Here is a 144,179-nt window from a genome sequence, read left to right on the forward strand (position 1 = left end):
GAGGAAGACTCAGCTCTGCTTCCTCTTCCTGAGCAATGGGGACAGTCACTGAGACCAAGGTACCCACTTCTTTAGAAATCTGGAATAAGCCAATGGAGGAGAAAAGCTTTGGTTACGCGGACTGAAGACTCTGGGGATGAAATTGTCACCACAAGGTTATAATGGGTAATGCCTGGGAAGAAAAGATGCTATAGCCAGACAGGACTCTGAGTACAGGGAGATGAGGCTGGGATCAGAGGTCGACTGGGCACGTATCAGATAGGAGGAGTGACTTAGGCATCAGGGCCAAAAGTTACACCGAGAAGGAACCTGAAATATATGGAACATTTCCCTTGGGCTCTGTGTGCTCTTGTTCTGTGACCTTATATGCATTATGGCATTTAATGTCCTCTATTGCCTGCACAGCCCTAGGTATTAGATACTCACCCTAAGGCTCAGAGGAGCTTAGTAACACAGTTCCTACTGGCAGCTGTGTCCACCTCCAAAGCAATGTACCCCCAAGGAAGCAGCTGGGAACCATGTTTGGTGGGGAGGGTCATTGAGCAGCAGAGGACCATGATAAGAGTGAAATGTAATTACAATTTAAGAAATTGTTCTCAAGATCTTGTCCACAGAACCAGTACAAAATTCTAATCATTAATTCATTTTCTCTTGTCTAAATGTTTTCATTTCATAAGATGTTAAATATAATTAATGTAAGATTTGATATATTTGCTTATCAATAAGTGAATCCCCAAGAAAACTCTACTTAATGTGTTGTTAGCATCCATGGGGATGTAAGATGTTCGGGGCAAGATTTAGTCAGATGGGACTAGATTTGTTTTTACATTACATCCTCCCATATCAGAATGTTACTTTGATGCTAGACTTCTGAGTCACATCAATCAATAGAATTAGCCCCTGCTTTCCCTCTGTGCCTTCGTTTATACATCAAGGTGAAATTCAAAGGCTTGCAGAGACTATGTGGGTCATTCAAAAGATCACTGGTCTTCTGGGCATTGCCTTCATTGTTTCATCACTGCATTGGTTTTTCTTACCCAGATTTGGGTGCTGTGCCACCTGTCATCCATGTCATCCTGCCTATGCCTGTTCAGGAACTGAGTACAGCACGTGCAAACAGTCCTGATGTCGAGGAATAAGGTGAGGGAATAGAAAACAGGTTTTATTTTTTTCTGAGCTATTTAATTGCAGTCTTGTGGAGGAACTCCCAGTGATGACCTGGGATTATACAAAACACTGTAGCTTCATTCAACAACAGACTACTAATTAGTCCATTTACTTGGGTACTAAACTCATCTAAGAAGAGGAGCAGAGCCTAATTAGAGAAACCTCGAAGGATATTAAACCCTAATCCTTTAAAGTTACATGTTTTTTTTAAAAAGCACAAATCCACAAAAGCATACAGGTTTGCGCCAACACACTTGCATGTACACACACACTGGAAACGAAGAACACGTATGAAAGTTTACCCACGTACTTGGTGGTAGCTGCTAAGAAGAAAGGACTTCAGTCACCATTATTCGTCTTGGTATAAAAGGAGACAAATGTAACATGAAATGTATTCACACTCAACCAAACTGTAAACTCATTTTCCCTTCAACTTGAATGTCTTTTAAAGATTTTTTTTTTATTCCAAAAAAAGATTTGGGTGGGCTTTTCTTCCATCATTATAATCTTTTATCTTGCGTTCGGTGGGATTTTTTATGGACCTCTCATCTTGTTTAGGCTGATGTTTGTGTTTTGGGAGAGTAATTCTTTCATTTATTTGTGTAGTCCCCAGATATTTTCCCAATGGCAGTTACATTCCAGGTATTATACTGGGCACTTTGGGGTACACCCAGAATCAGACATGAATTCTATCATCCCATAGCAGGTGTATATCAGTTCATTCAACGAAAAGTTAATGATTGTTTGTGACTGCAGGCATTAATAAGGGTTGCTCCCTTCTGGAAAGGAACACAGAAATAGAAATAAGCGATATATATATATATATATACACACTTCATTCTATTACATATTATTCTGTAATAATGATATTCTATTACAATTAACATTTTATTATAAATACAGATATATACATTTATACACATAAACATATATGTATATATGTGTACATGTATATACGTATTAAATGAAGACATTTGCAGAAGAGAACTATCAGAAAAAAGGGAGAGAGAGGACCTGGAAGAATCAGGAAGTCTTTAGTGAGGAAGTGGCTCCTGAGCAGGGTCATGATGGGTAAGTGAGAAAATGTCAGGCAAAGGGGAGAGGGCATTAATTTATGGAGAGGGGGAAGGATGACAAATGATAGCTTAGTGGAATTAAAAATGGTTTGCTATGGCTGACGACTGTTTGAGGCAGGCGGTGGAAAATGAATTAGTGTGGTGGATGGAGCATACTCACAAAATGTCTTGTATCCTGTGCTTCAGGGATCGAAGAAGGCCATGCTAATAACATGGGCAACAAAAATAATACAATAATTGTTAACATTTTTCAAGAATGGACCATGCAGCAAGATTCCATTAAAAGATGCTGCACCTACAGGAAATACTTTTAACAGTGTTTTGCAGAGTAAAACTTTTTAATTTTGATGAAGTCCAATTTATCAATCTTTCCTGTGATGGCTCATGGTTTGGTATCAAGTCTAAGAACTCATCCTAAAGATTTTCTTTTCTGTTTTTTCTAAAAACTTTGTTTTACATTTTACTACAGTTTCTTTTCATCCAAGGTGGTAGGTTGTTAGTTTGTTTTTCAGTATAGCTCACTCAAAACTTTAGGATTTTTCTTGTCTATTTGATTCCATTTAGCACCATATATTAATGTACCATTAGCTCTATTAATAGCCTTGTTGAGTCGATTCTCATTTTTGCAGATTTCTTTGAATCTCACTTTCACGCTTCTCCTCTCTGTCTCTCCCTTCTCTTTCTCCAACACGTGCTGAGTGAAAAACCTCTGCTGGTCATCTGCCATGCTGAGTACTTTTCATTTAATATTCACAACCATCCTATGAAGAAGCAGTTATTATAATTATTTCTATTTTTTTTAAGAAAAAGAAATGGAAACAAGAGTTTAAAGAACTTGCTTTGGACATAAAACTGGCAAGTGGTAAAGTGAGAGTATAAATTCACACAGTCTGACTTCAGAGTCCTCCTACTCTGTACTGAATTAGGATGAATACCTGCCTATAATAAGATAAAGTACACACATCAGTAATATTTGTACATAAAGCATTACTAAAGCAAATTGAACAGAAAAGGCTGATTATAATGTATTATCACCTTAGCGATTTCTCAGATCACTTTTTCTTCTTGTTTACTAAGGTTAATTACAGCCACATGAAGACACAGAGACACAGGAAGGACATGTGAAGATGGAGGCAGAGAGTGAATTGATGCCTCTGTAAGCCAAAGAATGCCAAAAATTTCTGGCTGTCACCAGAAGCTAGGAGTGAGGAATGGAATAAATTTTCCCTCATTGCCCTCAGAAGGAACCAACCTGGCCAACACCTTGATTTCACACTTCCAGCCTCCAGAACTATAAGACAACAAGTTTCTGTTTGTTTTAAGCTACCTAGTTTATTTTAATTTGCTACGGCAGCCCTAGGAAGCTAGTATAAGCATGGTTTAGATTTTTATCATATATTATATATGATATAACTAACTTACATTATGGGTTTTTAAATATGAATTTATTTTAGTCAGTGTGAGTTCTGAGGAACAAGTCATTAACAAGTATGGGCAAAGGCACATTTTGGAGAGTAAATACTATTTTGGTAAATTTGAATATCTTTAAGCACTATTTTAAAGGCTTCTCTAGCCTTTTGTATGCAATGGCCCAAGTTAGTCAGCTGGTCTCAATGTTCATCAAAGAGAGGGTCAGGGGCCATAACCATTGGATACACAGGAAAGATCCATTCCCTCTCCCACATTCTGAGACTGAAGTCACTGGCCTGTAGCCAAGGACAATGTTAAGATGCGAATGGTGTATTTTTGCCCAAGTGGAAAGAATAATTTCTGATTGTAAAAGTAATGCCTACTTTTTGCAAGGAATAATAAACCAGTTTATAAAAGAAAATAAAAATCACCTCTGGCCCCCTCACCCAGAGATACCAAAATCAAATGTGCACATATGCACACATACATGATGTAGTCAAGAATAAGATTATTCCATATATAAAAATATTTTTCATTTTGCTTTCTTGTTTTCTGCCAGCAAATTATGTCTAGATCATATTCTTTTAATGTCGGTATGGTAAGCCAATGGATGGATAGAGCATAATGGATTTAACCATTCTGTTGATGAACATTTCAGTTGCTACACTAATTTTTGATACTTTGAACCATATGATAATCAACTTTATGCATGTATATTTGTAAATCTGTCTGATTCCTTCCTTCGAATCTATATTTTTTCAGTAAGCTGTGAAAGTTTTATGGTCTCTAGTTAAACTATAGGTGCACTATACAAAGATGAAATGTTAATTCTGGAGGCCTTGGGCTCTATTTAACCTGATTGTTTCCCAAACAAGAATGGCTTCATTAGGTCTACCCTGCTCAAGATTCTATCACTTATGGGAATAGAGCCCTAAGAATAGAAGGTATGGGCCCTGCCCATAAAGAATCTTATAGCTCATCTTTAACATGTGCAATGGGTGAGTGATTTTACATACTGATTTTTAACCAAATAGTGTAGACATAACGAGCAAGAGTGTGTGTGTGGTGGTGGTGGTGGGGGGGGGGGTGTGTTAGAAGGTCGAGGCCGCTGATGAGTATGTGTAACAAGGTCAGTGTGGATGAGGTGAACTGTGAACTTACTGGGACGAAAGACTTGAGACACTTGAGACAGATCAGCAAGGGACTTCTGTAGGGCTGGAAGAGAGAGGGGGCACTCATGGGAGAGGAGAGAGTGGCTTGGATATGTATAAGGTTCAGCTGCCATGTCTTTCCTTCTGGAAGGCTCCTCTCATCTCTTTGGAGGGAGGAGATAGCTCCATGATAGCTTACAGAATGTATCTCTACAGCTTCCCATAGCACTGAATCACAATGGAAGCATGTTTCAACAGTGAGTAAATACATGAGAGGATTCTAGATAATGTTAAATGGGTCTAAGAGAGTTTAGGGGAAGGCTTTGAGGAGAGACAAGGCAAGGAAACTCTTGGAACCTTGCTTAGATACTGTATGCGAGAGGTCGAACTGCAATGAGGCATTCTGAAGGTCAAGTGTGCTCCAACTTAGTGAACAGATAACTGGGCTAGAAGGTTGGTGCTCTGCCTCCTCAGCCTTCTCCCACGTATGTCTGTCTCCTTAGGACTGAATCTACCATAAACTATCAGAATAATCCTGTTCTATGAGAAACTCTAGAAGCCTTAGCTCAGGAGTCCAGCTAAGGGCATATGACCTTGTATCCTAGTTCTAGTACCAAGGTGATTGCCTGCCCTCTCCTCTCCCCAGATCCTTGGGTACTTGCATGCATTCATTTTCTTCCCAGGCCTAAGTCCTTGCATGGAGAGGCTGTCTGGGGAGGCATTTCTTCTGGAACAAGGACTGACCTTGTTCTGCTCATTTTCAGCACTGGGGACCAGCCCAGTAGATGGAGTGTTCTTCCTATTTTGTTTAACAGCTTTATTGAAGTGTAATTAATGCACAATAGACTGCACATATTTAAAAAAGTACAATTTGATAAGTTTTGACATATGCACACAATCATGAAACCATTACAACAATTAAGATACTTAACCTATTACCTGCACAAATTTTGTTATACCCTTGGTAATCTCTCCCTCCTGCATCCATGCAACCACTCTGTCACTATACATTCATTTCCTTTTCTAAAATTTTATATAAATGGAATCACATAGCATGTACTTTTTGGGGCTTCTTTTATTCCACGTAATTATTTTGAGATTCGTTCCTGTAGCTGCACTTGTCAATAATTTATACCTTTTATTGCTAAGCAGTATTCTGTCGTATTGTGCATAGATAAAATTTCTGTATGTACTCATTTGTATGAATATTTTGGATTGCTTCTAATTTTTGGTTATTAGCAAAAAAGCCACTGTGAGCATTCATGAATAAGTCTTTGTATGAACATATTGAACATACATTATTGAACATATTGAACATATATTCTTGGGCAAATAACTAGAAGTGGAATGGGTGGATCATACAGCAGGTATACGCTTAATTTTTTAAGAAACTATCAATTGTTTTCCAAAGTGGTTGTACCAATTTATTTTGCCACCAGAAGTATACTAGAGTTTCAGTTTCTCCCAGTCTTCATCAACACTTGGCATGGGGGTTTAATTAATTTTAGCCACTCTAATAGATGCATAACAGTATCTCATTGTAGTTTTAATTTACGTTCCCCAAATGACTAGTGAAGAGTCTTTCCAGATCATTTGCCCATTTTTTATTGGGTTACTTGTTTCCTTATTAAGGTATTTTTGAGAGTTCTTTATATAATGTGGATACAAGTCCTTTATCAGGTATATGAAATGCAAACATTATCTCCAAATCTATTGGTTTTTTTTCATTCTCTTAACAATGTCTTTTGAAGAGCAAAAGTTTTTACTATTGATGAAGTCCAATTTACCAGTTTTTCTTTTATGGATTAGGCTTTCAGTGTTGTGTCTAAAATATCTTTACCTCACTCCAAGATTAACCCCAGAATTTTCTTGTTTACTCTACAAATTGCATAGTTTTATATTTTGCAATCATATCTATGGTCTATTTTGAGTTAATTTTTGTATATGGTATGAGGTATAGATTGAAGCATCTTTTTCTTTTTTTTTTACATTTTTAACATGGCTATCCAATGTTTTCAGCATCGTTTGTTGAAAATACTATCTTTTCACCAATGAATTGCCTTTGCTTGTTAGTCGAAAATTAGTTGTTCGTATATGTATTGTTCTATTTCTGGACTCTCTACTCTTACCCATTGATCTATTTGTCTTCACATCAATTCTACATTGTCTTGATAATTAGACCTTTTTAATAACAGGTCTTAGAATCAGGTAGTTATAGTCTTCCAACATTCTTCTTTTTTAAAGATTTTTGGCTATTATTGCTCCTTTGAACTCCATATGAATTTTAGAATCAGCTTGTTAATTTCCATAAAAAGATATGCATATTTTCATTTAGACTGTGTTGAATCCAAGATCAACTTAGTGAGATAAGTAAAATGTTGCATATTGATATAATGGAATATCATTTGCAAGTCAAATGGAATGAAGCACTGATAAATGCTACAATGTGGATGAACCTTAAAAACACGCTAAGTGCAAGAAGCCATTCACAAAGGACCACATATTACATGATTCAATTTATATGCAATGTCCAGAATAGGCAAATCTATAGAGACAGAAAGTAGTTGTCTAGAGCTGAGGGGTTGGAGGGCAAAAAGGAATGATTGCTAATGAGTACAGGATTTCTTACGGTGGGATGAGATATTTTAAAATTAGATTGTGATGGTTGCACAATCCTGGGAATATACTAAAACCATTTAGTTGTATCCTTAAATGGGTGAATTTCATGGTACATGGAATATGTCTCAATAAAACAGTTTTTAAAAAAATGATCAGTTTGGGGAGAATAGATATCTTAATCTTGAGTCTTTGGCTCATGAACACAGTATGTGTTTTCTTTCATTTAGGTCTTCTTTAGTTTGTCTCCAACAATATATTGTGGTTTTCAGGTCTTACAGGTCTTTTTTTTTTCTTCAGATTTATCCCTAAATATTTTGGTGATATTGTAAGTGGTATCTCTTATTTCAATTTTCAGTTTTGGTTGTCAGTGTGTACATATGCAATTGATTTTTGTACATTGATCTTGTATCCTGTGACTTTGCCAAACTCACTAATTAGAACTAGTAGCTTTTTGGTAGATTCCATAGAAACAGACAATCACATGGTCTTCAAACAAATCTCTCTCACTGACTCATCTTTCTAATGCTGAGCACATCCTGGACTCCTGTCTTTCTAGCTTTCTTTGCCTCATCATGGTGTCACTAATAATGGATTCCCAGATGCTGCCGTTGGAGGCTGTTCTGAACACTGGGCATTATACTTTCCTGATTCCACAGACTATCTCTTAGGAGAAATGAATTCCCAGGCCAAGTAGCTGGTTCCATGCCTAGGCAATTAGGCATTTAGATCTCAAGTCCTGAAGACTCCATGTCTTGCGCATGTCATTGTCTACTGTTGACTCTGAGATCTTACTTTGATAGATAGACACAGCTAGGCATAGTTCATACAACAGGATTTTCTTGTGAAGACTTTTTATTGGGGAGAATGTGGGCCACATAAAATAGTGTTAATTGCCAAAATCTTAAAAGATTGTTGATCTCAAATAAAAATACAAATTTCTGGTTTATCTTGAAAAGTAGTAGGCCCAGCCACATTGGATATATATTCCCATTTGCTTTGGCAAGGTAAATGCTACTCCTGAGTGACTTGACTGGTTTAGGTCATTTACCTGGCCATTATATAGGCATTTGAGTATCAAATTCCACCTTAGTCAGGTGGACTTGCCTAGCAAGAAAATTTGTTGTATTCTGTCATTCATTTATCTCTTAATACTCATTGAGTCTAGTGATCGCATGCCAAACACTATGATGGTTGCTTTCTACACACAGAGAAATGACCACACACTCCCTGTTTTCAGAGAGCTCACAGTTCAGGGGGAGTAGTTGAGATGCTGCTGTGCTATTACACTTCAGCACATGTTCCTAAATGAAGATAGAATGGGAAGTGGTGGTCATAAAGTGCTTTCCAGAGGAAATTCACACTTGGTCGGCATCTCCAGAGTACAAAGAATTGCCAGGTAGAGAAAGGGGAGGGAATGGTGTACTAGGTGGAGGGAAAAGCCTGTAGGAAGGCACTGAGGCATGAACTGAAAATACAAGTTTTGGGGCTTGTAATTAATTCATTATGGCTGAGACTAAAGGATGGAGAGGAATTGAAGCTAGAGATAACAGTTCCAAAACAGAAGTGCCTATTACAAGAGAACATTGCTTGCTGTTAACTAGATTGCCCCCAGTCAGCACAAATTACTTCCTTAACACAGTGGATAACCACTCTCCAACCAGAAAGTAGATCACTGGCTGCCAATAAGATCCACAAGATCCATCTCCATCACTCTATGTCTCTTCTGAAGATTTCTGTTATAATGTGGTGCGTGTGTGCAGGTATTGGTCACACATTTCAATTCACTTTGTTTTTTCACATGTTTATTTTTCCCTGCTGTGGAAACAATTTTCTGGCAACCTCTCAATGTAAGTTAAAGGTACAGAGTTCTTTGGAAAGAATGAAAACGATGACACCTCCGCACTAGTAATCCCAGTCAAATATTTGAACTGACAAGTTACTGTTTCAAACACGGTATTCCAACAGTGGGATCTCTTCAGTGCTTTATTTGTGCTGGTTGCATCATCAGTGAAGCCATTTCCAACCCCCACTCCCTTTCAACACAAAATTTCTTGGCAATATCCAGGTGAAATACAATACCCATTAACCCTCATTAACCTGGCAGCATCTTCTGTTAAGGGGAGGTGTTTCCCAGTACAATGAGAAGAATTTAGGTTGTGATGAGAATACGGTGTTCTGTTAGAAAGTCTCCAGTATCAAATCTAAGATGCGGGAGGGACAGACAAAAGAAGGGAAGGAAGCATAAAAGCAGGGAGAATAATAATGTTGCAACAAATGGGAATTTATTATTGTTTACCTTCAGGAAAACAGAAAAAATGCTCATATCTTTCTTCCTTAATTGCTTGGCTGACCTCAGGGAGAAAAAAAAAGAGAGAAGTCTAAGTTAAATGCTCAACATTTCTTCTGACAATGCTCACGCCCTGCCCCCGTTTCCTTTCGGCTGATTACCCATGTGGTTTCTGCCTTTCTCAGCAGAGAGAGCCAGACCTGCTTTAATAGCCCTTGAGAAAGGAGGTATTTGCAGAGAGCAGGGTGCCAGGCCACAGCCTTGTCTCCTCGACATGCCCCAGATATTGAACCTTCCAGTAACTACAATTACAACCCAAACCACAAAATGTAGATTTACAGATTGTTTTCAGCAACACCCATTCAAATTTACTTATATTTACACTAGAAAAATTAGGGTAAGTGCTATTGTGACCAGAGACACAGACCAGGATCAATAACCAACCAATTCTTGGCTAATAAAGCACTTCTCTAAGGTCTACAGTTGCTCTGTTCTGACTTTGAGGTTGGCCTCTAATGTCTTATCCATTGACTTTTCCCGTAAATATGTCTAATCGAGGCCATGTAGGATTCTAAAGAGAAATGATACACTCAGTTTGGTAAGAATTGCTAATTAACCAAGTATGTAAAACCTGTAGGTGCTGTGGCTCAAAGTATTTCTCCTGTGGTAAAAATTTGTACATGATAAGGAACTAAAAGTGAAATATCAACTCTCATTTTAGATACAGTTTGTGTGTCTGTGTTTGAATTCCCCTTCTTCCAAACCCTAAACGTTCCAGAATCACCTTTAAGAAAATGACTTTTTAAAAAATGTCTGTAACAGTGTTTCCTTAAGTTATAAAACCTTTAACTGGGAAAATAATGTGTGGGATATTTTCATCTTACTCAGGAATTCTTTAGTTATGCTTAACCTCAGTTTGTACAAAGTTCTCTTTTTTATAGTCGCAAAAGATTACACTTCATGTTAGAAAGGTCAAGACAGATTAATTTGGTTCCTTGTACACTTGAATCATTAATTTTGTTCTGGTAACAAAGCAGGGTGTTTAATCAAACCTAAAGGAAATAAAATCATGAATGACAAGGGAAGGAAAATAGGGAGAGATCTCAAAAGGCTCTCTGAATTTACACTTCCAGTCGGGAGTCACGCCGCAATGCCTGTTCATGAGAAGACTTCTCGAAAAAGCCAGCGTTGCTTGGAGAGCTTTCTTGATGCAGCTGGACTACGCACCTCCTTGTTATCTCTGTTCCTTTGGCCAGAGGCAACAACACCCCACTCACTTGATTAGAGTCTGGTACAAGGGTGTGAAGGTTGTGATTTCCATTACCACAGGGGCCTGTTAGTGTGGCTCTGGTCTAAGTTCATGAACCCGCCTGCCTCGTTCCCACCTGACAGGCCTCAGATCACAAGGAGAATAAGGTGGGAGCCTGACTCTCAGGGTAAACCGATCACTGGTGCTGGGGAAGGATGCATGCACAAATGTCTGCCTTGCAGACAAACATCTCAGCTATATTGGCATCCTGGGATTCTCTTTTTCCATCGAATTTCTTGCTTTTCTCCAATTTTTATGGACGGAGGGCATATCATGACAGCGTTCCATGGCAGTGTTCTGCTTTATTTAGGCAGAAACTTAATATAGGCTGTGCCTAGGGTGGTGTAATGAAGACACTCTCAGGTGGTGTGAACTATGATGTACTTAGTGGCCAAAGGATAGATTCCATAGTCTCTGTGTACCTGTGTCCTGGTTGGACCAATCTAGCATTGTTGGAATGTTATATTCTAAATGTGATGTAGCATTTTAATACAACTTAATAAAACAAACCAACACAATAGGGTTACAGCCAATTGCTCATTTGATCCTCAGGGCAAACTTTCAAAAGAGGAGTTATTTTTATTCCAATATTACAGATAAGGAAACACAAACTTCCGTTCTCAAGGAGTTCACATTTAAATTGAGGGAATGTGGAGTTTATACCAGTTTACAACAAGGGCTGTAATACGGTATATGGACAGGTGTGAAGGGAGGACTACCTACAACAGGTTCAAATTTAAGGTGCACATGGATGGAACAGAAATCCTTTAGAGAAATAGGGAGCCCTCTTGTGAGGTAGCATTAATGAGTCCCCAGACATATGATTTGAAAATTAAGAACTTCTCTCCATTAAAGCACCAGTGAAAACATTAAAGAGATAAGTCAGAAACTAAGAGAAGATATTTGTAGCCCATGTAACTGGCAAAGATTAGAATTTAGAATATATAAAGAGCTCCTACAAATGAAAATAAAAGATAAATATACCTAATTAGTCAATAGACAAAAGACATGAACAGAAATTTTACAACAGAGGAAGTGCTTATTACTATTAAATATGAGAAACATTAATCTTAGCTTTATTAGTAAGCGTGTAACCATTAATCAGGACCACAAAGAGATGCCATTTTATACCACTACATTGGCAAAAATCAAAGAAGTCTAAATAAAACACTTATATACTGCTGGTAGGAGTATTAATTAGTATAGCCACTTTGAAAACAGTGTAGAATTATCTTATGAAGTTAAGCATTCACATACCCTAAGACACAGCACATACGTCCCAGGAGATAAGTGCACGAATCTTCATAGCAGCACTGCTGATAAGAGAAAAAGCCTGGAAACAACCCAAATATCCATCAACAGGAGAGTGGATAAGTAAATTGTGGTATAGCAAACATGGTGGAATATCTCCAGTAGTGATACTGAATAAACTATAGCTACAAAGCAACAACGTGGATGAATTCTAGAACTATAATTCTGGGAATATCCTATTGAACAAAAATAGCCACACGCAGAAGACGTCATACAGTGTGATACCTTTATAGTAACTCTTAAAAACAAGTGCAGTTAATCAATGGTTTTCAAACGTAATGCATGTGATAAATGCGTTCTAAACAAAGCAGAGGAAAATTAACACAAATTTCAGGATGGTGAGTACTTTGGGAAAGAGGCAGGGTAATGGGAGGGGGAAGGGCACATAGATGCAAGTTATTGGTGATAAAAACTCATTAGCAACCATGTCAGAATCTCATACATTGACTGGAAGTGAGACTCAATGGCCTATAAATTATTTTTCAAAATGAGCCAAAATGCCGTTTGCAAAAAATAATGAAAAAGGCAAAGTGCATCCTTTCATCACCAATCAGTAACACTAGAAAATATATTAAAAAGGATCACTTAAATCCCTAAAAATCATTATTCTGAATTAATCAAAGAACACAACAGTGAAATCCTCGACACCAGATTTTTCACAAGCCAACAATGTGAAAACAATAGAGTCAAAGTTATCAAATGTGACAAAGACAGTGTTAAATGGTAAATTTACAACCTCAGATGCTGAAAGGAAATCAAGTGAACTAGTCTTTAACTAATTATTAAAATACACCCTAAGAATATAAGAAATAAAACATAATAAATATTAAAGCAGAAAACAGTAAATTAAAAACAGAAAGAAATAAAACGTATTAGTACAAAAGCTAGGTCTTTGAGAAAAAATATTAACTCCTGGGAAATTCAACAAAAAAGATTGTAACAAATAAACAAACACCCAGATGATTAGAAAGAGAAAAGAAATAGAGCAACTGAAATGAAATGAACAGGAGTAAGAGGTAATCTATTCCTTCTGCTTCAGACCCAAACCACCATTGCACTCTTTTCTTGTGCTCCTTGATAAACAGGAAGGACATTGAGTGCAGCCCTGGTCTTTGTTTTCATCTTCTTACTGATTAGGTTATACAATAATGTACCTATGGGCACCTTATTCTTTGGATATTCATTGGAATACTGGGAGGTATTTATGAATTTTTAAAGACGTAGTTCTGAGTGAATTCCCGGGTACTGACCATCTTCCTTGTGCAGAGCGCTGGGTCAGGCAAAGTGCAGGAGAAGAGGACAGAGGGAGCCACAACACCTGCCTTCAAGGAGCTGACTAGCCTCAAACTCTTCCGGCAAGAGCGTTACCTTCCTAACCTTGCCTCTCGCAGGTTGATTGTCCCAGTAGGAGAAGAAGGAAGAACCAGGCAAGGAATTTATTCCAAGGTTCCTGATGGCCAGTGACCTGTTCAGCAAGGGGCTTCTGGGAGACTCACAGTCCCCTCCTTCCCCACTTACAAAACTAGAGGGACAGATATGGTAATCTACAGTCAGAACATTTCAAGAATCAGAGTAATCATCTGATAATCATAGCAGGTATTTTAAAAAAACAAAGATACTTTAAAAAATGGAGCCACTTATAATAAAAACATGTATATGTATAAGTACAAGCCATAGAAAAAACATACAATTTAACAATTTTCTTCTTTTCTGTGTCTTCCAAATATTCTACCATAGAAATTTATGAAGTTTATATCTGGAAAAATTATGTTAACACTATTTAATAGTCTCATCGATTTTTCATTTGCATAAAACGTTCCTTTTCAGTCTCACTGTCCCGGGGCCCTGCTCTCTCATTTGTAGTGTGTATGTATAACCAAAACCTTGTAACCTCCAGCCTCCAATTAGAGGATTTGGGCTAAGGGAAACATCCTCAGCTGGGCTGCTGGTCAGGGAAATGGGTGGGAAGGAGGATGGGTGAGGAATAATGGCATCCCTTACAGTTGTGTTCATATGAGCAGAGTGAACTGAACATTGGGGCACTTATGCAGTGAGTTTTATGGCTATAAGGATGTGATCTGCAGAGTCAAAGACAGAACAGCTGAAGGTTTTACTGTTGTTGCCATCTTCTAAAGCAGTGATCTGCAAATTTGCCTCTATGTTAGAATCGTCTGGGACCTCTCCACTCTCCTGTTGTCCAGGACACATCCCAGATCAATTAAAATCTGAATCTGGAAGGATGGAAACCAGGCTTCTGGATTTCTTTTAAGGTCCCCAAGTAATTCAAATACAGCTCCAAGTCTGAGAACCATCAAGGTTTTCTTTGCATGTAATATGGAGATAAACATTATTCTCCCTTGATTTGCATTGTTCAACCTGGTAGTAGCAGTTTAAGGAGTTGCTATCAGACAAAATCACATATTCCAGCCATTTGACCTCTTTACAGGATCCATGGTGAAGCAGTTGAACCCTCCCACAGGCAGATTTGCACCAGCAGTCTGTGTCTGTGTTCCAGAAGTTCACATGGTATGCTAGAGAAATCGCGAGTCTGAAGGCAAACAGACTTGGGTGCCCCTTCATTACCTGAATCAGATCCCTGAGATGGCTCAGGTCTTACTTCAGCCAGGAGTGTCTAGGTCCACACAGGCCAGGGCAGCCTGCAGCACTGCAACCTGAGAGAGCCTGGCCTGCCTCAGGCTGGGCTGCACACCTCTCCTGGAGCCCAGTCAATGTTGATCACTGGGGGTTGGGAGCCCTGGAGAAGTGCCTTCCACTTTCCTTCCAGGCTAGTGTTTTGGGCCCTTCTTTCACACTCCTCAGGAGGTCCTGTAAGCCCTCCATGGTGGCCTCCTAGATGATGCCTTCTTGTTTCAGCTTTCCTTCTCTCTGATTCACACCTGGCCCTGGATCATCATCCCTGGGGTAATATCCCTAAATACACTATCTTCATGGGATGCTTCCCTCATCCCAGGATCTTATTTCAGGCTCTTAATTCAGGAGAATTCAATCTGGGGCCCTAGTTCTGTCCCGTGTACAGAGTTATTTTATTTTTCTGAGACTCACCATTTGGAGAATAAATATGATAATATCTTTTTGCATGGGTAGTTCTAAGAATTAAATGAAAAAATAAAAATGACACATGACTAGCCGCTACATGCTCGTCTTAGTAGTAAGCGCTTTAAAGCCATATGGCCATTTATTCTCCTACCCAATCTGCAGAGAGGGTGCTTTTTCACCAGTTCCAGATATAGAAACTGAGGCACGGAGAAGTTCCCTAACTTTCCCGAGGATTCAGACTTACTCAGAGACACATATGGAATTTAAACTCGGAGCTGTCTGCCTCCAGAACTCGAGCTGATATCTTCCCAGAATGTTTTTTTTTCCCTTCGTTCACTGCCCCTTCCCATCCAATCTCCCAAATAAAAGACAAGAACAAACAAAAAACCAAAAATAGAGTTTTTTCTCCTCTCAAGAGCAAAATGTCCTAATCAATGAGGACTAGTCTAAGATAAAAGCAGTCCGTGTGTGGCCCTGGTATGTCCTTATCTCTTTTTTCCATTTCTCTGTACCTCAGACCAGGTCTGGATGCCACAGGCCAAACTCACCGAAAGGGGCAGAGAAGCACCTTCCACAGTCTGCTCCCAGCCCAGCCTATGCGTCATGCACTGTGAAGAATTATAAAAAGGCAGAGGATTCAAGCTCACACTCACTGTCCAAGGCTGTAGGAATAGAAATTACATCAAAAAAATAAATATCCGGAAAAATTCTTAGACATTTTGCTCTTTTATAAAAGCTACGTGATTTTTATGTGGTTTACCTTTTCATTAGTCTGATTTGTTAAGACCTTCGAATTGGTAGAGGAAAATGAGAGGCAGTTGTGTTATCATAGGAAGAAGTAGAACCTAAACATTCTTTTCCACACCATTTGTATGCCCATGAGCAACTTTAATTTTGTCTTTAAAAAGAAAGTCCCTACAGATATCTAAGCCATGGCATGGAAAATGCATGAGAAAATAGCGCTTGTAGAAATAGCACACGTGAGGCAGTACTTGGTTTGAGGGGTGAAGAACTCTTAATGTCTACACAGAAGTGAGGACAAGTTTTGACCACATGTGATGTGCAAAGCTCCAGGAAGGGGATGAGGAAGACATCCATACAGTTCCCTTTGCTGGGGATAACTGGTTTACCTAGCTCAGAACTAGTTTACACCCCTTGTCCCAGCACCCAATTAGTTTAGTGCTTGTCCATCCCTAACCTTTCATTTTTAAGGTATTATTATTAGTCATGGCACTGCAGTCTTGCCCAGGGCTGTGCGAGATGCTCGCGGAGTAAATGGAATTCTTGCTTTAACACTTGGTCCAATGTAAAAGACAACCAGCGATAACCCTCTCCTGACACAACATAACTAACACCTCCTTTTCAGGAACAGTAAACAGGAGGCTCCCTGATAAAAGGAGGTGCAACGGGCATGGGCAGCTGGGAACAGCTAATGCCTTGCAACCTCAGGTTCTAGAAGGAGAAGAATCCAACGCTGTTGGCCCTTGCTGATACACAAAGCCTCAAGAATTCTAGTTTCAGGGCCAGCCCGGTGGTGCAGCGGTTAAGTTCTCGCATTCTACTTTGGTGGCCCAGGGTTCATCGGTTCAGATCCTGGGTGTTGACATGCTACCGCTTGGCAAGCCATGCTATGGCAGGCGTCCCACACATAGAGGAAGATGGGCACAGATGTTAGTTCAGGGCCAGTCTTCCTCAGCAAAAAGAGGAGGATTAGCAGCAGATGTTAGCTCAGGGCTAATTTTCCGCAAAAAAAAAAAAAAAAAAAAAAAAGAATTCTAATTTCTGAGCTGCCTGGGAAACTTGGGAAATTACTGGTTCGTTGCATATGAAATACATGTTAGAAAGAGAGGCTAAGCAATTCTGTGATAAATTGTAGATAGAGAGTAGTTTAAACACCCTTTCATCTGTGGCTTTATCATTTATACTATGGTGTAAATTTACAACGATTCCTTTATTCTATTAGTGATACTATGCCCTTTTTGAGCAATAACCTCTGTCAGTACCAATGACTTCAAAAACAGGAAGTGTTTATTGAATAAAAAACCGGTTCAAGATCTGAATTTCTGTAGGAAAATTGATGATGAATTGACAATGGTTAATTTGACAAAATGTCAACATTTGTCATCCACCGTGGGGGCGTTGAGGATATCCCTGACCACATGAAAACCAGAGGATACAAATCTGCTGACGAGGCATCAACATCCAGCCTCAACAGTTTGCAGTGATGTTATGAACACTGTGCCCAAAGATGATGATTTAATAAATGCATCTATAGAAGACAGGTTTATAGATTGTTCTGTGGCATATATCTTTCATTTGGATCCAGCAACTGCTCTCCTCTGAATTTGGTCATTTTTGATACCAAGTTGTGTTATGAAGACTCTTGTGCACACACACAAAGTCAAGAGAGAGCTGCTGAGGTTTCAGCTCTGTTAGCAAAAGAAGAAAATTGCAAGTGATGAAAAGATACCAGTTTTAAAACATCAGTGTCACCAAATGCTTTAAGTAGAATTTAGTAAATTCCAATAGTGGTTTAATTTTCTTCCAATTTATAGTCAAAAATAAAGCTTTTGAAATATATTCTGTCGAAGACGAAGCATCTGACATTACTATGAATGTTACAGTCAAGAAAGCCAACATAGGAGATAAACTTCTTATTGGTGTTGGGGTAACCAAACAATAATAAATTTGGGGCAACATAAATTTGTGGTAAAAGTGATGTTGTACTAATTTAATAAATCTCTGGTGCAGAAGTATATTTAGCAGATTGGTTGTGTGCGAAGTTCATAATTCATCAAAACACACTGTTTTAACGTACAAAAAAATAGAAGCAATTATTGTTAGAATTAGCAAGTCTTTTTGTAGGTACGCAAAGTAACTGAATTACAATTTTTGTGTATGAGACAAAATTCACGTTGAATTAGAATAAAAAAATACTTTGTCATGGCAGAAAGCTCTTTCTGTCTTGCTGTCCCCATCATTTGGATTTTAAAATGTTTGAGATTTAGAGAAATTTATTTATAATTAAACATAAGTGATTGACAAAGGTAGTGACATTTTTGGACAAGCTCTGGTTGCATTTTGTTCAATATCAGCTGAAAAATGCTAATCAAATGTTCAACAAATGGAGCACCAAAAGCGTTATTGATAACAAAACTGGAAGCAGGAAGACATTGACATTTACCCTCCAAAATCAAGGGCAGAACTGAACAAAATAAACAGAGAGAGCTGAAAGAGTGGACATGATTTAATTTTGAACTCTATGATCATATTTTGGAATATCTTGGTTTGGGCAAAGAATTTTCAATACCGTTCTTATATTCAGTTGGATACATTTCTATTCTGTACCAGATGGAATGAAACTGAAAAGGCCCATCATTTTGCAATATCTAAATTTGGTGAAAGATTCAAAAGAATCATAATGGAAACAACCTGGTGAGTTTTGTCTTAAAAATAGTTGTTTCTAAACTAAGAATGGAGGCAAAATAACAGTGTCTATAAAAATATTTTAGCCTAAGCATTTACATATGTACATACAAAATGAATTAGAAATGAAAATTTTCTTCATTTAACAGAATTTACTCAACTTACAGGATACATCTGTATGTTAGAAGAGTATTTTCTTAACTAAAAATGGCATGTTCTATATAGCAGCAGTAATAGAATGTGTCAACAATTAAAATTATTAACATAAATTTCAGCTCTGTAGAAGATTGTAGGCAATTTTATAAAAAAGTTCAAAATAATAAAAGCTTTATTTAAAATGCACATATTCTTCAAAAAACAGCAGTGACATGGTACTAGAGACAGCTAAAAAGCAGACTAAAATATCTGAAAGCGTAACAAGTGTCATTATTCTGTTTGTTATTTTTTAATGTTCAGATAATCAATATGGCGCATCTTAAAAATATGCACAGCTCTTTGGCCCGCTTGGTGGTGTAGTGGCCAAGCTCATGCACTCTGTTTTGGGGGCCTGGGTCTCCTGGGTTCGGATCCGAAGCACAAACCTACACCTTGCTCATCAAGCCATTCTGTGGTGGCATCCCACATACAAAATAGAGGAAGACTGGCACAGATGTTAGCTCAGTGATAATCTTCCTCAAGCAAAAAGAGGAAGATTGGCAACAGATGTTAGCTCCGGGCCAATCTTCCTCACCAAAAAATAAATAAATAAATAAAATGCACAGTTCAATGTTATTTTTATTTTTAAGATGGAATTTTTTTTTCAAAATAGTTTTCAAATAGAAGTATTTTATAGACCCACTAATATGGTGAAGCCAATCTGTGCCAATAAATAAATATTAAAGTATATAGTTTTAATTATTTTTAACATTTCCTTTCCACTCAAAGCTCTCCTTCAAGGATGTTAGATTAATTATATGGTCACTCTATGCAGTGAGGTTCTCTAAGGACCTCAGTCTAGCTCCATGGGGGTTGGGCATGGATGCTGAAGCCATTGAAATAATCATGTGAGGCAATAGTGGAAAAGATTAGACAAAGAGTGAATGATTAGTTACTAAGAGAATGACTCAGACAGTAATGCCAGAAGCTCCGTAGGACAGTGAGGTCACTGCTGCCTGAAGGGGCATGGAAGGTTTTATAGAGAGGTTTACCTTGGGTAATGCTGAGAAAGTGAGTGGAGTCTGGAGAGCCCAGGAGAAAAAGGCACAGTGTGAGGCAGAGCTTTGTGGATAACTACAGTGCAAATGGCAGACAGTGAGGACCCAGTGAGTTAGGACACAAAGGGAAGAAATCATCCTGACGCATTCTGAAAGAAATCTCGTGCAGCTTGTGGACCTCTTTTGAAGTCAGGTTTAAAAAATTTGACTCAGTTATTGTTGGTAGGGAAGGAGTCACTGACAGTAAGCATGATAAATTTGATGGATTTGGGATATTCCAAACAATATTCTAAATTAATCTCCAAATTAATTAATAAGAAGTTGCATATTTTTCCCAACAAAAGTTACTATTTTCCTTTTGCAGCACACTCCAGATGCATGGTAAGAAAGTTTAAGAATGATCAGGGAATTAAAAAAAAGCCATTCCAGTTTTACCCTAGTATGAATTAACTGACAGCTCACAGCAAACAAACCCAGTTATGCTGGTTTCCTGCATGGCAATTTAAGGAGTTCTGATTTATTAAAACATAGACATGCTATTCTGTGCTGTACATATGGAGCCAATAACTAATTTTGTGCATACCCTTATCATCTTTTGCAGATCATAGTCTTTTCTTTATATTTATTATGCTTTTTGTTTGTTTATAAATCCTGCTTAGTTAGGGAAGCAGTGTGAACCAGCTGAAAAATCCAAGGACTCAGAAAACATCTGTTTGCAATCTCTAACAAAGTCTCAGTTTCCTCATCTGTAAAGTGGGGATTAATTAAACTCATTCATACACACAAGGATCTTTGTTAAAGTCTGTTACATACTAGACACTGAATGCATCAGGGCTCAAAGACCAGGGAGAAAGTCAGATGGGACAAATAGACCAGTACAGTAATGTGACACATGTTATGACAGGAATTCGTTGAAGGCCCTACAGGAGGTAAGGAAAGACTTTATTGAAAAAAGAAAAGTTGGCATCTGAATTGACTCTTGAATGTTGAATTGGATTTTGCCAGAAAAATAAGGGAAGCTTTTGCAGGAGGATGAGAAAACATATACAAAGCATGGCAGTGCAGACATGTTATAGATTCTCGTGTGCTCTAAAATATCTGAGTTCTGAAATCATGCAGAAAAATAAGACAGTCTTCATTATGTTAGTTATTTAGATAGAGAAACGCCTTAATGCACAACACCTACCTATTTTTAGGGATTTGGAATGTAGGAGCACAATTTCTCTCAGTACCATGTTTTCCAAAGACTCTGCCTCTCATTCATCCTGATTTCAGCAAAACGATGTAGTGTCAACTGAAGACTGGACTTGAGCAAAACACAGGCTGAATTTCCTAAGTGTGCAGGTGCTATACAGAATGCAGCTGATCACCTTGCAAGGTCAGGGCCCCACCTCCGCTGAATTGTTTAAAAATATAATAAATGTCTGTCCATCAGGAATTGCTCAGTATCACTTGGCATGGAGAATAAAATAGGTGGCCTCCTGAGAATGTTACTGTTACTGCTCCCAAACTGAGAGATAAAATGAAAATTAATGACGACAAAGATTTTAGAAAAGCTCACGCTCTCAAAATCTTTTAATAAAACTTCCTTTACCAATTTTCCCTCCGTCCTCTTAGTGTACCTCTGTCTTAGTCTGTTCAGCCTAGTAAAACAAAAATACCCCTGACTGGGGAGCTTAAACAACATAAGTTTATTTCTTAGAGTTCTGGTGGCTGGGAAGTCCAAGATCAAGGTGCCGGCAGACTCGGTGTCTGATGAGAGCCTGTCTCCTGGTTCATGGATAGCTGTCTTCTCTCTGTGTTCTCAGGTGGCAGAAGGGGCAAGAGAGCTCTCTGGGGTCTCTTTTATAAGGGCACAAATCCCATTCATAAAGGCGCCACTCTCATGACCTAATCATCAGTCTAAGGCGGCGCCTCAAATACCAACACATTCAGGATTAGGTTTCAACATATGAATTTGTGGGGGGACACAACATTCAGTCTGTAGCAATCTCTCTTACTCTCTATCAATGAAAACACATATGGCTTAGCTCTGCTTTATCAAGACCCTCCCCCACGCCAGTCCCAACCCTCTCTATACCAGAAGGGTTTGCTCCAATCAGGCTAAATTTATCATTTACCTTCCCTTTCATATCTCTGCCTTCATACTAATCTCCCCAATTCAGATAGACTTTTCTTTCCTTTATTCTTAAGCCTCTTGAAGACCCTACAGAAATCCCGTAGATATTATATGAGTTAAACAAATATAATCTCTCTGAGCCACTTTTAGTAGCATATTGCACTGTATCAAGTAAAATAGTTCTTTTGCACACAACTAGTTCTTCCCAGAATGTATATTCTACAAATAGATTATTTTTCATTTTTCATTGATTTGCCTTCCCTGGCCATGGAATAGAACGAAGATTGAATAATTCACCACTTCAGAAGTGTGGCAACATTTTGAATTTTTAGTATTTGTTTGTTCACTGAGTACTTTTAAATTCTGAATTATTTACATGCTAAGGGGATTATCCTGCATAAATATTACATACAACACTGACAATAGGACTTGAGCTTTCCTCATATCATCATTCCTTTTGGCAGGAGGTGGACATAATGCTTAGACCTTAAAGAGCCACTGTGGTTTTTAAAAGGTCATATTTGGCCAGCCATAATTTATTCTGTGTGTCTTTCAGGAACAGACAAGAGTCTTTCAGTTGACAGAACTCGATTATTTTTTCCCATAAAATATTTCACAGATCTTCATAAGGAGGCATAATTTCTAAATTGCACAGAACTGGAAGAAGAGAAAAATCAATACGATGGATTGGAAAAATGAAAAAGTAACAAATTTGAGAAGCTAAACCAGCTTAGAGGATAATAACCAAACAGAAGTAAATATACACCCAATCCTTGATTGAAATATCTTAAGGGTTTGAAAAATGTTTGATGTTTTTCCCTGCCTTCGTATTTGTGAACTAATAACTTTAGGAAGTAGAATTATAATGATTAATAAGGCATTTAGGGCTAGTGTAGTATTGGAAAACTTTAATTTTTTTCACGTTTGATCTAACTCAATAATTTTAAGATAGAAAATAAATACATTTCTCCTTTGCTGAAGATAGTCAACAAAAACAAGCTTTTCCTGAAATATGAAATTAAGTTGACAATATTTACTCTAGTTAAATTTTTTATCTGTTTTTATTATTCACAGTTTGATCTTTCCAGAACTTGATCTCTAGTCTCTAAAGCATATAAAAACTTCTGATTTGTTAGAAAACACACGAGCTTTTCTAAACCTCTTTCTAGAGGTTTAGTACAATCCATGCTTTGAGCATTTTCTGGTTTTGAAAATGTGGGAATATTTATATTATCTTGGCATTTTGTGAAGATTGAGGACTATGTCTACAGTTTCAGAAAATCGTGAAATATTTCTCTTATATTCCCAAATAACTCAAACTGCCTTTAAAAGGGGAACTATAACACAAATATGAAATATAGAAGTCTTTCTACAGGAACAGTATGGTTATGCTCATCTCTGATTTTCACTTATGAATACTAAAGAACTTCCATTATCAGCAGAACAGATTCTCAGTACAAAGTACGGTTTCAAATATGTCCCTGGATGCTGCAATCCCTGTATTAAACCCATAGAGGTCCTTAACCTTCTCCTGCTACGTATAAAACCCCTCAGGAGTCCAGCAGTTCTGCTTGCTATCAGTCCCACTTATTTCTCAGTTAAATTAATTTCCACCTAATCTAGGAGACAAAGGCAGTTTATTTCAGGGTATCCTCTCTGCTATTGTTTCCCCTGAACTCGGAGGAGATGGCTGTTGCTTGTTTCCCTAGAACCCATCACTTCCTTGGGGTCCAGCAAAGAACATTTGTTTCAGGAAAGAGCCAGACTCCTTCTGCCACTCACTGCTTGCAGCTTGGCCTTTCACAGTGTGCTCAGGCTCATTCTGTCTTCCTGTGGGTAAGAGAACATTTCTTATATGGCTTTTCCAATTCTTTTAAAATTGTCATTTACTTTGGAGGCCTGAACATACAGTGATGATGATAGTGGTGATGGTCTCATTCCAGGACCAAAATCTTCCTGAGTGTTTGCTTCAGCCAATAAAAATGAAGAGCATAATGTTAGTTTCCCAAGGCCAGGGTCAAGCCCTCCTTCTCCAGGAAACCTGGTTCCTCTCAGAACCAAATACTAACAATACGTTTTTTCATTTGAAAAGAACTTTATTCTTTTAGCAAAAATGATACTGATTGTCCAAATTCAAAGGATAAAAAAGGTAACTGTCATTAGCACTTTGGTGAACATCTTTTCAAATATTTCTCTAAGCATGTGTATACATTTGTGTATATGTCCTTAAAGAAGTAGGATCATACTATGCACGTTGCTCTGTAATTTGCCTTTTAACCCAACAGTATTTAGCGGACTGCTTTCTATGTCAACAAATATGGTTGCGTGTCATAGTTGTAGGATCTACATTTTGTGCATGTGCCTTGTTTGACTAAATGCTCTATGGAAGAGCATCCATTTTCTCTTATGAATAATGCTGTAATGAATATCTTGTGCAGCCGTCTTTTTCAGCTTGTCTGATTATATCTTCATCTGAAGTCTTATGGTAAGGTAGCAGGGTCAGAGCATATGTGCGCATGGTGTTGGATACGTGCGGTCAAACTGCCCTCTAGAAAGATTGTCCAATTTATGTGATGTATGCTTCAAGTGAAAGCGCACATTTCCACATACACGAATTAAACACTGAGTTTGATAATGCTTTAAATCTTTATCTATATTATTAACAAAAATAATATTGCATTGTTTGAATATTAATGAGGTTGAAGACTACTTCACACCTACTAGCCCTTTGTATTTCTTCATTCATAAATTGTCTTTTTACCCATCTTCCTCTCAGACTCCTCTTGCTCCTCTATTGTTATTTATTACACATATCATTCCAGTTTTGTGGTTTGTATTTCAATGTTTATTTTGTTTTGTTCTGCTATAGGGAAGGTTTTTCTTTGTTTGGTTTTAATTTGAGGTAGCCAAATGTATCAGCTGTTTCCTTTTGTGCTTTCTGATCTTTATAATGTGCTTGGAAAGGCCTTATCAATTACATTAATAAATTTGCATCTTTTGCCGCTCATGGAATGCTGCCTTAAATTGTTATTCTTTCTATGTATTTTACCCACATCCCTAGTAAATCGTTGGTCAAAGAATAGATACTATTTTATTTGTTTCCCATATAAGATCATTGGATCCTAGCTTAGTGTTTTGGGTGTGGGAGGAATTCTGTAATTATGATTGATGGACCACTCTTATTGACAACATACTCATAATCAGCACCTGGCATTGTCAAGGATACGGCAAAATGGGTACTTTTATCCTCTTTTGGTTGGGTTTGCAATTCCTATAATCTTTTGGGAGGGCAACTGGCACTAGATACCAAAAGCTTTAAAAACATAGTAAATCTTAACAAAAAAGATAAAATTTTATTCCTCAGAATTAATTCTATGGGCATAATCAGAGATATACAGAAAAGTAAAATGTACTAGATTTTTCCTCACAGATTTATTTATGGCAGCAAAAGTCAAGAAATTTCCCAGAGGTATTATAGTAAGGCATTGCATGATGTATGACATATTTATAAGTTATTATTCCACAAAATAATTAAAGCAATGTGTTTGAAGAAAATTAATTACTTGGAAGCACTCATGATACAATGCTAAGTTAGAGTAAAAAGACAAGCAGAAATTTTATTTCACAAAAGTATTACATGCCCATAGTAAGGAAAAGTTCATATGGTATAGACAGGAATCATATGGAAAGTAAAAGTTTTTTTCTACCTCGTCCTCCCAACCCAATGCCTAGAGTAACTACCATTAACGGTTTCTGTATTTTATTTGGTGAATGCCTCTGTATTTTAAATAGTGCAAGTATACACCTCTGTTTCTTGATTTGTTGTGAAACTTTAGAGATCTGAGCATTTTCACTACCTCCCAGTTCCTCTCTGTCTCTCTTCATTTTCAAAGGTAAGAAATATGACAAGACCGTGTCTGGCAGTGTGTTTTTCACATTTTATTTCATCTAACTCTCCCTGGAGTGGGGGTGAGGGTGACACATTTAAATCTAAAGAATGATGTATGTCTTCTGCTCTAAGGTACCTTCTTCTATTATTTCTCCATTGTCTATCTTTTGTTCTGGAATTCCTAATACACAATGATGGGGCAAATGGATAGAGCCTTTATTTTATATTCTTGCTGATACTTTTACTTATTTTTATTTTGCTCCTGGTAATGGGACATTTATTTATTATCGTCTAGATCCCCAAACCAGTCTTTAGTCAAGTCTGTATTTTTATATAACCTATTCAGTGAATTTTGGGGGGAATATATTTTATATTTCTAGGATTTCTTGGCACTCACTGATTTTAGCCACACCTTGTTTTATTGCTGCAGGGCCTAAACTGAGAAGGTGGCCTGAGGGGTAGAAAGGAGAACAAATGAAATGGTGCATCTAGACAGAGGTTCAACAGGACACAGTGATGTCTGGATCCGGGACTTGAGGGAGAGAAAGGCTCTCTGATTTCTTGCCCAAGTTCAGTGAAAGCTCTGGCTTTTCAAAGGTGTAAAGGGCTCAAGTTCACTAGCTTTGGATTCTACAAAGTGTGGTTCAGGGCCTGCTGATCTGAGGGATGCAATGAAAAGGAACATTTGGTGAACACTTTAGGAAAGTACAAGGAAGGATGACGCCCAGAGGAGGGGCACTTCTTTCTTGGAAGTGGCAGTGTTTTGGCAGGGTGGATATCTTTTGGGGATAAGGAAATGACATTTTAAGTTGATAAACACATGGAGATGAAAAAACAAGAGAAATGTTTACGAATGACGATGGTGATGGTAAGGATAACTGCTCTTATTTACCCAACATCTGCCATATGCCCAAGCACCGGGGACCAAACATTTGCCATATGCCCAGGCGCTGGATTTAAGTGGATATCTACATCTAATTCCAGTCTCACCTCATTCCTGGTAAGTATTATTTTTTTCATCATTTATTAGCATAATAAAACCAAAGATTAGAAAACAAGCAAACCATAGATAAGAAAGCAGGATTTCAAACCTAAATCTTCCTAATGCCAGCGTCCTTTGCCCTTGAACGCTACCTGTGCCTGGCTTGGCTGGAACAAGCACAGGATGCCTGGAAATGGTCTCACTGGGAATCTAGCATGGGAGAAGAATAGTAAGGAGCTTTCTAGGCTATGCTCAGGAATGGAGATTCTGTTTGTCAGAAAACAGGCAGTTATTAAGAGTTCTTGAGAAGAGAAATGTAATGAGCATGGATTACATGCCTATAATAAGCTAGGGTATTGGTTTGGGTGTAACAGAAAACAAGAAGGCCAATTAGGAATTGTTGCAGAGTTGATGGAGAAATCATGAGGCTTGAGATTGGAAGAGTGATAGCAGGAATGGACATAAGGGAATCAGTGCAAGAGGTCAGCAGAGAAGACGGAAGGCTTGACTGTGTGGGGTGTCACAGAGAGATAAAAGTGACCTAGAGCCTGAGAAAAGCTTGGGGATTCTCGGAAATGTCAATTGCTACGTTGACAAGTGTCCAGAAAGTCACTGGCCTGAGCATTCTTGTGTCCACTCTCTGTCGATGTCTGGAACGTCCACTTTTCTTGGCTCAGTAGACATATTTAATGTGCAATTTTCTGTAACATTCACACATAATGATTCTTTAGCAGGTGAAACAAGTGAAAAACTCAAAACGTTATGACAGGATTTTATACCTCAGCGATTGGGTATAAAAGGAACATAGCACAACATAATAAAGGCCATATATGATAAACCTACAGCTAACTCAATGGTGAAAAATTAAAGGCTTTTCCTCTAAGGTCAGGAAGGTGACAAGGACGCCTACTCTCAGCACTCTTTTTCAACTATTCTACATGGTACCGTAAGTCCTAGCCACAGCAATCGGGCAGGACAAAGAAATAAAAGGCATCCAAATAGAAAAGGAAGAAGTAAAATTGTTGTTATTTACATACGATATGATTTTACGTGTGGAAAATCCCAAAGACTCAACTGGAAAACTGTTGGAACTAATCAACAAAGTTAGTGAACTTGCAAGATATAAAATCAACATACAGAATCAATTGCATTTCTATGTACTAACAATGAAACATCTGAAAAAGAGATAAAGAAAAGTCCCATTCACGAGCATCATAAACAATAAAATACCTAGGAATAAATTTAACTAAGGAAGTGAAAGATCTATACAAGGAAAACCATGAGGCTTTGTTGAAAGAAACTGAGGAAGACAAAAACAAATGGAAAGATACCCTATGTTCATGGATTGAAAGGATTAATATTGTTAAAATGTTCATACTCCCCAAAGCCATCTGTACATTTAATGTAATCCTTATCAAAAACTTCTGATGGCATTTTTCACACAAATAAAAAACATTCTAAAATTAGTATGGAACCACAAAAGATCCCAAATAGCCAAAGCAACCATGAGAAAGAAGAACAAAGCCAGAGGCATCACGCTTCCTGATTTCAAACTATACAACAAAGTAATAATATTAAAACAATATGGTACAGACGTAAAAATAGACACATAGACCAATGCAACAGAACAGAGAACCCGAATTAAACCCCTACATATACGGTCAACTAATATTCAACAAAGAATCTAAAAACCTCAGTGGGGAAAAGATAGTCTCTTCAACAAATGTTGTTGGGAAAACTGGATAAACACATGAGAAAAATGAAATTGGACCCCTATCTTACACCACTCACAAAAAGTAACTCATAATGGATCAAAGGCTTAAACATAAGACCTGATGCCGTAAAACTCCTACAATAAAACATAAGAAAGAAGCTGCTCAACATTGGTCTTAGCAATAATTTTTTGGATATGACACCAAAAGCACAAAAAACAAAAGCAAAATTCAACAGGTAGGAGTACATCAAACTTAAAAGTTTCTGCACAGCAAAAGAAACAACAAAATAAAAAGCAACCTACAGAATGGGAGAAAATATTTGCAAATTGTATATTAGATAAGGGATTGCTATTCAAACTAGATAAGGAACTCATACAACTCAATAACAAAAAATGTCTGCTTAAAATGGACAGAGGAACTAAATGGACATTTTTCCAAAGAAGACATCCAAATGGCCAACAGGCAGACAAAAAGATGCTCAATATCAGCATCAGAGAAAAACAAATAAAAACTACAATGAGATATCACGTCATATATGTTAGAATGGCTATCATCAAGAAGACAAGAGATAAGTATTAGTGAGGATGTGGAGAAAAGGAAACTCTTGTCCACTGCTGGTAGGAATGCAAGTTGGTGAAGCCGCTGTGGAAAACAGCATGGAGGTTTCTTGAAAAACTAAAAATAGATCTACCATAAAGATCCAACAATTCCACTTCTGGGTATATACCCAAAGGAAATCAACATAGGATATTGAAGAGATATATGCACTCCCATGTTTATTGCAGCATTATTCACAATAGCAAAGATATAGAATCAACTTTAGTACTCAACAGTTGAATGGATAAAGATGCAGTATATATACATACAGTGGAATATTATCTGGCCGTGAAAAAGGGAAATCCTGCCATTTGTGACAAGCTGCATGGAACTTGACGACATTATGCTAAGTGAAACAAGTCAGACAGAAAACCACAAATACTGTATGATCTCACTAATATGTGGAACCTATAAAAAGCAAAACTCATCAAAACAGAGAGTAGAATGGTAGTAACCAAGGGTTGGGGGTGGGGGAATAGGAGAGATGTTATTTAATGCTAAAAACTTGGAACTAGTAGATAAATAAGTCCTGGAGATCTAATGCACAGTATAGTGATTCTAGACAACAATACTGTATTATAAATATCAATCTTCCTGGGAGACCAGATCTTAATTATTCCCACCACAAAAAAGACCTTAAACTTATACAATGTTATATGTCAAATATGTTTCAATGAAAACAACAAAAACCCTCCCAAAGCCCACAGGGTTTTACAGTGTTTGCTCATTGTGTAGTAAATCAGTATATTCCTCTAATTCTTCTCCTCTATTGTATGATTATACTGTAGCTGTATAGCCCATACTCTGCACTTCTTTACGTGACCACTGCTTTGAGGATCTCCCTGGTATGCTCCTGGGCAGCCTAAGACAATTTGAGTATTTTACAAGGTTTAGTTTACCTCTCTGTGTAGGTCATTCAAAACACATCGGATGTGGATTTTTTAAATATATCTTTTGACACAATAAAGTGTCATTAAGCTCAATAGTACCTATTGCATTCTAGAAAACCTACTGACTGGCCAGACACCCAATCCAAGTTCTGCCCATTTCTCCTTTTGTGTTCCAGCTAGCTAGCAGTCCCTCCTACTCTGTTGGTTCTGGGAAGATGGTAATAAAAGGGGGAGAATGGAAATGGCCAGCAGCCCAGTTGCAGTTGAGTGGAGGGCTCAGTGCAGGAGAGCATGCACAGGCATCTCACAAAGTAGAGGGAAAAAGCACCGTTCTGAGGCTGCTTTCTTTATCAAGGAGAGGATGACAATGGAGGCCACCTCCACTGGTCTGCAGCCCACACGTGGACGAGGAGAAGAACCCACTAAGCAGACGCCGATTCTGATTACGTCTGCAAATCTAGTGTCTTTGACTTCTCTCCTCTACTCCGCTAAGGCTCAGGCTTTCAGCCGCCCGTGGTTATGAGACTTCATCCGCCAGTTCCTCACAGGCACACCCTGTGCACAACAGAGATGGTTGGTGCGCAAATGGGTTTTTGCAGCAGTAGAATAAGACACATCTACAAATTCAGCTTTCACTGGCATTTTCATGTTAGGGTTTTCCCTCTCTTGGAGGAACACAAGCTGCAAATTTGAGGATCCCAGCACTTTCCAGGCGAAGTGAATGGGCCATCTTCCAAAGCCGTCACAAAAGCAGCCCATGGAGGCAGCAGGACACTTTCTTGAGACGTTGAGGATTTGGAAATGGATTTTGCTCCTGTAAAATTGGTAATGCTCGCAACAGTGCAGAGATCTCTTACTACAATAAACAAAGCAATTAATGTGCCTTTAATTTGCACCTACCCAAACAGAAAGGGTGCATTTATTCCATGTGACATGTAGACGAATTTGTCTTTAAAAACAAAGTTTCATGCTGTGACTACAATTAGTGTAATTGTCAGCTCTTCTCTAAAAACAAATATGTATTAAGAGAAACACCAGCATTGTGCCCTCCTCTGGTGTGAAAATGAGACAATCAAAATCTATTGTAATTACCTCAGTGATATTATAATTAGCAACGATTAAGTTATTCCATGCTGCTTTTTTCCTCTTGGCTACAATTAAAAAAGTATATATCTTTCTGCTGCACATTACTGCTGATCATTTTACCTCAATACATGTCTGGTAAGTGGGTAAATTAGAAGTAATTTTAAAGCACAACTCCGTTAAAACATATATCTTTCTATTTAACTGCCTTAACCCTGAAGACGCATCTGTGCTCCCCGATGCTTGGCGAAAAAAGCGCTTTACCACTGGTTTCTTGGTCAAAAATCAAATGTATTTTTAAATAGACAGTTCTAGATAATGGAGTTTTTGGGTTTTTTTTTAATTATAGATATCTGAATGATACTATTAATCATTCAGTTCTTGCCAGGCATGCCTACCTCGCACCAGATCCCTCTCCCGGGCAATAACCACTTTTTAAAATAAATTGCTGAAGAGCCAGCCAGCTGTACCATCACAGCAAGAAAAGGCACCAGGCAGAAAAATGTCTTTCTAGTCGTCTTAGGAGAAAAAGTGAATTAGGCCATAATTATAAATATACCTTTTGTATATTATACATACCTTTTCTTTCTCATAGATACTCTTGTGCCATCTCTTCCTACTTACTGTGGTTGGAGGAAATGAGTTCCGGAGAAAATGAAGATCTGACTACAGTTTGTTGATCGTCTTTTTTTTTTTTGGAGGAAGATTAGCCCTAAGCTAACAGCTGCTGCCAATCCTCCTTTTTTTGCTGAGGAAGACTGGCCCTGAGCTCATATCTGTGCCCATCTTCCTCTACTTTATATGTGGCACACCTGCCACAGCATGGCTTGCCAAGTGGTGCCATGTCCGCACCTAGGATCCGAATTGGATAACCCTGGGCTGCCAAAGCGGAATGTGCCCACTTAACCTCCGCACCACCGGGCTGGCCCCCTGACTAGAGTTTGAAGTTTGATTCAAGGTGTGAGGCAAAGGTGGTTATGGTGTGGCCTTATTCATCTCAAACATTTAAAACCAAAGAGACTCATTTGCCCATATATCTTATTACCAGAGTTTCTGATTTTCTCTATAATTTTGATTAACAGACAAATCTTCAAACTTGTGTTCTCTTTGAAAACTTATAATAACCTTGCTCCAGAAGAGACAAACTCTATCCTTTGAGGGAAATGGCAGAAATTCTTTTTATTTTTTTCTCTTTTGAATTGCTACCACGAACCAGTTTCTTGTATTCTTCGGTTATTTTTTTCCAAATACCTATATGTATCAATTTTATAACAGCAACAGCAGCATCTGCACTGAGCCTTCGGATGTCCAGGATCCTGACAAGGGGAATCGTTTGTGAGAGTCTCTGCAGGTCACAGTGAGCAGCCAGGAGGTTTTAGGCACGGCTTGTGATTTCGCTAAGCATTTGCCATTCCTTGAGACTGAGGGAGGAAAAAACAGCTGAAACAGGATTCACTTTCACTATGTCCCAGGGAAGATAACTGAAGCGGGAAAGCTCACTGATTGGGGAAAGAGCAGAAGCATGTAGGCCTTTCCAGAAAGCTCTTCTCAGGTGACAGAGGACTTGCAGAAGGACAGGAAATGGAGGGGCCAGAGAGGGCAGTGGGAAAGTTGGACTCAAAGGGCTTCAAACGGACCATGCCCATTGGTGAAATCATTCTAAGACACCGCTGATTTGCACAGGATGCCATTTTGCAAAGGGAGGTTAATTTTTAAGGATTGGGGGAACCGTGAGAATGTAAAGTCATGTATGCAGATGTTCTGAGTCATACAAAAAAACTGTACGGGGCTGTTTTATAGGAGTCCCAGTCTTCGAATTCTTTCTATAGGGCTAACTTCATAGGTGTGCAACAACTACACCCACATGGAAGGGCACCACACTTGTCTAACGTTGTGCAGTAGCCATCTTGAAATTCTCAAACCTTTTTTGAACAAGGAGCCCTGCATTTTCATTTTTCCCTGGGTGCTGCAGATTCTGAAGCCCATGGTGCCTTCCCATTCCTCTGCCTTCCCTGTAGCAGCAGAAGAAAGTTCTATGGTCAACAGCCACACCGCCTTTCATCTGGAGTGGTCTGAATGCCATTGTTCAGAACTGGTGTGTGATGTCAACCACCCCAGAGTTCATGGGCATTCTGGATTTTTACTCTTGAGATACACCAGAAGGATGTATTTGCAGGGAGTGGGGAGGGCGTGTGTATCAACGAATAATTTTATTTTTTCTAAACACTTTTTTTTGATATTTTGCCAGAAACATTCTACTTGTGCACACAAGCCGAATAAAAAGAATTAAACAGTCCCTTATATTGTTATACTCACACACACATACACACACACACTAGCTGTGAACAGAGGGGTATTTCAGACCCACGCACTGTAAAATCTCTCCCATAAAGCTAATGATGAGCTTGTTTAACTCCCACAGTGATATAAAGCACCATTCCCAGTAATATCTCTCCTCACTTGTTGATGGCATGTGGGAATTGGCTAGCCCCAGCGCTCTGGGATGCCCATCAGTGCCTCTGTTTACGAAGTGGCGCCCTCAGGAGTGAGCTGCTGGAACGCTTGACTGGCTCTGAATACCCTGTCACCCCTACACGGCTCCGTTAGTGTGAGTTTTGTTTAATACTTATTTATTAGCAAGTTGACAGCTATTTTAGTTCAATGGATATTGCTTTGCTGGGAGAAATGAGACTGGAGCATGGGAAAGAGGATAGTTCTGCCTTGTAGTGTTTTTGGAGTAATGTGAGAGGAGAGGAAAGGCTGTGGTTCAGCCAGCCTAGGACACACACAATGAGCCCACCAGGTACGACGGAACATGGTTTATTTGGTGCCGGACACTGAGGTTTATGGAGTCAAAGGATCAGGCATAATGTTTATGAAACTTCCAGGAAGTCTTTTTCTTCCTCCTTCTGGAACCTGCTTCCTTCCCCCATGCCTTCTTTTCCTCCAGGAATTCTCACTGAGTGTCTGTATCCCCAGGCTCTATGTCTATTCATCTCTCTGTCTGCAAGAACATATTTGGCTTCTGTTCTCTGTGATGTGTTAAGAGTTAAGAACCTGGCTGGCCCCATGGCCGAGTGGTTAAGTTTGCCTGCTCTGCTTTGGTGGTCTGGGGTTCACCATCCTAGGCGCGGACGTATACAACACTCATCAGGCCATGCTGTGGAGGCATCCCACATAGAAGAACTACAATGACCTGCAACTTGGATATACAACTATGCACTGGGGCTTTGGGGAGGAAAAAAAAAAAAAGAGGAAGATTGGCAACAGATGTTAGCTTGGGGCCAATCTTCCTCACAAAACGAAAAATAAAAAAAGAATTAAGATGCTAGCGATCACTTAACTGCTGAATAGAATAGGAGCCTCTCACTGGGGAAGCAGGAGTTGACTGAAATAGTAGTTGCTTCCTCATTCTAAAGTAAATGCTACACGACTGAAGTCTTTTCTCCTCCACACCAAATGTTCTCTTTGCTTTCAAGATACTATGGTCTGAATGTATGTGTCTTCCCAAATTCATATATTGAAACGTAACTCTGAGGATGATGGTATTAGGAGGTGGGGCCTTTGGGAGGTGAATAGACCATGAAGGTGGAGCCATTCTGAGTGGGATTAGTGCCCTTGCAAAAGAGACTCCAGAGAGTCAGCTCGCTCCTGCCATGTGAGATTATAGTGAAAAGACAGCCATCCATGAGGAAGCAAATCTCACCAGACACGGAGTCTGCCTGTGCTATCATCTTGGACTTCCCAGCCTCCAACACAATGAGAATTAAATATTTGCTATTTATGGTATTTTTGTTATGGCAGCCCAAATGGACTAAGATTCAAGTCCATATATGATATATTATAATCAAGGCTATCTGGGTCTCATTTCTCTGTACACAGTCTAGGCTGTCTAAATGCATCCAACTTTTTTTTTTTTACTTTGACTATCATATTTAAAAAAAAAATCCCCTCCTAATCCTTTTCGAAATGGGGCATGGCATATTCAATTAAGAAGTGAATTAATTAATTTGAATACCCTGCTCTCGAATTTGTGGCACTAAGGATAGAAGTATGTGATAGTACACTATAGTATAGAAGTGTAGTAGGACTATAGCAGTTTGGCTTGTGGATATTCCAGTTTTAAATAAAATAATGTTGGTACACTGTAGTGTCTAACACATGTAAGCTTTCAGGCCAGGCTGCCTGGGTTGTATTCCTGGCTTTGCCATTTATTGTCCCACATGGCCTGGGTTTCCTCCATAACAGAGAGAAACATAATAATGATATTATTTCATTGGAATGATATAGAACCAAAATAGCTAATATGCATAAACATTTGCCTGGGACATGGAAATTGTTCAATAAATATTAGCTATTAATATCTCCCCAGGTTATGATGTGTTCCTTTTCCCTTTTTTGGGGGAAGATTGGCCCTGAGCTAACTTCTGCCACCAATCCTCCTCTTTTTGCTGAGGAAGAGTGGTCCTCAGCTAACATCTGTGCCCATCTTCCTCTATTTTTCATATGTGGGACCCGTACCACAGTGTGGCTTGATGAGCAGAGCATAGGTCCGCACCTGGGGTCAGAACCGGCAAACCCTGGGCCACTGAAGCAGAGAATGCAAATTTAACCACCATGCCACTGGGCCCACTCCCTTTTTCTTTTCTTTTCTTTTTTTGAGGAAGATTAGCCCTGAGCTAACATCCACCACCAATCTTCCTCTTTTTTGCTGAGGAAGAGTGGTCCTGAGCTAACATCTGTGCCCTTCTTCCTCTATTTTATATGTGGGATGCTGCCACAGCATGGCTTGATGAGCAGTGTGTAGGTCTGTGCCCAGGCTTCAAACCAGCAAACCCTGGGCTGCCAGAGTGGGGTGTATGAACTTGACTGCTATGCCACTGGGCTGGTCCCATGGTGTTTTTCTTGGTTTTGTTGTGTTTTGCTATCCAAACAACATTGTTTCTTCTTGATAAATGTAGTCTACTAATTTAGCCCATTGCTGCATTTTGCAATACTGCTCGTCACCCAATCCATTAGCTATCTGTCCCTAGCTTTTGTTAACCCTAAATTCGATTAGTGCTACATGTAATTTTCTTCCTTCCTCTGAATTTTTATCATGTTTTTGCGTGTAGTCACCTTATAAATTTTAATAATTTAATAATTATTAGCTATTGCTTTGAGATTTTGTCACTGTTTTTCCTTTGCCTACCTCTAAGCTTCCAATCAGCTTCCAGACCACAGAGAGCTCTGGGGATTCTTCTTTGCACCACCCTCCCCATTTGAAGCATCCTACATATGGAAAGTTTTCACTAAATTTTTGTTGAATTAATCAGTGTAAATTCACTCCTATTTTGTCCAAGTTATTTGTTCATCTCTGAATTTATTTATTCTAAGATACACCCATGAGAAAACTTTGGTTTGTTGCCCAGTTACCTGGTTATTTTATTATAATCTGAAATAGAGACCCAAGCATGAGGAAATACATTATCAAAATGTTCACCACGTTAGGCTTCCAGTAGATACAGAACCTATCTTATAACTCAAAGTGTCCCAGTTCAAGCATAGTAGGCATTCAATTAATATTTGTTAAATAATATGTGAGCATTAATACCAATTAGTGTTTCTTTCACAAAAATATGATGTAAAAATAAATATATATTTATATGAATTTGTTGATATTTTAACATTCGTGCTTTATAAATGCAACACTAGCTTTCTGATAAAAGACTGGTTCTTGTCTGTGGGACGTTAAAGAATTTTTCTCATGTTGCATTCGATCCTCAATCTATTTTAATTTGGCTTCCTTCACCATTCCATCAAAATTATTCTTTCCAAACTCATCAAGTAACACAGAACTCTTCATTTCATACTCTAGTTACTTTATGACATCTCCTGTCTCTTCCATTTTGGTAAATGTCACCAACATCTACAGAGTTGCACAAGTCAAAAATCTAAAAACCTTCCATTGTTCTTGTCTCTCATCTTCTTATCTCCAATCCATCAGAAAGTCCTTTGTGCTCAGATTCCAAGACATATCCCAAAGGCACCCACTTCTCTCCATTTCCTGCACCCCTGTCCAACAGCAGTCATCTTTTACTAGGTCTTCTGCCTCTCATTTTACCTTTGCTCCCTTCTCATCCACCATACTAAATGAACAAAACATAAGTCTGATATAGTCAGCCTCTTCTTAAAACTCTTCAGCAAGGCCTTCACCATTGCAGAATCAAGTCTATACTCCGCAGCCTGGCCTTTCTGGACCTGGGAGATGGGGCTTCTGCTAACCTATCCAGCCTTGTCTTCTCGACCCAGCCTGCAAACTCCCTCCCATTGCACCCATTCCTCTTACCATTGAGCTACGATGCCGAAGGGTCTCTCCACCCCAAATTGCTTTCATCATCCCTCACAGCACACCAACCTTTAAATTCATAGGGGACACCCAGCTGTCCTTCCTGTCGCTGCTTAAATGGCACCTCCTTCGTGATGTTTTCCTTGACCCTTCCCGACAGGTTATCATTCCTTCCATTGGGCCTCTTCCAAACCCTGCATGTGTGTCTTTTGCAGTGCTCATTACACTCCATGCTGTTTACTTCTCTCCTCTTAGTCTTCTTGGAGTTGCTTGAGGAAGGGCACTGTCTCTTACTCATCTGTATAGGCAGTGATGTATGTCTTGGATCTTCCATATAGTCATTGTTCAGTAGTGTTAGCTCCTTTTCCTTTTCTACCTGATTATGTGGGACATAGTTTATTGGTGATCATAGTATTAAATGAAATGCATATTTGCAAGGAAAATTGTCATCACCTCACTTAGTATTAGTGTGATATATGGATTATGTTGTTAACATTGAACTATATATGTTATAACTTTTCAGAATTAAACACTATCACTAAATGTTCATCCTAATGTTCACTTAAAATTGTAATTCTCCTACTTTACCACTCTTTTAGACAATGTTTGCTATCATCACATCTGGCCCCAGACTCTGCCATTTCATCCCAATCTTCAGCTACCTATGTATCAGTCATCCGGAATGACTTTCTATCCCTTTTCTGACATCTGTGTCTTTATTCATGCTATTCCCTCTTTCTGAAATATTCTCTTTCCCCTTTTCTGCCTCTTTAAACTTTCCTCTTCTTTCAAGATCCATCACTGCTATAATTTCCTCTGGGAGCCTCTGTTACTGGACAGACCTAACCACTCTGTCCCCTGCTCTCCTTTCTGGTCTCTATCCATCTTTCTTGTAAGCTGGGTCCTGTCTGATGTAGCTATGCTTCTCCACTGAATGACTGGCTTCTAAGGCCCAGGCTGTGTCCTACTTATGTCTGTCACCGCACCTTGAGCGGTGTCTGCTGCAAACTATGTTTCATCGTCACCTGCCATAGAACTCATGCTTAGGCTGGTCATTGGGATTGCTTGGCTTTACCATAAAACCAGGGCAGACATTGGCATGGCTTCTATCTTTGAACGCATCATAACTTTCACCCTAAGAAATTTTTCCATGAACTATTTCTCTTCCTAGTTCCAGTCAGACATCACGCTCCTGGAAATCATTCTTTAGAATATGGACTGAGTGACTCTGAGTGGCTCTGAACAAATTCATCATTATAAATGTAAAAAAAGGAAATCAAAGCCTACTGGCAGACAACAGCTGTGTCATCTTTAGATATTCGCATGCTTGGAAGCGGTGTATTTTACCTTCATGACCCCTTAGAGTTTAGCATTTGGGACATTTTACCTGGGCAACCTTGAGTTGAATTTTAAAGAGATTTTCCCATATGGGACTAAATTTAGGATTTTGTGTATGACTTGCAAAAATAAACATTTGTTTGCAATTCTTGAAGTTTTGCCCTGGGATTTTTATTATTATTTAAGTTGAATTTTGTAAGTTGAGTGAAATACTCTCTTTCTAACTCTGGCATAAATGTGCAAGATGGATCTTAGTTTCGCTGGTGATCATTCCACGCAAAGAAAGAGAAAAGAACAACGAGAGGTATAAGTAAAAGTGAGAACATTATTCCAACAATGCTTGATGATGTCATTGCTGCCTAGATTTTGGACAAATTGTTCCAGCATCCGTGAGAAGAAGTATACTTGGAAGCAACACTCAGTCAGAAAGAAAATCTGCTTGTGATTAAGATAAAAGAACTGTATTTAGTAGCGAGGGCTTTGTTGTCTTTGTTGATAGGAAAGTGTAATCCCATTAATAGTAATGGCTGGAGATTGCTCACTCCAAGGACTGCTAATGAGCTAAGTTTGTTCTCAGTCTTCTGCTTTCTCTACCTTCCTATAAATTGATGACATGGGTTGAGGAGAGAGCCCCTGTGGATATAATTCAGACACTTTAAACTTCAAAAAAAACAAAAACAAAAACAAATTAATCTTAAAATTCTCCAGGTATACAGATGCATATAACCAAACACAGTTCGGGGAACTAGGTATCCTTCTGAGTTAAATGGCTCTTATGTTTTAAGTAATAAATACAATTTCTTAATTCCAGTGGTGCTAGAGACTTTATGACATTATCTCCTTTAATTTGCTCTGTTAGGGACATTTTAAGATCTCCATAAGTAAGGAAATATGGTTTAATCTACTTATGCAAGGTCGTACCAACACCATTTATCAAACAGAGATCTGGACCCAGTTTCTTGCAGGTTCTAGAGTCTGTGCTGTTTCAGCATTAGAAACAGCTAAAAGTTATTGATAACTGAGTCTCATGCCAGTTATATGGATTGAATTGTGTTCCCCTCAAAATTCACATATTGAAGTCCTAACCTCCAGTACTTCCAACAGTGACGTTATTTGGAGATAGGGTTGTTGCACATGTAATTAGTTAGGATAAGTCATACTGGAGTAGGGTGGGATCCTAATCCCATATGACTTATGTCCTCATAAGAAGAGGACATTTGGACACAGACAAACACACAGGAACAACACCAAGTAAAGATGAAGGCAGAGGTTGGGGCAGAGTTTCTACACGTGAAGGAACTCCAAAGATTGCCAGCAACCACCAGAAGCTAGGGGAGGGGCATGGAACAGATTCTCGCTCAGGGTCCTCAGAAAGAACCAACCTACTGACACCTTGATCTCAGACTTCCAGCCTCCAGAGCTGTGAGATAGTAAATTTCCATTGTTTAAGCTACTCAGTATGTGGTACCTTGCTATAGCGGCACTAGGAAACTAATATACCAGCTAACAGTTCTTTGTGGCACAAAGTGATATTGGAAACTAACCAGACTGATATTCAAGTGTATCTCATAAACTATCTTAGAAGCAGATTCTGAGGATTATAAGCATATAGTATATATAAATTTAGATACAGATATGTCTTTATTCGTAGAGGACAAGAGAATGATGTCTGTTATAAAAATATTTTCACTGAAAACTTACCTTTATGATCCCGTCCTGATAGTATATAGGATAGCTTTGTCTCATACGTATTCTGAATAGAAAATATAGCTCCCAATTAGAAATATTCCTTTTCATATGATTGTGTAAACTTTTCATATCACTAACCCCACTAATTTCTCAAAAGATTTAGCCTGTGAGAAAGCAACTGGGGAATTAGAGTTTCTTTTTTACTAATAAGACTTATGAGTAATAACCATAGTTCTTAATTAAAAAGTTGTTACCCAAATCTGCCTATAGCAGAAATCACTGTGAATAGTGGGGAAGAAAAATGCACGAAAAAAATTATAGCAACATTTTCTTGTTCTGACTCTCAGAGTCAGCACGGTCACTTTATTTTCTTCTGTCTTTTACCCCAGGTCCCTTACATGTTTCTCCTAATCAAGTTTTGTGTTATGAATTGTTTTTAGATCCTCAAAGAAATTCAGTGGGAGGACTATATTCTTTCTATTTTCAAGCCTTGAAGCATACACACTTCCTTCACCAGTTTTTTTTTTTTTGAAAAGTCTGTAAATAGGAGTGTCTCATGACAGCTACGTTTGCAATTACTGATATTTGTTCACGCAGTACTCGTGCATCCTGCATGATAGCTCCTATCACGCTGTATTGCATAGATTTATTTATTATCTGTCTCACCACTTAGATTATCAGCTCCACAGCAGCAGGGACCACACGTTTTTCTGTTTCTTAACTCCTTTTTTAACTTCTCATGTGGTCCCTAGATTAACAGCCTCAGCATCAACTGGGAGCTTGTTGGGAATACAGAATCTTTGGCCCTATGTCAAATGTACTGCATTTACCAAGATTCCGGGGGAGTCCTATTCAAGGAGCATCCTTTGAGATGCACTACTGTAACTTTATGCAGCTATCCTGCCATGTGAAAAGTGTTCAGGTGGTGTTTATTGTATGACTTAATTTATATGGTAATGAACCTGAGGTCTATAGCCCACGGGTGTAGGCTCACTCTAAAAACTTTCCCCTTCCTTTCTCTGCATTTGAGAGAGCTCAGGTAGAGTCTTTGTGGCCATTTTACATGATGGAGGAATGAAAAGAAATAGGAAGAACTCAGAGCTCTTTGAGAATGGAATGGTGTACCCAGGGTTTATGAACCCTCTCCCATCACCACTCAGGTCTACTTCTGAAGGGTGCTCATCCAGACCCCACAGAGCCCCTGCCACCACTGCTAGTGCTCTTCAGCCTAATTTCTCTTTCCTTCCCCTAGGCCCAGGCTGGTGGAGACCGGCCACAGGAATCCTCACCCGTGAGCCAGATGAGATAGAGATAATTCCCATTCTTCTGGCGCAAGAAGCAAAGGTGGTTCTTCCCTTTAAAATCCTTCAGTGTGTGTCAGTTACCTCCAGAGTCGGATATTGAAAATCTTTCACAGTCTGGACTATCCTGGTCTTTGAATTCTCGCTCCTCTCTACATCTCCATCCACCACCTCTGCGTCTTCTGCTTCGTGCTTCTTACAGACACTCCAGTCTACCAAGCTTTTCCAGGCCTCGCAACCTGTCTGCAAGGCAGCTTCTATACTCCCTGAGATATCTGTTTTAATAACAACCCCCAGGGGCAAGATTTGCTGGTTGTTCTTTGGTGCTCCATAACACGTACCCCTTCAGCCATTATTTAAGGATATTGCAACTCTCTTACCTGCCAGTCTTCCCTAATAAATTTTTTGAGGACAGTAATTACATCACACTTATCTCTTGGTCATCTGGGAGCCATTCAATCTGTGTTTGTTGAAGACCGAATAAATGTTTCTCTCACTGCCCTTGCTGAAGTCAGCAAGAATCATTTACTACTCCTACTGTGGCTACTGCCACTACTACTGCATTTGCAACTTCAGTGATTAAAAAAGATGAACAATCTCTTAATGACAGGGACTGTCTCATAGTCATAGCTGTACCCTTGCACCAAACATAGAATCTGGGCTGTAGGAGTTGTTCAGTGAAGCTTCATTAAATGAATGGGTAAAGTGTAGCCTTTCAGGTGCATAATCTACGAAACAATTCAATGAAAGAAATGTAATTATTATCAGGCCCTTTTAGAGATTTACTGGTTTTTACTAACTTTACTATTTAGTAAAGCAAATTAAGCACAGGCTACCTGGTTCCATATAGCACATGCTTGCTATCATATCAGACTACTGCATATATGTTCTTTTATCTCCAGTGGTCACCAGTTCCTCTAAATGCAAACGTGGACACACATGGTGCATGTTTCAGAGTATGTTTTATATTAAATACATCTTTCTCTGCTGTCCAGGAGATTTAAATCAATATGTCTGATCATCTGAGGATACACAATCGACTCACACAGAAGCTTTTGAAACTCAATCCATCCCTTAACAGAGCCAAACATGTATGTCATTTCTTCAAATGGATATTTGTATTTGTGATTAAGAAAGAATAGAAAATGTAACTATGAAGGGAAATCCTATTTATTTTGTGCCCGATAAAAGACAGCTAGCCAAAAGTGGTGATGCCAGGTTGTTATGCTTTAATTTGGAAAGAAATATGGGGCAGTCAAATGAGAATTTTTTTCCCTACCAATTAGAAAAAAAATTAACCTTGTGTTGATGGAGAACAGATTTGTTCTGTTTCACTTTTGTTGCACATGCTGGGAACTCCAATGGAGATGAAATTGCACTGCCTTGAAATTCTATCACAGGGAGAATTTACCCACTGTCCATATTTTGACTTCCAAATAAATTTTAGCTAGCATTTAACTAAAGTTCTGATCTTTTCTAGTATTATAATAATTTATTTTTTGGAGAAAGATTAGCCCTGAGCTAACATCTGCTGCCAATCCTCCTCTTTTTGCTGAGGAAGATTGGTGCTGAGCTAACATCTGTACCTATCTTCCTCCATTTTATATGTGGGGTTCCTGCCACAGCATGGCTTGATGAGCGGTGCGTAGGTCCACCCCCAGGATCTAAACCTGCGAACCCCGGGCCTCAGAAGTGGAGAGCGCAAACTTAACCACTATGCCACCTGGCCAGCCCCTAGTATTATAATAATTTTGATACAATAGGCAACTTTGTGATTGAGGATTGCAATCTCTTAATTCAGATACTCGGGTGAATACTATACTGAAATGAAAGAAAGAGGATTAAACCATTCATATTGCAACAGTTTCACTGATGGTGGCATTCAGTGATTGAGAAAATGAATGGAGTATTGCTCAGCTAAAACTGTTTCGAGAATCTACATCATTTGATTCATTAGTTAAAATTTTATCTACCCTGGAGAAAGACATGGGTATTGTACAAGGTTTTCACTCCATTTAGATTTAGTGAACATTTAAAAAATCTTCTTAGTAAAGACAAAAACATCAACTGTTTAGATTAAAACATTGCTGTTTATTCTCTATGAAGTAGTTTCCCATTAGTTTTGAAGACTTCCAGAAAGAATGGTTATGTTTTAAAGAGATAAAAAAAACTTTATTAAAAGTATTGGCAGAGTCAGTGATCTTATTTGCGTTCTTTTGCTTTGTGTTTGATATTTGTCAAAACCCAGAAAACATAAGCATACATTTTGAGAAGTAAGAAAACCATGCCGTGGCTAACTACTGCTATATACTACTTTTAAAAATTCTTCACGTTACTAACTTTTAAGTTATTCATGTATTACTTTTATTTATTGTTTTTATCTTTTTTTACTTGTTTACATTTTTATTATTTTTACTTCTTCACATTTCTACGTTAGGAAATCTGCACCTCTCTATTAACCTATACTGAAGTATTGTCCATAAGTTAGGACAGAAAAAGCAGGCTCTCTTTTGTGAGCTGACTGTGAGGATTAATGTAAATCAACGTTCATAGAGGAGTGCAAATGCCTTAGGGGTGCTAAGAAGCTCTATTTGAGTCTGGGAAAAATACATTAAAATGTATGCTTATTTTTACTCAATGTAAAAGAAAATTAAGCATTATTAATATTTCACATGTGGATTAGCATGAGTCGTTATCACTTGTCGATAGGTCAGATATTCAATCACCGGGTGAGGCAGGTTTCTAGAGGGACTCTGACTTAGTGTTCACTTCTGGCGCATCATGAGATACTGCAATTCACATGCTCCTTGTTGAGTGCATGTGTAATATACATAAATCTGGTTTTAATGAACCAACTTTCATAAGATAGACAAGTGGCTAAAAAAAATTCCTGAAAAAATCTAATATTGAAAAATAGTAATATAAATGTATGTGCACAACAAGAGAATGACAAAACTCAACAGCCACCACATCTTGAGGTAAGGAGGAGATGGCATCTTGGAAAAGAACATTTGGAAGTGTTTGCATTGTTATGTGATATTTATCAAATGATATGTGTGCACGTATAAATCCCTCCACCCACATGGGTAGACATACCCACACATGCAGGTATGCATACCTACACAGGCAGACCAAAACCTTGGAAACAATTTTTCTTTTTTTTTGAGGATTAGCCCTCAGCTAACTGCTGCCAATCCTCCTCTTTTTGTTGAGGAAACCTGGCCCTGAGCTAACATCCGTGCCCAGCTTCCTCGACTTTATATGTGGGATGCCTACCACGGCATCACGTGCGAAGTGTTGCCATGTCCACACCTGGGATCTGAACCAGTGAAGCCGGAGCTGCCGAAGCCGCCGAAGCTGAATGTGAGCACTTAACTGCTGTGCCGCTGGGCCGGCCCCTGGAAACAATTTTGCTAACTGCTTTAAAACATCATTCAAATTACAATTTCAGTGGCTTTGGACCCATTTATTGGGTATTAAAATTGCAACACCTTTTGATTAGTTTGCACAATGAACTGATTGACAAAAAATGGGATAAAATTTGCTCAATTTCAATAACTTTTGTATAATTGGTGGATGATATTGACAGAATGTAGCCAATTTTTGTGAGATATTTTTCAACTATGGCAGCCATTATAATCAGATAACTGAAATAAGCTGAATTTAGAATCAGACCTTCAAATTTCGATAGACTTTTAGAGAGAAGTATTTGTTTTAGATATTCTCTTAACAATTTTAGTGAATGCAAAAAGTTGTTTAGATTGTTCGTAAACACAATAAATCCTTTGTCTCATTATTTTTTACTTCCTCTATTGGTTCTACTGTATACAAAATATGAATGCAATACAATTACATAATCTATTAAAAAAATTCCTATGCATATATGGAGATAGAGTAAGGAAGTCTGAGGCCATCAATATTTAAACCTATGTTGGTCTTGTGTCTTCGTATTTGATAGCACGTGATTATGTCTTCTTTGTAGTGTGGCGCAATATTGTAAAAGATGATTTATCAATGGCATTAACAAAAAAGTCACAGTAAAAACATTTGGTCCTAGAAGCATAGTGTGATTTTTTTCCTTGTGTGGAGATTTATGCTATTAATTTGCTTAGAGAATATTATATGATTAATACAAGACATTGTAAAACTACACTAATTCAGATTAATTAGGAAGAAAAGCTGATCTGCTTTAATAATTACAACAGTTATAAAATTTCTTTTAAAAGCAAGGAAGTGTCTGCTATTTTCTGATACACATAGTGACTTAAATTAAAGAGGCTCTGAAAAGAGGGGCAGCTTTTATGATTTTCAGTTTGCATTACAAATAATTCTATTATTGTATGCAAATACATGCCTCTCAAGTGTTTGAATTTTTTTCCCTTGAATAAATATTCTTGCCTACCATTTTGTGTACATTGATCATTTGTCCAGCAAATTGTTTTATGCAAGGATTTGTTTCAGTCTAGTCTCACTCTTATTTACTATAAATTCTAGATTAGCAAGGTACAAACTATTTCGACTTTGTTGAACTTCTCTCTTTAGTCCAATAATTGGAGGATTTAAATTTTGAATTTCTGTTTCATGACTCCCCACCTCCTTCATGAATGTGGCCATCTTGTCATACCCATTACTCCTAGCATTATAAAAGTGGGGAGAGCTAGTTCTGTTTTTCAACTGAACTCTCTGTTTTTTCACCTTTGAAGATTGGTAGCCATGAAGTCAGGAAGTGTAGATCTTAAAAGGTCTCCGAAGGCAATAGGTGTTGAATAAGCTGTTAAACAGGAGAATTGGGAGTCCTTTGTCATCATTCCAGGAGCAGCATTGATTGATGTGAGGGCTCAGTATTGGTTTTAGATAAACGAGACAAAGGCAAAGATTGAGAGTAACTGTTGAGGCTAAGGTTTAGAAAAAGTGGTTTAAAAAAATGTCAGTAGAATAACAGGAACACCGTTATTTCTCTATTGCCTTTCCTTATGGTTACCTTCGTGTCCAACACCCGGTGCATTGAACTACCTACCTCCCAGGGGTGGTCAAATCCCGCACACGTGTAGTGTTCATTCACCTCCCCCCTTGCTTCGGAAGAAAGAAGTCGTAACCTCACCTGTTACAGGGCAATAGGATGCAGAGAAAACGAAGCAAGCTGTGCACATTTTAAAGAGTAAGCTTGTTATCCCTGGGCATAAACCCAACAGCTCCTCCAAAGGAAAGCAAATTCATCCCTGTGAAATCTTATACAGAAGAGGTGTTGGAATCACAGACAAATAATTGCTTGGATCCATATAGAAGCTCTTGCTCCATACCTCAGAGTATTGGTAATATAAAAACCTTTATTTTCATTTGGTATAATTTCATCTTCCCAGTATAATTTGTAGCCCTCTGTGGCCCTTTTTGGAGGACAGGTAAATGGAATTGGGATCACTCAATTTAAAAAAATGGCCAAGATGCCTGTTTGCAGTCAGCCCAGTACCAGAAAAATCATTCATCACTTTGGGATGCCCGTCTCATCTTTCTCTGGATGTTTCACACAATGAGCGACTAGTTCCTTACCTGGGAAAGCCTGCCCGGTGATGTTTGATAGAAAGTTCTGGGTCCAGTGAGGCCATCACTGCTATTGAAATGCATTCCTCCTAAACCACTACCTAGAAACCCTCCTCAGATTCATATCTGCTGGAAATTATCTTCCCGCCAGACATCGTGTACACCTAAGTGTGGGGACCACCCCACCTGTGGGTGAAGCAGAGTTGATTTCCCATCACTTCCTCCACCTACAGTCTTGGTGTTGGTAATCTCATGTAACTCCTCATTAGAGCATACAATTATATTGTAATTTTACCTCACTCTTAATTAGGGCCTACAGTTATACCAGCATCCTTAATGAAATTCTTAAAAAACTCAATCTGCAAGACAAAAAGTAACCATAATGTGTTTTAAACATTAAATAGTTGCTGCAAAAAAAAAATTACCGATTGACTGGAATATGGTTAAATTCCTGATTAATATTTGCTTACAATATGTCTTATCACTAATACCCTCAAATTGAATAAAGTTAATCCACAAGAAACATTACCTTTAAAGGCTGGGGAATAAAGTCCAAGTCAGTGCTTAGGTTTCCCTCCCTGAATGCTTTTAAAAAATTCTGAGGAGAAAGCAGTCAATATCCTGCCCTATATTTTCCCCTAGGCATATCCCCCAGTGCCTTCACCTTCTGACCTAGCTTTCTGCCTGCACTCCTTCCTCCATGCTCCCCGGATTCCACTGAGGCTTCTCCACAAACCAAGTACTATCATCCATTGGAGCTGAAAACACTGGTTGGTTGGAATTTAGTGTTTAGCTTCTCAACCAAACTAAATAAATGTCAGTTTGAAATTACTGAACATGCTACAGATTTATGGAAAAGGAATCAAATTCAGAATTTCCTTAATAATGTTAGTTAGGGTTACCTTTAGTCTATATTCATGATTTAGTTTATGCGTGGCTAAGGTCCATGGCTGTAGCAGGATTTGACATGGGACAACAGCATAGAGTAACAGGTGTGTGGGCTTTGGATTCAGTTAGATTTGTATTTATATCATGATGTTCTATGCTAAATATCTATGTGATCTTCAGCAAATTACATAACCTCTTTAAGACTTAGTTCTCTTACCCATAAAATGAGGGTAACATACATTCCTGGTAGAGTTGACGTGAGGATTAATTAGGACACTCAGTGTGAAAGAATTGGCACATTTCCTGGCACAGAATACTATGATTTTGAGATCCTGGGAATGTATCCAGGAGAAGATTAGAAAAGGCCCTTCCATTAATTGAGGCATTCATGATTGCATCTGTCTGTTCTTCCACACATCCATGCCTTTATTCCCACATTCACTCAACAAGCACATTTTATTGTGAATATCATATGCCAGGCCCTCTTTGGTACTAGGAACAAAAGTGAACAGAAGAGTGCTATGAAGTGAATTGTGTCCCTCCCAATTTCATATGTTGACGCTCTAACTCGCAATGTGTCAATGTTGCTATATTTGGAGATACGGTCATTAGGAGTTAATTAAGATTAATGAGGTCATAAGGCTGGAATGCTAATCTCTCTGTCTTTCCCTGTGTACACTCTGAGGAAAGGCCATGTGAGGATATGGCAAGAGGGTGGCTGCTACAAGCCTGGAGAGAGCTCTCACCAGAAACCGAATCAACTCGCACCTTCATCTCGGACTTTCTAGCTTCTGGACTATGAGAAAATACATTTATATTGTTTAAGCCACCGAGTCTGTGGTATTGTGTTATGGTATCCTGAGCAAACTAATACAAAAAATAATTTCTAATTCCCTACAAACTTAAAAAAGTCTGAAATTTTATACTTTTTCTCATTTATGAGACACTGAAGAAAATCTGATTATTTAGAAGTCAATAAAGTGTTAGAATCATCAATATATTGAAGCTGAGTTCTGCTCAAGTAAGAGCTTTATGAACGGATATTTCAAAGATCTATAAAAAAGGAGAAGTCTTTGTTTCCTTTCAATCAAATGACAGTTGTAAATTTGAATTTCCCTTAAAAAACATTACTGAATTTATCAGTAAATTCTCCAAGTTTAAACTAGATTTTAAAAGTGAACAATGTTGGGATTTCCACTTCTAGGTAGAGGGAGTAGATATACATTTCTCTATTCCTTTCCCTAAGTACAAAAAAAAATCTGTGGACATTACCTAGAGAATGAACATATGAAGACTCTGAAAGGAGGACAGAAGAAGTCAGAGTAATTAGGAGTCTCAGGACCCAGAGAACAACATGGTGGTGAATTCCTTGGATTTTCTTTTTGTCTCATATGTCCCAGACTGGTGCTGGAAAAATAAGCACGCTGGTTCTGAAAAGCCAATACGCAAATAGGAAGCAAAGAAAAAAAAAAAAACAGCCAAAACCAACAACAAACTAGGAGGAGGGGAGTCTCATTCCAGAGTGCCACATTTTATTATTTAAAATGTGAAGTTTTGGGGCTGGCCTAGTGGCGTAATGGTTAAGTTTGTGTGCTCCACTTTGGTGGTCTGGGGTTCCTAGTTTGGATCCTGGATGTGGACCTACGTAGCACTCATCAAGTGGCAGCATCCCACATAGAAGAACTAGAAGGACATACAACTAGGATATAGAATTAGGTACTGGGGCTTTGGAGAGGAGGAAAAAAAAAGAGGAAGATTGGCAACAGATGATAGCTCAGGGCCAATCTTCGAGAAAAAAAAAAAAAAAAAAACTGGCATGGATTCAGGTGCCAAAATGCCTATGTAGAATCTCTCTCTAAAAAAAAAAGAAAAAGTGAAGTTTTTAACAAATAATTAGGAGATACACAAAAAATCAAGAAAGTATAGCCCATGGATCATAAACAGGAAATAAAACTAGTTAATACAAACTTTACCTGAGGAAGACCAGATATTATCTTACATTAGACATAGAATTTAATCAGCTATTATAAATGTGCTCAAGAATTAAAGGAAACCATGTCTGAAGAATTAAAGGAAAGTATGAGAACAATGTTTTACCAACAGAGAGAAATTAGAAGGAGGACCAAATAATAATTTGCTAGATTAATAGCTGAATACCAGGTACCAGAAGATACGTTAATTTTCTCAAGCAAAAAACTACACCTGGGACAGCGGTTATAATCAAGTCACAACCCGATTAAATTTACAATAATCCGCTGTCATTCTCCAAGATCTGTCTACTTTTAGCATAAGCCAAGTAGATGAGTTGAATGGGAATGTGGCAGGAAATATCACACTGCATCCTTCAAGTCTTTGGTGGTATTACTAATCTCCAGGAATGTGGTACTGATTTTAGTTTACTATTTTTCTAGGTAGAGGTGCTTTTAATGGCTTTCACTTGGCTTTTCTAGCCTAATAGTCTTCACTCCACAGATCAGGGAACCAATGTGGAGATTCTGCCAGTTGTAGAATATGCCTATTATAATTATGTATTCCGGAACTAGCAAAATAGCCACAGGATGGGATCTAGGGCTCAAGTTCAAAATCCCATAGGGCAGCCATCAAGAAGGGCAGTCTGGACACACTCAGACAACAGCCGATGCTACAGTCTGTAAGTAGAATGCCTCCTTCTTCAGGAAAAGCTCAGTTCTGCTCTTAAGGCCTTTCAAATCATTGGATGAGGCTTACTCAGATTCTCAAGGATAATCTCCTTTAAAGTCATGTACCATATCCTGAACCAAAAACAGATTTCAAGAACTACCATCATCCAGAATGTGAACCCCACACTCATGCAATAAAACTGAAAAGTAAAGCAGAAAGCTAACAAGAAATTCTTCAAGTACTTTGAAACTAAACAACACACCTCTAAATGATCCATGAATCAAAGAAGATGTTGCAAGAGAAATGAAAAAATACATTGAACTTAGGGTGAAAACAAAATATAGTAAAATTTGGAAGATAAAACTAAAACAGTGCTGAGAGGGAAATATATAGCATTAAATGCATACATTAGGACAGAGGAAAAGTCTCAGATCAATTACCTAAGTACACTGTTTAAGAATCTAGTTTAAAAAGAACAAAATAAACTCTCCAAAAGAAAAAAAAAGAAATAGTAAGGATAAGAGCAGAAATAAATGAAATTTAAAACAGAAAGCAGTAGAGAAAAATCAACCAAACAGAGAATATGTTCTTTAAAATGATCAATAGAATTGACAAAACTCTAGCAAGACTGAAAAAATGAAAAAAGATAGACATTTACCAAAAACAGGAATGGAACAGAGGCTATGGATACAGACCCTGTAAACTTCAAAAATATAAGAAGGGAGTACTACAAATAATTCTACACATAATTTGACAACTTAGGTGAAATGAACCAGTTCCTCAAAAACCGCAAAGTACCACATTATGCAATAGGAAGTAGATGATTTGAAGTGTCTTATAAATATTAAGGGAGCTAACTTCATAATTTAAAACCTCCCTAAAGGATATTTTCAGGCCCACATGGTTTCACTGGAGACATCTAACAAACTTTCAAGGAATTAACATTAATTCTAGAAAATTCTTCCAGAAAATAGAAGAGGATGCTGTATTTTCCAATTCATTTTATGAGGCTGGTATTCCCTAATACCAAAACCAGACAAAATAGTATAAAAAAGAAAACTACAGACCAATATCCTTCATAAATGTAGACATAAAAATCCTTAATAAAATATGGCAAATAGAATTCAGCAATATATAATGACCAAGTAAGATTGATTCTTGGGATGCAAAGCTGGTGCAATATTTGATTATCAATTGATGTAATCAACCATATTAACACACTAAGAGAGAAAAACTCACATGACCATATTAACTAATGCAGAAAAGGCATTTGATGAAACTCAGTATTCATTCATGATAAAACTCTCCGAAAAATAGGAAGAGGGGGAATTTCCTCAACTTTACAAAGAGCATCTACAAAATATCTACAGGCCACATTATACTTCATGGTAAAAGACTGAATGCTTTCCCTCCAATATCGGAAACAAGGCAAGGATGTCTGCTTTCACCACTCTTATTCAACCAACTGCTGGAAGGTCTAGCCATTAAAATAAAACAAAGAAAGGAAACAAAACACATACAGATTGGAAAGGAGAAAAATAAAACTGCCTAATGATTGTCTACATAGAAAATCCCAACTAATCTGCCAAATATAGAGAATCCTAGAACTAAAAAGCTCAACAAAGTTGCAAAATATAAGACAAACATACAAAATGTAATTGTATTTCTATGTATTAACAATGAATATGTGATGACAAAATTTACAATACAATACTATTTACATTTGCAAAATGTACAGTTATTAACTAAGAGTTGCCTTGATGTGACTCTAACAAAATATGTATAGGACTTATATGCTGAAAATTATACAATGCTGATGAAAAAAATCATAGTTCAAAATGAATAGAGAGGCATACCATGTTAGACAACTCAACATAGTACAGATGTTAATTATCCCCAAATTGATACACAGGTTTCATGAAATTCCTACCAAAATCCCAGAGAGATATTTTATAAATATAGACAAGACTTAAAATTTAGTGGCAAAACAAAGGAACTAAAATAGGTAAAACAATTATGAAAAAGAAGAAAGTGGGAGGAATCAGTCTATCTGATATCAAGGCTTATTATATAGCTACAGTAGCCAAGACCATGATGGAAGGATAGACACACATCAATAGAACAGAGTAGGAAGCCAAAATGTAGACCCACAAAACTAAACCCAACTGATTTCAGCAAATGTGCAAAAGAAAGTAAATGAAGGAAAGATAACCATGTCAACAAGTTAGTGCCAGAGTGACCGCACATCCGTGAGCCCCAAAAATGAGTTTCAACCCAACTTACACTTTATATAAAGTTAACTCAACTGGATCAACTCAAAATAGATCAAAGACTTAAATGTAAAATGTAAAACTATAAAAATATTAGGAGAAAAGGCTTTGGTTTCTACAGCCAAGTGAAGAGTCCTTAGACTTCACACGAAGAGCGTAATCCATAAAAGGAAAAGTTGACAAATTGGATATCATCAAAATTAAAAACTTTTGCTCTGACTAAAACCCTGTTAAGAGGATGGAAAGACAACCTACAGTCCGGGAGAAAATATTTACAAACCATGTATCATACAATGAGCTAGTATGTATACTATATAAAGAAGCACGAAAACTCAGCAGTAAAACAAAAGAAAAAAAATTAATTTGAAAATGGACAAAAGACATGAAGAGACATTTCAGCAAAGAGTTTATACAGACAGCAAAATAAACACAAGAAAAAATATTCAACATCACTAGCCATGAGGGAAATACAAATTAAAATCACAATGAGATGTCCCTATATACTTCTCAAAATGATTAAAATAAAAAATAGTGACAACGTCATACTCTGGTAAGGATGTAGTGAAAGTGGATCGCTCATGCATGGCTACTGGAAATGTAAAATTGTAGAGCTACCCTGGAAAACAGCTTGGCAGTTTCTAATAAAACCAGAGTTGCAACTACCATACAGCCCAGCAATTGTACCCCTGGGCATTTACACCAGAGTAATGAAACTTATGTTCACTCAAAAACTTGCGTGAGTATATGTATAGCAGCTTTATTAACAATAGCTTAAAACCAGAAACACCCAGATTTGTTTGATGAGTGAATGGTGAAAAAAATGTGTACACGCATACCAGGGAATATCACTCAGAAATAAAAGGAAAGAAATATTTATAATCGTGATAAACTACATAAATTTCCAGAGAATTATGCTGAGTGAAAAAAAAGTCAATCCCAGAGGGTTACAGACTGAATGATTCCATTTATATAACATTTTTGAGATGACAAAATTGTACACAAGATTAGGGTTACCAGGGTTAAGAAAGGGGTGCGAGCAGGAAGGAAGTGGGTGTGGCTATAAATGGGGAGCTTTAGGGATCTTTGCGCTAATAGAAGGTTTTGGATCTTCATTGTATCAACGTTAATGTCCTGGTTGTGATAATGTAATATAGTTTTGTAACATGTTATTATTGGGGGAAACTGGTTAAAGGGTAGACAGAATCTTTTTGTTTTATTTCTTGTAACTATATGTGAATCAATAATTATCTCAAAACAAAATGCTTAGTTAAAAAATGTGAATGACATTAAAAACTCATTTTGTACTCGAAGGAGAAACAATAAATTGTGGAATGTACTCAAGTAATCACTAGGTGTGCCATCTACTACTGACTCAGTGTTTTAAACATCCCATTACTGTAAAGACATTAGACACAGATAATTAATGAAATCAATCATAATTAATTCCTTCAGTGTTCATACACTCATAGTATATATTTCCTGAGGAGTTTCAGTCTAATTTGACATTAATGGAGATGGAAAATAGTAAGATGATTTTGAATTTATAGAATAATGCACACCAACTCTACATAATAAGATTTTTTTTGTCATCAAGAGGTCCTTGTGGCTTTATAAAGCAAGACTGAGAAGATCCCATTGCTCATCAGGATCAGTTCCTCAACACGATGGATTTTACATGAATTGCATAGGCACATAAAATAATAATATTGTACTCTCTTGGTTTTTTAAGTCTAGACTGTGATTAGATTACCTTTCATGAGATTTTACAGAGAATAAGAATGGTAATGATGTGTCTTTTTAAAAAAATTGAGGTATAAGTTGTGTGGAGTGGAATAAATAGATCTTAAGTGTACGGTTGCATCAGTTTTTACAAATGCATGTTCCCTTATAAGCCACATTCCTATAGAGATATAGAAAAATCACATCACTCTAGCCGGCTTCCTTGTGCCTCCCCCTCAAAAACAACATCTGTCTCACTCATCACGCCATTACTTCCTTTGTATAGTGGTTGTTCAAGTTTCTAAAGTGTTAGTTTTTAAAACTGGGTTAGCCATGTTTTAATTATTGAGTCGTAGAAATTCTATGCACTGTATGTCAACAAAATCTTTGTGAGATATAAGTAGTACACATTCTCTTTAAAAAATTTAAATTTTGATGTTAAATTTATCACTTTTTTTATTGATTGTCAATAACCAATGGTTATGACTACCAAGTCCTTTCAGAGTTTTCAAAGATTTCTGGGAAATCTTTGCTTGTCTCAAAGTTGCAAAATATTCCCCCATGTTTTCCTCTAGAAACTTTGTTGTTTTCCCTTTTATGTTTAAGTCTACAATGCATCTCAAATTAGTATTTCTGTATGGTGTGAGAAAGAGGCTGAGTTGGTTTCTCTTCAATATGAGTATCTAGTTATTTCAGGCTTACTTTTTCAAAACAATTTTCTGTCCCCAGTGTATTGCTTTGACATCTTTGCGTAAATTCAGTTGTCCGTGTAACTATGGCTCTATTTCTGGACTCTATTCTTTTTCAGTTTCTAATAGTTTTATTGCAGTATAATTCACATACAATAAAACACACATATTTAAAGTGTCAAATTTGACAGGCTTGTCATATGTATATACCTGTGAAACCATCATCACTAGCAAGATATTGAGCATATCCTTTACCCTAAAAGTTCCCTCTTGCAGTGTGATAATTCCTCCAACTTCTCCATGTGTACTCACCCACCCCATTACCTAGCAACTACTGATCTACTTTCTTTCACTAAAGGTTAATTTATATTTTCTAGAATTTCATATAAAAAATCATATATCATGTATTCCTCTTTATCTGTCTTTTTGTTCAGCATAATTATCCAGATATTAATCTATGGTATATCATATATCAATAATTAATTCATTGATTTTCATTGCTAAGTAGTTTACCACTATATAGATATACCATAGCTTGTTTATTCAATCAACTGTTGAAGGACATGTCAGAATTTTCCAGTTTTGGCTTTTACAAATTAAGCTGCTATGAACATTTGTTTACAAATCATTTTTTATGGAGATAGACTTTCATTTGTTTTTAGTAAACACCTAGAAATGGAACAACTAGATCATATGGTAAGTGTATGTTTACCTTTTTAGGAAATGCTGAACTATACAAAGTTAGATGTTTGCTTATTTCAAACGAGAAGATAGATTTCTTACCTGTCATTTTATCTTTGCTGGAAGGGAAAGTTTCCGGTTCAATGTTGATGTTTGGATATTTTATCCCAATACCATATTGTCATTAATGCTGTTAATAGACATTTAGTTTTCAAATCAGAAAAAAACTATTTTTCTTTTTCATGACTGTTTTGACTTTGCTGGTTCCTTTGCATTTCCATATGATTCATAGCATCAGCTTCTGTATTTTCACAGAAAAATCTGTGCTTATATTTTTACTGGGGTTGCATTGACTCTGTAGATAAATTTGGGGATAATTGGTTTCTTAAATACAACTAAATCTTCCAATATCACCAAAATCTTCCATGTGTTCACTTACTTAGGCCAGTTTTTATTTATCTCACCAAAGTTTGTGTTTTTAAGTGTATAGATATTGAGCATCTTCTTATTAAATTTATTTCCAAATATTTTATGTGCTTTGTGCTGTTGGAAATTATATTGCTTTTCTTAATTTTCTAATTTATCCTTTCTGGCATATAGATATAGATATGTAAGTATGTAGATATATAATTATATTTTACAACTTAGATAAAATCATTAATTAGTTGCAATTGTAGTTTTGTATATCTTTTGTGCTTTTCTATGGAAATAAAATTTCATTACCGATCAACACAATTGTACTGGTTAAACCCTCCAGTAAAATGACAGAAAAAAAGTTACAGTCACACAGCTGGAAATGAAGAAGTAAAATTATCCTATCCTTATGTATAAACCATAAATGATACAATCCTCTGTGTAAAAACATCTTCAGGAATCCACAAAATAACTACTGGAATTAATAAATAAGTTTAGCAAGAAATAAGATCAATATACTGAAAGACTGAATATGCCAACAAAACACAGCCAGACCATATATGACAATAGAATTCTGCCACACAGCCTCTGCAGCAACTGGTCTAGAACAGCCAGGGATTGGTCAATGCATACATCCTTATTTTTTATGTCAATGTGTACAACTCCACTTCTATCTCAGGATCAACCAGACAGGGCAAATAAGCTCCCCAAACCAAATACGTAATACAATCCTAGCCCACCATGAACTTCCCTATGCCAGTAACCCCAAATCAGAGCAAATTGAAGCCCTCTACTGTTTTCCTCTAATGTCTCCCCCTTACCCTGCTTCTGTTTGATTTTCTGCCAAACACAAGTGATGGTGGCTAACTTACTTGCTATATAGCAAGCTCTGATTATGTTGCTTCTGTTTGTTCTCATTTGGGGGAGGTCCTCATTTATCTCCACAATACAAATTATATTTTTATATGTTTGCAGCAAACAATAGGAATATTATATTAAGCATAATAATTACATTCCCCATAGCATCAAAAAATATAAAATACTAAGGGCTAATGTTAACAAAAGTAGCACAACACCTATGTACTGAAAACTATAAAACATTGCTGAGATAATAAATAAGGTATAAAAGATAACAAATGGATAGATATTCCCACTTCGTGAATTTGAGGAATCAATATTGTTATAATGAAGGATTGACTTTTAGAATGGTGGTAGGAAGAGGTGGGTAGACCCTCGCCCCAGTGAAATAGCTATTTAACTGCTGAAACTTATTGAAAAAAATCTTTTTACAGTTTTCGGAAATTGTCCTAAGGTCATAAAGCAAAGAGAGAAACATTCGATCAAGAAAATCTACTGAAGTGCAGAATAAGGAGAGTCTACGGCATTTTAGCCATAACCTGTACCCTCTCCTCTTGGCCTGGGTCAGTGTGATAGAAGCTTTACCCTGGGTGTATGCAGTCAGATGATTGGGCTCCCACTCCATCTATCTCTTGGTCTAGGGACTATAGCTTCACTCTGGAGGTGTTGGTACAGGAACCTTTCATCACTCAGCATCATCTTGTAGAAGTGCAATTTGGGGCAGGCATGGTAGGGAAGACTAGTCTCTCTTCTAGCACCCTGCTTCCATGAATAGAGTGGAAGCTCTGCTTGAATATGCCAGGCTGAGCATATGGACTACAAATACCATTGCTACAGCTTGATTGTAGGATGGGGGTTCCACACTGGAAAGGGCAACCCAATAAGATGAGGGGCTACTGTCCTTACCCAGAGCCTCACTCGTAGAGCAAGAGAGTCACTCTGGGGGATGTGGGCAGTTGTCCTCACTCCTAGCTCCAGGACGGTGGCATAGAGGCATGATGACAGTTCTTCAACGAATAGAGAATAGCAATAATGAGATAGAAAAATCAAAAAAGAACAAGATGTAAACTTTTGATTGAAAAGTACAATAACTAAAAGGAAAAATTCACTAAAGGGGTTCAACAATAGATATGAGCTGGGAGAAGAAAGAATCAGCAAACTTAATAATAGATTGGTAGAGAGTATGCAATCTGAGAAACAGAGAGAAAAAGAAGTGAAAAACAAACAGAAACCCCTAAAACATTTAAGACACCACTGAATTCACCAACACGCATATAATGGGAGTACCAGAAGAAAGGGAAGGAAAAAGGAAGTAGGAGGAGGTGGATAGACCCTCACCCCAGTGAAATTTTTTCAAAAGAAACTATGGCTCAAAACTTTGCAAATTTGATGAAAAATATTAATCTAGTCATCCAAGAAGCTCAACAAAATCCAAGTGGGTAAATGGAAAGAGATCCAGAGACAATAGTCAAAATGTCTTTTTCAAGAGAAAAAAACAAAAAGAAAAATTTTAAAAACAAGAGTAAAATGACTCCTTACACACAAACAGACCCCAATAAGCTTAAAAAAATTTTCATTACCAGAAATAATTCAAGTCAGAAGGCAGTGGGATGACATATTCGAAGTGTAGAAAGAAAAAAGAAAAAGGCCCGCCAAGAATTTTATGTTGATCAAACTATCTTTCAGAAATGAATGTGAAATAAAGACATCCACAGATAAATAAAAAGAGAGTTAACTGAAAGCAGACCTGACTTACAAGATATACTAAAGGAAGTTCTTCAGACTGAAAGCAAGTGACACCAGAGAGTAATTTGAATCCACATTAACCAAAAAAAAAAAAGAGTGCCAGGAGAGATAATTATACAGATATCTTATAGAGATCGTATAATTATATATTTCCTCTTCTGTATTCCAATTAATTTTAAAAGCAAATTAATAAAGAATATGTATATAATTGTATTTTGAGGTCTATTACATATAGAAATATAACGTATTTGCCAATAAAAGCACAAAGGAGTTGAATGGGAACAAATCTGTATTGGAGAAAAGAAATGAAACCAGATGGTAGTCAAAGTCACAGGAAGAAATGAAGAGAACGAGACAGGGAAAATAAGATGGCTATATGATAAGCTTATAAAGATACACTTGTTCTTCTTTAGTCTCTCAGTTTCTCCAAAATACCTAATATTGTAAAAAGTAATGACTGTAACAATATGTTGTTGGGTTAGTCACACATCTAAAAGTAATATGCATAAAAATAATGGCCAAAAAATGAGGGAGGCAAGACAATAGCTATCTAAAAATAAAGTTTCTATCTCTCATTAGAAATTAGTATAAATCTAATTATATTCTGTTAAGATGTGTATTGTAAGCACTATAGCAACCACTAAGAAGATAACTCAGGAACTTGAAAAACAGCACTATGTGAACTAAAATGGTACAATTTAATACAAAAGAAGGCAAAAAAGAGGGATAAGGAACAACAACAACAGCAACAAAAATGAAGCATGTAGATATCCAAAAGCACAACAGCAGATAGGTCAAACCATATTAATAATAACATTAAATGTGACTGAAACAATCCAATCAAGAGGTGAAAATTGTCAGAGCAGATGAAAAAGAAAGACCCAGCTATGCGCTATTTACAGAAGTCACTCATTCGATTCAAGATACGAGTAGATTGAAAGTAAAGGATGCAGAAAGATACAGCATGCAAATAGTAATTATAAAAAGCTGGAATGACTATACTAATATTATATGAAAATGAATTTGAAATAAAGAAGAAAACATAAAATATCACTAGAGATAAAAAAAAGTTTTTAGGGTCAGAAAGATATAAAAATGATAAACATAGGTCCATCTAACAACAGAGCCCCAAACTACATGAAGCAAAATCTCTCAAAATTGAAGGGGAAGTAGAAAATTCAACAATAATAATAGCTGGAGATTTTAAGACTCTACTTTTAATAACTTAAAAATAACTAGAAAGAATACTCATATGGATATAGAAGACTTGAGAAACACTATAAACCAACTAGACATAACATACACCTTTAAAACATTGCATTCTGCTATAGCAGAATATACATCTAGCGCACACGGAACATTCACTAGGATAGACCACAGCCTTGGTCATAAAATAAACATCAAAAAATAGGAAAAGATTGAAATCACACCAAGTATGTTCTTCAACAAAAATGAAATAATATTGGAAATCAATAAGAGAAGGACATTTAAAAATTCACAAATATGTGGAAATTAAGTTATTATCCTAAAAATATCAATGGGTCAAAGAATAAAAATTAGAGCATGTTTGAAAAAGAAGGAATAGAAAAACACAACATATCAAAATTTATGGGATGCAACTGAAGAAGTGCTTATAGGAAAACATATAGTTATAAGCATTTTTATTTAAATAGAAGAAAAATTTCCAAGAGTGGTAGGCAAAACAATGACCCTCCTCAAAGATGTCCAAACCATATTCCTTGGAACCTGTGAGTGTGTTATCTCTTACATGGCAAAATGGAATTAAGCGTGCAGGTGGAACTAGATTTACTAACCCGCTGGTCTTAAAGTAGGGAGATTATCCTAGATTATACAGATAGACTCAATGTAATCATACAAATCTTTAAAAGTGGAAGAGATCATCAGAAGAGGAAACTAGAGAGTCAGAGAAATTTAAATATGTTTTGCTGCTGGCTTTGGAGATGAAAGAATGGACCATGAGCCAAGGAATGCAGGCGGCCTCTAGAAGCTGGAGACGGCAAGGAAATGGACTCTCCCCTAGAGCCTCTAGAATAGAACTCAGCTCTGGTAAGATTTTTCTTTTATAAAGATTGACACCTAAGCTAACATTTGTTGCCAATCTTCTTTTTCTTCTTCTTCTCCTCAAACCCTCCCAGTACATAGTTGTATATTCTAGTTGTAGGTCTTTCTGGCTCTGATATGTGGGATGCTGCCTCAGCATGGCTTGATGAGCCGTGCCACGTCTGTTCCCGGGATCTGAACCAGCGAAACCTCAGGCTGCCAAAGCAGAGCACATGAACTTAACCACTCGGCCACGGGGCCAGCCCCATCTCTGGTAAGATCTTGATTCGAGTTCAGTTAGACATATTCTTGACTTAAAACCACAGAATTGTAAGATAAATTTGTATTTAAGCGGATGAATTTGTGCTAATTTGTTACAGCAGCAACAGGAAACTAATACACAAATCAATAACCTTGAATCTAAAGACAAGTAAATTATACCTAAAGTGAGCAAAAAGAAGAAAATAATAAAGATTGGAATGAAAATTAAATTAATAAAATGGAGAATAGGAAAAATAAAGAAAAATCAATGAAACCAAAAGTTATTTCTTTGAAAAGACTAAGAAAATTGATTAAACTTTATCTAGAGTGACCAAGAAAAGAAGGAGAGAAGATTCAAGGTACTAAAATCAATAATGAAAAGTGGGATATCCCTAGTGACCTTACAGAAATAAGAAGAATTATAAGGGAATACTATAAAAATTATGTGCCAAAAAATTAGATGAACTAGATTAAATTAACAAATATCTGTAAAGACATGAATTACCTAAAATTACTCAAGAAGAAACACATAGCATATATAGCCTATAATAAGAAAAAAGATGGAATAGGTCATTCAAGAATTTCCAACTAATGAAAGCCCAGCAACAGATGATTTCACTGGTGAATTCTACCAGAATTAATACCAATTCTTTTCAAACTCTTTCAAAAAATAGAGGGGAGGGATGATTTCCTAACTCATTCTATGAAAACAGTGTTCTTCTGGTACCAAAACCAGATGAAGTTACCATAAAAAAAGAGAAAATTCCTGATCAATATGCCCTATGAATATAGACAGAAAAATCCTCAACAGAATATAGCAACCCATAAAAAAATGATTAGAAACACAAACAAGTAGGATTTATCACAGGAATGTAAGGTTAGTTTAATATCAAAAGTTAATCAATGTAATATACCATATTAATAAAGGCCAAAATCCACCTGACCATCTCAATGGATGCATAAAAAGCATTTGACAAAACCTGATACTCTTTCATGATAAAAACACTGAACAAAGTAGAAGTTGGAGGGAACTTCCTCAATCTGATAAAATCGTCTGTGAAAAATGCACAGTCAAGATTATACTTAATGGTGAAAGACTGAGAGCTTTTTTTCCAACATCATGAGAAGACTAGGATGCTCCTTCTAGCCACTTCTATTCAACATTGTACTGGAGGTTCCAGCTAAGGCAATGGGGCAAGAAAAAGAAACAAAATGTACTGAAATATAAAAGTAAGAAATAAATTATCTCCATTTGCAAATGACATGATCGTGTACGTAGAAAACACTAAGGAATTGACAAAAACACTAACAAATAACTGACAAAGAACAAAGCTGTGGGATGCAAAGCAATATACAAAATTCAATTTTATTTCTGTAAGCTGGCAATGAACAATCCCAAATTGGAATGAATCAGTTCCTTTTAAAATGGCATCAAAAGTAATAAAATAGTTAGGAATAAATTTAACAGAAGATATACAAGACTTATGTGTAACTTAAAATGCAAAACCTTGAAAGAAATTAAAGAATATCTAAATAAATAGAAGATATTACATGCTTATGGCTCAGAAATCTTAATGTTGTTAAGATGACAATACTCCTCACATTGATCTATAAATTCAATGCAGTCTTTACAAAAATTCCAGCTACTTTTTTTCCCAGAAATTTACAAGCTAATATTAAAATTAAATGGAATTTCAAAGGACTCAGTATAGTCAAAACAATCTTGATGAAAAAGAACAAAGTTGCTGACTCACACTTCTGATTTTAAAACTTACTACAAAGCTAGACTAATCAATACAGAGTGGTTCTGACATAGAGATAGACGTATTGATAGATAAAACACTGTAAAGAGGTCAGCATTACTCTAATACCAAAACCAGAAAAAGACATTACAAGAAAAGAAAACTACAGACCAGTATCTTTCGTGAACATAGATGCAGAAATCATCACATACTATTAGCAAATTGAATCCATCAATGTATAAAAAGAATTATACACCATGACCAAGTGGGATTTATTCTAGGTATGCAAGACTGATTCAACATTCAAAAATTAATATAATCTATCATATTCACAGAAAAATCAAAGAAAAATCACATGAATACATTAATATATGCAGAAAAAAACATTTGACAAAATCCAACACTCATTTATGATAAAAACTTTCAGCTAACTAGGGATAGAGGGGAACTTCCTAGACCTGATAAAGAATATGTACAAAACACCTACAGCTAACATCACATTTAGTGGTGAGGAACTCACAGCTTTCCTACCAAGATCAGGTACAAGCAAGGAAGTCCTCTCTCATTGTTGCTGTACAACAGCATACTGGAACTTCTAGCTAACGCAATAAGACAAGAAAAGGAAAGAAAAGTTATACAGATTGGGAAGGAAGACATAAAAATTTCTTTATTCACAGATGACGTTATTATCTATGTAGAAATCTGAAAGAATTGACAAAAGAACTGGAACTAATAAGTGAATATAGCAAGATTGCAAGATACAAGGTTAATATACAAAAGTCAGTCACTTTCCTATATACCAGCAATCAACAAGGGGAATTCGAAATTAAAAATGCAATACCATTTACGTTAGCACCCCATCCAATGAAATACTTATGTATAAACTAAAAACACACATAAACGATCTAGATGAGGAAGACTACTAACTCTAATGAAGGAAATAAAAGACAACTAAATAAATAGAGAGATGTTCCATGTTCATAGATAGGAATACTCAGTAATGTCAAGATGTCAGTTCTTCCCAACTTGATCTATAGATTTGTTGCAAACTCAGTCAAAATCCCAGCAAATTATTTTGTGAATATCAACAAAATGATTCTAATGTGGAGAGGCAAATGACTCAGAAGAGCCAACACATATTGAAGAAGAAGAACAAAGTTGGAGGACTGACACTACCCAACTTCAAGACTATCTTGTTTTGTGAAGGCAAAACAATGCAGCAAAGATAGTCTTTTCAACAAATTGTGCTGGAACAACTGAACATCTACATTCAGAAAAATGAAATCTAGACACAAAAATTAACTTAAAATGGTTCATGCACTTAAATGTAAAAGGCAAAACTCTAAAATTTTTTGAAGATAACACAGGAGAAAAACTAGATGACCTTCGGTATGGTGGTGATATTTTAGATTCAACACCAAAAGCATGCTCCATGAAGGATATAATTGATAAGCTGGAATTCATTAAAATTGAAAACTTCTGCTCTTGGAAAGATAATATCAAGAGAACGAGAAGAAAACCACAAGCCTGGAGAAAATATTTGCAAAAGACACATCTCATAAAGGATGGTTTTCGAAAACATGTAAAGAACTCTTAAAGCTTGACAATAAGAAAACAGACAACCTGGTTAAATAAAATGGGCCAAGGACCTTACAGACACCTCACCAAGATATACAGATGGCAAAGAAGTAGATGAAAAGATGCTCCACACTGTATGTTATCAGGGAAATGCAAATTAAAACAGCAATGAGATATAACTACACATTTATTAGAATGGCCAAAATCTGGAGCACTGACATCACCAAATGCTGGCAAGGATGTAAAACAGCAGGAACTCTCACTCATTGCTGGGAGGAATGTAGAATGGTACAGTTCCTCTGGAACACAGTTTGGGGGTTTCTTACAAAACTAAACATGCTCTTACCATACAATCCAGCAATCACGCTCCTCGGTATTCACCCAAAGGAACTGAAACTTCTGTTCATACAAAAGCATGCCCACAGATGTTTATAGCAGCTTTAGTCACACTTGCTCAGACCTGGAAGAAACCAAGATATCCTTCAGTAGGTGAACAGACAAATAAACTGTGGTTCATCCAGAAAATGAAATATTATTCAGTGCTAAAAAGAAATAAGCTATCAAGCCATGAAAAAACATAGAGGAAACTTAAATGTATGTTGCTAAGTGAAAGAAGCCTATCTGAAAAGGCTACATGTTGTTATTATACGACCTTCTGGAAAAGACAAAAATTATGGAGAAAGTAAAAATATCAGGGCCTGCCACAAATTGAGGGGGCAGAAGGATGAATGGGTGAAGGACAGAGGAATTTTAGGGCAGTGAAAATGCTCTGTATGATACCATACAGAGAGATACATATCATTACACATTTATCCAAACTCACGGAAGGTACAATGCGAAGAGTGAACCCTAGACTTTGAGTGATTATGATATGTCAATGTAGATTCATCCTTGATTAAAAATCTACCATTCTGGTAAGTGATGTTGATAACAGGGGAGATTATGCATGTGTTGTGGTAGGGGATACATAAGAAATCTCTCTACCTTCCCCTCCATTTTGCTGTGAATATAAAACTTCTTGAAAAAAATGAATTCTTCATGAAAAAAGGAATGCAAGAAACCAGTTAAGATTCCAGAAATAAACTCTTAGTCTTGTAGCCAAATGCTTTTTGACAAAGGCACTGAGACGATGAAGTGGAGAAAGAAGAGTTTTTTCAAAAAATGGTGGTAGCACTGCTGGATATCTACATGCAAAAGAATGAACATGAAGACCTTCCTCACGCCGTACACAAAAACTAACTCAAAATTGATCATAGACATAAATATAATGGTTAAAATTATAAAACTCCTAGAAGGAAATATAGGAATAAATCTCCATGAATTTAGCAATGGTTTCTTAGATACAACACCAAAAGTAAAAGGGTAAAACGAAAGAAACAAAATTGGACTATATCAGTTTCCTTCAACTCTTTGAGGGGAAATCTCTTCAGCTAAATATAGAAATTTATCACTTACACATTCTGTTTTCCACATAGCTGTGGAACACAATTCAGCTAAGCTTTCTGGTGGTATATAACAAGGGTCCCCTCGCTCTAGTTGCAAATAATACGTTCTCCATTTCCTTCTGATTTCTCACCAGTAGCACCTTTAATATCCATGTTTCTACCAACAACAGTCTTTTTGTGAGAATTTAGGGATTTTCAAGATGATACAGGCTTTCTCTACCATGTCTTTATTTCTTCTGAGTCCTCACTAGCAGAGTCATGAATACTGTATTTTCGAGAGTTTGTTCAAGGTCTGTGGGTATTGCACACTTCATCAATGGTTGGTGGGGCTATGAAATGATACAGTCCCTTTTGAAAATAGTTTGGTAGTTCCTCAGTTCCTCAAGGTATTAAACATAAAGTTACTTTATGACTCAGCAATTACATTTCTAGTTGTAGACCTGAGAAAAATGAAAGCAAATGTCCACACACACAAAACATCTGCACATAGATGTTTATAGCAGTATTATTCAAAATAGCCTAAAATTTGAAACAACCCAAATATTTACCAACTGATGGAAGGATGAATAAAATGTGACATATTTATACAATGGAATGTTAATCAGCAGTGAAATGGATGAAGTACTGATATATACTACAACATGAATGGACTTTGAAAACATTATGCTAACGAGAGAAGTCAGTCACAAAAGACCACATATTGTCTGATCCCATTTTTATGAAATGGCCTGGGTAGGGAAATCTATAGACAGAAAGTAGATTAATGGCTGCCTAGAGCTGGGTTGAGAGAAGGGGAATAAGGGGGAGTGACTGCTACTGGTCAAGGAGCTTTGGGTGATGAAATTGTTCTGATGTTACGTTGTTGTAACAGTTGCATGACTTTGTTAATATACTAAAAAGAATTTCATTGCACATTTTAAATTAGTAAGCTGTACAGTATGTTAATTATATCACAATAAAGCTGTTTTAAAAAATATTTTTAACATAGTGATTCTCCTCAACATGTCCTCTAGATATCATTCAATCCCTATGAAAACTGAAAAGATTTTTGGAGAAACTGATAAGCTGAATCAAAAGTTTTATAGAAATTCGAAGGACTTACAATAACTAAAGTAATTACGCAACAGAAAAAGAAAGTTAGAGGTCTTACACTATCCGATTTCAGCCTTAAATTACAGTAATTAGGACGGTGTGGTACTGGTAAAATGGCAAACATATACATCAGTGGATCAAAACTAAGATAACACATGTAAATCCTGGGATAGTCTATAGATTTTCGACACCATTGTTAAGGTGATTCCTTGGAAAAAATGATAGCCTTTTCAACTAGTGATTCTGGGAAAACTGACCAAAGAAACAAAATATAAAAGTTGAGTTGGTATCTCATATAACATACAAACTTTAACTCAAAATGGATCATAGACCCAAACACAAAACCTCACAAATCATGATACTTTTAGAACAAAGGAGAATAGAGTTTTGGCCTTAGATTAGGCAAGGATTTCTTACCTATGACAACAAAAGCACAATCTCTAAAGGAAAAAAATAATAAACTGAACATCGGTGATGTTTTATGAAAAATTTATGAAAAAATGGCTGCTTTTCAAAAATATAATTAATAAAATGGAAAAAAGCCACAGAGTGGGAGAAAGTACTTGAAAATCATGTATCTGATAAAGGACTTTTGTTCATAATATATAAAAAACTTTTACAACTTGATAATAAAAAGACAAAAACCTGGTGAAAATGGGCAAAACATTTAAATAGACATTTCACCAAAGAAGACATACAGATAGCTTGTTAATATATGAAAAGATGCCCAATTTCATAAGTTATTAGAGAAGTGAAAATTAAAACTACCATGTGATACTACTCCACCTCTGCTAGAATGGCAATTATCAAATAGACTGACAATACCAGGTGCTGATGAAGATATGGAGAAACTGGAATTCTCACGCATTGCTACTGGGAATGAAAATGGTGTAAACACACTGGAAAATAGTTTAATGGTTTATTACAAAATTAACCATGGACTTTTACTATATCAGTAATTCCACTCGATTTCTTCTCAGGAAAAATTTTAAAAAATATCCATCCAAATATTTGTATAGGAATGATCATAGCAGCATTATATAATTACATAATAGCTCCAGACTGGAAATAACTCAAATGTCTGACATCTCATGAATGGATAAAAAGAATGTGGTACATAGAATTCAGTAAAAAATGGAATGCAATATTGATACATGCCAGTTACATTATTAGTCAGATATTTCCAAATAACATGCTTACTTCACCTTAAGCTGAAAAATTGCTTTTTTGCCTCAACAACTCTCAAATTCTGAGTATGTTATACTGTTGAAGTAAGAGACCATGTTAGGGGACTATATTTCTTTTTTATCCTCATATATTATTAATGTTTCAAGTTGTTAGAATTTATCTAAATATTAGGATAGCCAGTCCAGGGCAAACATCTTAAAGTGATTTTTTGAAATTAGAAATAATGCTAAACACACTATATTTTACTAAATCTAAGATGTCATCTATTTTAAGATGTACGGTTATTTTACATACAACTAAGAAAGAAAAATGATCCCCATTAAGTTATGACACACCCTCAGTTGTAGGATACATTGCAATGAGAAAAAATACAAGTCTTCATAGTTGATGAGACTTTTATTTATTTTGCATCCCCCAAAAATATATTTTATTGCCAGTATTTCAAATGAACTTCATTTGGGTTTAGAGGGATGGTTACTATTAGCTTCAACTGAGCCAAATTGACAGCATACTTTTCCATTTATACAAAAGGTTATATTTTAACCTCTTTACAGTAGGAAGGATCATCTTAATCTACAGTTTCTTTAAAAGAAAATTGTCTCTCTGTCCTCTTCATCCGTCTGTCAATCAATGTAATACTAAAAGAATAGGATTTTCAATATGTAACATAGTGATCCGTTCAGTCAGATGTACTCAATTGTTATTGGTGATGAAATTGCTATTTAATTACTGTCAACTCTGCTTCAAATATTACTAGTAGGGAAGTCTAGAACACTGACAGTTGGAATGTAATTTATGAATCAATTCCATAGTGCTGCTCAGCTAAGCATAATTTTACCAATTAAAATAAATTAAATAACTAAACCTGGAAGGGTCTATTTGTAGCATTAAGAATTTTAACACTATGTAGGGAATCACAACATTAATGGTCAGCTAACAAGACTTTTTCTAGAAGAACAAAGTTTGTTTAGTGCAGAATAATTGACTTTATATTAGTATTATCTCTGAATAGTCATGGGACTTCCACTCTCCCTTCCTCTCACTCCTCCTCCATCCCTTCCTTCCTCTCTCACTTTCTTCCATTCTTTCTTCTTCTATTTCTTGCTCTCTATCTCCATTCTTTCTTCCTTTCTTTTCTTTCTTTTGCCTAAACAAAGCAACTGTTCACTAAGCTCCCTTGGTACATTTTGTTTTGCTGTTCCTTAAAAGAATTATAATAAAAAACTTTACTTTTCTTCATAATTTAATGGGAGATTTATTCATTCAACTAAGAAATAAGAAGTATTCATTGATCCTTGATTCTAGATTCAAAATAGTTTTTTGTGGTTGTTGTGATGTTGGGGAAGCAAATTTATCTTTGCATTTTGAGGCAGTCACTGAATAGAATGGACTTTGTGAAATATACATATTGGAAATATACCAGTGAAAAATTTCCTCATCACTGACTTGATGAAAGACTAATATTCCTTAAGATTACTTAACTAGAGTTAGCCTCTTTATTGTAGCCTTAAAATATTTTTCTAGGTGATTGGATAAGAGACACATTGTAATGAGCTCCAACCAGACATTGCAGAAGCATAAAAACAAGTTATGTATCACATGCTTGTGCCTCTGGTCCTTAGAGCCTGCCCTTCAGTCAGCCGTTGGATGCTCACAGGAAAACCCAACCCAGAATCCCAGGTCTACTTTCACCTGTGGTGTGCCAGGCCATTGATCTACGGATGGGGCCACCTCCTTAAATGTACTTGCTTATCTATAATTTACTCCCCGGTAAAATGTCAGATTTTTCTCTGTCCTTGGCAGCTTTGCATAATGTCTAAGGCCTTCTCACGTCATCTCTGGCTCTCCTCTTGCCTTGGGGAAGAGAGGATGGCAAAATGATCATTTCTGTTGAGAGAGCCTAATATCAGACACTTTGAGCAGTGATAAAAACTTGATGCAAGAAAAATGATGCTGTAAATATGTAATTATAACAAAAAGCGATAGCTGTTGGTATTAGGCACATTAGTATTGATGTTTCAGGGAAATGGGGAATACTGACATACAATAGATGTGCTGAAGATGTGTCTGTTTGTATGTGGACTCGATGCATGTCAGCATGGATGTCCAGGCTGAGGATATTCAGGAAACTGCCAATGAGGGATGGCAGAATGGGTAGTCATGCCCACGGTACAAAGTCCCAACATCATTATTAACTCACTAGAGAAGATTGTAGTGCAAATCACCCCCTCAAAAGCAGAAGAAATTTCTAATTGTATCTTTTATCATTAAAAACGAGTTTGGATTATACTTATCAATATTTAAGATTTCCATGGATATGTGATTTCCCACAATTTACAAATTCACTGGTTATATTTATTAGTTTGGAACTCTGCTGAGCAAGTAGAATAGGGCAAGTAGCTGATCTCTCAATCAATCAACTGAGTGCAATGAGACAGATAATACTATAGCCACTGAACGTCAAGTAGAAATACTATAAGAATAAGACACCTTGAGGATTACGACTGGCTTGATTTCTAGACATAAAAAGTAAAAATATTATGTGAGAATTCCAACATGGTCACTTACGATTTGTGAGACCTTGGGAAATGCTCTACGCTTGGGAGTTCAATTTCTTCACCAATATAATGGGAATAACATGATCTTTGTTTTCCTTCTAAGATCAGTTTAAAGCTAAAATGAGAATGCCTCTATTAAAATAATATAGCTCTCTAAAGTTTTAATCCTGTATAGTATTCATAAAGTATTAAAAATAACATTAATAACAATTGAGGGGAGATAAAATTAAAATTTATTGAATCCCTCTATAAGTTAGGCTCCTGTATATCGTGTAGTTTGGTTCCTAACAGAATTGAAGCTATTAATACAGATGGGATCAGGAGATGAACCCAGGTTACTTGGATTAAAAGCTAAAAATTCCATTCATAACGCTGCTAAAATACCCGTCTAAATATCCATTTTTAAAGATTTAAGGTTATAAATTGATAAGATTTGGTATTACAATTGAGAAAGAATTCAACATGCTGTCCTCTTAATTAACGGCCGTAAGTCGAAGCAAAGGATGCAGTGAGTAGCTCCAGGACTTCCCTTCCTCCCTGTGTGGGAACCTCTTGGGACAGCCAGGCAGGTGATGAGCAGGGCTTGAGGTGCGGTCCAGTAGAGGTTCCTGCTACCAGGATATGGAACAAGTTCAGAGCCAATGGATTGAATGTATCAATTGAAATAGGATGTGCCTTTACACTACATCCTAGATTCCCCAGAAAAAAAATATCTAAAACAAGATCAACCCACATGCCTAAGTGCATGTTCAAATCTCAGTCTAAACCTTGTCCGCACTTTAACATTATTTTTTCAAATATCACCTAGCCTTCTAATGCATCCACTGCCATGATTGTAAGATACAAAAGAAGGCAAAGTAACACAAGCTCATGTCATCAAATTAAGTCTGATGCCTCTCTTGGACTCACAGTCCTCCCAGTTACTAGCTATTTTCTCCAAAGATGTCAACAAGAGAATTAAAAGGAGGACTGAGCAGGATCATAGGGGAGTAACAGATGGTTATGACTATAAGAGCGAAATACCACTCCAGATAGAATAGCAGTGTGCAGCTGGAATGCAAAGAACTTGAGCCACGTGACTCTCTTCTCCACATAAGATTTCAGAATGAATAGATGCTTAGGGTGCCTCATATATTACCATGGGCTGCAGTTCTAAGTTTGGGAAGATCATTTGTGCTCTCATATTTTTATAACCTAAAATACTTGCCTTTCACTGAAAATTGCTTCTTTTGGCCCTGCTGGAATGGAAGCTTGACAGAGAGCAGGAGAGAGAGAGAGTGCAAAGGAAGAAGCAAAGGCAGAAGAGAGAAGAAGGTGGAGAGAAGTAGAAAGGATTAGAGAATGATTTCCTTTCTTCTTGTCGATGTAGGAGTTTTTCCTGACACAAAGGAGAGTGCTTTGTCGTTGTTTTTTTTATAGCATTGATGAATTTCCTGTTAAGTGGGTATTGGGTTTTAGTTAAACATGACAGGAGCAGAGATTTATAGACAGTCACCTCAGGGGCTGTTTGAAAGACCCTATAATGCTTCAGGGCACAGACGTGTTTTCAGTGTTCACTTCTGGTAAATAATCAACAATTTCATACACTCCACCCCTTCGCCCTGATTGGAGAGCTCTCCTTGAAAAACGAAGTATACTCAATGAAATTCAAAGCAAAATCAGGAGAGAGCGTAGGAGGTGGGGGTTTTTGTTTCGTTGTTTTGTTTTTTCTTTCAACTTATGCATTCTCAAAAAGAAGTGCGGTATTCATCCTGTCCTTGTGTTTTTTATTGTACAGAAAGGCAATATTCTGGATGATGAATTCTATTCTAAATACCATTACTCTCCTCCTTATGCTCTGATAGCTCAAGAGAAATTCTATCTATGTGTGTTAATATATATATATATAATTTGTAAATAAATGTTTCTTTGTGAAAGCAAAAAAGCGAAGATAAGGAGCTGAACACAAACTAACCACTATGAACACAGACATACCACTGGATGCCCTCCTCTCTCTTTCTCATTCTCTCACTTGCTCACAATGCAGTATGAACAATGTTATAGTTGTTGTTTTTTTTTTTTAACATAAAACACACTGAAAGCTTTTATCATGTTATTATAAATCTTCATTGAACGATTGTACCATAATTTACTTACCCCTCTGATTTCAGATTGCCTGTTTTCAATTTTTCACAATTCTGTATAGCACAGAAATGAGCATTTTACACACAATACTTTTTTCTGTAATTAGTACTAGTTTGTTAGTCAAGATTCCAATGAGTGAACTAAATTGGTATGAACATTTTAAGGACACTTGATTCACATTGACAAATGAATTTTCAAACAGATTAGATCAATTTACATTTGTGCAACGGCCTCTTTGCTGTACCCTCACCAGCAAAGAGTATCTTAAAATTTTAAAAATATTGCATTGATTATTTTTTAATGTTTAACATTCACTAGTAATGCTGAACAAACCCATTTTTCCTAACTATTTACCAAATAGTTCACCTCCCATGTCTTAGTGAAATCTCTGTGTTTCTGTTAATTATGAATTTTACATATTAGAGATATTGTCACAGAATATTCAAATATTTATTTCCCAGAGTCCCTTTGTCTTTAACTTTTGATTATTTTTAAAGGCTATGTTAATTTACAGCTATATTCAGGTCACGCTGGAGGATAAGGCTTAGTAGCATATTTTAAAAATGTAATGAGTCCTTGCCTTGAACAAAGCGGAGGAAAAAGAGTTAAACAACTCCCTGAATAAATGAGAGAGGAAGATAACTGAATGGTCTCTCTATTTGGATAAAGAAATAGAACCCAACAAAAAAGTAGCTTCAAACCCAAACTATAATCTTTAGATCCTGCCATATACCTTTGGGTTCCACGTGTTGAGTTTGTCAACTTCTGGAGAACAACGGCTAAAGCTCCTATGATGTTGTATAACTATATTCTTCTTCCTTGGTCTCCTTGATAGGAAATGGAAGCAAAAGTTGTTTGGCCCGTGTGGTACTGATCACGAGTGAGAGAAAAGAGGGAGCAAGAGAAAGTCTCCAGAGAGGAAGATCCACATCACTGCCTCCAAAAGCATGTTTCATCCCTTTACCTGAGCTTGTCATGAGCCATCTCATCACCAGCAGCAACCCAGCTCAGCTGGCAGGGAAAGGCGGTATGTAGTGAACCATGCTAAGTGGGAGCACACGTGCACACTGTGCTCGCTCAGATTCCGGCACATCCACCTTGCCTGGGAACCTGACTGTAGCAGAAACAATACCCAGAGTTCACAAGAACAATCTTCCACAAACACCAGGGCTGTGTCACAATTAACTATTTTTTAATTCATTTATATAAAAGTATATCTACAATTTAGATAGTAAAAGTGGAAACAGCTAAATAGTTGCTTAGATGGGCTACATTTGTAGAGATGTCCAGAATTGAAGGGAAGAGCTCTAACCATTTGGGACTCGTAGGATCATTCACTCATCTAATCAAATGCCGACTGTGTGCCATGTGCTGTACTTGGCTCTAAGGAGGTTAGGGTGAAGAAACCTCTGGTCCTGACTTCTCTTGGTTCGTTAGGGGTGATGACACATACAGAGATAATCAAGAGATTTTAAAAATTAATTTTTTTCCCACAACTAGAAGGACCTGCAACTAAGATATACAACTGCGTGTGGGGCGGGGGGTGGGGGGTTGGGGAGATAAAGCAGAAAAAAAAAAGGAAGATTGGCAACAGTTGTTAGCCCAGCTGCCAATCTTTAAAAAAATAAATATATAAAAAATCAAAAATAATTTTTTTTAATTTTCTCTCTTCCAAATAACCAAGATTCTTCTTTTTCTATTAGATGTAATTATTTAGTGAAAAAATAACTTGAAATTCATGAAAATCCTTTGGGAGCATCTTATAAAACCAAATTTTCAGCATGCATAAAGAAATGTCTACGGTTATGCCAGGTTTGCAATAACTCCATCAATGCCCACCAAAGCCATTTACCTCCTCAGCAGATCGCCTTCCACCTCCTGGTCTCTATATGTCTAGGCCCAAACCACGGGGGTATGCATCTATGACAAAGACGGTCTGACTTAGTCTAAACAGGAAGGACCCTGGACAGCAGGTAGATACACATTCAATGTATTCTTGACTTCAGCCTGATTGATATTTGGCTTTCAAATTGCTTCCTGATAGCAGGATTTTGTTGATAGGGTTTCCATCAAGCCCTATTTATGTTTTATTCTATAATAATACATTAAGTAGATTAAACTCTTGGTTGAGAGTTTGAAGAAGTCAAGGAAATTCCAGATTAGTCATAGAAAAAAATGAATGTTGATGATTTAGATACCTAGTTTAGCACAGTGCTGATTTTATTATGAATCTATTAATTCTTAAATACTCATATCATTTAGCTTGATAGTTAAGAGCAAGGGCTTTGAAATCGGGCAGATACTGGTTCAAATTTTGACATCCACTGGGGACTAGTTTTGTAAACTTTGACAAGCTGCTTGGTCTTTCCAAATCTCCATTTGTCCTGTATGAAATAGAAGTAATAATGCTGACTTCATAGGGATAAAATGAGGATTTTAAGCAAGAACTGTTTTTTATGTATTTAATGAAAATGCCTGATTCAACAAACTTTTGTTTGTTTTCTTCAACAATTTTTAAGTATATTAAGTAGTGGTGGCCTTACGTTTAAGCAAGATTGGGGTATTGGTGGATTTCTGGTTGTTCTAGAGCCTACAACAATCGCTGTCCATTTGGAAAATCCAAAGTCTTCCACAGGCAGCAGAAAGTGTAAAAGAACCCAGAAAACAAGTGTTCCAGCCCTGGGAAGAGGTGAACTAAGTATTTCTGCTCTTGTCTTGGCTCAAACTTCCTGACTTGAACGCTGGTCTCCTCCCTGGTGTGCGTCCCCCCAGGACTTCTTTCTGCCCTCTCATCTTGCTAACTTCCTGGATCCAAACCTCTGATCTATTATTGACCTCAAGCCTACTGGAGCCCCAGTCCCAGCCCTCTCTTCCCTGCTATGGATGCAGCTGAGTCAACTTTGCCTTTCTGTTGCTTTGGTGGCCTAAATTCTGAGTATAAATCGGTTTTTAGTATGTCAGTTTTGACTTATTTTCTTCTTAGTAGGCGAGAGCCTTCTTCCTGAGCCTGTTATTCCATGGGGAAGATGAGGAGGTGAATAAATCACGGGGTTTTTGCTTCCAAGGTTTAAGAATTAATATGTAAGCTTTGTTCAATGGATGCAATGCTTTGGAACTATTGATTTTAACAGAAGCCTGTCAAAGTGAAGACAACACATTGTGGCTAAAAGAACAATAAACTGTGGGAGAAAATATCTAGGTCTAATTATCCATCTCCACTGCAAATTTAGCACAAAACATTGAAATTTATGAATCTCTTTTATATCTGAGGTCTCCTCTCAACAGAAAAGAAATTATACTGCGTAAGGCAATAGCAAGGTATCAAGTGGAAACGAAACATCATCGAATGAATGAATAAACAACAGCAAGAGGAAGGGAGACGCCACAATTCAGTATTACTATTATTCCAAGTTCCTCCCTGGACCATCTTCGTCTTTCTATTAGTGAGTGGTTTCATGGTTTCTCCTGTTAAACTTCAACAGTACAACACTCCCTCCCCTCCAGAGAATTCTCTATCAGAGAAAAACTATAAAGTTCGTAAAAGAAATTATTCTAATGAATTTTATTTGCTCCCTCCTATCTTTACTGCTGTATTTTTTAAGACACACGATAAAAAGAGATTTTATTTCAAATTTCAGAAGAGATATATATATATATGTATATATATACTAGAGATATATACATATTATCAGAGAGAGAGGTATATATAGAGTGCATGTGTGTGATTTTTTTTAAGTAAATAAAATCTTTTCCTCCTGTATCCCTTTTGAGTTGTCTCAGAGGACCCTAGTGATCCTACTCAAGGTCATATAACTTGAGGGTAAGCAGGAGGGAGTAATCAAGCAAGCCAGGTTCTGATTGACAGCAGGTGTGAAAGGCTCTCTGGTGAGGGTGGGTACTTTCAGGTAAGTTTGCTGCTGTGGGAAGGGTCAGCTGAAACAGGGTTCATGCCCGATGAATGGCCAGGCTGAGAGTTGAGAAGAGCTGAGTCTTTTCAAATAATTTGAGAACGTCTCAGGAGTTTTCCAGAGCTTCTTCTTCAACCACAGAGCTCTTGTGTGGAGCACTTCACCTAGTTGGCAGGTCAGCTCTCATATGCTGCAGATGCTTTTCCACTCACAGAATTGGGTCTTGTCAGTTGAAGCCAAGTTTTTTTTTTTTTTTTTTTTTTGAGGAAGATTAGCCCTGAGCTAACATCTGCCGCCAATCCTCCTCTTTTTGCTGAGGAAGGTTGGCCCTGAGCAAACGTCTATGCCCATCTTCCTCTATCTTATATGTGAGACGCCTGTCACAGCATGGCTTGATAACCAATATGTAGGTCCACACCTGGGATCTGAACCAGTGCAGCCCAGGCTGCTGCAACAAAGTGCACAAATTTAACTGCTACACCACCGGGTTGGCCCCAAGTTGAAGCCAATTTTTTATTTTAACTTTACCATCACAATATTGTGATTCTTCTAACGTCTAGATGAAAGTGCAATGGGCTGAAATTTGAGAAGATAGTCCTTTTCATTCCAGACTTGTATCATAAAGGTTAATCTAGATATTATCGTATCAGTTATCTTTTGCTGTGTAACAAATCACTCCACAACTTAGTACCCTAAAAAATATTTTCCCTAAAAATATCCAATTTGGGCAAGGCTTTGGATGAGGGAGGTGGCTTATCTCTGCCCCACTCAACATCAGTTGGGGTGGCTCATTAGGCCTGGGAGGATCCACTTTCAAGATGGCTCATTCACATGACTGGCAAGTTGATGCCAGCTGTCAGATGGGAGCTCAGCCAGGGCTGTGGCTCTTCTCTATATAGGCTTCCCTATGGGCTGCTTGGGCTTCCTCATGACATGGCAGCTGTGTTCTAAGAGCAGGTGTCCTGAAAGAGCAAGGCAGAAGCACAGGGCATCTACGACCCAGCCTCAGAAGTTACATAGTGTCACTCAATTGATCCAGGCAGTCACAGATTTAAGAGGAGGGAGATAAACTCCACTTCTCAATTTGATAGTGACAAGCTTCTGGAGAACTTATAACATAGGGGATATTGCTGTGACCATGTCTAGAAAATACCGTGGGCCATGGAAATTATTGCGATTTACGTTAAGAAAAGCTTATGACACAGACATTCTTATGTTTTTTTACTACTGGAATCAGTAACGGGAACCCATACCCTCGCATTAAAGCATAAAGGAATTAATTCAAATGTTCAGAAGCTTTCCTCTCAGGTATTCCTGCTCCCGGAAGAAATGGTGGGATTAAGGTCTTCCCCAAAGGTTCTGTGGTAGTGGCTTTGAAAACATAGACTCCTTTCAGCTTGGCCCTAGGTTATGCATACAATGCTAGTAAGTCTACCTGAGGCCACAGGAAAAGTTATCCCCAAGTGATTTCTCCAGTTTAAAAAAATAGTTTTGGGCATTTGTGATATATGGCCATTCAGTATTCTCTCAGGACGATTTTTAAATTGTTTTTGTCAAACAATTACAGTCGAGTAGCTCAGCTTGGAATGAAACATGAGGAATTTAAATAAGGTTTTGGATCGTTCATACTGTCGCAGTGTCATTAATGTCAGGAAATGGGGCCTGCATCAGTCCGTATCAGTCAGAGCTCTTAATTGCCAGTAATAGATACTAAAACTGCGTGTTTTAAACATCAGAGGCATTCTTTGAGAGAATATTGGGTAATTCACAGAATTTCTGGGAAGGCTGTAGAATCAGGCTTAGGAAAAAAGGGTGTGGGTAACACTGAGGACCTTAGTTTATATCATACCATGAGATCAGGGTGGTGAAGACACCAGTGCCATCTCTGCTGACCAGTGGATGTCATGGCCTCTGGGCACTGGAGTCCACTGCTAGCCTCATCACAAGGACTGGTCCCAGATAAAGGGATGCTGCTGCCACCATAACCACTACCACCGTGGTAGATTCTCTACAGTCTTGAATTACTAGCTCTGGATTCAGAGTATTGGATAGATCCATTTCATTTGCCAAGGCTAGGCTATAAGAGAAGATGGCCAAGCATATATCTAACCTTTTCAGATTATTTTGGGAAGAGGCCTGCTCTGCCTTTTATCCAGATTTTACATTGGAGCATTTCCTAAATAAAGGAAAGACATTCTCACTCCGGGCAAAAAAGAAAAACAGCTATCCACACAACTTTTGTCTTCTGAGATACTCTGCATAATTCAAGAAAGTCACATCAATCAAGATGGGCTAGATAATGCTATAACAAACACTCCCAATTCATAGTGTCTTAAACCAACAGAAGTGTATTTATCACTCATCATACTTATCCATTATAGGTTGTCAGGGAATATGTGCCGTATGGTCCTCACTCTGGAATGGACGCTGATGTAGCCTCTAGCATTTGAATATTGTGGGTTGTAACAGTAAAATAAAAAGATATGGTGAATTGGACATTGGCTTTTGAAGGCTTCCACACATGTCACTTTTCCTTACATTTCATTGTCTAAAACATGTCAAATGGCTGTACCCAATTCCAAAGAGGCAGACAAATGCAACTCTACCACAGGCCTGAAAGGATGAGAACTGGAATCATAGAAATAGCCCTAATCAGTATCATGTCTGTCCTTCTGGTCACCAAAATCAAGCTAAATATTCTTCCAGTAGGCTATCTACTCCATCCATATTCAAGAGAGACAACTCAAAGGTCCTACCCAGTGATCCAGGATCTCTTGGAGGCTTCTAATAGTCTCTTCATGGTGGGGTGACACATGGTAGTCTCATAAGATGAAATGTGACTTCTCTTGATCCAGACATGGACTAAAAAGACAGCATGTCTTTCCCCCAAAACCCAATATACAATGTGATAAAAGGACCATATAACCACAATAAATCCCCCATTTGGAAAGGGGGAAAGATGGAGACATAGCAAGCACTGAAATCCTTCTCAGAAGATATCTTCAAGTACCTTGATTGGGTGCTGATGTTACTTCTGGAGGATGCTTCCTCTTTTCTATGCTAATCTATAGACTTGGGCTCAACCCTCTGGGATTTCTTTCTTCTCTTTGGCTACATTTGAAGTGGATTTTGAAGTGCATTCCTTCCTTGTAGGCTGAGCCGACTTCTTAGCCCTAATCTCATCCATAAACAATTGAGGTCCAAACTATTTTTTAGGTTTTAAATAGACAGTCTCTCCCTCTCTTTTTTTTTAAATAAACATTTTATTTTAAGATAATTGTAGATTCACAGGCAATTGTTAGGAACAATACAGAGAAATCTCATGTACTCTTCATTCAATTTTCCACAGTGGTGACATCTTGCATGATTTTAGTACAGTACCATAATGAAGAAACTGAGATTAACATGATCTATTGCTCTTATACCTATTTCACCAGTTTTACATGTACTCATTTGTGTGTGCGTGTGTGTGTGTGGATTTAGCTTTATGTAATTTTATTATGTATTTTCACGTATTACCACCACAGTCAAGATCAGAATAGTTCATTATTACCAGGATGCCTTGTGCTGTCCTTTTGTAACTCCCTCCACCCCTCATCCCTAGCCATTGAGAACCACTAATCTGTTCTTCATTTCTATAATTTTGTCATTTTGAGAGTAGTATTATAAATTAAATTTTACAGGGTGCACACTTTTGGGATTGGCTTTTTTGCTCAACATAATTCCCTTGGGGTCCATCCAAGTTGTTGCATGTATCAATTATTTGTTCTTTTTTATTGCTAAGTGGTATTCCATAACATGGATGAACTACAGGTTTTTAACTATTTGTCTACTAAATAATATTTGAATTGTTTCCAGTTTGGGGCTGTTGTGAATAAAGCAGTTGTGAACATTTCTGTTTTTTTTGTATGAACATAAGTTTTCACTTCTCCAGGATAAAAGCCAGATAGTATAATTGCTGTATTCTATGGCAATCACATCTTTAGTTTCATAAGAAATTGCCAACCTGTTTTCCATAGCAGTTGTAAGGTTTTACATTCCCACTAGCAACGTATGGACAAGTATAGATGATCCAGTGTCTCTGCATCCTTACTAGTATTTGGTATTTCACTAGTTTTTATTTTAGCCATTCTGTTGGGCGTGTAGTGATGTCTTATGGTGGTTTTGATTTGTATTTCCCTAATAGGTAAGGATATTAAACATCTTTTCATGGACTTATTTGCTATCTGCATATCCTCTTCAATGAACTGCCTCTTTGTCTTTTTTTCCTAATTTGTTTGGTTTTCTATCTTTCAGTTCTGAGATTTCTTTATATATTCTAAATAATGTTTTGTTGACTATGTGGTTTGAAAATATATTTTCCCAGCCTGTAGTTTGTCTTTTTATCCTTTCAAGAAAGTCTTTTGCAGAGTCAGAGTTTTGATTTTGATGAGATTCAACTTAGCAGTTTTTACTGTTATTGCTCACGCTTTTGGTATCAAGTCTAAGAAACTCATCTTGAATATTTTCTCCTACAGGTTTTTTTCTAAAAACTTTATCATTTTACATTTTACTACAGTCTCTTTTAATCCAGGGTAGTAGGTTGTTAGTTCGCTTTTCAGTATAATTCACTTAAAGCTTTTATTTTTATTATCTATTTAATTCCATTTAGCACCACATACCAATAGCTATATTAATAGTATTTTTGAGATGTAATTCTCAAATTTGCGTATTTCTTTGAGTCTCACTTCAATGTTTCTTTCTCTCTCACTCTGTCTCTCTGTCACTCTCCCTATTGCTCTGTCTTTCTCTAAAACTTATTTAGCAAAAATCCTCTACTCATTCACTGTACTGAATGATGCTATGTTGACTACTTATTTAATGTTCACAACCATCCTATGCAGAAGAAACTATTTTAATTACTTCTATTTTTGTTTTTTAAGAAAAAGAACTGAGACCTAGAGAGTTTAAAGAACTGACTTTGGACATAAAATTAGCAAGTGGTGAAGGCAGCATACAAATTCATACAGTCTGACTTCAGACCCGCCCTTCCCTGTGCTGAATTGGGACATATAACTACCTATAATAAGATAAATTATACACATCAGTGGTATTTGTATATAAAGCATTACTAAACCAAATGTGAACAGAAAAGGCTGATTATAATGTATTATCACCCTCGTGGTTTCTCAGATCACTTTTTCTTCCTGTTTACTAGGGTTAATTACAGCCCTTTCTTGTGAGGTGCTACAGGAGACTTTCTAAGGCCAGCGTGTCTATAACACACCCACCTTTCCTGGATGAGTACCGTGTTAATATAATATATCCTCAGAGTCCTGCAACACAAATTGGAACTGAAGTGCCAGGAAGCATGAAAAATAGCAGAGTGACAATATACTGTGTCAATGCTTACAATTATGGGCTTTTAATATCCGGATCATTGAACCACTATATGGATGATGTATAGGATCATTCGTGGAGCAGTGGGGCTCTGCTCGCTGGAAGGCCTTACTGCTTCCCCAGACATCTCAGCCCACGACATCGATGGGAACAGTCCCAGGTTGTCCCAGTGCCTCCAGGCTGTGTGTGGGACCAACACCCTTGCTGAAGCTCCAGGACAGCTTCCGGAGGACCACAAGGATTTCAGTGCTGCTTTGTTTAATCATCCCGTGTGTTGCTTTGCAGAAACGTTCTAAGACCAACATTTAAGGAAACTCTATGGTTACATTAACAGAGCTATCTCAAGTGACTGTTTTTGTTTAGAGAGGAGCCCACATGTGTGAAAGTAGATGTTTCCCTATTTAATATTTGTAAGTTTCTCCCTTCACCTTTCTTATCTTAAAACCAAGCTTACAAGTACGACGCAGAATCTTCCTGCAAATCTAAAATATAATCTATGTTCAATTACAATCTTCTCATTCATTTGAAGAAAAGAGAGAAAAAGAGTCTGAAAAAAACTTTTAGCGAAAATACTGACCAAGAAATCTAAGGCTGAAGTCGAACAAACAAATGTACACAGCTGGTTCTGCTAACTGGATTTAATGCGTGTATTCTCCACATTTCATGAGTACAATAGAATTTGAAGTATATTCCAGCTTCCTATGAAATTTGCATTCAGTTCTGGTGTGATCCTCTTTTTCAGATCTCATCCTGTATATTCCTTAGCATTTGACCGACCGTTAGTGCTTCACCATGGCAAGAGATATTGCATCTTTTAGCTATCACTATAGACAAGAAGACATAAATGAGAGTTAATAACCATCAAATGTGCCTATTTCCTTTTCCTATAAATTAGAGCATGCTTTCCTACTGAATTTTGCAAGAAGGAAAACAGACTCCCTCCTGCTGATGCGAGGAAGTAATGCTCAATCTCCCTTAAGATTCACTTTGGCTTCTTACAGCTGTATGTTAGTACCTTTTTATATGCAATTTTACTTCATTTAGTCTTTAAGGTTGTGCCTGAGGTTAGTTTAAAAGGTTAGTTAAATGTTAATGGATGTTAATGCTGCAATTAAATTGTTAAATCAATTGAAAACTGTGGCTCCATCTCTATCTGCGTTAGTGCCGGCCTGAGCTGCATTGGCGTATAAATTAAAAGCTGTAAATCTAGTGAAGTCTAATTAGAGACCAAATTTCTCATTTATCTTATTTTCACAGGACTGTAAGCACTGATAGATAATCAACGAAGGGCTAAAACTTTTTAACATTAAAAAACTATTTTATCTATTTCAGGATTCAGGTGACTGATTATAATTCAGATCCAATTACTGTAAAAGGTCGTATGTGAAATGAAGTTCTTCCAGACACTCTAAGTTTTATTTTACAAGTTTGCATACAACCCAGTACCATCCCCATCCCCAAAAGCAAATATAAATACATTATTCAGGACCAACTTTAATGGCGTCTTAGAGTAACCTTGGCACTAAACAGTGTGTTTAATAGACTACTGCATTAAACAAAAGGAGTAAAGATGGATTTGGATGCTTTGTGGGAGATTTGTCAGGGAGCAAAATTAAGCCTTCATGGATGTCTAAGGTGAGAATTTTTCATTGTTGTTTCAAATTGGCTGTTGCCATCTTGCTTTACCCAATGTCTGAGAACACTTGTGCATAAAGCGTTCAAATGAAAGGCTTTGTCAAGCTTAATCCTCCTCAGTTCACCATTGTAGAACTATTCTGTTGAAATTACTCTGTTTGACTCAGTCTTCGTTCCACTATATTTGATGATACTTTTTTGCAAATTCCTTTCACTGTTCTCTACATTATAGCCCTTAATGATGTGATCTAACCATAGCTTTTGATATACAAATATTAACATGAAGACATATTAATTTGTACCTAAACTACAAAATTAAAAATTGCCTTTCCAGAAAGTAGGAACACTCACAGGTTTTGGTTTGCAAAGCTGTTCCTTTGGTATTGTTATTTCAAAGATCTTATAAAAATGGTGTTTTCCTTGAATTCTAACTTCTTTAGTAAGATCTTCTGCCCCTAAAAATACTACTTTAGGAGAACAAGTTATAAATGGATATTCAACTAGAAGGCCTAGCTACTCTAATGAAGACATAAGCCATGCCCTTCCTTGTATTCTGAGTCAAGTTTCAGCACTGATTAAACCACAGAAGAACATCAGAGAGTGAATTGCTGAACAGACTGAATGTTCTACATTTTGCTTTCTTAATTTTGTCATGAATTCAGATCTCCTGAAACTCTTGATCACAGACTCTGTAGGAAAAATGCCAGTTAGGTTGCTTGTCCCCTGAAGCAAATGAAAAAGATGTTCTATTTTCTTCATCCTTAAAGGAGCACTGATTTCCTGACAGTGTGTTTGTTTCTTACTTGCAAGCAACCAGACTCAAGAACTAGCTCACTGTAGCCAGCTGAACAAAAATCAGTCTGTATTCATGAATTACTGCAACTTTCAAGAGAGTTAGGCTGCAAGATCTTAACCAGGGACTTCACACTTATGTTGAAAAGGTGCAGATGGCTTTCCATTTAAGTACTTATGTTACCACTCAAGTTGGGGGGAGTGGGGCTTGGGGGTGGTCATCTGCCGGCCACAAGATATGCCAATAGTCAAGAGGCAAGAGGGTAGGAGAGAAAGGCTTTATTCCAACTTGCTAGCAAGGGGGAAGATGGCCAACTAATGTCCGAAAGAACTATCTTACAGAACAAAGACTACAGGCCAGTTATGCAGGGGGCTTGTCTCCTGGTAGGACCATCCAACTGATCTCTGGGTGGGGGCAGACATCTGGTCTCAGTTCCTGATAATCTTTTGTTTCATTGGATGTGTATCAGAGACCAGAGCAAGGCCCTATACACAGATCTTTCACTTGTCATTGATGTCTGTCAGCATAGACTCTCTGCCTGAGGGTCATCACACACCTAAGGAACTCAAAAGAACAAAGTTATCAACTTATTGCAGCTGGGAGGAGCCGTAAAATCTCCAAAGCAGGTACTTCTCCTGGAGGATGCATATCCAGCTGGGTTAGTTAATCAGAGGTCTTTCAAAGCTATAATATGCTTTTTTCTACAGTATGGCTTCCCTTATGTCAACCTTGTGTTGAGCCAGTATCACTTAGTGTGGAACTTGGAGCCCATCTCTCTCTTTCTCTCTTTCTTTAGGTAGGAAGCAAAAAAAGATAGCATAAGAGACATTTTGGACTTTTGAGGGGAGTGTGAGCCATCACTCTGCTTGTAGAAAGATGCTGGGGACTTCCTTGAGTAGGAAAATTAGGGTGGGATATTAGAAGTTCCTAATCACTGATCTTCTGGGAACAGGATTTCTTTTATTCAAGTGTTGACAGACAACTATCCACTGAGACTAGACAGACACCTAAAAGATTTGCGTAATTATTTTGGAGAATGTTCTGCAGCTGAAGCCTAAAATTCTGCTGTTAAAAATAGATTCTTTTGAATTACAGATTTTTTTATTCCCAGTGCAAATGCAAACATCTTTGAAGTCCACAAGCCACTCTCATTCAATGTGAAGCTGCCTCAGATCTTGTTCAAGGGCCGGTGGAGGGGAGCGGTGAGGGTTATTTTATTGGAGGCTGGAGAAATGGGACCTGAGCAAGGATCCCGCCCCCCAGTGGAGAGAGGCAAAACAGGATAGTGCTACAAACTCTCAGCTCTGGAGGCAATAAGCAACTAAGCTCAAATCCAGCTCTCACACGAATGCTCCAGGGTACCAGGCAACTCTCCCAAGCTCTCTTGACTGGCATTTCCTCAGCTTTTTCTCAGCTCTTCCACCAATACTGCCATGGCTTTAAATCTCATCCCATTGCAGATGACTAGTAAATGTTTGTATTTTTAGCTTTGTTTTCACTCCTCATCTCCAAACTCCTTCATTCAACAGTTTTAATGACATCTCTGTAGATTTATTCATCCATCTACTCATTCTTTTATTCACTCTTTTGTTCATTCATTGTTGTCATCGGCAATATGCCAGCCACTGTACTAGGCATTAGAGATTCTTCAGTGATCAACATAAAATAATTGCCCTTTTACAACTTATATTCTAGAGAGGGATATAAACAATGAAAGAACAAAAAGTAGAAAGCTAACATAATTTCAAAAAGGGATATATATTCTATGAAGAATTCAAGGGAGACTAGAAGCAGAAGTGGTGAAGCGTGCTATTTCGGTTGGTGGGACAGGAAGTAGAGATCTGAATGAAGTGTGGGCACAGGCCATTATCTATCAGATATTGCGAGTGGAACATGTTGAAAACAGCGTTGGTGATTCTTTGCCTCCCTAGTTTTCCCTTCCCCCAAACCTCCTTCTTTCCCTGTTTTTCCCATCTCAATTAATGATACCACTATGTACAGATTGATTCGTGCCTAGAAACCTAGGAATCTGTTTTGCTTCTTCTTTTAGCCTTACCAGCTCCCATCCAAATCCTATTCATCAGCATCAGCATCTGCACTTGACTACAATTCCTGAGAAGTGGGCTATTGTTAAAATACCATCTTAGATGGAAGTAACTGATGCTCAGTGGGGTTAGATGACTTGCCCAGGGTTATACAACCAGACTATGGTGGACTCAAGGCTTATTGAAGAGAGACCTTCTGACATCCATCTTTGCTCTTTTTCCCTCTGCCTCTGAAGGGGGACCTGCAAAATAGACAAGAAGAACAGCAAGTTTCCTGTATTTGTGCAAAATTTCCCCTGACTCATCAACTTTACCAGGACTTCCTTGACAGTTTCTATTCAAAGCTGGGCTTTACTTGCCTCCTACAATTATGAAGCCAGTTTGTACCCTCTCACTCACTTTCGTCTACATTACTTTGCACGTATTCCCTCATCATTTTGTGCTTGTCCTGTCTCATAGCTACATAAGTCCCTAAAGGACAGAGGCCAAGTCTTCTCCTTCCATGCATACACTTGATGTCCAGTAAATGCTTGCTTCATGTTCATGTTCATTATAGCATTATTCACAATAGCCAAGACATGGAAGAAACCCAAGTGCCCATTAAGGGATGAATGGATAGAGAAGGTGTGGTATACATATACAATGAAATACTACTCAGCCATAAAAAAGACAAAATTGTGCCAGTTGGGACAAAATGGATGGATCTGGAGGGTACTATGCTAAGCAAAATAAGTCAGAAAGAGAAAGACGAATACAATATGATTTCACTCATGTGGAAGATAAACGAGCACATAGATAAAGAGAACAGATTCATGGTTACCAGAGGGGAGGGAGTGGAGGGAGGCAAGGGCTAAAGGGGCACATACGTATGGTGAGGGATGAAAGCTAGACTATTGGTGGTGAAGGCAATGTGGTCTATACAGAAACTGAGATATAATAAAGTACACCTGAAATTTACACAATGTTATAACCCAATATGACCTCAATAAAATAATTTAAAAAAATAAAAATAAAAAAAAATGCTTGCTACAGTTAAATGGAAATTTCATCCTCTGTTCTAAAAAAATTTCAGTCTACCTGGTGCCATAAACAAGGACCCAAGACAAAATTAAAGGACAGCAAATCAAAGTGAGCAACTGAAAGACATCAGATGGAATATTTTACAAACTGAGAAGCAAAAGAAAGCACAGGGAAGCTGAAGAGCAGGTGTAAGTTTTGGGTACTGAGGAGGAGAAAAGGAGGGGATGCAGTAAATAAGTCTCAAAGATGGCAATGAATATGTCATTTGCAGGTGAGGCTGACACGCACCAAATATTTATCAAGTACTTACCAGATGTCATGTACTCTACTGACATATACGATGGTGACTGAAATAAATATGGCCGTCTTCTCATATAGTTGACAGGTTAGTGATGGAAGACTGAGAAGTTAACAAGCAGCACTGACATAGCAGGAAAAGTACTGTGATGGGAGTTCAGACCAGAAGCATCTAACTTCTTCTGGAGGAGTCACGATCACGAGGAGCGTTCTGAAGGAAATGCTGTTTGAGACTTGGAGAACTATTAATGGAAAACAAATTTGGAAAATCCAGTTTACCCTAGGCTGGGTGGTGCCTTATATAGCTGCAAAAATTGGGGCTATCAAAATGTGATGTTTAGAGGGAGGAAGAAGAGAAGGAAGAAGAAGGAGGGGAAAGAGGATGGGGGGAGAAGTTAATGGGGGTGAAATGAGGACTTTTGTAAAGAAAGTACTCTAGGGACCCAAAGAAGGAATGTCTCTGGAGAACATTTGTAAAAAAGGGAGAGTCCCAAGGAGGGAGTCCACATTTGGCCTGTAGACGTGAGATCCTTGTCTCCATCTTTACGCTGCATATCACCCAGTGAACTAGCCTTTCTTTTCTTGCCACTCCCAGTTGTACCACTGTATTCTTTTCATTCTCTGCCTAATTTTCTTTATTATCACTGTCACTTGCTCCACCTGCTCCTACCCTTCCAGAAACAGCAGCATTTCTTCAAGATGCACCACTGACCCTACACTTCCTCAGCTAGCTCATCTAAACTCTAGCCATTAGAAATCATCTTTGTGCAAATTATGCTTCTCAAAATCGCATTTGCAGGATTATAGAGGGAAAAGGTTCTGACTTAAGAGACTTTGGAAATGAGTGGAGTCTGTTAAACTAAAGTGAAAAGAAACTGTATTAAAGTAGTATACTGTAGTTGAGAAAATTGTTGCCCATGGTGCTGTATGGACTAACAATTCTGACACCATGCATGAAAAACCCACACACAATGATGGAGCTATGTCAAAGGGACACAGGAACCAACGGAAAGAGTCCCCAATGGCCCAAACTGGAAGAACTTAAGCAAGAAAATAAAGTAGTATTAGGTTATAATTCAAAGTATAAAATAAATATCTATATGTCAATACTGGTATAAATAAATGAGTGAATACATAAATACTTGAGGAAAAGAGACAAATCTTTTGTGAAGAATTCCAAATAATGTACATAGATACTTTCCTCTGAAGGAGGTGGGGCATGATTCCCAATGCTTTGGGAGTGGGCTGCACCTAAGTGACTTCCTTCCACAGAGTACAGAAGTGAAGGTGGGGGGTGGGGAGAGAATAACTTTACAATGGAGAAATCTGACAAACACCAACTCAGCCAGGTCATCAAAGTCAGCATCAACAGTAATAGTCATATTGATAATATATACCCTTGATATGATGTGATGAGAACGGCACCCTGCCTCCTCTGTGGTCTTCCGTCCAAAGACACGTAACCCCATCTAATCATGAGAAAAACATCAGACAAACCCCAATAGAGTGACATTCTGCAAAATACCTGACCAGTACTCCTTAAAAGTGTCAAGGTCAGCAAAAACAAGGAAAGTCTGAGAATCTGTCACAGTGAAGAGGAGTCCAAAGAGACATGATGACTAAATGTAATGTGGTGTCCTGATTGTGATCCTGGAACAGAAAAGAGCATTAAGTACAAACTAAGAAAATCAGAATAAACTATGGACTTTAGTTAATAGATTTTTTTGAGTTATTTTCAAGGGCCGCAAAAATACCCTGTTCCTCCTCCAAATATATCTCATCATCTAATTAATATTAAAAAACATAATTCCTACCATGTATTCCTCTAAAAAATCGAAAGTAGCTACCCATCGCATGATATCCTCAGTTAAAACTTCTCATCTTGGCCTTTTATGATACATCCTCAGTCTTTCTTTCCAGTCTCTGTTCCTCTATTTCTCTACACAAAGCATCTCAGCCTCACTCTTCCATGTCACACCAGGTGTCACTGTCTCATGACCTATCTTACCTCCCCAGAGCCTATAACATGCTGGGTATATGTCATGCATGTGAGTGTCATGCATTCTTGTTGCAGAGGGAAGAGCAAAGGTAAGATAACACTTCTGGAGTTTTCTGAAAACCATCTCTCAGCTCCCATATATGCCAATTTGTTCATACTTCTCCTCCTCCTCTACTGTACTTTCCTCCCAGTTCTGGCCTTCAAAATCTCACTCACCCTTCACCATCTACCTCAGAGATAGAGGCAGTTTAGCGAAGTGGCTGACAGCTTGGGTGCTGGGTTAAGGCGGTCCTAGGTTGAAATTCTGGCTCTGCATTTTACTGCTTTGTAAAGTTAGACAACTTATTTCCTCTCTAAGTATCTAATTGTTCATCTGTGAAATGGGGATTTGTTGTAAATTACACGAAGTAGAGCACTTGGCATAAGCTCCAGGAACACAGTCAGTCTTTAAAATTTACCTTAAAATTCTTCTTTCTAAGGTCAGCTTTTCAGGAAATCTGGTCATTGGTGGAGACTCCCTGGGGTTTCGTTGGTGCCTCCTGCATGCTACTTTTCAGATTTCCCTTTGCCCTGTGATTAATTTGTATTCTTGTTGTGCTACGTTGGGCACTAACCACTCAGTGCCTTCATCTGCTTTTCTGTACAATGGAGATAATGATGGAGATAATGAGGGAGTACCTCCCTCGAATGATTCTTTGAAGATTAAATGAGTTTATGCATAGAGAGCGCTTAGAATAGTGCCTCACAGGTAATAACTCCTAGATTCGTGATTCTATTATTGCAACTATGATTATGATCTCATCTGCCAAGAGAGATGGCAATGGGACTTATTTATCTGTGTATTTCCTGCGGTGATCAGAAGAAAATGTCACATCTATAGCAGGGTGTTCAGGCAAGGCCTACTGAAGTGGAATCCGATGCTGCCTTTGTGAATGAACACGGTCTTCCTTCTTCTGAGGAAAAAATTATAGATCAATCAGAACCAAGGAGCAAGGCCATGGACGATCAATGTGCAGGGTAAGTGAGGAAGAAGACAGGCTGGAGAAGGGTCAGGCCGAAAGGAGAGAATCAGGAGAGTGAAGTGGCCGGGAGTAAAAATGCTGAGGATGAGCTACATTAAATAATGCAGCCGTTATTGGGGCCTGATGAATAAATGAACAACACTAATGTTACTCATGCATACCCTCACCTCCAGGATAAGTTGCCAGATAATAGTACGCAATCAGCTCTTGACCAACATTAAACATTAGAAAAAATCCCCCAAATTCTAAGTTTAAGTAAAAACCTTTATATACGGCATGACTTGATTTTCTTTAATGATATAGCTTTTCCATTTAACTTGGGTGATTAACAAACTCATATTTGGAGGCCTGGTGTAGGGGACTATGGTGTGTTTTAGAAACAGTTCTCAGTCTGCACATCTTTCCAGGAGTACACGGGAGATAAAATAGCTGCACGCTTCCCAGTGGTCATCTTTCTATTGTGTAACAAGAGTTACAGTGGACAATCCCCACACATTCCCGTGGATCTCTAATTTTCCATCCTCCCACTTGGTTTTCTTATCTCCTATGGGTGACTTTCAAAAGATACAAAAGCCTAAAATATAATTGCAATAGACCTTGTTAATTATAAATATTACACATACATTTCCTTTTTGGAAAGAGAATAACGGTATGTTTGGGTGTTTTTTGTTTGGTTTGTCATCAGGCTTGAATTCGGAAGTCAGTATACACTCCTGCATTTTTAGCCTCTTGTGTGTTATTAGCATGTTTGAAATCCAGGAGAAGAATCCAAATTTCCTCAAACCATTTAAGAAGAGGCAGGGATGTAGACTGAAAAACCCAAACCAGATAAGGAGCCACCTTCAGATTACCCTGAAAGAGGCAACGTGAAGAACCCCATTACTTTTATGGGCTTGACCTGATCCCTCATAAAACTTCCCCCTGTGATTTCTCAGTACAGTTTGAATCCTGGAGACACCCAGAAAAGGAAATGAAACCCTTCCGGCTTGTATTTAAACTCGACCCCAAAGCGTATATGTTTATTGGCCTCATAAACCCAATGCAACTGTCACATTCATGAATCAGGATCCCAGGCTGTGACAAAGGGTAATTTGTCACTAGCGATGACATCATTGTTATCACCTACATCATCACAGAATATATCTGAGCATCCCTTTGCACAGCAGCACACCAGCCACTCTAGGGAACAGCAGACACGTGGCCCCTGTTGGCAGTTCACCCAGGCCCTACCAGAGGCAAAAGATAAAATTATTCAGCATTTCTAGGGCCAATTTTGTGAGGAGGAATGCAGTGAACAACCAAACATCAGGGCTCTTAGAAATCAGGCATACTTGTGAGGCATCGTGTCTTCCGTTCAGCAGTCCTACCCTAGGACATTAGAGGGGCCTATGGGTTTGGTTTTGGGATTTGAGTTATCTGTAATATCCAAGTTCTTATTTTCTTTCTTTCCTTCCACTCTAGTTCTATAAAAGGTATGGATAGAAGGAAGTGGGATGGGGGAGCGAGTCTGGGAGAATTGCAATAGCAAAGGTTAGCTCACTACATCTGGAGTCTTATCATTAGCCCCCGCCCCCACCCCATTACCAGAATACAGGGGAGCACAGTGGGCACCAGACAGGAGACACGAGCCCCAAGAGGCATCACTTCATTTTAAAAGTTATCCAGTCCGCCCGCCCACCTTCCCAGCAAGGCTGCCCACCACGGGCTCCCTCAGAGAGGATTTTGAAGTGAGGTGGTTAGCAATTGCCCTTTCTTCCTCGTTCCTGGTGCATACCCGCCCTGTCCCCACTCCCACTCCATCTCCTCGTGGCAGCCCAGGCCAAGTTTGTTGCTTGCAGCAGAAAGACTCAAACGTTTTCGTGATCCGACTGTTTTCAAACAGGCTCGGCTCCTGTGAGCCTTACCAGCTGTGACTAATAGCAAAGAGAAGGGGGGAAGAAGCTTCTTGAGCCTGCAGGCTTCAGACAGGCAGGCTCTGGGGGAAACAAGAGAAAGCCATTAACTAACCACAGTGTTATCTTGATTCTCTCGGAGAAGCAAGCGAGGGACGCCTAATGAACTAGCCTTAACGTTTCAAACTGAATGTGCCTCTGGGAACTCTACCAGAACAAACAGTGTGACAGATCAATGCTTGGTTCCTATATCAAGAGAAAAGGTTATTTGCTCCTCTAAGGAATTAGAGGATTAGTATATCTCTATGATATACTTTCTCTCCCTTTAAAATTTTAACTTTTCTTAGTCTGTTCAGGTATAAGTAGCGGAAAGTGGATGGGAGGACGTGCCTATGTGTGGGAGCATGTTTACACACACTGGTTGTAAAGTTCATTAATATAGGAGAGGCTCCTGCAAGATAGAAGAGCATTTCTTTTTACACTTTCTAAGTCATAGCTCAAGTTTTGGCTGCTGTTGCTCCACGCAAGATAATATTTCAAATGGAATCTTACAGCCTTCAATTCCTGCGCCTCAGGCTGAGACAGGGTCAAGGTGCGGGCAGGTACGGCTCACCTTCTCAGTTCAAAAATCCCCATGGGGCCACTAGCCGGAGATTTTCAAAAGGTGGCTAGGTTTCTTGGCCAAATCCCCCAACTGTTCATTTTCTAGGCGGCTTGACTGCATCCATTATCATTTTGAAGAATTTCTTGATATGAAGTGATGTAAAATACAAAATTCTTATCTCATCAGTCAGTAATGACTGAGATGGGGGTGTGCTCTGTAAGTGTTACCCTCCATACGGCAGGTGGCCGAGGGGGACGTCAATCGTATATGTAGAAAACTGGTCTTGGACTCCTGAATTAAAAAAAAAAAAAAAAAAAAAAAGATAAAGGAGAAAGGAAAAAATGGTTCGAATCAACACCCCAGTTCAGGAAACTGTTGTTTCGGTTCAGACACAGTCACACTTGAATCCTACTTATCTTTATTCTTACAGAAGATTTCATTTGAATTAGGTCATGGAATTTTTTGGGGGGGAGCGGTGCTAATTTTCAACTGGCAGTGTATCCTCAAATCATGGTAGTTTGGTAATTTGGGTTTAATAATTTGGCTTTTAATAAACAAAAGCATGATGTCCCACTCTCTCCTGGATTGCCCAATGTTCTTTGGAATCATATTCTAGGCAGAGTTCCCTAAATGTGAGGCAGCTGTCTGTGAGGATTTCCACAGAACAGCCCTCCTATCCATCAACATGGCGGCCTACTTTGCAAAGTGAATTACTGGAGAAGAGTGTAATATGCGGTTAATATTTCTGTGAAAATGTACTCCTTCAAAGCCTTAAGATGTGCATACCTTGACCGAGCAATTCCAAGAAAACAATCAAAGATATGTGTAGGACTTTACCTATAGGAATATTTACCGCAGGAGCAATAATGTTAGAATTTGCTTTTCCAAACTAATTATATCCCTACCTGTGTTAGAGAATCACTGTGTACACAAAATACAGCACACTGGGCGACTTAAACAGCAGAATTTCTCACAGGCCCGGAGCCTGGGAAGTCCAAGATCAAGGTGCTGGAAAGGGAGTTTTCATTCTGAGCTCTCTTTTCTTGGTTAGGAGCTGGCCGCAATCTTGCCGTACACTCATATCCCCGCCTCTTTGTGTGTGTACGTGGGAAGGGGAGCGAGAGGGAGACAGAGTTTTCTGTAGTGTCTCTTCTTATAAAGACACTAATCCTGTTGGATCACAGCCGTGGCCACCCTCATGGCCTCATTTAATCTTAATTCCTTCCTTGGAGCCCACTTCTCCAAAAACAGCCACACTGGGGGCTCAGGCTTCAGCATATGAATTGGAGTGTGGGCGGGGGCAGAAACATTCAGTCCATAGTAAATAGTTTCCTGGTTAGTGGAAATTTTTCTTAATGAGACATTCCTTAGATAAATATTTCACTAAGTCTCAAATAAGATTGTATAATTAGGCCAAAGAAACTTCACACCAATAGCTTGAAGAAAGTCTCCTTGTTGCCTTTCACACGTGCAGTCAAGGGTGTAGGCTCTACTTGACTAGCTCTGCGACTGGAAAGAAGACCCATAACCTTTCTGGATCTTGATTTCCACATCTTTAAAGAGAGGCGATTAAACCAGATGTCTTCTCAAGTTTCTTTTAGCTCTAAATTTCATGCATCTGTGGCTGTTTCTTGTAACTCAATGTTCTCACACCTGTGATACAACTGTCAGAAATTATAACGTGATAAATAACGTATTTTACAAAATTCGTAGTTATAAAAATTGCATGTATAAATTATTTATGCATGTGTACTTATTTTCTCACCAGGTTCATTTATACAAATCATTCTGGATTACTGTTATATTCAAACAAGTAAACTACATAGAATTCTCTTTATTTCAGTCCTTGAAGTTGGAAGCAAATGGAATGAAATACAACTCAAATTTAAAGGAGAAATTGGATCCATATTTGGAATTTCAGCAAAAACAGGAACAAGGAGGAACATTCCAGGAAAATAATGTAATTCATTTTTATGAGTAGAATATTAGCAAACGTATTTCAAAATCTGAACCTTATTAATACTTTTTGTATTAATATTTATTGCCTAGCAATTTCCTCCATAGATGCCATAAAACACAGATAGTTTTGTCTGATGAGCTCCTAGTACCAATTATTCAAACAAGTTGGTAAGGACATAAAAGGAAAAAAGGAAAAGTATAAATATCGGATTTTACGTCAACAGGTCTGTAAAAATCTCAAAGGTTAGAGGTTATCAACTTTGCTTTGACTCTTGGGTTATTTCTCAGTCAGCTAGATTTATAAAAGTACAAACTGCTGATGGGCATGTTGGAGAAATTGAAACAATCAACCTCAGAAGGGTTGCAATTCAGTAATGAGCGAAATATCCTGGGAGTCAAGAGTCTAGCAAATGTTCCAAGATTCTTAGAGACCAAAGTTTCCATTCAAGTGTTTAGTATTTTAATAGGTAATTGCTTTAAAAGACACTCATTAAACAATTTCCATTAATAGACCCCACTGGGCATAGACAACTCAACTCTCCGAGGCTTTCTGGGTGTGTCTTTTTATGTAGTATTTTAAAATGTTTTATAAATCTTTTTTACATCCTTCTTCTCATTGATTCATTCTGACTCCCCTCATTGGCTTGAATGCAATCAAAGTTCTAGTCCCAACATACCCCATGCTAGAGCCCCAGTGTAACTTGAAGCCACATAGACTAAATTGGGTTTAGGAGAATAAGAATCAGAATCAGTGAGGACAAAAACAACATTTCTATAATGAGGAAATATGTTAATTTTAAGGATGAGGAAACCTCTAGAAACAACGCATTCAAGGTAAAGCTATTTTCAAAAGGAGTTTAACCTGAAAAATTATCCAGACAAATGAGACTGGGTCGATAGCCAATTTGGAGATGCCCAAGCAGAAGCAGAAAAATGTGTAATTTAGATATCTGATTATGCTATCTATACAACTTCCATTTTACACCTAATTGCCAGCTATCTTGTTGATTTTGTAGTTTACAAAACGAATCGTATATTTCATAATGACCCCGTCCAGTGGAGGTTTGGGAGAAAAATTAGGGCTTTGTGCTAAAACAGAAGTGGCTGCGAATAGCCCACCTCTTGCGCCTGCTGTGGAGTATTGGGGAAGTACTTCTGCCAGCTCTTGCAGCTCCAGCTCTTGTTCCACAGGCCTCAAGTTCAATACCCCCTCACCCCGTGGGACCTTCCTTCCCACACCATTCAGCCCTCAATAACTTCTAATGTCTCTTTATATCATTCCATTTTATTTTTATCCCTGACAATTATTACTGGCTGATGTTTTCTTGTTGTTTGTTTTCTCTCTTTGTCCTCTAAAATGTAAAGTTTGTGCAAGCAACACTCTTTTCTGCCTTCTTTACCTCTATTCCCAAGGCCTAGAACAGTACCTGGCAGGTAGTTTCTCAGTACAAATTTCTTACAGGAATACTGAAGGAAGGCAGGCCTGGCCTTCAGTCACTCGCTCTCTCACTTGGGGTGGCATTGCCTACCTCGGAGTGGTCCCGAGCATACAGTAAGGGAAATCTAATTTTAAATGGTTTTCCTAAGCAGTGCCCAGGAAATATTCAATCTTTTCCCTTCCCCCTTTCCTTTGTTTATTTCTTGATTGCAATTAACGAGAGAAAGGAAAGTTTTCCTGGGCTGAACTTTCGACATCTCTTTCTCTTTTCTTTATATTGAAAAGACTAAATACCTCTCCAGGAAATAGATTTGCCTGGAAGTCCTTGATTCCCAAGAAACTCCCACCCACTTCCCTTCCACAAAATGATTGTGTGGATTTTGTGATTTTTATTTTCTCTAGTGTGTGTCTATTTCTTTGGTTGTTCTGTTTACAGGAGAGAGAGAGAGACCTTCTTAATTCGTGTTTATATGTATTGTTTTTCTTAGTCTTTCCTCTGTCTTTTTTTTTTTTCCCTAAGAGAAGATAATCAAGTTCTCATGTTACTACTAAGTGTTCTAGCGGATGGAAAAAGGTTGCCACATGAGGTCATTGCTGTGTGGATGAACTTGTAGGCACTGACATATCAGAGAGCATCTAAGGGAAATATTATAGGGGCCATCAAGGCCGCTTCAAATTTCCTGATTGCATATATTAAAACAGGATAAGCTCCAATTACTGGAGTACTCGCTTCAATATAATGGAGAATTGGAGCTGCATGTGGATTCTGATCTCTCTAAGCAGTCAAGTGTGTCCGAAAATATGAAAATAAAGTTAACTATCTATAGTTGGAAGAGCAGGAGAGCTAAGGAGCAAGCCATATCATTTTGGGCAAGAAAACAAGAGTTATAAGAGTTCAATTTAGGTTTGTGGCTTTTCACCAAATACAGTGTGGACTTGAAACGCGTAGCTTCGTGTTTCTTTTTCCTGGTGATGTCAGATAAGATACGAAAACTTAGCCTTAGTGGTTTTAAACCTTTCTATCTGTGACCATAAAGTGACCATTTACAAACTGGAATGCTTTACCGACCTCAGACCCAGTTGTCTCTAGACCTGTCACTACAAGTGAGACTTCCAGCTCAAACAACAGGCGACTCATGCAAAGAGTTTCCCACCGTCTGTACGAGAAGAGTTGTACCAGAAGACAGCTGCTTAGAACAACTGTCTACTTACACAGCCATCTTAGAGGAGAGTGATTAATGAACTCACTTGGGCAGCGAGGAGCCCAGTTCACTGATCCATAGTCGCAGCACAGGTATTGATGTGAAACTAATGAGAAATTTGATGCTCAAATTTGAATGTTTATTCCAATTACCAACCAACAGATCCAAATTATTTTTTAAAGCTTAAAGCATTAACCTTTTGTTAGGAATGGGCAACGTCAACTTGTGGTTTTATGCTGTGTGCTAGAACTTGCGGACTGAAGTGATTGGGGTCTGTTTTGACAAATGGTACTTCTCCCGTGCATATCGCCTTCTTTAAATATCATGTTGAGTTTTTAGGCAAGGAAGGAAGGAAGGAAGTATCTGTCATGTGCCTGTCATACTGGCTGCCAGTTAGCACGAAAAACATGAATGTGATAAAAAGTGCCTCCCAAACCAAATTAATATGACTCTAGACTGAACACGTCTCAGTTCTGGAGTCCAGAGCAAGGGTATCAAGATTCTAGGTCTTCTCTCTGCTCACTAGACCACACCTCAATTGCTATACACAACCCTGACTTTCACTCTTTAAGAGTGTTGTTAACTTCTCCTCCGGAGAAAGCGCAAACATGGCAAAGACTGAAAAAAGAGAGAAGCAACATGAGAGGTTCACTTTAAAAAATGGAGATCCACAAGCTAGAAAAGAGAAGACTATGAAGGAGCTTCAGCTAGTATATTACAGGTCTACAATATGCAAATATTGAATATTTACTGCCCATCCCTGTCTGGCATCCACGGCAGATACTGTTAATCAAATAAAGTTTCCTTTCATATTATCCAGGAGCCAGACTTCAATGTGGAGATCTAGACAGCGCTACCAACCAATCAGAATCAACCGGAAAGGTGAAATCTATTTGCCAGTCCAGAGTGGGAGGGATCAGGATCTTTGATATGTCTTGCCCTCCTTCAGGTCTCCGCTCACACTCACATACAGCCTTGTAAGTGACGCCTTCCCTGACGACCTGATGCAAACTCACGGCCCTCATCCTCCCCTGCATGCCCTAGCATTCTCCTCTGCCTAATTTTTCTCCAACTGACATTTTACATTTTCACTTACAGGCTTCCCCTTCTATCCAAAAGTACAGCGTTCTATGAAATCTTTCATAAGCTAAAATGGTGTAAAGTGAAGGAGCAACTACCATTAATTTATATGGGAAAATTTTTTGAATGTTTCCAGACCCCCGAAATAACCTGCCAAATAACACGTAAAACCTAAGATAACTTAAATGTATAGTGAAAGCAGGAGTGGTAGATACACAGCCTATATCAAAGGAGATATCATGTAGGTACAGTGCAGTTACACTCACCAGAATCGAGAAGACAGCAAGCACACTGGAAGGTTCAGAAGTTGTGATGGTGATGAAGGAGTGTTAGCCTGAGTCATCAGAGGCTGGGGTGGTGGGAGGTCCAGGAGACGGCGGTGTAGGAGAAAGAGGAAGAGGGTTGTCTATGAACATCTCACCCTCATCTGAATCCATCAGGGCAGGCAGGTCACTAATGTCTACACCTTCTATGTCTGCCTGCCTTGGTGTCAAAGGTCAAGGTCCATCGTCTGCTGTGGATGTTGTGGCTGATGTGGAAGGCTTGAAGTAAGACAGTATGCTTGACTGCTTAGTCTCTATAACGGGTCACTGCAAAACAAATGCTGAATGCTACTTTCACTTTTCACCTTTTTTTCGTAAAAGTGAAAAATCCTCTTCAGATTTCTGTTAGGGAAAACAGGTACTAATGCAAATCTTTTGTAAAAGTGAAGTGGCATACAATGAACATTCAGGTAGCAGGGGAGACCTGTATTTGTCTGCTTATCTTCTCCCTCTATACCCATTCCATAATGTGAGTCCCACGAGGGGAGTGACTTTGTCAGTTTTGTTTACTGCTATTCCCAGCAACTAGATGGGTGCCTGACTCATAGTTGGTCCCATGTAAATGGCTGAATAAATAAAGGAAGAATTCTTAATTAAAAATATTGGTAGGGATGTCCTGTGGGAAAATAATTGGCTCAACTTGATGAAGCTCATTAGTACAGAAATAGCTCAAGTGGTTAAAGTTTTTGAAGATTGATTATGGCAAAGTGTAACGAAGAAATTCATATTAGATCCATCAAACATGGTAATAGTCTGATTTCAGAGATAGAGAGTTCTTTGATAGCAAAGGACTCAGAGTCCCTGTGTCCACCTATCCAAAAAACAATAGAGGAGATTCATGAATCATACAGAAAACAGACTTGACCGCCTCTGAGGTCCCCTCCAAATGTTGTGTTACATACCTGTTCCTTCAGAGGTTGCATGTCATGCTTGAAGATGTATGCTGTTTCATTAAAGCTATCACACAATGCGCATGAGCTTAGAGAAGGTTGTCATAAGATTCAAGCCACTGTCCCTTCTTGGGATAATGCTAAGAATATTCTCATTACCGTTCTTGTTAGGCCCTACTAATGGAAGCGTGAGTGTGATTTTGGTTTATTCTTGCTGGGGGATGATTGAGGTTATCTCAGTGTGTAAGCTACATCCTCAAAGCAAGGATCCTTTCAAAGCTGAGGGAAATATTTCAGACTATTAGAATCTCATTTAGGAAATGGCAACTTTATTGCATGAAATGGGGCTGTGATGTGCAGAAAGAGTTAAAGATTCTTCCAGAAGAGCCTGACTCTAAGCCAGGATACGGCATTAAGCACAGAGAAAATTGGGCTGAATAATCCTGTTAGACTCTTTAAGGTGCTGAGCTGACATTTTGATATGCTGCAAGTTGGCAAGTCAACGTTTCATGGTTTATCTTCAAATTCCACATTTTGAAAATCTTATTTCCCTCATCCAAAAAGACTATACCTGCAAACCATCTTAAGCCATACCTACACAAAATTGGATATCTTTTTTTTGTTAGTTCAATAAAGAGAGAATTTAATATTCCAAAATTTGTGGGAAAAGAAACCCCATTTCAGCTTAAAACCCGTGACTTAAATATCATAATAGTTGCAGAATTTTGTAAGGACAATAAGTTATGAAACGATAGCAAGATGTAAAGTATTACAGAGTTAGTGATTTTGAGAGTAAAAGTTTAATATATGGTTGATGTATGAGTTTCAAAATCAGTTGGGGCTATTTTATGTGATTTGATTATAGATGTCAAAATAGAACTCTTTTTCTATTCTTAATCATGCAGGCTACTGAAAATATTTCTCTGCTGGAGCCTCCAAATTTAGCTGAAAGAGAGTTTTTCAGATCTAACTAGTGTTGTGATAGGAGCTTACCAAGGAAGATAAGTCAGGGTGGGTTGGAAAGGAGAGAATGAGTCTGAAAGTTATTCTAGATACATGTAATAGTCATAACAGGGAGTCATTTATCCCTTATCATGTAAACATCCTGTTCTCCAGAAAGACTTCCTCATTCCTGAGCCTAAGTTTGCTTCCTTATATGCTCCGTCAGTATCCCTCATTTCTTCATGCGGCTCAACATGAGTAGAATTACCTGTCCTATGTCACCATCTTTCCTAGGGGGTGGGCTTCATGAGGGTTGGGCTGCGTCTATCATATTTAAGTATCTCCAGGGCCTGAAATACAGTAGGATCTTAATAAAATTTGCTGAATGTAGGAATTATACTTGAGCCTTTTCAATATTCCCACTACAACGATTCTTCAACCTGAGTTCAATCACCCCAGCTATGGGAATTCACATTCTAGCCCGTGACTTGCTGGGACACACCTGACTCTAATTTCCTCCAACTCAGAAACTTTCAGTAGATGGAGAAATGGAATGTAACAAAAGTGCTTGGTACTATACTTAGCATCTATGCTGTCTTACAAAAGTTCCAAGGGCTACTGGATAGTGTAAGGATGCTCATCAGTCATTGGCTCATGAACCAGATTGTGTGTGAGTAACCACAATTGCCTCTATTTTGCCAGTGGGAAAAGTTTAGGCCAGGGCCTCTGGCGTCTTCCAGGGCTTGCTGGTGACACCCATGTAGCACAGTTATTTTGCTGACTCTGCTCATTAATTAGTATTCCAGCATCCAAGGATGCACAATGTAACAAAAGACCACATCTCTGTGCATCTGCAGCAGACAGAATCCTCTGCTGCATAACAGGAATGAAATCTTCTAGCAATTTTTATGTTCAACTTTTCATGTATCAAGTAATGGTGGAAAGACACCTGTCTGGACAGAAGACCTTAGCCGCAGAATTGTCTATTATGTGCCAAAGTATAAATATTACTATATTCACTGTTTCTTCAAAATAATAGGATTCAACTGTAACATATTTCTAACTGCCGTGCCACCAATAGTCTCAGTATCTTATAAGTTGTTTACCTCTGAAAAGATGCTCTCTCATTTCTATGTCCTACTTTTTTTCTGCCTAATGTGCGTATGTGTGTAGTGTTTCCAGATTTGAAAGGCTTCCTTTACCTTTGTAGTGCATACACACACACACACACGCACACACACACACACACACACACACCCTTGAAATAAAGTGCCTGATCCCTGCTTTGGTTCTCGCCCCTCTGGTGGGTCAGGGGTCTCTCTCTGAGGAGTTTCCCTGTGCACCAGCAGTCATGCGGAACCTGTTTGCTGGCGTTCAGCTGGTGCACTTGAAAGGGAGCGCCATAGAGATGTGCTGACCTTCCTGGCCTAGCAACCAAAAGGGAGCCCTGTGGGGAGCACCTGAAGGGGCTGTTTCTCCCATTGGTCGCATCAAGGTTGTTCACTTCAGTGGCTCTGTTTTAACTATTCCCTTGTATTCTTTACTGACCACTGGAAAAGGCGATTGTTTTCTTGCCCCAGCTTCAGAGGCCTTAAACCCTTCACCTTGACTTCTCTTAGAACGGCAAAACTAGGGAAGGAAGAAAAAAGGAGATGGAAAGATACAACAAAAGCCCTTGATGCGCCCATCACGTGGGTAATTACTGTGCTCACATCTATGGGTGACTTGGGGAGGCAACGGCTTGCTGCACAAGAGGGTCCTATTTATAACACATTTGGCACTTTTTATGTGCAGGCAACTTTTAAGTTGCTGCACATTTCTACTTTTGTAGCTCGAGAATCTTGGTCACAAAACATATTATTTTTGGAAGTCGTGTCCTCCTGAAAGGAGGACAACTAAACTGATGTTTCAACGTTGGATAAATTTCAGAAAATCAAGGATCTTAAGGCCCTTTGTACGATAATATATAAGAGGTGTAGGACTCACTAAGAGTGTGCTTAAAATGGAGATGAATACTTAATGTTTTTAATAAAGCAAATATATATTTAGCACTGTTTTTATTTGGCTTTCCAAATTCTATCGGAGCTTCAAAGATACCTCCTCGGAGCTTTAAAAGATTAAATATTAGCCTTTGGACAAAGGATTGAAATCTTGCATTTCACTTTCGACAATTATAGGTCACATTTCCTTTAAATGTTTCAGCAAGACGAGTTCAATGTGGAAGGGGAAGCTTTCTATTTGAGCTGTGTGAACAAAGGCAAGTTTGTAGAGTGGAGGGCAGGCCCAGGGGATTTCTGCTAAGAGAGATGAAATGATTGTGGTGAAATCAAACCACCTCTGCAGCCCCTTTGTCCAGTCTGTGCACTCTCCCGGGGGTTCTCCTTTGCCTGGGAAAAAGTCCGGCGGTGGTCAAGCAGAGGTGGATCAAATGAAGCAGGGATGGACGTGCACGCTGACCTCCAGGGGCCTCGAGGACCATAAAAAATAGACAATGCACAGGAAGCAGTTTAAAAATTGTAAGATGTTATTGTTGTTACAATTATGATCTTTAAGGCCCTAAGACATGTTTGGGATGAGTTTGCCGTATTTTCCCTCACTGCTGGAGAAAGTAATCTGAGAGGTGGACCTTGTCTCTCACCTCTGTGCATCTTTTGAACTGAGCTCAAATATGACGAAATTACAAAATCTGTTTTGTTTAGATAGTCTGAGAGAAGTTGCTGTTTATACAACACACTCAATTCAGGAATTGATGAAACTATTACGTTAAAGCTACGTTGAACGGATACTGAATTAGAAAGAAAAAATGATTATATATGATTCGTAAAATCCTTGGTAGCCGGGATGTAGGGGGTACCCCATTTTACACACAACACAACATAATCCAGGGGGATAAGGTTGCCCCTCACAGGCTGAAGAGGAGTTCCAGGATTCACAGTACTGCGGCAGAATTGATGGGCTAGCTTTCCCAGAAGAGTGGTAAACGTGGAACTATCTTCCCCAGCAAGTGGAAAATCCTTAACATGGGCGAAAATAAAGTTGTTGTACCCTACAATCCCCGTCCAAATAAATTTGTATTTGTATCTGGTTACACACCAGGATAAATCCTCAGGGAACAACCTAGTTCCCCAACTTCTCAGTAACATCTGGCCAATTTTGACTTGTGGCTGGAGGCTGAAACCACGTGAAACCCTGTGGTTACAGTAATTTCCACCAGGAAACCATGAGACACTGAGTGGTGTGCAAATAGAGAATTTTCAGTTGGGTTTCTTTTTATTTCCAAGTTGGAACTTGAGGCTTGGTAATATACAAAAACTAAAGTGGCATCCTACTTCTACACACAGCTCTGGAAGTGGGAATTCTGAGTTTCCTTTTCCCTGAAAAATGGTCTGTTTTTTGATTCCTGGAGTTTAGTGGCTGGGAGAGAGTCTTTCGGAGAGAAGGCAGAGAGGAGATGACAGTGGATTTCTCGTTTCCTCCCAAACACGACCCAAACATGATTTATCACATTGAATCCACACCACAGTCTGCAAAACTGACAATGTTATTCCCATTTAAAAGATGAGGTAAATGAGTCTCTGAGTGGATTCACATAAACATACAAATCTTCGGAAACTCAAATCTTTCTTCCTTGACAAAATACAGTTTCACAAATGGGACTCCAGCTGTGCCCTCCCCTTCTCTCTACCCGTGACCTTGTCTTAACTGTTTCAGAATTGGGAGATGCTGGTGACTGAGGTAGGAAGAAGACACGTGGTCTGCTCTGCCCCCACCAAGGTTTAAGTGTGTTCTAATCATCCCCCTTCTCTCCTCCAGCATCAGCTCTGATGTTGGCTGCCTGGCAAAGGGGGTGTCTTTGCAACAGTTTGTTCTCAAGGTTGGTGGCCTCCAGTCAGGGCTTATCTGTAAGTTACTTCTCAGGAATGGGGCCAGATCAATACTGTATTCTTTCAGACCTCTCTAAACCCAGCGGGGAAGGCAATCACCGTAGTGCAGCTCCCTGCACCTTCTGGAGCAGATCAATACTCTGACAGCGCGGAGCTTTGTTCCTTCCCCAGCTCTAAGATGTTCTGCATGCTCTACATGATTGCTTAAAGGCTGCGCTCCCTTCCCCCTGGATGACAACACGGCTCCCGCCCTCATCTTCCCTAATACCATCACTGTAATTGCCTTGACACGAAATAGCAGCACAGACCCAGCGCCTGGCCTTGGAGGTGTTTTATCTTTTTTCAACATCTCTATTAGCAAAGGGTGTTGATTTGGCTTTAATATGTAATCGGAGCTTTAATGCAAACCTGTACTTATTTACGTTGGTTTGCAAAGCCCATTGAGATGATTTTACCTATGGGAATCATATAGGGGGCTGTTTCAGGGGAGAGGAAGATATAAACTCCTAAACCCAAGAATATGAGCTTAAACTTTATGCAGCTTGAAGCCCATTATATCCACCCCATACTGCCACGGCAATTGTCTTAGGGGAGCTCTGTGTCTTATCTACTTTTTTAAGCGATACAGGGTAAAATGAAATATTTATTTTACTGTTTTCAGCCAACATTCCATTAAGTAGTAAATAACACAAAGGCTCAGCAAATTCCATTTTTCCAGTTCTTATTTTTTGTTGCTGTTGTTGCCTGCTAAGCAACCTTATCGATACGGTCTGAGTCTTTACCACGCACAGGTCTCCTCAGACTTCTCCTCTCCTTCCAACAAAACCAAAAAAACAAAACACTTAAAATAGATTTTAAGGTATGCATTACATGATAGCATTAAAAGTAGAAAATTTAAATGAAAACACACTACTTGGCATAAAGAATAAAAGCCAAGCCCTTTAGTCTGCATTCAGTTGGTTCCAAACACATCTCTTCAGCCTCTTCTCTCACAGCACGCCCTTGCCCAGGGTCCTGACTCCATTACGTTCTTCTGTTGTTTCGAGTCCTCCCCATCTTCTTCCCCTTGCCTTTCCCCACCCTCCTCCCCTCGCCCTTCCCCAGCCTGTTCTCCTTGCCCTTCTCCTCAGACACATATAACTCTCACCTTTCTTTGTTCCTCTGATTCTTCCCACCCTTCAAGGTCTGGTGCCAATCTTGGCTCATCAGGGAGCCTTTGGAAATGAGTCTGACCCAGTGGGTCATAATGGAGCACTACCATAGATCAGCTATGACTCAGATTATAGGACATTTGCTGCCCCAAACATTTGGATTTCCAGGGTCTACCAATGATTTGTTTTTCTAAAATGATAATTGGGGTTAAAATTGATAAATATTGATATTGATCAACTGATAAATTGATATATGATAGTTCAAGGTTATCCTTAATCATCTTATTGTCTCACTGGCACATAGATGTATTTTTAAGAATGATAGGAAGGGGTGGGGCTGTATACCCTTACTGCACCTTCCTTGAAGCTAGTCTTGTAGAACTCATAGGTCACTTATGGCCAACTGCTGCATGGTGTTAGATATCTAAGATTTGTCACAACGTACCCAGATAGATCATTTTTATTTGTTGGGTCATCCATGACTCAATACAATACTTTATACATATCATTAGGCACAAAACGAATATTCATTAATGTATTGACTGGTGGAAATCTTCCTTTAATAGAAACCAACCATGTCTGTGGACCATACATACATCACGACTAGGACCATACATGTGCCATGACTACGAAAGAAATCATACCAGAGGCAAATAATTCAGAATATCTCCAGTATTGCAAACTAATTAGATGAATTGTCACTTCTTATAGCAGACACACCAAGCAAAGTTGCTTTAGTTTGTAGTTTAATTTAATACTCAGTCCATTTCAGTTTGCGTATTTCAGTACAGCTGCTGAATCCACTGGACTGCTAAGATATGTAATTAAAAAGTCCAGCTGACATATTCTGATGTTTTAAGCTGTTACATACAGCTGAGAGAAGAAATCAGCTTGTCAGACAGTTGACTGTCTTAAGGGAGAAAAAAAGAATTGGTTTTACTTGCTGAAACAGCTCAGAATGACAGCCACATGACAATGTAATGCTGCGAAATACAACATGTAACATATATAATGTGTAGAAATGAGAGAAAGAGAGAATGAGACAGAGTAAATTATTTCTCCTGCATTCATGTAAGTTGATTGCAACTGAATTAGTATGCATTTTCAAGTACATTGCATTACTACCATAGAAGTTACAAGTACCGTGTACAAGATTTTATGCAATTTATTTTAAAAGCATTTGTCTGAGATATTGATGTGGATAATGAAAGCGTAAAGGAGGACAAAACTCATTTATACAGGAGAAAACAGGTTACTGATGAACAGTGTAACGACAGCAGTCTAGAAGTTTGAAAGAAATTAAAATTGAAGTTTCATTTTTAATTGTTACTGTAATATATTTTGAACAAGGAAAAAGCTCAGCTCCTTCCTCCTTCCTTCTTGCCTTCCTTCCGCCTCCCTCCTTTCTCTCTTCTCCTTCCTTCCTTCCGTTCCTTCCTGCCTTCTTTCTTCCTTTCTCCTTCCTCCTTTCTCTTTTCTTCCTTCCTTCTATTCCTTCCTTATTTCCTTTTTAACTTCCTAACTTCTTTCCTTCCTCCTGCCTCCTTCCCTGTCTTTTTCACTCTCCATTTCTCTTTCCCTCTCTCTCTGCCCTTCCTTTGAATTCTATAAGAAGAGTTATCAAACTCCTTAATTTGGGCACCTATGTGACATGGTGGGAAAATGCACTGAAATGGCTGGTACTTTGTAGTTTATGACCGTGGGAACCTATTCATTTTTATGATAATTTTCTCTTTACTATCACAATGATAACTGGAACTGTCTACCCAGTATCCCACCCCAGCTTGCTAAGAATATGCTGCATAAACTTCGTTGCTTTAAGAATGAAAAGTGATATACCAAAAGGAGGAATTATTGATATCACCATTTCCTCAAGTCCCTCATATTTCTTTCCTGCTATTTATTACTATTACTATTACTATTCTTTGAGCATCCACTCTGTGCCAGGCACAGATTTTTAAAATGCCTTTGAATGGCTAAATATCTCTTGATTGACTCTACTTCACTGCTTAGAAGAATACTGTTTTCAGCATGGTCTTAAGATTTTTCGTTTTCATTTTTTCCGCGTCTACCAGGTACAGTTTATTCATTCTCATTTTAGTAATGGCATGGGTTTAGCACTTAATATTTAGTTTTTGGCATTTTAAGCCTATAAAATCAAACTAGCTTAAAACAGGTTTTTTCGATCCAAAAAACCTAACTTCTGGAGAAAAATTAATCTAACAATCTAATTATTCACCTGACCAGACAACTCTCAGTGTTTGATAGGACGTGACCTAGAGACACATAGGCAGTCTACTGAGCATTATTTTCAGATTATTTTTCCCACTTCGTAAAGTTATGTAAGACCCATACACTTTTTTTACCCAAATTTTTGTTTTGAAAGTAAACACAGAAATGTGTAAAAAATAATAGAATGAATCTACAATGACTACTAGTGGCTACCAGAGTTAGCTGAGAATTAACAAGTTAAGGGCACAGTCCTTCACAAGAGTGCTCTCACTTCTGGTACCAGTCATAAGTTGAAGGGTCCTCAAGCCATCCTCACTTCTGATCAATTATCCTCAAATTCAAGGGTTCCCATGAGCTGCTCAGGTTTGATAATCTGCTAGACTGACTCACTCTCAGAACTCAGGAGAGCTCTCTACTAATGATTATCATTTTATTATAGCCAAAATAGACAAATCAGAAAGAGCCCAAGGGGGAGACACAAAGGGCAAGGTCTGGGAGAGTCCTAAATTTGAAGCTGCCATTGTCTCTGGGGACATGTCATCCTCTGGTACTTCCATGTGTGACAATACAGAGTATTGCCAACCAGGGGAGCTCCTCCACCCTTGAGTGTCCATAGTTTTTACAGGGGCTTCATTAAGTAGGCATGACTGACTGAATCATTGGCCATATGACTCAATATCCAGCCCCTTTTCCCTCCTCAAAGTTTGAGCAGGTACCAAGTGGCTCAAAACTCTACCTCTCTAGTCATATGGTTGGCCTTTCTGGCATGACCATCTTCCATCTGGAGTAATTTCATTAGCATAAACTCTGTAGAGGCCCACCATGAGTCACCTGGTTAGCATAAAATATCAAATGTGATCTGAGGGCCACACCATGAATAACAAAGGCAGGTACTCCTAAGGCAGGAAAGTGACACTCCCAAAGATAGGAAATTCCAAGTGTTTAGAGTATACCTCCCAGGATCTAGGGACAAAGGCCAGAAAAATTCTGTATAATACAGAACTATTATTATTTTGCTGAATCATATAACACAAGATACAGATTCCTAAATGTTTCCACTTGTATCTTTTATAAGGGCAAGGGTATTCTCATAGTAGAATATGGCATCACAATATAATTATTACACTACAGAAATTGAACACAAATATAATATTACTGATAATATATAGTCCAAATTCAATTTTCTGTAGTTGTCTCAACTTTTTTTTATTTTTAATTCAGGTTCCAGTCTAGAATCACACATTTCACTTAGTTATGTCTGATTACTTTCTTTAAACAGAAACCATTCCTTAGTTTTATTCTTTTCTCACATGACATTGACAGTTGGGAAGAATACAAACCAGGTGTTTTATTTAAAAAGTTCTCCAGTTCAGGGTGGTCTGATTACTTCCTCATGATTTGATTCAGGTTATGCATTTTCTGGCAGACACACTATATAAGTTTTTTTGTGTCCTTCTTAGTGAAACATATCAGGAAGCACATATCTTAATTTTGGTTATTTACACACCCTTTTTTTTTTTTTTATTGCAAAGCTCTCTTTTTTACCTTTGTAATTTATAAGAAATCTATGTGGAAATATTTTGAGACTATGCCAATACGCTATTCTTTAACAAATTTTCCTACAATAGTTTTAGTAACCATTAATGATTCTTGTCTATGTTAAGCATGACTAGGGTAATTGCAAAGTGGTGATTTCCTAACTCTATTTTTACTTCTGTATTTGTTACTTAGTATTCTACTATAGAAAAGAGCTTCCCCTTCACTCATTTGTATTTGCTTCTTTGTTTAATTTTTAGTATCAAAGTCATGGATTCCTTTTTTATTTGATATGTTATTACAATTCTGTTAAATTTTCACATACGAATTTATATGTTCAGTAATAATCACAAGCAGCTGTATGTGAAATGATATTCTTTATGGAATATTGTCTTACATCTCACACAAGTAAGAAAGCTGTGATTTAGAATCAGTCAGAATAGGAATCCTTTATTTAGCTTTTAATTTTCAGTCTTCTCATTGAAATATGGATGTTGCGGCAAGGTTGATTTCAAACAAACAAGCAAGCAAAAGGTACCAACAAAAAAGCTTTGTGGCTGTCACTGTAATCTTCCAGAGAATGAGTTTTTGTTCAAATAATCACAAAAAAATTAAGTCGCTTTTTACTCCAAAACATACCCCCAGTCAAAAGAGAAATTGAGCACGTACTTTAAAGTCAATTGGTTTTAAAATCATACCAGTCTGCTTTAAAGTTATAGTGTACATTAGAAAGTGATTTTGGAGGGAGAGTGGTGAAATCTGCCATGTGCCATGAGGTCAGCAGTGGGGTGTATGGAGCTCTGTGCTGGATGTGAAGTTTGTCACTACCTTCTGATACATCAAGTCCTTTCTGCTTCCCACTACGTGGTTGACAACACCTGGAACTCCACCATCATGTTTTCTGCCCTGACATCTCATCTGGACTCCTCTAGCCTGATTAGAAATATAGATGGAAGATATTTCACTCTTCTGCAGATATGATAGCCCATGTTTATTAAAGTGTAAATCCTTCCCCACTCTGAAAGAAGACTCACAAAGCAGGTATCAGGGAAGAGGATGAAGTGAACATAAGATGCTGGGTGCCTACTGGGAAGAAAGTGATCGATTGGGAGGAGTGAGAAGGCTGAGCCCCAAGGCAATGTACCCTGCTTCCCAGCCTGGTCACTCTAACCAGCCACTCTGTAATAGATGCTGGCTGGAGACAGTGCCCTACCCCATAGCAGGGATGTTTGGAGAGGGATAGGCAAGCCATGTAGAAAGGAACTTCTTCAGACTCCTCTAAAAACTGACCGTATAACTTTCCATTTCTTTGTGTCTTCTTCGATTTCTTTCAACAATGTTTTATAGTTTTCGGTGTACAGATCTTTCACCTCTTTCGTTAAGTTTATTCCTAGCTATTTTATTCTTTTTGTTGCAATTGTAAATGGGATTGTATTCTTAATTTCTCTTTCTGCTACTTCGTTGATAGTGTCTAGAAACACAACCGATATTTGTACATTGATTGTGCTCTTGGATTGGAAGAATTAACATTGTTAAAATGTCCATACTTCCTAAAGCAATCTATAGATTCAAGGCAATCCCTATCAAAGGTCCAACAACATTTTTTACAGAAATAGAACAAAGAATCCTAAAATTTATATGGAACAACAAAAGACCCCGAATAGCCAAAGAATTCCTGAGAAAAAAAGAACAAAACTGGAGGTATCACACTCCCTGATTTCAAATTATACTACAAAGACATAGTAACCAAAACAGCATGGTACTGGCACAAAAACAGACACACAGATCAATAGAACAAAATTGAGAGCCCAGAAGTAAACCCACACATTTATGGACAGCTAATATTCGACAAGGGAGCCAAGAGCATAGGATGGAGAAAGGAGAGTCTCTTCAATAAATAGTGTTGGGAAAACTGGACAGCCACATGCAAAAGAATGAAAGCAGACCATTCCCTTACACCATGCACAAAAATCAACTCAAAATGGATTAAAGACTTGAATATAAGACCCGAAACCATGAGACTTCTAGAAGAAAACATAGGCAGTACGCTCTATGACATTGGTCTGAGCAGCATATTTTCAAGTCCCATGTCTGACCGGGCAAGGCAAACAAAAGAAAAAATGAACAAATGGGACTACATCAAACTAAAAAGCTTCTGCACAGCAAAGGAAACCATCAACAAAACGAAAAGACAACCTAACAATTTGGGGAAGATATTTGCAAACCACATATCAGATAAGGGGTTAATATCCAAAATATACAAAGAACTCATACAGCTCAACAACAAAAAAACCAACAATCCAATTAGAAAATGGGCAAAAGATCTGAAAAGAGATTTCTCCAAAGAAGATATACAGATGGACAACAGGCATATGAAAGATGCTCAACATCATTAGCTATCAGGGAAATGCAAATCAAAACTACAATGAGGTATCACCTCACTGTTGTCAGAATGGCTATAATTAACACGCCAGGAAACAACAAATGTTGGAGAGGGTGTGGAGAGAAGGGAACCCTTGTTCACTGCTGGTGGCAGTGCAAACTGGTGCAGCCACTATGGAAAGCAGTTTGGAGTATCCTCAGAAAATTAAGGATAGATCTACCATATGATCCAGCTATTCCACTGCTGGGTATTTATCCAAAGAACTTGAAAACACAAAAGCATAAAGATACTTGCACCCCTATGTTCATTGTGGCATTATACACAATAGCCAAGACATGGAAGCAACCTAGGTGCCCATCAAGGGACGAATGGATAAAGAAGATGTGGTATTTATACACGATAGAATACTACTCAGCCATAAGAAATGATGAAATCCGGCCATTTGTGACAACATGGATGGACCTTGAGGGTATTATGCTGAGTGAAATAAGTCAGAGGGAGAAAGTCAAATACCATATGATCTCACTCATAAGTAGAAGATTAAAACGACAAAAAAAGAAACCACACATAGCATTGGAGATTGGACTGGTTGTTACCATTGGGGAAGGGGGGAGGGGGGGAGGGTAAAAGGGGTGATTAGGCTCACTTGAGAGGGGATGCACTATAATTAGTGTTCGGGTGGTGAACATGATGTATACAGAATTCGAAATATGATGTACATCCCGAAAAAAATAAAAATTAAAAAAAAAAAAAAACTGACCGTATAGCTGGCTTTGGAACTCCTGCTTTTTTGTACTCAGCTCTATTTTCTCTTTCTTCATAGTACTCCTCCCCTTCTGACATATCGTGTGATTTATTTATTTACGATGATTATTTTTTCCTGTCTAACTTCCTAGACAACTCTTATTCCCCCAACCAGAAAGTAAGCAGCAATAAGACAAGTATTTTTGTCTATTTTATTCCTTGCTATATATTGGGTACTTAGAACATAGTAGGAACTCAATAATGTTTGTGGAATGAGTGAAGTCTACACAGCAAATAAAGTACCCTCTCAAATCCCTGCAAATGTATGACTGAAAGTGAAAGTCTGTAGCTTATGCACAATGGAATTCTTTTTGTTATTTAGAAAATGGACAACTGGACACATCCCAAGTCTGCTTGTTAACATTAATTTAATTTTCTTCCTAGACATTTCCCACTGTTCTTGGCTATTTTGAAAACACATTGTCTCATTATTATTTTTTTTTACTAAGTTCACGTATAAGATTCTGAGCTGGATTCATTTATGGTGTAAGCTTCTCACTAGGGATGATCCCATGAGTCAGGATACCTTTCAGAACTGGAAGAGACAATGCTGCTTCCACAGATGACAAACTTACACACAGGGAGTGGGTTCTTTGGGGATCACACTTATTCAGAGTCCATGATGCTGTGGCTGGTTACAGAACATAGAATGAGACTGGAAGGTCTGGAGTTAAGGACACATGTCTTTTAAAGTCACTGTCATTCACTTCTGCATCAGAGAGCTTGAGGACTCCCTGCTTTGTAAGTGGGAGACCAACTCTATTAATCCCTGTTGACAAGACACTAACACGTGCTCTACAATTAGCTCTGCCTCTCCAGCCTAGGGCTCTTCCAGGGAACTGCGTCATTGCTTTGGCCCATTTACGTGGTGTTTGCAACCTGGAAAAGATTGTTGCTAATTGCATCTCAAAAAGCGAACTGTAATTCTACACCTTCTATAAAATTAGTTAAAGGCATCAATGCAAGTCAGAAATCCTACGCAATTAGAGAATGAAGAAACTAGTGATCATGAAGACTTTTATGACTTAGCTTAAGAAGCTCTCCAGAAGTTCAACTTTTGCTAGTAACATTCAATTAGGAACTTAAAATGGTCTCTATATGCATAATAGAATCATTTTAGAGCCTGCACAGAGGTTCTTAACATGACTTCCATTGATCCCCAGAAGATCTAGTTTTGTGTGGGTGTAAAATATTCTATGAAGAGAGTCCATAGATTTAATTTAATTCTCAAAGAAATCCATGATCTTTATGCAAAAAAAGGGGAGGGGCTGTGTGTTAAGAATCGCTAGGATTTTTATCTGATGTCTTTATTTTATAAATGAGAAAATAGAGACATAATGGTAGAAACTGACTATTTTAAGGCCAAAAAGCAGATGTGCTGAGACAGCCTTCGGGAAAGAGCTCCCATCTGCTGATGCATGATGGAGTTTGCTGAGAATCATTGTCCTTTTCTGAAAAATATGAGCTTAATCACATTTGTCTTATTCACAAGTTTGTTTGGAGAGATAAGGAGGCATGTGGAATGTTCCTTACAGCTTACAGTTACCTTTCTTATCACTGCGTGCAGTATTACGTGGATAATTTCATATGTGTCTGTGTGCATGAAACTACATGAATCAAGGTAGCCCAGGTGTTATCTATGATTGTTCTGACACTTGAGATCTCTAATTGCCTGAATTCCATAATTGTGAAAGTACAAACTTTTCATTGATTTCGAAAACTTCCCAGGAAGTGCACATTCTCCCCCCCTCCGTCTCTCTGGGGGTTTGTAAGTAGAGTTGATTTCACTAAACTCCTAGGTTGTCCTGGAAAGCGATACATTGTGTGATTGATAAACACAACCTGCAATCGTCTTGCTTCCTCCCCCACCCATATTTCCTTCAACTCCTAACATTTTCTCTTTTAATTTTCAGGGCTATGAAATCAGCAACTATTGCCAAATCAGAAAGGACACCTAGAAGGTGGATGTGGTGAAAATGACAAAACATGTATTTTTTTACCTACTGCACCAATAATTACAAAATAATATGAGAAGTATTATGAAATAGCTATATATAAATTGTTGCAGGATCACACGAAAATGGACAATTTATGGTTTAAGAGTGTTAATCTCAACTTTCTGGACAGAGGAAGGAACCCCCTTTACGGGTAATCCCTGAGTGTCTACTTTGTGTCAGGCACTGATTTGGGGTCTGGGGTACCACACTCTACTCTTTAATGTAGAGGATATACAGACAAAATAAACCCTAAACAAATACATTCCTCAGATGATTTCATACGGTGATAACGTCCGAAAATAATGATGGTGATCTGGTTGGGGGCAGAGGTATGCAGAGGAAAATGATTTTATAACACAGCCAGAGAAGGCCACTATGTAGAGGTGATATTTGAGAGGATGCCTGGTGGGTGAAAGGGAGACAGTCCTGCAAAGACATGGAAAAATGGCCTGGAAGCAGAAGAAGCAAGAGCAAAGGGTCAGTATGTGAAAAACAGAGAGGCAAGTAACGTGGGAGTGATGCATTGCTTGGGTGGGGGAAGATCGGTTTGGAAAGGTAGGCTGAGTCTGTGACTTTTGAACTTTGTCTTAAAAGGTTTTATTCAGAAGCTTGTCATAACGAGATTTGAGGTTTCGAATAATCACTCCAAGAGTAGTGAACACCATGGCTGAAGGGCAGAGTGATGAGAAACCAAGGCACCTCTCTAGAGCATATGACAGTGGTCTAAGTAGGAGGAAATGACGAGGGCTTATGGAGGTGGAGGGAGGGGACAATTCATTATGCGAGAGAGTCTCTAAGACTGGCAGGCTGATCTCTGAGAGAACTTGGACAGGGGGAATGGTCAACAATAATTCCTAGGTTTCCAACTTGAGTGACAGCATGGAGGATGAAGTAATCATTGGGAATGTGGGCTATCAGAAAGGTAGATAATGAGCTTGTTCCCGGACATATTGAGGTGAGTGGAAATATAGGTTTATTTGACACTTAGCTTAGAACTAAGGAGGTAAAATTTATCACTTATAGGTTGTAACTGAAATTAAGTATTTTTCTGAGTACTGTGATTTTCTGAATTAGAACGTCAACTCCTTGAGAGCAAGGAGTCTGTTTTCTTCACTGCAGTATCCCTGGTACATAGACAAGTGCCTGGCACTGAGTAGACCCTCAGTAATCAACTGAATAGGCTAAATAAATGAATTAGGAAGAAAGGAAATTGATGTCAAATTATTGGCCACCTCAGTAGTGCCAATCTATGTATTGTTTTTTAATATCATGAAATAAATGGATTAAATTTTCTTCAGAACTGAAGAATCAACTTTACTTAAGGTCTTTACTTGAGGTCTGTGTGGCCTGAAGACTTTTTCTTCAAGACAACGTACCCTTCACATTTACGGCCCTGGTCTCCTGGGGTCTCCCTCTGGTGCTCCCAGCAGGAGTTGTCCCTCACACCTCTCCCAAAACCAGCTTATTCAACCCAAGAGGTATTTGTCAATCTTGAGAGTAGGCCATTTTCATTTTCACAGAGGATAGAAACTTACTCAAAGGGAGAAATCACTGATAGTGTAGTTTCAGGCATTGATAAGCTGTAAGCAGTATAACGTATGGACAAGAAGCACAGGCTTTTGAATTTAACTCACATTGTCATGGGGAGGACACTTAACCTTCTTGTGCCTTCCTTTTTTCATCTGCAAATGTTATGAACTGTAGCTACCTCGCTTCTCTTTTCATTTCATTCTTTTCTATTTGGCTTGGATGTGGCCAAAATAAAATGTTGACTTAGGAATCATGTCTTCTAGCTCCAGCTTTATTCCTAGAACATTATAAAGTAGCTTTCTGTACATGGCAGGCCTTCAATGAGTACTTTTGTGATACCTGTTAAATTATTTCAGGTGAGAGATCAGATAAAGATGATCGTAATTCATTGTAAAACATCATCCCAACAATTATATGCTTCACGAAATCAATTCATAGAATTTAGTTGGTGATGAGACATATTTAGAATCAGCTCATTTTTAAGACTTTTCCAAGATGATTGACCTACAGCTTTGTAAAATGTGTTATATGAAGCCATAAGCAAGGATTGGTATTGACACAAGGTTCTATTGGGAAATTCTTTGATTTTCACTTGGTTTTAGGATTGATGGCAGAGATATACACTTATTTCTACCCAGACTTTTGAAAAAATCTCCTGTGTAAGAGGCATGGTACAAAGCTACAGGAATAAAAACAGTAGTAAAACTTACTATCTGAAAGTATTCAAGTGTGTGTGTGTGTGTGTGTGTGTGTGCCTGTGTGCATGTGCACATATGTGTGTGTGTGTATGTTTGGAGGCAGCAAGGAGATCAACACAAATAATAGTCTTGTACTAAACATATTATTATGGAAGTGGGCACAAGATACTATAAGAATGCAGAAAACAAATGATCAGTTTTCCAAATGGATCCATGCTGTATGGCTAACTCCGCCCCTTTTGTGGCCTTTTTGCTAACAATCAGTGTGCCAAAAGGAAGCCACAGAGCACTTTCTACTCATGGTGAGACAACCTTCTGCCTGACCTCTTGCCTCCATCAATAGATATCTGAAGGGAACCCAGAAAACTTCATCTATGGTGTGAGAAACAGGATAGTGGTTTATTTTGGAGGCTGATAATGACTGAAAGAGAGCTGAAGGGAGACTGGTGATGCTCTGATCTTTGATGTGGGTTGCTGGTTACATGGGTGTTCTCAGCTTATAAAAATTCACCATTTTCTGATATGTGTGAAAGTTCATACACTTCTTACGCCAGGTTCCATTGGTTTATTATTGTTCAATTAAAAGGGGGAAAGAAGGATGCCCAGAGCTTTGCGTGTCTGCATAGGATTCCCGTACTCAGCTCCCACAGTGCCATAGACAGGAGTAAAAAGAGTCCCCAGAACTGGGCCTCCTGAAAAGATGCTCCCAAGCTTTTGCACCTGCCTAAAAGCATCCTGTAGCTTCACATGGTTATCTCCCTTGACTCATTCAAGGCTAGTTATCTATGCCAATATCTTGGCTTATTGTGGTTACCTTTTCTGAGCCCATTTCCACTGTCTTAAGGGGTAGATAATTTCTCCCCCATACACCTTTTATCATTTGGTCTCGGGTTCAGACAGATGTCCTTCTTGCCCTGCGTTGCTTTTTCCCTCTACCTCCCTAAACACACCCAGTATGAATGTCATGTCATGAGATTATACCGGGCGCTACCCTCCGGTTTGTAGTCATCCATAGACTCCTGGGTCTCCTGATTGTTCCTTTGAGATTTTAGCTCCTGGCTCACGGTCCTTCTTTCCAACAGCATTGTCATAATTCTTGATGATTTCATTATCCACATAGATGATCCTTCTACTATCCTGGCCTCTCCTTCCCTTGACCTCCTCTTCTTCAGTAAGTCTTATTCCTGACCCCGCATCAGCCACTCATTCCCAAGGACAAAATTTAAACCTTGCCATTATCAATATTTATAATTTACCTATTACCTCAATTTTGAGCAACCTTTCTCTGATCAGCATTTGTTTTTTAGTTTACTCCTAGTTCCCCAACTACACATGTCCTTCCATACACTGGACACTACAATCCATTGACCTACTTCCTTTTCTCTCTCTTTCCTCTCCCTCGTGCTTTCACCTCCCAGACCATGCACCTTCAATTCCATGGTGCATCGTTATAATAACTCTCTTCTATGTTTCAATTCCTCTGCCTCTTTCCTGCTTCAACCTGCTAAATGGCAGAACACCCACATTAGTTAAGTCCGTCTTTCTTTTAATTTCACAAGCACACCTGCACATTTTTATTAGCTGGAGAAATATTTAACCAAGCTGGCTAGATGTGACATAACTTTTTTCCCCAATCCATTCATTCTCAGTTCAAAAACAGTGCTTCTCAAAATTTAGTGCACATATGGATCACCTGGGCATCTACTTAAAATGCGTCTTCTGGTTCAGTATGGCTGAGAGAGGGAACTGAAATTCTGCATTCTGAAAAGGCTTCCAGGCACTGCTACTGTTGCTGATCCATGGACCATGCAACAAATAGAAAGATGTGATGCTACTATTTCATACAATTTTTCCATCCTGGAAGCTCTATTTCCTCCTCCATTCGTATTTAACTAAAGGCTTGCTCTTTCTTGTACTAAAAAATTAGAAGCAACCAGAGTTTTCAAATACCATATATATTCACTTTCCTGCACCTGTGCCCACATACTCTGCTTTGTCCCTTGTTACTGGGGATGACCTACTGTAGCAGCACCTACACCTGGGCGCTGAAGTCTGTCTTTTCTCACCAACTAAGTCTATTGCTCCCAGTTTCTCCTCTCTCCCCTGCTTTCTTGTTTTCTTTCATCTCTGCTGGTTCATTCCCAAACGTGCAGTTACATTTCTCATTTTTGAAAAAAATAATAATTATTATTATAATGGTAATAAAGTCTAATAACTCTCTAGAGTTGACTTTCCCTCCAGGTATTACCATTGTTCTGCTCTCCTTTACAGCAGGACACCTTGAAAGAGTTGTCTATAAAGATCATTTCCAATTCATTTGACTCCATTCTCTCCTCCAATTTGGCTTGCCCTTCCCTCATCCTGCACCCACCAAAACTGCTTTCTGAGGTCACCACTGACCTCTGTGTTGCTAAATCCAATATTGAACCCTCAGTCCTTAGCCTACTTGACCTAAGAGCAACATTTGACACAGTCAATTGCTTCTTTTCCTTAAAACAGTATCGTCACTTGGCTTCCAAAACATCACATCTCCTATTTGTTTGCTTTCGTTTTCTTCTTCTTCTTCTTTTTTAATCTTCAGTACTCTCAGTTTTCTTTGTTGATTTCTTTCTCATCTCCTTAACTTATTAATATTGAAATTCTTTTCAGGTTAATTGCTTGGACCTCCACTTTTTTGCACGAATACTCATTCTCCAAAGGGTATAGACTCTCTATAGAGATTATAGACTATTGATGCTCTCATCTTAATTTTAAAATTTTAATTATCAGGTAAATATATAGTATGTTGTTTAAACTGAGACACTTTTGGGAGTAAAAGAGCCCTAAAAGTAATTAAAACTGTGTAATTTTTGAAGTATTTATTTATTGATATATGCAAATGTATGATTATACAAGTAGACATATAAAAGACTTTAAAAACTATTTTCAAAATAGAATTATTTCTCAAAAAATGAAAATAACAAATTTGTATGAATATAGTTATTGATTAACAGGACACTAAATAACACAAGCAAAATAATTATTCTTGATACTTATTCCTTTGTTTTACTGAATTTCTTACTTATATCTATGTCTAATACTATGTCATTAGTATTTTTGTAAAGAATATGTTTTGCTATATCATTTTATTACTTTTAATTTTTTCCTAAAATTTCTGGAAAAAATCTTCAAAGTTGCATTTTATGGTTAATGTGTTTAAAATGGTTCTCTCTCTTCAATTGACCCTAAAAATTCAAATTTTGTGATGAATTACATAAATACTTTGAATCACATGAACTATAATAGAACGCTCTGATGATCAGACAGCAAAAATGTGGAAGGAATCTGGGTCTTTGAAGACATTGTTGAGCTACCAAATTTAATAATCTTGGAACTGCCAGACTTCTGATGTTTCTTTTTTTCTTTAAAGATTGGCCCTGAGCTGACATCTGTTGCCGGTCTTTTTCTTTTTCCCCTCTTCTACTCCCTAAGCCCCCCAGTAATATTCTAGTTGTAGGTCCTTCTAGTTCTGCTATGTGGGACGCTGCTGCTGCATGGCCTCATGAGTCATGCTAGATCTGTACCCAGGATCCGAAATGGCGAAACCCTGGGCCGCCAAAGAGGAGCGCACGGACTTAACCTCTTGGCCATGGGGCTGGCCTCGGATGTTTCTTATTTTTAAACCCATCGAGGACATTTTTCTGTGACTTGTGTAGAAAAAGTCCTAAGGGATAAAGTTTTTGTGTTCTTTTATTGTGAAAAATTTTAAATTTTTAATTACATCACTACTTTCTGCCATGTTGAGTCTACTCATCAGTATTTCTTATTTTGCATCATCTTTCTTATTTCACCCACCTTCCTTCAATCATCTCTTTTCATTTTAGTTAGATGTCATTTCATATCATTATCTCAAATATCAAAGAGTTTTTTTCCTTGTATTTTATTATAAACACACACTGAATATACACACCCACATATATACATAAGACACATGTATACATACGTGTGTATACATGTAATCTAGCTGTTTCTTCTCCAAATTAAGCTCTTTCTCTATATATTGAGTACTATATTCTGCCCTTGGTGGTTCCCACTGCTGCAAAATATTTGTAGACCCCTAGGCAGTTTTGTTCTGTTGAATAAGTAGAGACTTATCCAGACTTGTAGTCTGCCTGCTAACAGGGTGAGAGACTTGCCTTCTCAGTCCCTCATTTCCACCTATATACTTTTGGAATCCTCTTCTTCAGTCAGAAGTTTCAACTTGCCTAATGCGCATATCACCCGGCCCATGATTTGTTGTTCAGCAGCCATTTATTTTGTCTGAATATATTGGTCAGTGGAGGGAGCTGGCCTGTTTGTCCAGCTCTGAAGGTTGAGATTTATTTCTTGAAAAGCTAAAGCAGCCAATAGTTCTTCCTTTGTCAGAAGTAATGAATGAACAACTATAAGCTTCAGAGATTACCTTTCAAGTGGTTTTTCCAGACTCAATTCTTTCCTATTTCTTACCTCAGAAAGTTTTCTTTCAAAACACAAATTTCTGCCCCTGGCCATGTTGCCATGCCAGAAACAGTATCTAGTGTGGATTTCTAAGGGACTTCCACGTGCTCAAGCTCACACAGGAGAGCCAGCTCTGAGGATACTTCACGTCACGGCAAGGTTTTCCCAACATTTAGCTGAAGGGGTCATGAGATTTCCAATTCTGCGTAAAGTAGGGTACTTACTGATAGTGGGTCTTGATATCTTAAGAAAATTTGTGTGTATAGTGGTCCGAAAAAAAAAAAAAAAAAAACCTTTGTTTTTTCTTAATGTTCTTCATTAGTGTTCTTTGTTAATGTTCTGGGCAGTGAATGTTTCGATTCAAACAGCAGCAGAGCACTGAGGTAGCACCTGGTGAGTGGAGAGTGTGTTAATTGTGGACATCTTTATAGACTCTACGAGGCACTGGTTCCAGCAAGGGCTTTGCAACTATTGCCAAACATAGGAGGCATTATGAGTACTTAGAGTTCTTCAAAGGCGCCACAAAAATTCTATTTTCCAATAATATTCTTCAAATAAAAGACTGAAACTCACCTATAGAGAAAATAACATGAAATATTTTGGTCAATGTCTTTTCACATAATGAGAGTGTGGGTCCTTCATTTGATTTGTGAAGGGCTATAACTCTGTTAGGGGGCCACGCTTAGGGTAGATAGATGTAAAACATCCTTTGCCTTAGGCCCCACGTATACTTATTGGAAACTCCTCCTAGAATCCCAAAGCTGCCTCTGTGCTATGAACCGAATTGTATCCCCCCAATTCATATGTTGAAACTCTAACCTCTAATGTGACCATATTTGGAAATAGGGCCTTTAAGAAGGTAATTAAGGTTAAATGAAACCACACACACTTACAATTCATATATATGTATGGATAGAATCATTCATAACTTGTTTTTTAAAAATATTGTTCCTTTGGGACCAGCCTGGTGGCTCAGTGGTTAAGTTCACATACTCTGCTTTGGCGGCCCAGGGTTTGCTGGTTCGAATCCCAGGTGCTGGCCTATGCACCGCTTATCAAGCCATGTTGAGCCAGGCGTTCCACATATAAAAAATAGAGGAAGATGGGCATAGATGTTAGCTCAGGGCCTATCTTCCTCAGCAAAAAGAGGAGGATTGGCAGCAGATGTCAGCTGAGGGCTAATCTACCTAAAAAAATTGCTCATTTAATTGGTTAAATTTTAATTACATTATAAAGTAAAACAAAGAAAATGTCTTTTTCTGGTGCAAACTTTGGACAGGTTCTCTAGCATGCTCCATATAAATGTCATACTCTATAGCCAGTATTGGTAAAAATATATCACTGGTGAGTATAAGAGGTAGTCTATGGCATGAATGAAACAGTTGCCACATAAAGCTTGACATAAAATTAACCAGCTTGATTGTTTGTTATTCTGGTAGCATCAGCAAGTATATCAAACATAGTCATGATTTTTATCACTTTTGGCATAAAATTATCCTGAATTAAAACTGCTGATTATCAAATTTCAGTTTACTCAATTTCAATTCAAAGATGAGAGATTTGAACAGTCACAAAAGATATTTTAAAAGGAATCAACATTTTTGAATGACATTTCAGGAGATTGTGGAGCATATCAGCAAAGATTATATGAACAAAATATTTAAAATGTAAGAAAGTGGTGCTAATTTTAGTAAAAAAATAATTAAAAACAAAAGACCATCCAGTGCAAAATGTGATCATGTTTATGAGTTCATGGAAAAGAAATTAAGTCCTTAACTTTATTCTTCTGTGTAACACTTTTAGAAAGACAGGTCACTCTAATACTCTTTTAAAGAAAAAATATCACAGCAATTATGATATTTCACCATGCCTTAATTTCTAACTTTGGCTTTTATATGTCAGGAAATACATGGGAACTGCAGAGTTAAGAAATGGATAGTTTGTAGCCAAAAATATTTGCTCAAGAAGACAGGTATTGAGGCTAGCAAGAAGTAAGTCCAACATTAGGTTTTATAGAAGGTATGGAACATTTCTGCAAGTCTGCCATTAAATATCAGCACATTAGGTCATTAAGGGACATATTTTGCATTCTTCATATGTTTGTAACAATGTTTTTTATTCCACATCTCCTCAGCTGCAAGATGATTTGCAAAGGTAGGCCTCACATGGAAATGTGAGTGTGCCACACTGTTTTCCTACTCCAGAAATGTTAGCCAAGAACATTCGAGCATGTAAAGGTATAGACTGAAACCATTTTGGAGGTTTCAGATAAAAGAAATGCTGAAAACTTACGAGGTACTTAAATTTCGTGATTAACTCTTTGGAGCAATGAGCTTTTGTTTGTTCATTGATTGTTTGTTTTGGTTTTGCTCCCCCCACCCACCCAATAAGGGATATTGCTTGAATGGTGAATTTTATAAGTACTATTCCCTATATTCAGGACATCACAGTGGGATGTAGAAAAGGTCCAGGGAGAAATTGTGTTTACATTTTAACTCCAATAGAGTGACGGTGGTAGCAGCAGCAGGAGTAGAAATAAATTTCGGGGGACAACTATCCACTGGGTTCTCATGTTTCTGCATCTCTTGTGATTAGAGTCACTGATAGTTTTGTTCCAAACTATCTTTTCAAAGATGTTTGTATAGAGAACAGCCTTAGAAGATGGAGGTAGTTTCTCCCTTCAGAGAGCAGAGGGAAAATTTGTTTGCTATCCAGTATAATAAAGATAATATCTCTTCCTTGGTCAAGATTTGGACAGATTTTCTAGCATCCTCTTATAAATTAATAAGGTTTTCTCAGCTCAGAGTTCCTCAGCCATGATGCACCACACTGTATATACAGCATCTCTCTAGATCTATGTTCTTATTATTCCCTCGGGATTTGGGGAAGGAATGTAACTAATATGAATGGGAAGCTCATAGCACCTGCTGTACTGTGAGTAATAAAGTCTTTTGTTTCTAACCTAGGAATCTCGTGTCTTCTGCCAGCATTTATAAAACTTGAGGCAGGTTAACTTGTTAAATGCAAATAGTGTAAACACCTCAGACACTTTATAGCTCTTCACACAGGTCTGACAGCAGCAGAAATGTAGTACTATAAAAGTAGCATAAGTAAGCGACAACGCGAAAGGTACACAGTCTATTTTAGCTAACGAAGCTGCTTCAATTATGCTATTTCAAGCCACAGAACTAACAAGTTTTAAAAAGTGCAAGATCATTTTGAAGGACCAAGTCACATCCTGGTGTAGCTTTGTTTATTATTTTCCTTAGCTTTGATTATGTCCTCTTCTTCACTTTTAACATTCTTTCCTTTTGGATTCTGTCTTATTTATTGATGAATCCAGCCTGAGTTTATCTATGAGTTTAGTCTTTTCAAAGAATCAAATTCTGGTTGTATTGATCCTCAATTTCCAAGCAAGAGTGCAGGAAATTTCCAAAACAAAAAATGGAAATAAATAATACATGACAAATCTAATGAAGAGAAGAAAAGGATAAAAGTAAAAAAAAAAAAAAAAGAGCAAAAAAATAAGAAAAATATCAGATGGAATAAAAAATGATATATTAGTAATGACAATTAATATACACAAATTAGAAGGCATATTATTGCTAAAAGTCTTATTAATTTTCTGCTCGTGTCTTTTTATTTCCTTCCTTTAATGTTTTAGTTTTTACTCTGCTAGTCTTTTATGGTGTTCCTAACTTTGTGAGTTGAACATTTAGTTTAATTCACATTCTTTCTTGCTTTCTAATATATGCTTTCTAGACTGAAAACTCGTCTGTAGATACTAGTTTTAGCAGCATGATAAAAATTTTAATAAGAGGTATTTTCATTGTGCATTTAGTTCTATGTAGTTTTAAATGTTATTCATTGTTTCTTAATTGACCAATTAATTGCAGTCTGAAATATGGTCATATAATAGCAATTTTTAATATATGTGGAGACTTGCTTTGCATCCACTCTTGCTCATTTTATTTCTCAATTCTTCTACATTGTCAATAATTTTTGTCCACTTGACTTTAAATTCTGAAAGAGAGGTATTAAAAATCTTGCAACATGGTTGTTTATTTGTCCATTTTTCCTTGAAAATCAGTCAATTTTTTTTATAATTTTTGTGCTATTTTGATAGATGCACAGAGGCTCAAGTCATTTATGTCACTTCAGCAGATTGGTTTTTTTAATCATTATTTAATGATGCTAAGTAGACATATAATATTGATATGCCAGCTTTCTTTTGGTTAATACATTGTTTTAGCTATGCTCTTAAAATTAACTTATAGCCTGATTTTTCTCTTCATTTAAAAAGAATTAAAAGCAAACTTACCATATGTAAATTTGAGAATTTAATGAAGTAGCAAGTGATAAAACAATCACTCAAAAAATCTTTTAAATAGTCATTTCATTAAGTTGTCTTCAAATGACCTAATCTGAATATACCATATGTTTCCTCCAGAAGCCTGATTGATACAGGTACAAATACAGGTGTCAACTCAGCTAATGTGACGACATAACGTCACAAAGCAATTAAATTGCCAAGGCAGTTTTCAAACACATGAGGATAAGCCTTCAAAGCCTGTGATCCTTTAAACATGTTGTCCTGCTTGCAAATGTCCAACAACTGGGAATGTATAATGCGGGTGACCTGATAAATGTACAGGTCACAGAGAGCCTCCAAGTTTTTTTTTTCAGGAAGATTAGCCCTGAGCTCTGCCACCAATCCTCCTTTTTTTGCTGAGGAAGACTGGCCCTGAGCTAACATCCATGCCAATCTTCCAACACCTTATATGCGGGACGCCTACCACAGCATGGCTTGCCAAGTGATGCCATGTCTGCCACCGGGATTGGAACTGGCGAACCCCAGGCCACCAAAGCGGAATGTGCAAACTTAACTGCTGCGCCACCAGGCCAAGCCCAAATATTTTAATAAGAAAGTTTTTCGTTCAAGGTTTTCTGAGGCCTAGGTGATGAGGATTTTGAGTGATTCCTTGGAACTTCCACATAATGATTTTTTTGCTCCAGAATTAGAGACATGTAGTGCTCAGCAGCTTTAATGACATAGTGTAGAAAATTTGTTCATGTGGATTTTTTTTTTTAAAGAGAAGTTTGGAGTTTTAAGAGAGAAGGCATTAAAGAGAAGGCAGAACTCCCTTAGCACTTACAGACAATGTGAGAGAAAAGTCAACTACCCCAGAGTTAGCAGAAGGCAGGGGGTTCAGGCCATCCACTCCTCCTTTGTGCATCCTGAATGACAGAACATATAAGCTGAGCCATAAAAGGTTATGAGGTGGGAATGAGAGGAAAGAGCTGCTGGGAATAACTGAAGGTTACAGAAAGCATGGGACTAGTGCTCCCCATACACACACAGACATGCACCAAATCCTCTGGAAATTCATAGCTTATGTAGAGTTAAAAGGCAAAGAAGGAGCCAGGACAGTGCAGAGCTCTGTTAACTGTGCTCTGACATGGAGGAAATGACTGTGCGCCGAGGAGGGTTCTTGCCCTCCCAACTTTCACTGACTGTGCTTTCCCTTTAAGATATGCTGTGACAATACTAATAAATGACACTCAAAACTTTTTTTCTTGTACATGTATTTAGAGTTCCCTAGTGATGCCTGGGAAGCCATGGCTTCTGGGGAGAAAGCTCTGGTATAAAAATGTAACTGTCCTGGGTTTGAATGGTCAGGCTGCCCTTTTCAAAACCCTGACCCCAGAACTCAACGACTCCAGGGTCTTCTGAAAGAAGTGGCAACATATTTAGTCATAAACTGCTAAGCTGCTCCCAGGGAAGCTTCTCGTTGCTAACAATTCACCTAAGTAGAGACCCTTGGATTGAATGAGTCATCTCAGGTGTGCTCTTTGCAAATCATCCTGATGTATTTTCTCATTTGAAGCCCAGGCTGTCAAACATCACAATGGTGTCAGACAAGGTGAACCATCTTTTCACAGGTTACTTTGCTTGAAATAATGACAGCAATAATCTGATCAGGTTTGCCAGACTGTCTCCACTTGAAGTGGACAGTGGTTTCTCCCGTGAAGATTGTGACACATTAAGACAAGTGTATGATTATTATATCTAGTTATGGCACTTGGGTAACTTGAGACAGCCCACTGCTGTGTGAGTAACCCACATTTACCACTCTTTGCATCCATTTGCTGTGATTGGCATATTGGTATCTTGAACCTGTCTCCAGGTCCCTTATTTCCTTTTGGGACTATATCAATCACAAATTCCTTCAGCTGCATTCAAGTGTATTTATCAATACATTAACCCCTCTCTGAAGATATTCTAACAGGAGCTATTTCTAGGCTATACTGAGAAAGCTACTTGAACTCCCCAACTAAGGAGAACAAAGACAGACATATCAGAGTGTTGGAGAAGGGTTATATTTAGACTTTTTTGATACAGTAGAAAGTGGATCTTTGTTTCCCTATAGTACGCAAAGTAGTTTTCCTCCTAAATTCTTTAGACATACCATGCAGTCCTCCTTGATAGCAAAATCTGAGTCAAGAAAACAATTTGAGACTACTAAGACATTAAAATCATTTCAATTTAGGTAAATCCATTTTGATAACTCTTCATGGACAAACTTGCTCAAATATCTACTGTGTCTAATAGATGACAATTTGGGCAATGTCATTTGAACTCTCCATGAAAGTATACCAGAACAAATAGGTCAATAATTACAAAGAAGTTGTCATGAGATTTTTTTCTTCTAATAGATTCCTTTCTTCTGAAAAAATTACACAATTATTCAAACTTAATTAGGGTTAAGGGTGGGATATTTGAGCTTTGTTTGAATAAGGCCAACCTTAATAAGCTGTTTATGGTCTTATCTTTTTTTCTCTTTTTACTTTTTTAAGAGGAGAGAAAAAACATTTTTTAAGAGGAAACATCAGAGCAAGTAGACAAAACATTGGTAAAAGAAAAGTAAAGTCCCATTATTGTAAGGTAATTTTCAGAAAATCCTCAAAAACAATGATTTCAAAGAAAATATTTTCTAAAATTAAAATTTCAAACCTTTGGTACAGATAAATAACAATAAAGGCTGCTAAGAGGATTGGTTGGTCAAATTTGAGAAAGCTGGATATATGGTGACCTTCGTAAGGAGCAAGCTAAAAGGCTAGATATGAGCAAACATCCCAATGTGCAAAATAAAATATGTGAATAATATTCACAGTGCAAGAAGAGAAATATGAAGATGGAAGATCTGGAAAGTCTAGAGGAGTTGGTATGGTTTCACTGCTCAGGAAAATTCTGGAAGGAATTATTGAAAGAGAAGCAATGACCATAAGTGTCAAAGAAATGAACCCTGTTAAGTAATTTTAATTTAGTTGATAGGTTGTTCTTTTGGTACCCTGTTATCTAGTCTTCTTCATTTTTACCCTACTCTACCTCTGGTCCATTCTTCACTCTTCACATTGAATTTGTCTTCTTGCACCTCTTCCAGATCTGATCACATGCTTCAACATGTTTCAATATCTCCCCTGTGTTTTATAAGTAAATGTTCAAACTCCTTTGCATAGAATACAAATTCTCCATGATTTAGCTACTATCATAACTTCACGCTGCTCTCAAACACCAACCGCCACCTCTGCCATGTATCACTTATTCCTAAACTCCCAATGATCCTTCAGTATATGGCTTTGTCATTACTCCTGCAAACTTCCTCTGATTGTCACCCTCTCTTTCTCCACTACAGGGTAGAGTTCATCGCTCCCATCCCTTGTGCCAAAATAGAGTGTGACCATGACTTTGTTAAGAGTGAATACAGGAAAAAACATATTGAGATGCAACTTTTACTTTACGTTTTTGATGTCCCTCAATAGAATTTGAGCTATCTAGAGCAGAGACAATGTTACCTTCCTGCTGTTATCCCTAGATAACATGCAAAATGGGAGAGAAATAAACATTTTTTTGTGTTAAGCTATTAAGATTTTTAGTTATGGGATGGTAATTTTCTCCAAATTGATCCATAGAATTAATATTCCCTATAAAAACTCTGGCATTTATTTGGTAAAAATTAACAAGTATTTAAAAAAATTTATATAAAACTGTGAATGATCCAGAATAGACAAAGCCAGTTTTGAAAAAGAACAAAATTGAAGAACTTATATTTTCTAATTTTAAAACGTACTATAAAGCTAAAAAATCAACATAATGTGGTTCTGAGGTAAGTATATGAATACAGATCAATGCAACAGAATCAAGAATCTGGACAGTTACCCTTACATGTACTGTCAAAAGGTTTTTGATAGAGATATTAAGGCAGTCCAATGGGGAAGCACAGTCTTCTCAACAAATAATTTTGAGGTAATTGGATCTTCATATGCAAGAGGATGAAGATAGGCCCTTATCTAATGGCATATACAAGAAAGAACTCAAAATAGATCAAAGACCTAAATGTAAGAGCTAACATAATAGAATTTTTAGAAGAAAATATAGGAGAAAATCTTAGTGGTTTTGGATTTGGTGATGAGTTTTTAGATAAGAACCAATGTATAATCCATGAAAGAAAAAATGGATAATTTGGACATGTTTAAAATTTTAAAAATTCTCTGATACTAAAACTAGACAAGGCTATTAAAAGAAAAGAAAATTACAGGGCAATATTCCTGAAGAACATAGATGTAAAAATCCTCAACAAAATATTACCACACTGAATTCAACAATATATCAAAAGAATCATACACCATGATCCAATGGGATCTATCCCTGGAATGCAAGGATGGTTCAACATACTCAAATCAGTCAGTGTGATACATCACAGTAACAAAATGAAGGATAAAAACCACATGATGATGGGGCTGGCCCCGTGGCCGAGTGGTTAAGTTCGCGCGCTCCGCTGCAGGCGGCCCAGTGTTTTGTTGGTTCGAATCCTGGGCGCGGACATGGCACTGCTCATCAAACCACGCTGAGGCAGCGTCCCACATGCCACAACTAGAAGGACCCACAACGAAGAATATACAACTATGTACCGGGGGGCTTTGGGGAGAAAAAGGAAAAAATAAAACCTTAGAAAAAAAAAACACATGATGAACTCAATAGCTGCATAAAAAGAATTTGACAAAGTTCAACATTCATTCATGATAGAAACTCTCAACTAACTGGATATAGAAGAAATCTATCTGAACATTACAAAGGTCACATATGACAAGCCCATAGCTAACATCACACTCACTGGTGAAAAGCTGAAAGATTTTTCCCTAAGATCAGGAACAAGACAAGGATGCCCACTTTCACTACTTTTATTCAACACTGTACTTGAAGTCCTAGCCAAAGCGATTAGGCAAGAAAAAAGAAGTAAGAGGCATCTGAATCAGAAAGGAAGAAGTAAACCTGTCACGCTTTGCAGATAACATGATATTATATGCAGAAAACACTAAAGACTCTGCTAAAAAAACTGTTATAACCAATAAATAAATTCATTAAAGTTGCAGAATACAAAAATCAATCTACAAAAATCTATGTTTCTTTTTTTTTAATTTTAATTTTTTTTTGAGGAAAATTAGCCCGGAGCTAACATCTGCTGCAAATCCTCCTCTTTTTGCTGAGGAAGACTGGCCCTGAGCTAACATCCGTGCCCATCTTCCTCTGCTTTATATGTGGGATGCTTACCACAGCGTGGCTTGCCAAGCAGTGCCATGTCCACATCTGGGACCCGAACCGGTGAACCCTGGGCCGCTGAAGCAGAACGAGTACACTTAACCACTGTGCCACTGGGCCAGCTCTGTTATGTTTCTATACAATAATAACAAACTACTGAAAAGGGAAATTAAGAAAACAAATCCATTTATAATTGCAACAACAAGAATAAAATAGCTAGGAATAAATATAACCAAGGGGAAGAAAGATCTATTTACTGAAAACTGCAAGACATTGCTGAAAGAAATTGAAGAAGTTACAAATAAATGGAAAGATATTCCATGCTCATAAATCAGAAGAATTTATATTGTTAAAATGTCCATACTACCCAAAACAATCTACAGATTCAATGTGATGCTTATCAAAATTTCAATGCCATTTTTCACATAAATAAAAAAAAATCCTAAAATTTGTATAGAACTGCAAAAGACCTCAATAAGCCACAGCAGTCTTGAGAAAGAAGAACAAACCTGGAGGCATCACACTTCCTGATTTTAAACTATATTACAAGTGTATAGTAATCAAAATAGAATTATATTGGCATAAAAACAGACACAAAGATCAATGGAACAGAATAGAGAGCCAAGAAATAAACAAAAACATACATGGTCAATTAATTTATGAGAAAGAAGCCAAAAATATAAAATGGGGAAACGATAGTCTCTTCAATAAACAGTGTTGGAAAAATGAAAAACTGGACAGCCACGTGCAAAAGAATAAAATTGGACCTTTATCCTACACTATACACAAAAACTGACTGAAAGTGGATTAAAGACTTTAAAAAAGCCATGAAACCATAAAAATTCTAGAGGAAAACATAGCAGGTAAACTTTGACATGGGTCTTGACAATGATTTTTCAGATTTGACACCAAAAGCAAAATAAACAAGTGGGACTCCATCAAACCAAAAAGCTTCTGCATTGCAAAGGAAACCAACAAAATAAAATGGCAACCTATGGAATGAGAAAATATTTGCAAACCATATATCTGATAAAGGGTTAATATCCAAAATCATTAAAGAACTCATGCAACTCAATAGCACCAAAATCAAACAATCCAATTTAAAAATGTGCAGAGCAACTGAATAGACATTTTTCCAAAGAAGACATACAAATGGCCAAAAGGTACATGAAAAAGTGCTCAACATCACTAATCATCAGGGAAATGCAAATAAAACCACAATAAGATATCACCTCACACACAGTGAAATAATTATTATCAAAAAGACAAGAGATAGCAAGTGTTGGCAAAGATGTGGAGAAAAGGGAACCCTTGGAGCTGTTGGCGGAAATGTAAATTGCTGTAGCCACTACGGAAAATAGTATGGAAGTTCCTCAAAAAATGAAAAATAGAATTACCATATGATCCAGCAATTACACTCCTGGGTATATATCTGAAAGAAATGAAATCACTATCTTGAAAAGATTTCTTCACACCCGTGTTCATTGCAGTATTATTTACAATGGCCAAGATATGGAAACAACCTAAGTGTCCATGGACAGATGAGTGGATAAAGCAAAGGTGATAAATACTGTATACACACAATGGAATATTATCCAGCCATGAAAAGGAAGGAAATTCTGCTATTTGTGACAACATGGATGGACCTTAAGGACAATTATGCTATCTGAAATGTCAGACAGAGAAAGGCAAATACTGTATGATCTCACTTATATGCGGAATCTAAAAAACCAAACTCATAGGAACAGAATAGATTGGTGGTTGCCAGGGGGTGGGTGGGGTGGAGCATGGGGGAAATAGATGGAGGTGGTCTAAAGGTATAAACTTCCAGTTTTAAGATAAATAAATTCTGGGGATGTAAGGTACAGCATTCTAACTATAGTTAACAATACTATATTGTATATTTGTAATTTGCTAAGATGTAGATCTTAAAAGTTCTCATCACAATAAAAAATGTAACTGTGAGGTGACGGATGCTAGCTAAACTTATTACGGTAATAGTTGTGTGATTTATGGATAAATCACAGTATATGATATGTATATATCATTATGTTGTACACCTCAAACTAATACAATGCTATATGTCAATTATATCTCAGTAAAACTGGGAAAAAATTTTAAAAAATCTTCTATAGACCCTGTATACAAATTTAAAAGGCTTTTCATTCTTTCACAGATTGGGAAAAAATATTTGCAAAACACATATCTGAGGAACGATTTGTATACAAAGTACTCTTAAAACTTCATAATTACAGAGAAAATAACTCAGTTAAAAACAGGCAAAAGATCTGAACAGGTAACCTCACCAAAGAAGATAGGACGGCAAATAAGCATTTGAAACGTTGCCAAACAGCATTTGTCATTAGGGAAGTGCAGATTGAATCAAAAATAGAGGGCCAGGCCCATGGCTGAGTGGTTAAGTTCATGTGGTCCACTTTGGCGGCCGACGGTTTCACTGGTTTGGACCCTGGGCCCAGACTTAGCACCACTCACCAAGCCATGCTGAGGTGGTGTCCCACATAGTACAACTAGAAGGACCTACAACTCGAATATACAACAATGTACTGGGGAGTTTTTGGGAGAAGAAGAAAAAGAAAAAAATTGCCACAGATGTTAGCTCAGGGCCAATCTTGAAAAAGTAATAATAATACCCCATCAGAATGACTAAAATAGAAACATCTGACAGTTGCAATTGCTGGTGAGGATTCATAACACTTGGAACTCTTATTCATCGTGAGTAGGAATGTAAAATGGCCCAGCTACTTTGGAATACAGCTCAACGAATGCTCACAATGCTAACCAGTCTTAACATACAATTGTGCTCCCCCGCTTGTGCTATTGGGTATTTCCCTAAATGTGTTGAAAATTTATGTCTACACAAAAACTTGCATACTAATAATTATAGTAGGTTTATTCACAATCCCCCAAACCTATAAACAGCCAAGATGGCTTTCAATATATAAATGGATACACAAGCTGTGGTACATCTATATAATGGAATACTACTTATCAATAAAAATAAATGAGCTATAAATTCATGCAAAAACATGAATGAATCTTAAGTGCATACTACTAAGTTAGAGAAAGCAGACAGCAAAGACTCTTCCTCCACTATTTTCTCTTTCTGGAGATCTTACTATTTCTGTATTAGGTATCCTGGATCTATGGATCTGTCCTTGAAGTCTTTTATCTGTTATCTCATGATTTTTATCTTTTTACATGATTTCTCTGTGCATTGAGAGATTTCTTCCATTTGATCTTCCAGGTCAATAGTGGAGGTTTCAACACTAACTAGCTCCTCATTCAATGCATCCAATGCATTCCTTCATTTGGAAGGTTTTTACTTTGTTTAATTTTTAGCTCAAAAAAGATACTTCTCATTTTGTATTTGAATCTCCTTAAGTGTTCCTCCCATTCTTTCCCCCTCTACTGCTGTCCATCTCCTTCAGCTGCTCCCCCTTATGGCTGCTGAGCCATGTTAGATGAATTTTTTGGTTGTTTTGCTTGGTTCACAGGAACATGATCTGACTGTTGGCATATCATAAATGGTGACTGTCTCACCTACAATAAAGATGCCAACATCTATTTATAACTTACAGGTCCAGCAGCCTGACAGTCTCCTGCTGAAGGCAAGGCATAGTAATCTTCCTGTTCTACCTTTCCTTATAGTTTCTTACCCTTAGGGGCAGTGGTGTCTGAATACCTCTGTCTTGGCATTTTGAGGATCAAAGATACCAGGTCTACACTAGGGCTGATGAAAATCCTCCCTGATGGCTGCAAGTGTCTGTATGGAAATCTCTTCCCAGGATTCAACAGTTTCCGGCAAATTCCCTAAGACATTTTTTTTCTAATTTTTTTCTACAATTAGTCACCTTTTTAGTATACTATACATTATAATTTTTCATCACATCTTTTTTGATATATAATTTAAATAACCACTAAAAGTGTAAAGTTGTTTTTATCATATTCATAGATTTGTGTTACCACTACCACAGTTGTTTATAGAACATATTCATCACTTCAAAACATAAACCTCATACACATTAGTTATCACCTCCCTCCCATCCACTCATACCTGTGGTCCTAGGCAACCAGTAATCCAATTTCTGACTCTATAGATTTGCCTATATTGTATATTGTTGAATTTGGTTTGCTACTGTTCTCGAGCATTTTTGCATCTATATTCATGACAGATAGTTGATCTGTAGTTTTCTTTTCTTATTATGTCTTTGGTTTGGTATCAGGGTAATGCTGTCCTCATAGAATGAATTGGAAGTGTCCCTTTCTCTTCTAATTTTTTTTTTTAAGTTTGTTAAGAATCAATGCTAATTCTTCAAATGTTTGGTAAAATTCACCCGTGAAGCCAGTTAGGCTTGGGGTTTTCTTTATTGGTAATTTTTCATTACTAGTTAAAACCCTTCACTGGTTATATGATTATTCAGATTTTCTACTTTTTCCTTGATTCAATTTTGCAGTTTGTGCCTTTCCAGGAATTTGTCTATTCTTTCTAAGTTGTCTTATTTATTGGCATACAGTTTTTCATAGTCCTGTTTATTTTAGTAGAGTTGGTAGTAATATCTGCTCTTTCATTTGTTTCCTTGTAATGAATATTCTCTTTTATTTTCTTGGTCCCTCTAATGAAAGAGTAGTCATTTTGCAATCTTTTGAAAGAACCAATTTTGGTCTTGTTTATTTTCAATATTGTTTTTATATTTTTCTATCTCATAAATTTGTACTCTAATTTTTATTATTTCCTTCTGCATTACATGGGTATATTTTTTGCTTTTATTTACAAATTTCTTAAGAAAGAGGGCTAGGTCATTGATGTGAAATCGTTTTTCTTTTTTAATGTAGGCATTTATAGCTATAAATTTTCATTTAAGCACTACTTTTACTGAATCCCATAATTTTTATCATATTTTGTCTTCATTTAATTCTGTTAAGAGTAATTTATAGTTTCTCTTATTTCTTTTTTAGTCCCTTAGTTATTTAGGAGTGTGCTATTTTAATTTCCGTGTATTTGTAGTTTCCCTAACTTCTCTCTATTACTGATTTCTAACTTCATTCCACTGTGGTGCGAGAGCATAAATATTTGTATTCTTTCAATCTTTTTAAATATATTGGAGTTTGTTTTATGGCCTAGTGTATGATCTATCCTGGAGAATGCCCTTTGCGCACTTAAGACGAGTATACATTCTAGTGTTTTGGGTGGAGTGTTCCATAGAGGTATGTTAGGTCTATCTGGTTTATATAGCGTTGTTTGAGTCTTCTATTCCCTTGTTGTTCTTCTTACTATCTTGTGTCTGTGGATCTCTTTGTGTTTATCCTACTTGGAGTTCTTTAAGCTTTTTGGATGTGTGGATTAAAGTTTTTCCTCTGATTCAGGTAGTTTTCAACTATTATTTCTTCAAAATTTTTTTCTCCATCTTTCCTCCCTTCTTTCCTTCTGAAATTATTATTATGCATACATTGGTGAACTTAATGGTGTTCCACATTTCTCGGAGTATCTTTATTTTACTTATTTTTTTCTATTACTCAGATTGCAAACCTCTATTGATTTATCTTCAAGTTCACTAATTCTTCCTTCTCCTAGTTCAAATCTACTGTTGAATTCCTCTAGGGTATTTTTCTTTCAGTTAGTATATTTTTCAGCTTGGAGATTCCTATTATTTCTATCTCTTTATTGATATTCCCTATTTGTTGCAATATTATCATCATATCTTTGTTACTTCTTTCAGCATGGTTTTCTTTAGTTCTTTGAATGTATCTATAATGGCTACTTTGCATATTTTGTTTAATAAATCTGACATCTGGTTTGTCTCATAGGCAGTTTCTGTTTTTCTGTTGCCTAGTTTGTTTTTTGTGTATGTGTCAGAACTTTGTATTCTTTTGCATGATCAATTTTACATATTGATACAATTGTTACAATATAATATTGATACAGTGATCAGTTGCTACAATATATTTTTTAAATGTCCAGTCCTTGTCACCAAAAATACATTGTAGTAACTCTTGATTTTGTCCCTCTCTCCCTGCCTCTGGGACATACTATTGTTATACGTTCATCAATTTTTTCAGAGACCAGCTGGATTATTTTAGCAAAGTCCGTTTCACCCCCGCAGTGTGAGCTTCTGGTGTTGCCCATGAAGGTGAAGACTTGGGGATGAGCACTGTCATGCTGGCATGATGATGGCTTTGGCAGGGCTCTCTTTGATGTTTCTTTTCTTGATAACACTTAGCTGTTAAGCTCCACTAATTTCTGGCTTATTTGTCTATCATTTCCAACAATGACTTGGGACACAAATTGCTCCACAGAGTGATCCAATAAAATTCAGGATTATTTACAGGGACAGTTTTTTGAAGCCTGTGTTAGAAATTGTTTTGACCTGAGATGGGCTCTTCTTAGCCATCTGTTTCCCTGTTTGTTTCTTTGTTTTCTGGAAAATTAGATAACGGTTTAGCTGATATTTCTAAGGAATATAGCAGTGTCCTTTTATTTTCTTTTCACCACAGGTTCCATTGTTTTGAAAATCCTCCTAGGTTTAATTCCACACAGTCTGTTGCAATTAAGTCAGTTCCTTGGGAAGAGATTCAGAGCTCTCTCTTTTATGGCTTGCCTCCACCCTCTATCCAGGGGCAGAATATCAAAGTCAAGGCTCTGGAGTTGGATGTGGGGCCAATGGTGTACTTTTCTCTGAGTGATACCCCTTATAAAGTAAGCATTCAACTGGGGGTGAAAGGTTGCAGACCATGTTGTAGCCTCTGGTCTTCTCCACTGGCTTCTTCCAAAGATGGAGAAACAAACTAGAGTAAAGGTGATCTGGGTTCCAGTATTCTCAATGTGCTTCACCCAAGGTAGTGCCTCCAACCTACAAGCAGAAACTGGACAGAAGTGAACCTTCACCTTTTGACTGCATTTGCCCGGAACATAGCCTCTGAAACAGGTGACTGGAGTATGATGATAAATGTTGATGTCATGCCTCTCCCAGGATGATATCATAGCTCTTCAACTGGGAGCTGTTGGAGAGGGATTCCTGCGTTCTTGGTTGCAACCATCTGGAGTGGAGTTTTTATCACATTGAGCTGGCATGAAGGATGGAGGGAGTGGGCCATGGTTCAAATACCACAGTCTCATCGCTCTTACAAAGTTTTAATAGGTTTTCTCAATTAAATATTTCTTCATTCGTTGTATGTCCTTAGGACCATTTTGGAGACTTTAAATCGTGATTTTATAATTTTTAACAGTTTCATTTGTGGGCTGGTCTGCATTATTCCTCAGGCTGCCATACCAGAAGTCCAGCTGCCAGGGCTTTTTAACATTGGTCTCCCAAGCTGTCTTGGAGACCCTGTGGGAGAGAGAAGGCTCCTACACCAATTCTTTCCTCAGAGCCTCCAACATAGCCTAAGACTTCAGTTAAGCCCAGTTTTGTATGGGCCTCAGTAGCTGTTTGTTGTAGAGAAGTTGGGAGTGAAAGAAGAGAAGGCCATGTTCATGTCACCATGTTTCAGAATCCTGTCTTCCATTTTTTCTCTGATACAGCTTCACTCTGTGGAAAAACAAAACACCCAACAGTTTATTAATGTGAGGAAACTTTTCCAAAAATATTTACTTCATTTTATTAAAATTGGCACCATGGAAAGGAAAAAAATCCAACTCATTATCTTCAGACCCTAAGTCTAATTCTATGAAACTCTTCTGTGGTGCACATATTCTGCATGAAAAATTCCATGGCTCTTTCACTTTGACCGTCGACTATATTAAACAAAGCAATCATAAGATTTACAAACGAGAAACAAGGGATATATAGTGGTTAAAATCTAAAATACACAGCATAAACTTCATAATAAAAATGAATGTTTTGCTAATTTGATCGCAAAAGTGTATTGATTAAATGCATTTTATAACTAAGAAATATAGAAAAATCTAATTAATATGTGTCTTAAATGAAGATATTCATAGCAATGAACTCTAGATCATACATGTCAATGCATATTAGAGAATTCATCAATACATTTAGTAATCTAGTTTCATTGTTATCAAACATTTTAAATATTTTCCATATTGTTTGTAAAAACATTTATATTTGCCATTTGAAGCAGTCGTCATTGTTTTTCTCTATGTAGATAAGTTTAAAGTAATTTTTGTGTACTCTGTTTTGTTCATCCTCAGTGCCTTAATCATTGATGTTGCTGATATTTTCTCTTTCTGTCAGAAGTGTGGATTTTGTCCTGAATACTGGCACTAAACAGATGTGCACTGATAAACATATGTGACTAAGTGAATGAAAATTTTAAGTGAAGTTTTATTAATCTCTGGGCTCTTTGTGGATGTTTAGAGTGCCTTATATGTTTTGGCATTCTCAGGGATTGAACATGGTATGCACCCAATAAATGTCGGAACACACATTAATCGACCACTTCATAATTTATAACAAACATAACTCTACAGTTTTAACTTATTTATATAACTTACTTTTTATCATTTATAAAACAAATGCGATATTAGCAAAAGAACCTTTGGAAATACAAATGTATATATATTTCTCTCTCTCTCTCTCTCTATTTATATATATAGATATATATATTTACATAAGAAAACAGACATTATCTAGTTTATACAATCCAAAAATGAGCAATGATTGATTTAACATGAATTTGTATATTTCTATGCATGTATTTCTTTTTTGTGTCTAAAATTTAGAAAATAGATATGTAATATTTTGTCTTATGACTATTACAACTAATTAAATCATTTCTCTATTGTGGGCTGTTTTGGCTGTTTTTAGTTTTTTTTCTATTATAAATAGTGCTGAGATAAACAATTTGCATATATCTTCATCTATATCTTGAATATTTCTATTTTTTTAAAGAAGTAAGTTGTTTTTTGGGATTTTTGGTGAGGAAGATTCGCTCTGACCTAACATCTGTTGCCAATCTTCCTCCACTTTATATGTCACTTCCATGGCACGACTAACAGGCAGTGTAGGTCTGTGTCTGGGACCTGGGTCCAAAGACCCAGGCCACCGAAGTACAGTGTGCTGAACTTAACCACTATGCCACGGGGCTAGCCCTTTGAATATTTCTTGATGAAAGGATCTTAGAAGTGGGATTACTATGTAATAGTATGATACCTCTTTAGAGCTCTTGAGAGATATTGTCAAGTTGCTATGGCTCATGGATGAATTTAGAATAGCGTATTTGGCCCTGGTTGTTTCAGAGAGAAGCATTTGAACCAGAGGTTTGAAATTTAGTAATATAGAGTTCAGTTTTTATAAAGATAGAGATCTGAAAAATTAGAGTCACCTCAAAACAAAATGGCCTTCTTCACGAAGTCTAAGTTTCATTACTCTCCCATTGGCATGCTTTACACTAATCCTTGTGGGTTTACTCTCCTACTCCCCCCTCCCACTGCTGTACAACACCTCACTCCAGACCCCCACTCGGTGCATGACAACAGCTATTGCTGCTACTGCTGTCATTAGCCACGGTGTTTATGGAGTGTTTGCTGTGTGAAGGCAAAACATTAAGAACTTCTTCCTCCAACATCTTTGTTCTGCTTCATAAAACTCTATTCTGAACGTAAATTATTACATGAGTAGGACTCATACCCATCTGTCTGCCTCGTGCTAAATATAGCAATGCTTAGGACTAGTGTTTCCATCAATTATGAGTGTCATTGATCTCTGTAATCTCCACTGTTGGGTAATCAACTTCCTCCTCACACTTTACCCCTTCAATAGCAGCCAATAGTACAAAAACCAATACATCTAACCCATATCTTTGCTCTGTGTCTTCTGCTGTCTAAAAGATCCTAAGATATTATTGCCCTTGTGTGGATATGGTGGGTATACGTCATGATTCTTCTGAACTATTAATCAATTGTATATATTTTATTTTGTTCCATCTGTTAATATGTATGGAAAAGGCATGTTTAAGTCATTATCTGTTGAGAATCTGTTTCCTTGTTGTAAGAGAACTGGGAAGTTAAATGGAACCTTCAAAGGAAAAGTGGGTTCCTGTGGAAGATGAAGAAATAACTGGTACTTCTGACAAAGTCAGAAAACAAAAATATCAGTGAAGGTAGACTGGGGACATTTCCGATATGAATGTGAATACACCATTTCAGTTTTGAGAGAATTCATCTTTAAAGATTTTATTATGGAAATTGTTTTGACTGAGAGTGCTCAGGAGTGTGTGTGTGTGTGTGCGAATACCCACACTTTGTGTGTGAAAGCATGAGAGAGAGAGAGTTTTGAAAATGCTATAAAAACTACAGAAGTATCAGATAGCAGAGTTAGGATGGCTTAAGGCTCAATGCTGACTTTAACAGAAAGAGAATGTAGTTAACCTACCAAATTAACTCTTGTAGACGTAATTAACTCTCTGGGAACTATCCAAATTCTGTCACGAGGTGATGGGAAAATTCATTATGAGAGTTCTATAGCAACTAAAAACCAGAAAAGAATCTTGTTCATTTGAAATTCACGTGAAAAGTAGAACCAGATGGGGACGTTACTCAGACCCTGGGGTCAGGAACAAGAGAATCCAATGGGATTTTGCCTCCTCTGCAGGGCAGACTCCAGAGGGCAGCTTAGCTTTGGCCAAATGTACAAAAGCCAGCATGCAAGCAGTGACAGGAGCCCCCGATTGTGTGATGCTGAGACAAAGATTGTTGATGAAGAAATTACACCTTGAAAGTGATAAGCACAAGCAATTTTAAAAATATTTAGATGGAATTGTAGATTGTTAGATTTTGGAACATTTATAGGTCGGATTGAGTTTTCCAGGTGAGTGAGATATGTCCCAGAGTTCAGAGTTGTTGAGTGACAAGTCCAAAGTGACACAGCAAGTGTCAGAAAATCAAAAGAGAATCTCAGGTTTCTTGATGCCTACTTTAGGTCACTTGTTGTGAACTCGCATTGCCTCATTTCATACTTTTCTTGTGGTAAATTATTTTGGATTTTTTCTGCTGAAATTTCTATGTTCATTGCATTTATTAATTTCACAGTACTTTGCAGTTCTGTTTTAGGTTGTCTCACAGAATTTATGTTATCTTGGTGGATATAGTTCATATGCTTTCTGAAATGACCAGGCTGCTTAGTAAATGCTACCGAAATCCTATATACCTACTACCACTCAGGGAAAACAAACCTAAAATGTATTGTATTGTTCTTACATAAGAACATGAAAGCAACTCTGAGAGTTACTATATTGCTATTGTAAAATTGAATAGACATTAATGTTATCATCTGTGTATAGTCATGTGTGTTGGCCTTATCTTTAGACACAAGATGTGCTGTTGAAAGATATGTCCAGAACATTTTTACACACCCACCTCCCCCACTGAAATGAATACTAACCTGCAAATTGAATGTTTCTCACCCTGATATTCTAGTGTCATCCTAATGTTTATCAGGATCATCATTGTCAATCAGGGAATAACAGACCTTCAGTCCACCAGGTCACTCAGATCTGTGCCTACCGCTGATCGCTGTGCCAACACGGATCCAGGGTAAATTATATTAGTTTTCTGTGACTGCTGTAATAACTTACCATAGACTGGGTGGCTTAAGACAACAGAGATTTATTCTCCCACAGTTTTGGAATCCAGAAGTCTGAAATCAGCATCACTAAACTGAAATCAGGGTATTGGCATGGCTGCACTCCTTCTCGAGGTTCTAGGGGACAATCTTTGTATCTTCCAGCCCCTGGTGGTTTCTGGTATTCTTTGGTTTGTGGCCACATCACTCCAATCCCTGCCTGTGTCTTCACATTGTATTATCCTTTGTGTGTGTTCAAATCTCCCCCTACCTCTGTCTCATAAAGACACTTGTGATTGCATTTAGGCCAACCAGATAATCCAGGATAATCTTCCATCTCAAGGTCTCAACTTAATCACATCTGCTTAGTCTTTGCCTTTTAAAGTAACATTATAGGGATTAGAACCTGACGTCTTCAGGGACGGCTATGCAGCCTACTACATGAGTCCTTCATTGCATTCTGGACTTCTGCAACACATGGAATGGCCAA

This window comes from Equus caballus, chromosome 1 (genome assembly GCF_041296265.1).
Source record: "Equus caballus isolate H_3958 breed thoroughbred chromosome 1, TB-T2T, whole genome shotgun sequence".
Lineage (NCBI taxonomy): Eukaryota > Metazoa > Chordata > Mammalia > Perissodactyla > Equidae > Equus > Equus caballus.